At 40.9% G+C, this 144179-nt stretch overlaps 1 protein-coding gene and 1 long non-coding RNA gene across 3 annotated transcripts; one reads left to right on the top strand and one right to left on the bottom strand.

The window, feature by feature from the left end:
- Positions 1-25561: 25561 nt before the first annotated feature.
- Positions 25562-29687, bottom strand: LOC134349595 (uncharacterized). Its single transcript, XR_010018719.1, has 3 exons — positions 29622-29687; positions 27028-27361; positions 25562-25620 (listed from the first exon to the last, which is right to left on the bottom strand). It is a non-coding gene; the product is annotated as an uncharacterized LOC134349595 (long non-coding RNA).
- On the top strand, positions 28409-141970 carry LOC134349594 (rho GTPase-activating protein 20-like). Of its 2 annotated transcripts, none has more exons than XM_063054152.1 (15): positions 28409-28728; positions 47462-47547; positions 75636-75806; positions 79899-80048; positions 80742-80783; positions 84229-84313; positions 87398-87475; positions 88677-88743; positions 102752-102940; positions 120794-120972; positions 122442-122603; positions 125598-125707; positions 133965-134154; positions 135090-135207; positions 135926-141970. In XM_063054152.1, the coding sequence occupies exons 1-15, from the start codon at positions 28639-28641 to the stop codon at positions 137680-137682; spliced, it is 3474 nt and encodes a 1157-aa protein (XP_062910222.1). In that variant the 5' UTR covers positions 28409-28638; the 3' UTR covers positions 137683-141970. The 2 variants fall into 2 exon arrangements, with proteins under 2 accessions (XP_062910222.1, XP_062910224.1); XM_063054154.1 differs by lacking the exon at positions 28409-28728 and adding an exon at positions 29312-29437.
- Positions 141971-144179: the final 2209 nt, after the last annotated feature.

The following is a 144179-nucleotide window of genomic DNA, read 5'->3' as shown; positions in this document are numbered from 1 at the left end:
AGTATAGTGAGAGGGACAGAGGGAGAAAAAGGAGAGTGAGAGAAAGAATGTGTGTATAAAAATAAATAACGGATGGGGTACGAGGGGGAGGTGGGGCATTAGCGGAAGTTAGAGAAGTCGATTTTCATGCCATCAGGTTGGAAGCTACCCAGATGGAATATAAGGTGTTGTTCCTCCAACCTGAGTGTGGCTTCATCTTTACAGTGGAGGAGGCCGTGGATAGACATGTCAGAATGGGAATGGGATGTGGAATTAAAATGTGTGGCCACTGGGAGATCCCGCTTTCTCTGGCGGACAGAGCGTAAGTGTTCAGCAAAGCGGTCTCCCAGTCTGCGTCGGGTCTCGCCAATATATAAAAGGCCACATCGGGAGCACCGGACGCAGTATATCACCCCAGTCGACTCACAGGTGAAGTGTCGCCTCACCTGGAAGGACTGTCTGGGGCCCTGAATGGTGGTAAGGGAGGAAGTGTAAGGGCATGTGTAGCACTTGTTCCGCTTACACGGATAAGTGCCAGGAGGGAGATTAGTGGGGAGGGATGGGGGGGACGAATGGACAAGGGAGTCGCGTAGGGAGCGATCCCTGCGGAAAGCAGAGAGAGGTGGGGAGGGAAAGATGTGCTTAGTGTTGGGATCCCGTTGGAGGTGGCGAAAGTTACGGAGAATAATATGCTGGACCCGGAGGCTGGTGGGGTGGTAGGTGAGGACCAGGGGAACCCTATTCCTAGTGGGGTTGCGGGAGGATGGATTGAGAGCAGATGTATGTGAAATGGTGGAGATGCGTTTGAGAGCAGAGTTGATAGTGGAGGAAGGGAAGCCCCTTTCTTTAAAAAAGGAGGACATCTCCCTCGTCCTGGAATGAAAAGCCTCATCTTGAGAGCAGATGCGGCGGAGACGGAGGAATTGCGAGGAGGGGATGGCATTTTTGCAAGAAACAGGGTGAGAAGAGAAATAGTCCAGATAGCTGTGCTATTCTGCCAGGTGATCCCATTTCTAGTTTTTCCTTTCTCACATATTACAAATAAGAGAAATTTACAATTTTGTGCAAAGTTGATTCTGATTTTTAATTTTTAAATGCCGAGAAGTATGAAGAGCCTCTGTCATAAACTTTTGTTAGTTCAGTATAGATAGGGATTGTTTTTAAGTAAAGTTCTTCCAACATCCATTTTGTAAATTGCAGGTAATTTATGTTCATGGAGGATGATTCAAAGCCAGTAACATTTCAGGCAAAAACAAGTATCTATTTTTTATGATGACTCCTAAATATTTCTAAAAAGAAATCCATAGCATGTTAAGAAGATTTCAAATTGTACAAACATTTGTAATGACAAATTAATTTTTTTACCAAACAACATTTGTAGGAATTCCATTTTTTTCTAACAAAAACCAGCTAAAGGACTATGCCTTTATGAATTTTATTCCTGGATCATTTTGGCAATAATTCTTCCTTCAACGTAATTGTTGCAATATCCTTCATTTCCTGCAGAGATATGCATTACCAAACAGCAGCCAATTACTTATGAAGAGACCAACATAACTCTGATAAACCATCTGTTCTTTTCAATTCTCTTCTTTGTGAACAGGACTGGCATTTACTTGGCGTCATGTTCTCTTAATGTACTAAGTGTATAACTAATTAAAAACGTTAAATGAAACACAAACAATTCCTTAAAAATGTTAAGTCTCATTTTTACTTTATTCCCATTACCCTTGCAATTGCCATTCAGATTCAAGATTCAAGATCCAAGTTTATTTATCATGCGTACATCATAACATTCAGTGAAATGTGTAATTTGCATTAACAACCAACACACCTGATGGTGCATAGATGCAGCCCACGTGTTGCCATGCAGTCTGGTGCCAACATAGCATGCCCACAGCGCTTGGCATAACAATACGGAACACAATAAGTGACAAAGCAACAACAGCCCCATTCCTCTCTTCGCCCACACGCATACACAGATAAATGGACTCAAAAAATCTATTCTAGGTCTAGCCTAGAACAGGACCTGGGAGCAGGTTCCTCAGCACAAGGAAGCTCAATGGAGCAGGATGACTGCACTTGGACAGTATGTTTGACATTTCCATGTTGGACAAGTGTCCTGAAACTTATCAGCATCACCCCTGAGCAATATCAGCAGTTCAGTATCACCCAGCAAAATAAGGGAAATGTGTACGAGTTACCCATAACTCCGTGTGTCCTCTTAAAAGCCTATATTACTTGTGTGCCCTCTTAAAATATTTTTGCATCTGTTATTTGTTAGTAATGCAGTGCAGATCAATTTTCTGTAATACCTTTCATTTCCACACTGTCGAAAGCCCAACAAATACATTTTAAATGAACAAACTTAATGCATTAACTTTTGAAATAAATCTAGGTTGAGACTTGCATTATGGGATGATCTGGCAAATCACATTGGATTCCTAAGGGATTCTTAGAAAGTGCACACATGTTACTAAATTCCATTGTTTCCCTAAAAGGACAACGATAAATGTGTTCTAAATTATGATTTTTTTTATTAAACACTTGGTATAAAATCATCCAGACTCCACATGATGTACTAGGTGAAAGGTTTGTCTTGCAGTACTTCTTAGGTCACTTTGTTGGAGAAGGTTTCTTAGGCATAGGAGTTACTTACATCAGGAAAAATCATGGGTCTTCTATGGATATTTTATTTAGAAAGTGATGAAGATGATTGATGAAAAGCTGGAGCGGTGGATGTTTTCTTTATGAGCTGTAGGACATTTGTTGTCCCACTTGATCATTCCTCCCTATTCTAGCTTCAGAGTAGTTGAGCAAACCACTATTTTCTTGAGTTAGCTAGCTATCATGGCAGGGTAGTCTTTTTCATACCCCACTTCGGGCAGGGAGGCTTTGTGACCAGTTGCTGACTTGTCAACACCATAGTCCAGTTCCCAGTGATAAGTCAGTTGATTAAATGCCAAAAGTGTATCATATCTGCCAAAGTCCAACAGACCTTCCACCTTTCTCTTTGTTTTTGACAGTCTTGTCACTCAGCACTCTTCATAGCTAATTCTCTTTATTTTGTCCCTCAGGAATATAATAACACATTGCCTCATCTCGGGGCCCCTTGAGGTTTCACAGCAACCAATCTCGGCATATATTTTAATTTCAGTGTTGGTTTATTTTTTTTTAACAGTCCTTCACTTTTAGCCCAATAGTTTAACGGCTATTTTGGAGCTACTCTGCCTCCTTCTTCCCTGCTTTAATTCAGTCTTTCATTATGTTTTACCAGCACAGTCTGCTCTCCTCAGGGACTTAATTTTGTTCAAATACATATTTCCTCTAAATCTGTGGATCATGTCATGAATAGTTTATGAGTTCGAGATGGCTGCTCTGTGGGGGAGGTGGTGAAAGTAATATATTCTGGGTGGATTGGGGTTGTTGGGCAGGTGGGGGTGGGGAGGGCTGTGGTGAGTTTCTCACTTACAAAATGCATTCAGGAAAAGCACATCTACGTGCTGTCCTCGAAGTTAAATCTTACCTGACTGGATAGTCAGCCTCTCTTCACATTTACCTCCTAAACCTCTGCCCCAATCCAGCACAACGTCAGGATTGATCTCTTTTTTCCAGCACCTTTAATCCTCTCAGCCTTGAAAAGATTTAAAATGGATCAGGTCTAATTTGATTGAACTCAGCTCACTCCAGGTGTGTGACTTGTGCTTTATAACTGGAAAATGCAAATAAAGAAGCAGTCTGTTCCCTAAGTAACTGATTATTTTAGAATTTAGTCAGTTTTCCAAGTGCTGATATCTGGAATAATCGTTTTGATTTGTCAATTTGAAATCTTAAATTTGTATTTGTTAACAGCCAGAATCAGGCAAAAGTGAGTGTTACACTTTTAGTAAGTATTATACTGTTATAAGTTTAGCCATTAACATAGTTGGCACTTGCTTTGATAGAGTTCAGTTTCAGGGCTGCATACACCCCATGTTGCTCTATGGGATGTACACTAGAAAGTACAATAATGTTTCTTTTTGGACATTTAGCAGAATATTCTTCTAGGAGTTGTACTTCACTGCAGCATTCACTATTCAAAGATTCAGATACCATGTTTTAAACAACTTAGTGCAAAGTCATAAACCCTGAGCATGCAGTGAAAGCTTTGTCTTCCGGCACTTTCCAATTCAGCAGACTCTAGTCACTGGTGTTTCAGAGAGAGCAGCTGAGCTGGTACAGCGGCTCACCAAAGGAGGGGCAATGCCAATTCTTGCTGAAACATATCTGCAGCACAGTGGTTCCACAACGAGCAGTTCCGATGACCCAAGTTCAATCCTGGCCTCAGGGTGCTGATCGTGTGGAGTTTACCTGTTGACCAGGTAAGTTTTATCTGGGTACTTCAATGTGCTCCCAGGTCGAAAAAATCTGCAGATTGTTAGATTTATTAGCTTAATAATTTTCCTTGGTGTGTAAGTGTGTTGTGCAATCTCAGAGTTAATGAGAATGTAGGAATTTAATAGGTAAGTGTAGAATTAGTGGAAAAATGGGATATTGATAGTTGGGGAGGAGTTGGTGGGTCGAAGAGTCTGTGTCTATGGATTTATGACAATGGCTCTGGTATGTCGTGGACAGCAGAGCCTTCCCAAAAGCCTTGTTATGTAATAAATAGAAGCAATTGTTCCTCCAATCCATTAGAGGTGATAAAAAACGATTTTACGCCTTTAAGATGCTGCGGAGGGAATAGAAATCCTTTGATTCTTCTCACAATTTATTGTCTCAACAAAATAGCAATGTGTAGGCCTCAAAAGCAAGAGCTGCTAACACCATGACCATCAGTCAATCCTAAAGCCGGTCTCTGTTTCGATCTATAAGATCTTTATCGTTAAACCTTAAATGTTCCCTTTTGTAGTACAACTCACTGACAATAAATGTCATCATCAGAATTTGGCAAAACCATTAACAGTTTATGAAATAAAGAGACCACGTTTTCTGAATGAGATTGTGATATTTTTGGCTGATATACTTTGTTCACAGGATGTGCTGTAACCTCTCTTTTCAATAAACTGGAGGAGATTTTGAAACATTGTTAGGCTTTATTACCTACCTGCATATTCTAGGCACAGAATCATATCCACTACTGCAAGCAGACAGATGAAAATAAACATGAGCAGCTTGTGATTTTACATCCGTGAGTCAGAGATTGTGAGTGGGCCGTTACCTGATGGCCTCTTTCAATAGTTGTGCCTACACACCACGAACGGCCAATGAAAATGTACTTTTCAATTGTTGCTGTTATAATTAGGACAATCAGTGGCAATACTAAAAAATGAGAAGCTTGGGCATTACACTTTTAATGGATAAATTAACTATGATATTAAATGCATTTAAAAAAGAAACAGCAGTGTTCAAAGTCACACCCGCTTACTGCAGTTAAAATGTCACTTCTGAGAAACGTTATATTTTCTCTTTGCATTTGTCAAGTGCACTAGAAAATTTAAGTCAATGTATTAAAATACTAGATTTGATTACCATATTTTAAAATCTCATTTTTATATAGTAATATGCACATTCTTAGAATATCCCAGGTTGCCTTGGATTGCAGTCAAATATATAAACTTGGAACATTATTCCTCACAGATTTTTCTCACTATGTTGTTTTCTGATTTCTTCTTGACGTTACTGATGCTATCAGCTTTGAATACCTCCTGAGCATTTTGTTCCAACCATCAGTTTGAAACAGGTATAGAAACATAGAAAACCTACAGCACAATACAGGCCCTTCGGCCCACAAAGCTGTGCCGAACATGTCCTTACCTTAGAACTATCTAGGCTTTACCCATAGCCCTCTGTTTTTCTAAGCTCCATATACCTATCCAGGAGTCTCTTAAAAGACCCTATCGTTTCCGCCTCCACCACCACCGCTGGCAGCCCATTCCACGCACTCACCACTCTCTGCATAAAAAAAAACTTACCCCTGATGTCTCCTCTGTACCTACTTCCACACACCTTAAAACTATGCCTTCTCATGCTAGCCATTTCAGCCCTGGGAAAAAGCCTCTGACTATCCACACGATCAATGCCTCTCATTATCTTGTATACCTCTATCAGGTCACCTCTCATCCTCCGTCGCTCCAAGGAGAAAAGGCTGAGTTCACTCAACCTATTCTCATAAGGCATGCTCCCCAATCCAGGCAACGTCCTTGTAAATCTCCTCTGCACCCTTTCTATGGTTTCCGCATCCTTCCTATAATGAGGTGACCAGAATTGAGCACAGTACTCCGAGTGGGGTCTGACCAGGGTCCTATATAGCTGCAACATTACCTCTCAGCCTTTAAACTCAATCCCACGATTGATGAAGGCCAATGCACCATATGCCTTCTTAACCACAGAGTCAACCTGCGTAGCAACTTTGAGTGTCCTATGGACTCGGACCCCAAGATCCCTCTGATCCTCCACACTGCCAAGAGTCTTACAATTAATACTATATTCTGCCATCATACTTGACCTACCAAAGTGAACCACCTCACACTTATCTGGGTTGAACTCCATCCGCCATTTCTCAGCCCAGTTTTGCATCCTATCAATGTCCCGCTGTAACCTCTGACAGCCCTCCACACTATCCACAACACCCCCAAGGTATCTTCATTAATAGTTGAATCTCACACTAAAAAGATCTAAAGCATTGTTCCTCAGTGCTTATCCCATTTGTGTTTAGATTTTCCTCATCGTATTTCTCATGAAAGTCCAGGAGAGAGTCGGCCTTTGATCATAAGCTCAAGCTGTTTGATTGGGAAATGAACAACTGAGCTGAAGGATTCGATGGACACTACATGTCCATTTACTGCAAGTGAATGAGACCTCATTTTTTACTTAAAAATACAGCATGCTAACGGACTCTTCTGGCCCAACAAGCCCGGGCGACTATTACACCCATTTGACCAATTAACCTACTGACCCGTACGTCTTTGGAATATCAGAGGAAACAGGGGCACCCAGCGGAAGCCCAGGTGGTCACAGAGAGAACGTATAAATTCCTTATAGACAGGAGCGGGAATTGAATTGGGTCACTGTTGCTGTAATAGTGTGATGCTAACTGCTATGCTACTGTGCAGTCCAATGCATACGCCACTGTGCAGTCCAATGCATATACTTTAGAATTAGGGAGGAGTCCTGCTGAAGGGTCTCGGCCCGAAACGTTGACTGTAAACACCAACTTCCTCTAGCATTTTGCATGTTTTGCTTGGATTTCCAGCATCTGCAGATTTTCTCTTGTTTGTGTTATGGAGGAGTTTAATCTGATTCAGAGTAAAATATCCATACGCACTTGATATTTATATACATGGTTAGTGTAAGCACAACAGAGTATAGACTTACTTGAAGATGACGTCTTGCATAGTTTGTTACAACCTTTCTGTATTCCAACTTCCGGATCTCTTAAAGTAAAATCTGTGGCAGTTAGGTGACAAATTCAAAGCAGTTGTATACTATGGACAGCTGAATTTTTATCCTAGTTGATCCATTTCTCTTGAGTGCATTTAATTCTGATGCATGGGATGAGTAAATAAATGTAGATCATTAGCATGGATATAAGCTAGCAGGAGGCAAAGAGTGGGAATAAAGGGGACCTTTTTTGATTGGATACCGGTGACTAGATGTGTGTAGTAGTGATTGGTGTTGTGACTGCTTCTTTTATCTTGTATGTCAGTGATGTGGTTGAAGGAATTGATTGCTTAGTGGCCATGTTTGTGAATGATATGAAGATAGGTGTGAGAGCCCGGAGTATTGAGGAAGCAGGATGTCTGCAGCAGTTGGGGGAATGGGTAAAGTGGCAGATGGAATATAGTGTGGGGAACCGCATGGTCACACACTTTGGCAGAAGGAATAAAGGCATGGATTATTTTCTAAGTGGGAAGAAAATTAAAAAATCAGAGATGCAGGACTCCCTAAATGTTAACTTGCAGGTTGAGTCGGTGGTAAGGAAAGCAAATGCAATGTTAGTATTCATTTTGAGAGGACCAGATTACAAAAGCAAGGATGTAATGCTGAGACTTTATAAAGCATTGATCAGACTACATTTGGGGTATCATGAGCAGTTTTGGATCTTTTATCTAAGAGGAGATGTGCTGTCATTGGAGAGAGTCCAGAGGAGGTTCATGAGAATGATCCCAGGAATGAAAATGTTAACATACGAGGAGCATTTGATGGTTCTGGGCCTGTACTCAATGGAGTTTAAAAGAACGAGAAGAGGTCTTTTCAAATATTGAAAAGTCTGGATAGAGTGGGTGAGGAGAGGATGTTTCTTATAGAGGGTGAGTCTAGGACCAGAAGGCACAGCCTCAGAATTGAGGGATATCCATTTAGAACAAAGATGAGGAAAAGTTTATTTAGCCAGAGGATGGTGCATCTGTGGAATTTTTTGCCACAGACAGCTGTAGAGACCAAGTCACTGGGTATATTTAAGGTGGAGGTTGATAGGTTCGTGACTAATCGGGCTGTCAAAGGTTACGGGGAGAAGACATGAAAATAGGGTTGAGAGGGAATATAAATCAGCCATGATGGAATGTCTGAGCAGACTCAATGGGCTGAATGGCCTGATTTGGCTCCTGAGTCTTATGATCTTATTCATAGTTGTGGATCTTAACTGATTCTGTTTTCAAAACGGAGCTACAAAAAACATTGGCTAAAGTGGATGGAAATTGGTTGAATTTTTTGTTTGTATCTACTTGCTCTTTATTTTAACTTCATTAACAGTGAAGTGAAGATACAGTTTGGACTGAGTCTAATCCAGAAATGATTTAATTGTCATTATATAATACTTAAATGGTTACAGCAATTCAATTAAAATAATAACATATGGGATTACTTGCATCAAAAGACAAGGTTATCAGTTACATCTGTGTGACTTGAGGGCATTATCTCTGAGGAACTTATTATAGAGCCAGAGCTTTAGATGCTTTCATTTGGTTACTAGGAAACTTGGCTATGATTTTTTTTTAAAGTATTCTGACAGTTTCCAAATAATTTGCTGATGTCTCATACAAATAGTTGAATATTTATCATTTATTCTTACATTAAGTTTAGATGACTTTGAATATGGACAAAAACAGTTAGTAGTGTTCTAATTTGATGTGCACAAAGTACTCACGTCCAAAGGGTTGTAAGGTTTGGAGGCTCTGGAATAGAATAGATAAGGCAGGCAGAGATGCTGCTGGATTGACAAGTTCTTCCAGCATTTCTGTTTTCAGTTCAACACTTTGATTTGTTTTCCAGAGCATTCTCTCTCCTGGCTCATTGTACATTTTCCAGCTGATGTGCTTCATAGTTTTCCACCTTTCTATGGGCAGCCTCTTCCTCATTTTTCATTTGCTCCTCTGCTGGGAGTCTTCTGATTTTAAAAAAAGTACAATGCCTAAAACTCTTGTGGAAATTGAGTTCTAGGTTATCAGTAAACTACCAAATTGAACTGAAGTGACATTCTTTGTTACAATTGTGTGTGCAGTGATTTACAGACTACTTCATATCCCTCTCACTTAACTAAAATGGCATTGTAATAAAAAATGTAATAAATCAGTAAACTAATAAATATTAGACTTTATTGTAGATAAACTCATTGTACTCAAAGTACTGATATAAAAAGGTAATTGAAGCATGCTAAGATGGGAAGCTGCTATTCATGAACATTGTGGAAAATTTTATTGTTACCTACTGCCACTACTCTACATTCTCAGCCTGTGGAATCTGAAAGTAGCTTATATAGCCCATCAGTCCGCTGGATTTGCTGCTTCTTATTCTATCCTGTATTTTTCTAATAAACGCTAAAAGGGAAGCATTCGGGCTGTGTATCATTACAGTGAATATGTGATGAGATAGAGATATGGAGATGGAGATAGAGCTAGAGATAGAGAGAGATAGTGATACAGAGAGAGATATGGAGATGGAGATATAGAGATAGAGAGATAGAGGTAGTGAGATAGAGGTAGAGATAGAGATATAGAGATAGAGATATGAAAATGGAGATGGAGATAGAGAGAGATAGAGATATGGAGTTGGAGATAGAGATATGGAGATGGAGAGATAGAGATAGAGAGATGGAGATGGAGATAGAGAGATAGTTAGAGATAGAGGTATGGAGATGGAGATATAGAGATAGAGATATAGATAGAAACAGAGATAGAGAGATAGAGATAGTGATATAGAGGTAGCGATAGAGAGAGATAGTGATATAGAGATAGAGAGATAGATATGGAGATGGAGATATAGAGATAGAGATAGGGACAGAGATAGAGAGAGAGATAGAGAGAGAGAGATATGGAAATGGAGATGGAGATTATGGAGATAGAGATAGAAATAGATAGTGATATAGATATGGAGATGGAAATATAGAGATAGAGATAGATATGGAGATGGAGATAGAGATAAAGATATGGAGATAGAGATAGAGACAGAGGTAGAGATAATGATATAGAGATAGTGAGAGAGAGATAGAGATAGAGATAGCAATATGGAGATGAAGATAGAGATGGAAATATAGAGATAGACATAGAGAGAGAAATAGAGATAGAGAGATAGAAGTAGTGATACAGAGATAGAGAGAGATAGTGATATAGAGATAGAGATAGAGAGATAGAGGGAGAGATAGAGATAGAGGTAGAAACAGAAATAGTAAGATAGAGATAGTGATAGAGATAGAGATAGATATAGATGTTTAGAGATAGGGATAGAGATAGAGATTTAGAGATAGAGATAGAGATAGAGATAGAGCGATAGATAGAAATAGTGATATAGAGATAGAGATAGAGAAGGGGGGATTTAAGATCTATTTATCCAGACCTACATAGCACCTTGCAAACTTTCAGAAGAAATGGCCATGATCTGTACATTATTTTAGCTAGAGTTTATCTCTCTTATAACACTGTGCTGCATCTCCTTTATTGCAGGATGAAAGCACTAGAGGACATCGATTTGAAGGGGGGGTTGTGAAGTTTAAAGGACATTTGCAGGGTAGGTACTTTTACAACTGAGGTAAGTGCCTGGAGCACTCTGTCAGGAGACGTGGTGAAGCAGACTCGATAGCAACATTTAAGGGGCATTTAGACAGATGAATAGGCAGGGGATTTAGGGATAGGGATCCTATGCGGGCAGATGGTATTTGCTTAAACTGCCATCATGATCAGCACAGGCATTGTGAACTGTGGTGTATTGATTCTATGCAGATAGCTCTGCAAGTCTTCTTTAAGCTCCACCTCTCCCCTAAATGTATGCCCTCTAGTGTCTTCAGCCTGGGAAAAAGACTCTAGCTATCCATCTGTTCTAGGTCTTTCATAATTTGATGTACTGTACTTCTGTCAGTAGAATAGAAAAAAACAAATTCATAATTTTTTCCTTGGCTGTGCTACTGATAATATTTAATGAAGAGTGATGCTGTGTTGTTTTTTCCCTTGTCACTTAATTAAGTTTTACTCATTCCTAATAACTTTTGCATCTCCTGCAGTGTACAACAAATCTTGGATATGAAGCATGAGGTTGTATGTTGCTGAGGAAATCCTGTTTTCTCGCTTTTCCTTCTTAGAGAAGTGTCTGATCTCCATTTGAACTTCTCGCTCAGCAGCATAATCGAAATTATCAAATTATTAAAATGGAAGATATCACAGGGATACAGTGTACTGAGAATTAATTTGTTAATCAGATTAACATGCTTAGGTATGAAGAGTCCTCGTGCTTTCTGATTTGCTGCCTCTATAGTAAGCACAGTCATTGTCTTTAATGTCTTTAATACAAAAGAAGCATCATAATGTACCTCACAAAAATGTATCAGAAAGTTCAAACCAAACTAACAAAAATTGCAGTACGTCAAGAAATCTGCCCAAAATTTGATATTTTTTAAGGATATTGAAGTTCAGGCAGCTAAGGGATGGGAGGGTTTTTTTGAGGAGCTGTGGAGATATGGAGGGTTGGGGTCATTGACAACATGAGGATTTTTAAAGGGATCTTTTTGCAGAATTTTTGGTAAACTGCAATTTACTGAAAGAGGGAAGATAGTGTGCATATGGCTGAAAGAATGGTTGCCGGTGATGAGCAAAGGCAGTAGCAATGTATAATGTACAAGGCTGTCTACAAGAGGGGCCAGAGCCGTCTCTATTTCCTGAGGAAACTGAGGTCCTTTAACATCTGTCAGACGATGCTGAGGATGTTCTACGAGTCTGTGGTGGCCAGTGCTATCATGTTTGCTGTTGTGTGCTGGGGCAGCAGGCTGAGGGTAGCAGACTCCAACACAATCAACAAACTCATTCGTAAGGCCAGTGATGTGGTGGGGATGGAACTGGACTCTCTGACGGTGGTGTCTGAAAAGAGGATGCTGTCCAAGTTGCATGCCATCTTGGACAATGTCTCCCATCCACTACATAATGTACTGGGTGGGCACAGGAGTACATTCAGCCAGAGACTCATTCCACCGAGATGCAGCACAGAGCCTCATAGGAAGTCATTCCTGCCTGTGGCCATCAAACTTTACAACTCCTCCCTTGGAGGGTCAGACACCCTGAGCCATAGGCTGGTCCTGGACTTATTTCCTGGCATAAGTTACATATTACTATTTAACTATTTATGGTTTTATTACTATTTAATTATTTATGGTGCAGCTGTAACGAAAACCAATTTCCTCCAGGATCAATAAAGTATGACTATGACTATGACTATACTATGACTATGTTTAGAGTTAGAGGAAAAGAGGTCAAATGTAAAGTTGTAGCCATTAAGAGAAATTTTGATGAAAGGCATCAAAATCATGTGAATATCGTGGCCATTTTATGAGGTACACCTGAAAACCTGCTTGTTAATGCAAAAATCTAATCAGCCAGTCATGTTGCAGGAACTCAATGCATGAAAGCATGCAGATATGATCAGGAGGTTCCGCTGCTGTTGAGATCAAACACTAGAATGGGGGAGGGATGTGATCTAAGTGATTTTCAGTATGGGATCATTGTTGGTGTCAGACAGGGTGACTTGAGTATCTGAGAAACTCCAAATCTCCTGGGATTTTCATGCACAACAGTCTCCAGAGTTTAATGAGAATGGTGTGAAAATTGAAAAAAAACAACAACCAGTCAGTGGCAGTTCTGCGGGAGAAATGCATTGTTAATGAGACAGGTCAGAGGAGAATGGCCAGACTGGTTCAAGCTGACAGGAAGGCGACAGTGACTTAAATAACCACACATTATGATAATGCTGTGCAGAAAAGCATCTCTGAATGCACAACATATTGAACCTTGAAGTGGATGGGCTACAGCACCAGAAGACCAGAACCACACTCCGAGCAGCCATTTTATTAGGTAAATACTGTACGTTAGGTATATTCCTTCACTGGGAAATCTGATGTATTTGATAACTGGAAAATAGTATAGCACATGGAAATTTGCAAAAGGATTTTTGTGTAGAACTTCTGATAAACTTCAACTTAGAGAGTGGATGCACTATGTATTCCTAAGAATAAATTATCCTAAAAAATACCTTGCCCATGAACGTGTGAATCTTTTGGTCTTGTGATCTAAATAAATAATGGTATATGAATCAACAAGAAGTTCTTAGTACAAGTCTGCAAGAGCATGTCCGGAATGAAACCATTTGAAGCCTTTGGACTTTGGATCAAAGCTATCCAGATACTGAATTTTAAGAGTGGCACAGTGTCGATTTAATGCATGTAATCCATGTAATGCCTTTATGCTTGATCATGACCTCTAAAAATATGAATTTTTAGCAGTAGTTATTAGATAATGATCAAAGCTGAAAGATGTGATCTGGTGCTTAACCTTCCGTTGCCTGTATCCTGGGTATTTGTGATAGTCCAATTTGTTCTTTTTTTTGTAATTATGGGACATTCCACTTAATTAGCATGCTTGGTGAATGGAAAAAAAGGAACACAGGTTGAGATCTTCAGCATGATCCTACTACGTTTTATTTCCTTAAAAGTGATCTGTACACATCAACACACACAAAACGCTGGAGGAACTTCGCAGGTCAGGCAGCGTCAATGGAAATGAATTAACAGTCGATATTTCAGGCTGAGACCCTTCAGCATGAGTCCATTGATGCTGCCTGACCTGCTGATTTCCTCCAGCTTTTTATATGTGTTGATCTGTATTTCCAGCATCTGCAGAATGTCTTGTGTTTCTGTACACATCAATACTCTCTGTGCTATTTAAAACAAAATCGAAATCTCTCCTCTCCTTGCTGAAGGCACAAGCTTACTCAGTATTTTCAAACAATACAGAAGGTAGCTATTTTGTCTGTCAAGTCAGTTCCTTCACTAATTTCCCCATAATCATTTTTGCCCTTATTCTCACTAACTGTACCAAATACAGTATATTAGTGGTAATTTACAGTGGTTATTCAAGCTGCACATTTTGTGGCATGGGAGAAAAATGGATCACCTACAGGAAACCCATGTGGTTATGGGAAGAACATACAAATTCTTAACAGGCAGCACTGGAGGTTTGGACTGAACCTGAGATGCTAGAGTCACAGGAAAATGACCCCTAGTGTAGAAGAGTTGAGTGAAATTTGACAGGGATACAAGAAGTAAAAATAGGATTCATGTAGGGAGGTGGGTGATTGATATGGAAGTGGTGGCTGAAGAGACTGTTTTCATTTATTGAGTCTTTGCTGTGCTATGATTGAAATGTGGTTGAGGCCAGAGTGTTATTCTGCTTGTTGGCTGCACCGTACTTGAAAGTTAACTGCCAAATTCAAAATCAAAATTCAGCAATGACCTCCTATAAAGTTCAATATAAGTTTTATCCAATAAATTAAATGCAAATTGAGATAAGATACCCAAAAGATGAATCTGCTACTGTACTTCCTGCAATGTTGATTTCCAAACTGGGTCTGGAATGTGGCACTTAGTTCTCAGTACAAATATGACATAAATCCATTCTGTAGATGGTATTCGGAGCAAAGTATGGGTTGTATTAACTTATACAAATGAGCCGAAGTAGAACAAATATGTGTCACAGATCGTTACTGAATGTATGTACTGAGATTGTGATGCATAACTAACCTGCATCTGTTTCACACTTTGCAAAAGCTGTGATCATATTATTGTAATTCTAGTATCTAGCCAATATATGCCTTGCTATTAAGTGCCCCCATCCACAAATATTATACTAATGGTCTTTTACTTAGATGGTCTTAGGAAATCATCTAGTCAAACAAGGGGGTGGTAAATTATGCCTGAGGCAAGTGTAGACAACAATGAAGAGCCACAAAAGATTAACAGCCTGTATGCATTGTCAAGGTCCATGAATACATATTGTCCTAATTCCCAACACCTGTACCACATTTCTCCATAAGATATACCCCTATTTGTCACCTAACAACGATATGAAGTAGGACTCCAAAGTAATGTTAATAGCTATGCAACACTCTCACAACAGGGCAAGCTTCACACACACACACACACGCGCGCGCGCACACGTGCACACACACACACACACACACACACATACGCGCGCGCGCACCTTGCAGCTTTTTCACACTGCCCAATGTTTAGCTGTGACTGACACACATCCTCAGCACCTTGCAAAATTCTCATCAAGTGGCATCAACACTAAAAAGAGAGGGAGTTAGGTGTCCAATAGCTTGGCAGCCTGGAGGATGGACTGCCGGCCATTAATAATGTGGACAGCAAAATGGAGTGTGAGGGCTGACAGATTTCATTAAAGTTGATGGGTCACCCATATCTAATTGTCTTTTTTCAAATCTCAAATCCCTCCGGTGCACAAATGATTTTTGATTTTTATACTTTCATCTACACGATTTACAAAGCCACCTCGTTTCATCGGGATACATTTTTTTTATTTCACCATTAAGCTATTTATAAGCATAGTGGAAAGTAGCAGCAGCAACATAGAAATTTGAAGGAGCTCAAACTGTGTCCCTGTGTCAGGAAATGTCGAGGAGACTTGACCTAAAAACAGAGCAGTGGAGACAATTTAGCAGTAAACGATACTTTACTAATAAACTACAAAATAACAAGCCATGAGAGGGCACAAAATAAGAGAGAACAGATACTAAACACAACAGGCAACAAATAACTGAAGACTAGGAGCAACTGGTTGAGTTTGATGGGACTGTGGAGGAGAGCCAGGTTCAAGCAGGCTGCAGGTGACGAGATGGAGATGAATGGCAGGTGACCCCTGTTAGCTGGGTGGATACTGAGAGGTGTCTGCCTGTGCAGGCCTGACAGGACACATCATTCCTACGTTCAGCACCCAACAGTGCAGGGGGATCCGGATGGCCTGCTGGATCTCCTCGATGAGCAATAGATCCAAGATGAAACTGGATGGCACCCAAAACCCTCTCCCAGTCAACCCAGTTGACAAAGTGAGTTCATCATCTGTTGAACTGTGTACACTGGACCACCATCCATCACCCTAGATTCTGGACGTGTGGGCTCAGGCGGGCTTGAGGAGGACACGTGGAAGGTAGGTGTGATCATGAATGATGGTGGCAGTTGGAGATAGTATGTGACTAGATCAATGCGATGGGTAATCTTGAAGGGACCAGTGAAGCAGGGTGAGAGCTTGCGGGAGTCGGTGCACAGCAGCTGATCTTGGCTGAACAGCCAGGCATGGTCCCCAGACCGGGATAGTCTGGCTGGACACAGCCAGTGGTTGGCCTGGCAGCACTAGGTGCAGTTGGCAGCTGGGAGGGCCCTCTGTGCCCTCTTCCAAGCATTCCAGCAGCTGCAGACAAGAATTGACAAGCCTGTCAGAAAGTTTGCTTCAGATGTCAAAAAGCATGGAGGAGGACTAGCATCAGCCTTCCACACAGCTTTGCACGGAACCACCGTTCTGAATATGGAGATCATCTCCCATTCAATGAGTTCTAAGACTTATTTTATGAAAGCTCAGCCTACTGCCATCCTCACTCATAGAGTGACGGCCAAGGATAACACAGTTGAAAGGAGCAGTGGAAGTTTTATAGTAACCCAATAAAACACATTACAACAAATGCTGAAACACAAGCCCAGAGGAGTAGCAGTGGCTCTGTGTCACATGATTGGCTGCCGTCTAAAAGTATGACTGTACGTGAGTAACCAGCCACTAACCATATCATACGTATTTACTAGGGGAGCCATATAATGAAGCTGACAAATGCATGTATGTGTTCAGAGACTATAGGTATGCACAAGAGTCATTATTACCAAGCATTGGTATATCGGTTGACATGAAATTGAATTGACTATTATGTACATGACCAAGATCAAAATGGATTCTGAATTGATGAGCAAAATAATGAAAGTAAGATGAGTCTAATGGTGGAATGAGAAATCATTGTTTATTTCACTCATGAGACGTAGGGATTGTTGCTGGATCAGGGTTTCATTAATATTTCAAATTACAAGGTGAGCCAAGTTTCATAGCCACTGCCATAGTTTTGTGTGTGTGTGTGTGTGTGTGTGTGTGTGTGTGTGTCTGAAGTGGTGAGGTGGTAGTTGGGGTTGCGGGGCGATGGAGGCTGCGGGGTTATGTTAAGTTACCAGTGAAACATTTCCAGCGGAAGTTTCTAGCCAATTCCAACTCTCAAGATGTAGGCAGTGGAAAAGAGTGAACATCAAGGAATGGGTTCACATGGGCAACAGTTGTCTTTGCCACTTATTAATACAAACCCTAACATTATCCCAGTTTCTTGAAGACAGGTATTCCTCCAGGCTAGTGTATGCAATGTTTTAAACTTACTTCTGTGTGATTTATTCATGTACATTATCAGGGACATTGTAACCAAAAGAATCTTATGATAAATATTTAGCACATTTTAAAAATATTCCATAAATAATATCTTGCCTAGCTGCAAGTTTCCAGATGGAGAGATTGGGTATATATCCAAGATTCCTGCAAAGAGAGTAGATTTCTTCTGGAGCTGGTGATTTTGATCCAGTTCTCAACACAAAACATTGACTTACCCCCATCTCCAAAGATCAGTCAATGAAGTACAATGTGGTAAAATGTATGTGCGTATCTAAATGGTAAAATATTGTAGAGCTCTAAGATGTAGAGGGATCTGGGTGACCTAGTGCATGATTTGCAATAATTCGCTGTATGCCAATTCAGCAAGAATTTGGGAAAGCTGTTTAGGGAATGTTATTGTGTATGGCTGGGTTAATTGAATGCAAATATAAGGAGATCATGCTTCAATTACAGTATATAGGGTAAGACCACACAATATTTAGGGTCAAAAGCTAGTGTACTGGAAGCAGTTCAGGGAAGCTTTACTAGACCAGTGGTTGTCAACATTTTTCCATTTGTGGCCCCCTTGTGACTTTCATTTCCTCTGTGGCCCTCATCCTCCATAGTCTTCGTTAGTTACTAAAGTTCTTTTGGTCAACTGTACTAATTATTCTAATATACAGTCAATATTTATGTTTTAACAGGTTGTAGGTATATGTTAAATACAATGGTATACATATATATGAAAAATAAAGTGATTTCAAACTCGGAATAAGATAGTTAATGTATGATATAGATAATACTCTTCAACACACTTAATATTGTTACTGTGGGTATCCTTGAGACAGTTCGCTTGGCAGAAGACAAGCTCTGTTGTGTTTGACTGCAGATTTCTGTAATGTTCATGGACTCAGGGGCTTGGACTATATGTTTTTTGTGTGACTGTATTTTGTTGATATCCTATGTGTGCTTTGTGCTGTGTGTGACTGTTGGTACTGTGTTTTGCACCTGGCCCAGAGTAACACTGTTTTGTTTAGCTGTATTCGTGCATGGTTTAATGGCAATTAAACTTGAACTATGAACTATGATGAACAGTGGTAAGGTTTTGAATATCCGGTTGCAACTTGGTTAAAGATAATTGAAGATCACCTCTATTCACAACATCAAGATGGTTAAGAGCTTTTGATAGCAGGTGAAGAACCTGACTGAAACCACATTCAGCTAGATAAGAGGTGGGAAATCCAATTAAAAACAATTTTACTTTCTCCCAGAGCTGTGGAATCATACTTGGAACATCACCAGTTATCCAGAAAATTTGCTTCCTGCTTTTGAATTTTGTTTGAACTCTAACTGTATCACTCTGCAGCTCAATAAGACATTCTTGCAATGTGGTGTCAAAGTCATCCACGTTCACCCCAAATGGACCCACCACCAAGTCTAGAATATACATCTCCAGCAGGTCTCTGAACCAAAATTCTTTATCAGTGTATAGTTGTTTCAAATGATTAAGATATACAATCAGATCATCATCTTGCAATTCTTTTGCAGTGGCCAGTGAAGGAAAGTGCATTAACTCATGACGTCCAATATTGCTGCTGAAAAGCTTGAGTTTTCCAAGGGAAGTGGTAATATGAGATTGCAGTTTTAACTGTTTGTTTAATAAATTCATTTTGTTTTCAAATATATCTGACAGCAAAAATGTCAGACCTTGCACTGACAATTTATTCTCCAATCTGCTTATCACTTAGGAATGCTACATACTATCCCAAAGTGCAATAAAAGCGACAAAGCTGTTCAAAATATTCTTCATTTCCCTCTCAAAGTTGTCGAAAAAGATGATCTTGAAGTGCCTTTGATTTGATTAAGTTGATAGCCACCATTACAGCAGCAATCGTGTCGAGCAAACATCCTCCCAATTTTTTGCAACCAAATGCTGAACGTGGATGTCACAGTACATACAAAAAATGTCAGGCACAGCATTTTCTAAATGAGCTGTGAATCCTCTGTATGTTCCTACCATCGAAGCAGCTCCATCAGTTGCACAAGGCATTGAAGAAAATTAGTAAACGTCAAAGAAATATAATGAATACAATCTCACGTGAAAAGTATCAACATTGAATATGCATGTAAAAAATAATGCTAGTTTTTGGGCGTATTTTAAAAATTAATTTAATTTTGAGATATTTTAAAATGCAAATTCTATGTGCCAATAAAGAGTATGTACTAACTAAGAAAAGCGAATTGAACTTCCTTTCAAAATATGCTAAGAATCTGGGATTTAAAGGAATTTGTAGTGGTAGACGGTGATGCAGTGGGAAACTTCACACGTTCTCGCCTCTCTGCAGTTCAGCCATTTCTAGCAGCTGACACCCCTGCAGGAACTGCAGCCTTCATGTCACGATTTATAAGTATTATAACACGCGTGGGTCAGTGGAAGGCAAACAGAACCAACCTCCTGTGGCGTACTCGCTGATTGGCCTCAGTGCAGGCAGCCCTGCCCAATCTGCAGTTTGTGATCTGGGGATGGGTGTGGAACGGGGCATGCTCGGCACTCACAGGATAAACTGCTTTGCTGCCTAATTTGCATCATCTAGCATAGCTTCTCATTATTTCATTCAGGGTTCCAATTAAATTATATATATTTATTTCTTTTTTATTTATACGTTTTAGAACAATTCTATTAAAGTTATCATGGCCCATTCAGAAACTTCTGTGGCCTCCAGTTTCTTGTTTCTACTTGAGGCCCCTGCAAAATCCGACATGGCTCCCTGGGGGACCATATAGCCCACGTGGAGAACCACAGTTCCAGATTAATACTGTACCCGGAAAGGGCAGATTGTGTTATAAAGCAGGGCTGTTCAGGCCGGGTCTGTATTCGGTTTACAGCATTGAAGGAACTTGTTTGGCTCATTATTCATATCAGCTTTTAAAGCAATCATATCAATTATTTCTCCAAACTATTTCCCTGCAAAGTGGAGACACAAGTGACTGCAGGTGCTAATGCTGTATAATAAAGTGGAAAGAAACCTGCTGGAGGAAATCAATGGGTCAGATGTTGTTTACCCCACCCAATTCCTCCAGCAGTTTGCTTTGTGTTCTTTATTTCCCTGTAACCTATCTTCACTCACACACCCACCAACATCCTCTGATTACCTGTAATTGCTGTTCCTTTTCGCACATTGTGGCGCATTGGGTAGCATTGTTTTGCCATTAGCATTTGTCTGATTTTATACGAGACCAAGTGACTAGCTCAACGCTCAACCCAGCACAGATGGGAAGCATGCAAGGAGCCGGCCGGATTCGAACCCTGGACCATTTGCCTCAGGTCCAGTGCTGATGCCATTACACCACCGGCTGGAATTACCTGTAATTGATAGTAGTTAATCGTCCTGAGACCCAGCACATCCTTGTGGTGTGAGAGGAAGCAATTCGTACATGGCACTGACAAGCCTGGGGGCCAGGACTGAATCTGGGTTTCTGGAGCTGTGATGTAGCGATACCATCTGTTCTGCCACCATCTTTGCTGTGTTTGCCCTCACAATGCCACTCTATCATCCCTCTGCTGCTGTTTACCACATGAGGACTACACTTGATTGAAACACAAGTATTGAGGATGAATGTGGGAAGGATATTTCTGCAACAAGGGGTCACTGTTTAAATATTAAGGGCAGCCCAGTTAAGACGGAAATGAAGTCATAATTTTGTTTTCACACATAGAGAGTCACGAGGCATTGAAACTTCTTCCTCAAAGAGCAGTGGAAGCAGAATCTAAATACTTAAGGCAAAGGCAGATAAATTCTCGATAACCAAGCGCATGAAAGGAGGATGGAAGTGTGGAGTTGAGATTACAATTAGATTAGCTGTTGTCTAATTAAATGGTGGAATAATCTTGAAGGGCTGTGCGGCTGACTCCTGCTTCTGAATCATATGTTTGTAATATATTAATCATAACCATAACTGGCATTACCTAATTGACGTTTTCACTAAATGTGGTGGATGAGTGGATGATTGTTTTGATGTTCACGTACAATGCTGTGGAGAGACTGTGTATCATGATCAATCTGCCTCATCCTGTGCCAACCTGGCATAGATTTCTGGGGACTGGTGGCAAGAGCTGTAAGGGTAGGAATGCTAGCTTTTGGAAGGTGGCCTGTCTGTTCCTGCTTCAGGACAACCCCCACCCCCCCCCACCTCCAACCGCTAAACTATAGGTTTGTTTAGTCACTGTATTAATCTGCAGGCAGCTGGGACAGTCTGCAGCTGAGGAGCCCAGACCTTTTGTGGCAACAGCCTGAAATGGAAGATGTTTGAGTTTCCATTAGAGTGGAAGCAGATAGAGACTGCAATCTCAGACACCAACCTCTGTGTGGCATCCATCTCCATACTTTGAAGGATGGAATTGGCTATTGCCTGCAATTTGGAGAAGAGGCATTTGAAGCTCTGCACCAAACTTTGGTCCATGGTAGAGGCAAACTCCTCCATGACCCCAGCCACAGCCAGCAGGTTTACAGACTGATGGCTTGAGCACATGCTAATGTTATGTATTCTGAGTTGGGACTGTTAGGTCCCATAAATCTTTGAGGGCATTACAAGGATGCACCTGAAATGCCCTCTTCAGACTGAGCATATGGTTTACACTTAGGATACATTTAGTAGAAGGAAGAACGCCTACAGTTTAACCACTACAGATTAGTACCAAAGTGGAAGGTTAATACTTGTAGGGAATGAATGATTTACTGTTGCATAACGAGTGTTGGCAATGCCATGGTTTAATGACATTTCCACTCTAACAAAGGAGAATAATTAGTGGCAGAACTGTCTTTTTAAAAAAATACATTTTCACAAGAAAGGGGTTAAAAAGATCAAGTGGAGATGGCAATCTGCTTTATGGGTCCTCAAATGAGGACCTTAACATAAACAGTGACAATTATCCAAAATCTGCTTAGGTTATCTCTCCATATTGGTCATCAAGTGTCTCACTCTGCTGCAGACTATCAACTGGGAACCCTCATATGTCTCCATTATCTTTCCCCTCCTCATTAACCTCCCTTTCCTTCCATTTCATCTTCCTACTCTTTTGTAATCCTCAGCTTGGTTCTCTTGCATAGAATTGAATCTTTCATAATTAACAGTTTTCCACCCATCATTACCAGTCCATGTTGCTATGGTTGCTATTGCTCTTCCCGATCTGGTCTCCTCGACCCATTTCTCTAACAAGCCAACGGGGAGCCATCAGTCAGGTCACAGTGACCACTCAGTCCCATTCTCGGGGTGACTCACGCAGTGTATTGAATTGACTTTATTTCTTACATCCTTCACATACACGAGGAGTAAAAATCTTTAAGTTACTTGTCCATCTAAATGTGCAATGTGCAATCATATTAATTTATAATAAATAGAACAGTCAATGTATTATTGAGTACACTCAAGTCTGCCTGAGTTCATCAGTCTGATGGCCCGGTGGAAGAAGCTGTCCTGGAGCGTGTTGGTCCTGGCTTTTATGCTACAGTACCATTTTCCAGATGGTAGCAGCTAGATTAGATGGTGGTTGGGATGGCTTGGGTCCCCAATGATCCTACGGGCCCTTTTTACATACCTGTCCTTGCAAACATCCTGAATCAAGGGAAGTTCACAGCTACAGATGCACTGGGCTGTCCATACCACTCTCTGCAGAGTCCTCTTCTTCTTATCGTGTCCACGGACAGTCTATACATGTCCCAGCCAGAACTGGACACATTTTTGCGCCTTGTTGTTGAATTCGGCAAGATCTGCAACAGTATAGAGTTCCTCTAGCAATGGGCATTGCAGGAGATGTTGCATAGTTTGTGGTTCAGTTCCACATTCACAAGTTAGCGGGCTGGTTTTATATCCCCATTTGCTTAGTGACACCTTTGAATGACCTACACCAGTCCTAAGTCTGTTAAGGCACTTCCAGGTTGCCCAGTTGCAATTAGCTCCTGGGGGCAGGCTTTCATCGGGTGGAATTTCCATCGTTGGGGGTTGTTTGAGACTGGCGAGCTGGTCTTTCCACAAGGTGATGCGGGCTTCAGATGGGGTTGGTTGTAATGGAACAACACTGTTCATGAAGCTCTTCATTGACTTTAGGAGGCTGGGTGTAGTGTATGACCATGTAGATAGAGGGTGCCTCTCATCTGATGTTTGATGGAGTCATTCTTTCTTGCTGGCTACCATTCTTCTCATATCAGAGTCCTGTGATTAAGGGAGGTACAATTCCCATACCAGGCAGTGATGCAGCCAGTCAGGATGCTCTCAATTGTTCCCCCTTGTAGAAAGTTCTTATGATTTGGGGGCCCGTACCAGACTTCCTCAACCATCTGAGGTGAAAGAGGCACTGTTGTGCCTTTTTCACCACACAGCTGGTGTGTACAGACCAAGTGAGGTCCTCAGTGATGTGGGTGCCGAGGTAGTTGAAGCTGTTTACCCTCTCAACCCTGGATCCATTGATGTCAATAGGGGTTAGCCCGTCTCCATTCCTCCTGTAATCCACAACCAGCTCCTTTGTTTTTGCGACATTGAAACCCTGAACACTGAAAGCTGAGGAGGGCTTTAAATAGCGGCCACAATCCTTATGGCCAAATCTTCATCCCAGTTTGATCAGTTGCCGAGACAGGACCAGATGCAGTGTAGCTTCCTAAGCTGAGCTGCAGACGCTAATTTTATTGGTAAACCGATACCATTCATGCTCTTTTGCTTCCTTCCTCACGGAGCATCCTTTGCTGGGGTGGTGTTTTTCAAGCTCCAGAGCGGCTAACCAGGCATTGTGGATCAAACATCCATCTTAGTCACCGCGGAATCTTAGCATTGGCACTACCGAGTACTGCAAACCTTTGAAATCACTTCTGGGGCTGTGGCAAAATATACAGGAGGCGTGATTGTGGGAATTCTTTGTTTAATTCTGTGTTCTAAATAGCGTGGTTCTGTGCATTCCTGCGCATCCACCAACAACAAAGCAATTACGGGAAATGGGCTCGCAGTCTTGGGAAATGCCTCAAACAATTATACAAAGAAACGAGCATTCGCCCCAATCTGTTCGTCCTGCCGTTTATCCCTTGTGAGAGAAACTACAGATTACCAGCACACGACTATGCACAGCCCGTGCATACGAACGACCATTTGGGAGACCGGTGGGACGGATTTGCCAGTTGTTATGGGGTTGCGGACGTCTTCTGCCGCCTGGGAACTCGGTTCACGGCCGCAGTTCCGACTTGCGAGCTGCTCGGGTTACCGGAGCTTCACAAGAACGAAACTCTGCAGTAAACTGGGGAGCACCTGCCGGCGCGGTTCTATTTTCTACTCTGTTCCCATAAGTCCCGCTCTCCTTTTGTTTCTACTCCCATTCCTAACCTGGAATGTTAACATATTCTTAGCTTCAGCACCAGCCCGAAAAATGAGTTCCACAGATTCATGTACATGGAGCTTTATCCTACATATTTTCAACAGGAGAGGGGAGGCTGATTAAGATCCAAAGGCAAACGAATGCACGGCTGAGTTTGTGAAAGATCCGGCATAAATGCAAGATATTTCCTCCTTTCACTTTTAAAATGTCACTGTCGCTTACTTCGGATATCCCGACTACACGATTAGTTCACGTCTTATTATTTCTCTTGATCAAAGTTCCGCGGAACGTCCCTGACGTCAGTCAGTTTTTATTTTCTTTGTACCGCTACTGACCTGTGCGTTTGCAGCATATTATTGGCACGGTATGTACGCACAGTCTTGTTTCATCGGCACTGTTTCCGAAATGACAAATAAAATTGGGACACAATTCCACTGTTAAGGTACAATGTCCGATGTCAGATGTAAGCAAGGGGTCTTTTTATACCTGTCGATCTATAACGCACATTTTCAACGGTAATTCCTGCCAATCTCGTGTCAGTTTATTGTTATAGTGCTCGACAGCTTCAACAAAAGAAGCCTGTAGTAACAAGAAAATGGAAGGATCAGTCCGTGAAAAACAGTTAATTTAACAATACTTTAAAATTTAGAAATAGTTTTGGCTCCTGTTTCAAGTTCCTTAGGACATGCATTTCTACAGTGTAGTAGTATGCAAATTGTCATTGATCGCAGTTTTCTCCAATCACAATACAAATGATATACTATAGCTGGACAAAGAGGTCATCGCTGTGATCTGGAAGTAGGATACTGCTAACCTGGGTGATAGGGTAGTGGTCGTAGCGACTGGTTTTGTAAGCGCTCGGAATGTGCTGACACGTACGAGAGGTTATTTAGCTATTGCTGGTCTAATCCTAATTAGTTCCTTACTAGATCATAATGCCGTCCGAAGTGAATTTGCGAGTGACGACGATGTAATTAGAGCTTAAGTAAAGATCAAAACAAAGGCGCGATTTTCCTGACCAAAAAAAATGAAGCCTGTGAACACAATCGGGAATGGAAATATTTAATCCTCTCCATAAAATATCCTTTGGGATATTTATAGTGGAGATGACAGTTCGAAATTTAAGCCATTCTTTACGTAAAATTTCGCTAAACATCTTACGTGTAGAAACATTTGCAAAGTTGATCCAGAGAGTGGATGGGGTGGGGTAGACACTCAAGCCGGTACAGTACAGTATTGCTATAGATGATATGTAGGTTATGACGATGTGTTGGAAATGTGCACTGGCTGGTGTGTCAGGCAAGAAAGGACAAAGGAGGACAGGATGCAGGAGGTGGATGGAAAATTGTAAAAGCCTACGCGGGAGATTGAGGTGCAAAGTGTAGGATGAGCAGAGTCTGGAGAAGATGAAGTATGGGATTGGAATGGCGGCAACGGCGTGTTGTAGTGATGGGTCTCGATGTGGTTACTGAAGGAGATGAGGCCCATCTCACGGTTAAACTGATCAGTGAAATTGTACATTGTCGGGTTTGGTGTGAGTGATTACGGAGGGCCGGCGTTGTAGAGTAATGTGCACTGAGGGCAGGGAAAAGTTAACGACATGGCACAGAAATGTTGCTGAAAGGTTTGTAATTCATTTAGATCACTCTGTAGAGATCTGTTTTCACTTTGACACGAAAGGGTCTTTTTTTCTGTGTAAAAGCCAAATTAAATCCACTGTGATTCAATGTTGTAAAACAATAAAACATGAAAACTTCCAAGGGGGGTGTGTGTGGGGGGGGGGGTTGAATACTTTTTATAGGCACTGTATACTTGTTTAGCCGGAGGTCACCGGTGTATGCGTCTGTGTGTATTTGTCTCTGTGTGTGTATGGCCAGGTACACACACGACTAGATCTCCAGTCATCGCGGATCTGTGCCACAGGATCAGGCTCGTACTCTGTTTAGCTGGTGCGGCAACGGATATGTACTGACCAACCTCACCCACATTTTCAGTGAATTCGCGCACAGGCAGCTTCAGGGTTGTTGTTGTTCCGTATGGCAGATGTTTTTCTCTTCACGCTTCTTATTGGTTTTAGTCAAAGCCAGAAAATGATGAAGTGTGGCCCGGGAGGGCCAGTCGCAGGTCTGTCCGTTCGGGAGACGAATCTTCGTCTGGCATTTCGCCCACGGCCGTTCCAACATGGGTGGCCTTGAAGTGGCATCGCCTGATGAGGCTTGAAGCACGTAAGCCTCCATTCGACGTCGATCTGTTGGTCCAGGACGTGAAGGGCTCCTTAGGGTGAAATAAAGAAGGTTCATCCTCCAACCCGAGGGACTATCTAGGAGCAAAGTTAAAAGTCAAAGTCAAAGTAAATTTCTTTTTATCAGAGTACATACGCGTCACCACATACAAGCCTGAGATTCTTTTTCCTGCATACTCAGCAAATCTATAGAACGGTAACTGTAAACAGGATCAATGAACAATAAACTGTGCAAATGCAGATATAAATAAATATCAATAAATAACAAGCACGAAAAAGCAATATAGCGGAGTCCTTAAATTAGTGTTCTTCTGTTCAAGAGCCTGATGGTTGAGGGGTAGTAACGGTTCTTGACACTGGTGGTACGAGTCCTGAGGCCCTTGTACCGTCTGCCTGAGAGAAAAGAGCATGGTCTGGGTGGAGAGGATCTTTGATAATGGATGCTATTTTCCTACAACAGTGTTTCACGTAGATGTGCTCAATGGCTGGGAGGGTTTTACCCTCAAAATAGGCGTCCTGGTGCCTTTGGCTCGGGAAAGGGGGAGAGTGGCAATGGGGATGAATAGATTTTGAAAGAATAAATAGATGATAGCAAGACACAACAAGACTTTGGAGAGGAGCAGACTGAAGACTATGATAGAACTGAAGATTGGACATTGTTGGGGGGGGGGCTTTGGCAGTAATCATGAAGGCTGCAGGACAGAGTTGGAGCAAACTCCTTTCTGTAAACTTCAGATCATAATTGCATTATAAAATAAATTAAGTCCATTGCCTCTCTGAATTACTGCAATCGTTTAATCCCCAGAACTGGAAACTACATTAGCGACCCCATTTCTATAGAATCCAGGCAAGATCAGGGCGAAAGCGAAACAGTAGTATTGTTGAATCCAAAATAAATTGCAGGTGTATAATTAGAGCGCTGAAGTAGTGGAGTGAGAAACGTCTGTTGGTGCGGTGATGAGCTTTTATCTGAGATCATCTTGGACTGAGAAAAGCTGAAGGGAGTGACGTGACCTAGACACAGCTCCATAATAAACAGAGATTTGCGTGCGGCGGAATAGGTAACCCGTGGGTCTTTAAGACCCAGCGTCCAGTTTGTCGACCCGAAAGTAGTATCCATGGCAAGTCAATGACGCTGGTTTTAACTAAGCTCATTTAATAACAAAATCGACAGAGACAACCTAGAACTTGCACCGACTCTGTTTCTGGACTCCGAGAGGGAGAGGGACTTGATATAATTCGAATGAAGCTCTCGTTAGCTCCAGCACCGAGTGTCAGCTCCCGGTTTTGTGAATAGCTCTTTTGTCCGTGTGATGGATTCGAAGATTAATTAAGGAATTACACCTCGTCAAACTATGTCGCCACAACAGGATAACATTGGCCAGAGTCGTTCTTCTTCCCTGTCGGGGGAAACTCGAATATCGAGCTGCAGAAAGACAGAGAAGGTAACAGCGGATTTCAGCTATCTTGTGCTGTATGCACTCCCTAATACTCCTGTTGCTCACGGGAGAGGAGCGGTTGTATATTTTTCTTCAGAACGATAAATGAGATGCATTCTGGACAGATGGTATTTGCTTGCTATAGCTCTCTTTTGGTTTACTTACCTGAGTATTGACCGAAGCAGGGACAGTTGTTTTTTTTTAGTTTATGTTATAATGTGTATCAGTGTTTACGGAAAAGTGTTTGGCAGAGGCTGAATTTGGGGAAGGTCGCAGCAGGAGGTCCTAGTCCTCTGTTCATGAAAGGGTGCTGTGCTGTCGGTCCCTAGCATGAGTTATACAGGCGCCAATTAGAATTTCGGCATGAAGCAAAGTGTTCAGAATTTTAAACTTCTCTGCTATGCCTATCTATGTGTTCACGAAGTCTGTACTGGAGGCAAGTACAGTCAACGTGTGTCAAAACCAGCGGCTGGTAAAGCACGTTGTTGTGTAAAAAAAACATTTGTGTCTTTTTTGGCGTGTGTCCTGCGGGTTCCCATCAGATCAAACGGCGCTCAGATGTGCTAGTTTACCTCATGAGCACATCGATGGTATTTCCATCAGTATCGATAATTTTACGTTGGAAAGCGGTTACAAATCAGTGACAATTGGATTGTTGCAACGTTATTCGGGCGCAAAGGAGCAATTTGATTTCACCATCAAAGGATTTTGAAAGGTAAATTTGGAGTGGACCAGTTAGGCCGAATGGCCATATGCTGAACGGAGCATGAAACTGTTAGATAGCGTTAACAGAATGCCGTGGAAGATTAACCAAGGGCATCGTTCTTTTATCAGTTTGTAGCTCAGGAAGTGGTTTTGTCTTGTATCATTCGCAGATGTCTGATGCATTCAATATTTACCGTAATTCAATGATGTTTTGTTTTTCTTGCGACGTAGCCTGCACCCTGTCTCTCCCGCCAAGGTAATGCCAGGATTTCTGATTGAGCGATAGGGAGCAAAGTTGTATGTGAAGGTGGCACGGATGCTGAGCCAGAGACAAAACCCGAAAATATCCCAGCCCGTCTCTTATTATATTTCTGTTTGCAAGTCTTGGACGCACCTTCCCATGCTTGCCAGAAAACGGTAATTTAAAACACAAAATGGAAATTTTAATTTACAAATGCCTGAACGTATTTTAATTGATTGTCTTGAGCAAGCGTGGTTATGTAAGCGATAAAGTTTACTGCTGGAAACATTTGACTGATAGAAACAATTTAACTCTGCTCAGTGATTTGCAGAAGCGTAAAAGGTTGATTGTATGCACACGCCTGACGGAGAGTGGATGGAGTGAGCAATGCATTGCTAGGATGCCTAGCATTGCTTCACCTCCTGTTGAATGTTTGTCAATATTTGCTCTCCATAAACAGTGAGAGTATACTTATCCTGCAGAAAAGAATAGTTTTTAAGCACTATAGATGTTAACTCTATTTCTAAAGTTTTAAAGCATTCACATTAGCTTAAATTGGTTTTAGTGGAATTACAACCGGGAAATACTGTTTCATTCAATTATTCTGTTTGGCTGATGATTAGCGGTCTTAATCCTATGTTTCTGGCTCGCTCCCTTTCTAACCTGTTACTAAATATTGGCATGCCTTTAATTTCTAGGCGTAGTAGAATGTTCCAGAACCTAAAAACCTCATGAGCAGGGTTTTGCTATTGTCACCATAAATTTCTATATATCCATTGACGTATTTCTTTCAGTTTGCTGTTCCGTCCTTTTATAATTTTTAGAGACACAATCAAATTAGAAGACACGAGAGACTACATATGTTGGAATATATAGAGAAAAGTGATTCGCTGATGGAATTCAGCAGATCAGGCAGCATAGGTGGAAGAAAATAGATAGGAAATCATTAGGGACAAGACCCTGCATCTGGATTCATTAACTTTTGACCCGAAATGTCGACGGTCCATTTTCCTGTATAGGTGCTGTCTGACCTGCAGAGTTCCACCAACAGACCATTTTTAGCTCCAAGTCACCTGTTAATTTATTCTGCCTGGTAAACGTAAAGATAATTTTCTGGCGAATCCACGTAAAGCTCCTTTTACGGCGCGCACATTGCAGAGTCCAAAGCTACTCATTGTACTTAAGCTATATTCTCAGCAATGTTCTACATAAATCTGCCATGTCATCATGACTTGTAAATAATACAGTAATTGTCATGTTTCAGGACTTTCACCATCGCATTGGATGATTTTATTGTCTTACCTGAACTTCCAAATCCCACTTCTCTTTCCTAATAAGCCCTTCTACCTGCCTTGCACAAGTACTACTGCTCTTCACTTTAGCATTGACTGCATATGTAGACACTGATGCTTCTAACTTGAAATCTAAAGGTCGATGTGCATTTATGAGCAAAAGCAACCCCATTGCAGACATTTGTGATATATTGCTAGCCATTGCGATCCATTCTGAGAAACTTAATCCTATTCTTAGCTTCATCCCATTGAATCTATTCTAATCCAATTTTCTACCCTCTTATTATTTACAGTCCTTTTAATCTTTTTCAGTTGTCTCCCGTGTAGTGCCACGTGTTAGGATATAGTATTTTCCAGAGGAATGACTGAATTATCTAGCAAGATGATTCTTCAATTGTCTCACACTATGAGAAGCTTTGTGCCAACATTTAAAAGTAAATTAATATGGGCCAGATCTTTTGTTAATCTCCCTTCCACTCACCCTGCCATAAATTGCTGGTAGCTCTATACTATCCCACAACAAATGAGGAATGTGGTCAGTGTCTCTGCAAAATGGGAGATCTTCCCACTTTGTAGGCAGACTGTTCCAATGCAAAGCAGCATTTACTAGGCAAGAACATCAAGGAGCTAAGATGGATAAATGTCCAGTCACATCCAATGAGTTCATTGGAAAGTTTGGAGGGCTGACCAGGTTACTTCTCCCCTGACAGTCCTTGCAGAAAGAAACAGCTTGCATCCATGTGGAACTCAGAGGTGCTTGCAGAAAAAAAATATAGAAACTTGTCATCAAATTCTTGCTACCAAGTGGGTAAACCTATTTCCTGCAGTTACTGTGTTGTAATTAACATTTCTTTGTTTTATTTTGTGCATAGTGATGCAATTCGTAGGAGGACTAGCAAGTCTCAATGTAAAAGTTTTGCATTAGAAAATAATACTTAGGGAAGGTGCTTTATTAAATTAATCATAACTCAGAGGAAATGAAAAATATCAGTAAACTGCATGGGAGAGTTCAGAGAGAACTGTTTCATGTTTTCTAATATGATCGTGATTCCATGATTGTGTAGCCAAGTTTCCATCGAACTCAATATGTAAGTTTGCTGATGGCACCACAATTGTAGGCCTTATCTCGGGTAATTATGAGTTTGAGTACAGAGAGGAAATTAAGAACCTGGTGGCATGGTGCGAAGACAATAACCTCTCCCTCAACGTCAGCAAGATGAAGGAATTGGTTGTTGACTTCAGAAGGAGTAGCAGACCATACGACCCCACCTACATCAGTGGTGCGCAAGTGGAACAGGTCAAAAGCTTTAAGTACCTCGGGGTCAATATCACAAATGACCTGACTTGGTCCAACCAAGCAGAGTCCACTGCCAAGAAGGCCCACCAGCGCCTTTACTTCCTGAGAAAGCTAAAGAAATTTGGCCTGTCCCCTAAAACCCTCACTAATTTTTATAGATGCACCGTAGAAAGCATTCTTCTAGGGTGCTTGACAACCTGGTATGGAAGTTGTCATGTTCAAGACCGGAAGAAGCTGCAGAAGATCGTGAACACAGCCCAGCACATCACACAAACCAATCTTCCATCCTTAGACTCACTTTACACCACATGCTGTCAGAGCAGTGCTGCCAGGATAATCAAGGACACAACCCACCCAGCCAAAACACCTTTTGTCCCTCTTCCCTCCGGGAGAAGGCTCAGGAGCTTGAAGACTCATATGGCCAGATTTGGGAACAGCTTCTTTCCAACTGTGATAAGACTGCTGAACGGATCCTGACCCCAATCTGGGCTGTACCCTCCAAATATCCGGACCTGCCTCTCAGTTTTTTTTTGCACTACCTTAGTTTCCCTTTTCTATTTATGATTTATAATTTAAACTTTTACTATTTACTATCGATTTATACTCTAGGGAGCGCAAAGCACAGAATCAAATATCACTGTGAGGATTGTACGCTCTAGTATCAATTGTTTGGCGACAATAAAGTAAAGTAATAGAAAATATGTTTATGCTGAAACTTCAGTTTAAAAAGTATATATGTATATATTCAATTAACAAGAATAGTTTTAATACTTGTAAGGATTTGATGATAAACCATCAGCAGGGAAAGATCAGGATCAGATGAAACAGAATTGCAAAAGTCTACATTACAGTTAATGGCTGCCAACACTAAGTGAAAAATGAATCTGTTGACATCATGTTTTTACTGTTTAGAAGGTACAAATGGAATTGGGAAGTAATTAGTGCAGAAATGTTCTGTATCTTATGCCCCTACCCATATAGACTGCCTAGAGTCTGGAGTTTCTCTGTGTGACACTCATCAGTAGTCTTGGATTGCCAGAAAAAAAATCATCAAGAAGATGGAATCACTGGCTCTAAACAAATCCCCACTAAGCTGCATATCCATGCAAATATACTTTACAAGTTAAATGAGTAGAAGGTTCATAGGCTTAACAGGATTAAATCAAAATAAATGTAATATGTTGCCATTAATATAATGTGAAGTGATCATCCATTATTTATATAATGTTAATTTTTAGCCCGTTGTTCCTTTGAACCTGTAGACAGGTTTACTTTCTTCTAATAGCGGTAAAATTTATGCTTAAAATCAGAAACCCCTAGATCCATTCGTCTCTGATTCCCCTGTGTATTTGTGGCAAAATAGAATTACCCACCCTTTTTAGTCTTGGGGTTGGGCAATAATGATCTTCAAACCATATCAAAGGTATCTGTCTCAACACACTCTTGTAAAGTGCAGTGGCCTACACGACTTGCTTTCCAAAAGCAGAGTGGCCCTTCTCCAGACTTGAACTCTGAAAGAAGCAATTTGCATTCAAAAGAGCCAAGCAATATTATTTTATCTTTTCCTAAAAATAACACATCAGGTCCTTGACGTCTCTCAGAGGAGTGATTCCATCAGCCTCATTCCCTCAGTATGTTTCTGAATTGCTGAAATTTATTTTCTATCATACTTGCCCACTAACTTCCCTTTGATTCTTTTTGCCATTAACCTGAACTATGGGATAATTTATAGCAACCACTGAACTACCAATCTGCCTTTGAAGTGTCAGAGCACCTGGAGGAAATAAAGTAGTTATGTTTGAACTGGGATCTCTGGAGCTCTGAGTAACCAAACTAACTGGTAATCATCAAACAATCAAGAGGAATTCTGCAGATGCTGGAAATTCAAGCAACACACATCAAAGTTGCTGGTGAACGCAGCAGGCCAGGCAGCATCTCTAGGAAGAGGTACACTCGACGTTTCAGGCCGAGACCCTTCGTCAGGACCATCACACAATCAATCACTTTAATCCTGTAGAGGTGAATCGCTGACAGCTCATGTCAGGTCATTCATGGGCAATATTTCCAAGCCACCCCTGGACACCCTCACAAGATCTCGCAACCTACCAACTATAGCCATCATGCTTGTTTGATGTGCTATGGGAAGTTGTGAGGATTGGGCAGGGCATATGGCAGATCTGCCTATGGCATCTGTGCTAAAATTTAACATATCATAGCAGAAGTAGAAGAATCATGGTAAAAGAGGTTAGGCATCAAATTCCAGATCCCTTCTAGGGGGAAAAGATACCTTTCCCTCTGTAGGCTGGGATTTCATTTGATCAAGATTTCCTAAAAAAAAGAGAGGATAAGCCTTAGTACTTATTAATGTATTCCATATATTTGCCCATGTGTGGGCACGTGGCCAAGTGGTTAAGGCGTTGGACTAGCGACCTGAAGGTCGTGAGTTCGAGCCCCAGCTGAGGGAAAATGTTGTGTCCTTGAGCAAGGCACTTAATCACACATTGGTCTGCGATGACACAGCTGCAAGCTGTATGGGTCCTTCCCTTGGACAACATTGGTCTAGTGGAGAGGAGAGATTTGCAGCATGGGCAACTGCTGGTCTTGCATACAACCTTGCCCAGGCCTGTGCCCTGGAGAGTGAAGATTTTCCAGGCGCAGATCCATGGTCTCGCAAGACTAACGGATGCCTTTACTTTACTTTATATTTGCCCATGATGGTTGACTATTTTGAAGTCACCTCTATGGTCTCTGTCCAATAGCAAATGAATAGCAAGTGAACCTCAATTAACATCCATGACTAAATGGAAAGCAGTTAAATTATAGAAATTAAGTTAACACCATCCAATGAGCAGTGAGATAAACACTGATCTGTTCATGACGCTTCATTTAGTTATCATTATTTCACTGTCCTTCACAGGTATTACAATACTAACTCCATCAATTTCTGTCTTAAAAATATCAATTTACTCAAATACCAATTTGGTTGATAATAAGCAAGGTGAGGCAATGAAGGAACAGATTGTTTATCAATAATGGTGCATTAAGAAACAAAGATAATTCAGTGAGAAATTATAGTTAAGGATTCTGTATCTAAATACATAAAAGATTTATAACAAAGTAAATGAACCAACAGATGAAATTGAGACAGGTGGGTTTAACTTATTAGTTATTAGGGACATGAGATTGCAAGGTGACCAAGGTAATGAGTTAATTATTTGAGGGTGCAAAGTTTAGAAGGGGTAGACAAAATGGATAGGTTTTCGAAGCAGTCTGTGTAATAAAAGACACAAAAGCCCTGATGAACAGGAAGTATAAATGGTATAGGTGGAAATAATAAAAAATAACAAAGGACCAAATATGCGGTTTACTATGGTTACAGACCCCTAGCAACATCAACAGAATTGGAAGAAGAATTAACTAGAAATATGAAAAGTTTGTGGAAAAGGTAATAGCGTAATTGTGGGAGATTTAATCTTCAAATAGACTGACATATGAAATGTGAAAAAGCTGCCTAAGAATGATGCATGTAATCAGTTTGGAATATTCTAGAACAATATGTCGTGTAACCAATGATGGAGCTGGTTATTTTGGTCTTTATGTAGGAGAGGCACATGTCATAAAAAGATGTAGGCCCAGTTATGTGTGTGCGTATGTGAGCTACAGCAATTAAGATGGATTGGGAAAATAGATTAAAGGAGTTGAAAGTAGATAAATAATTGGAGACGTTAAAGGAACTATTTGAAATAAAAATACAAATTGTCAGCAGGTGAGGCAGCAGGTCAGGATATGTGAGAAAGCAAATTAACTTTAAGTTGCAACGCAGGTGGGAGAGATCAGTATAAAACAATATCTCTGGTAGGGACATCCAGTTAATACACGTTTGAGGGTAGTTAAGAGATAGGGAAAGCAAACAAAATGACATGGCATATCGCGGGTTGAACTGCTTCCTCATAGTTCTGGTGACCCAGGTTTGATCCTGACCTCTGGTTCTGTGTGTGGGTAGCTTTCATGTCCTCCCTCTGACTGTGTGGGTTTTCTTTCAGTGCTGTGATTTTTTCAAATGTATGTGGGCTATGAAGTTAACTGGCCACTGAGTTTATCTCCTTAGTGTATACTGGTAGAACTCTGAGACGGTTTATGCAAGTGTGTATGAAGGGTAAAGGAAGGGGATGAATGCAGGAATTATATAAGTGGGTGCTTGAAGGTCAGCAAAGCTCAGTGGGTGAAAGTGCCTGTTGCCATGTTGTATGAATCTGTGACTCTATTGCATGTTGAAGCTGTGAAATGCAGGTCAGAATCTCGGCCGAAACCTGAAACCAAATGGAGAATTCTGGAAATGCTTGGCAGATCAAACAATCTCTGTAGGGAAAGGAAAACCTTGGATAACTCTGCTTCAGAATTGGCCATTTCTGATACAGACAGGAAAAGGGAATGATCTGAAATTGTTTCAAATAATTGCATTTTAATATCAAATGTAAAATATTTTATACTGAGTCCCAAAGGTTGCAATGTGACAACATGCATGATGAAGAGCTGCTTCTCAGGGTGAGCTTTGTCGGAACAGTGCAAGAGGTTACAGAGACCTCAGTGGGAGAGGGATGGGAAAATCAAAGTGATGAGCAGCTAGTTAGCTGTCAGCATCCTCTTTTACTGCAGTTCCTTTGCTTGTTCATAACCATCCTCTTTCACGTTTTTCTTTACCCTTTATGCCATTTAGTTATGCCTAAATTTACCTCTTCACAGACTCTATATTATGTTCTCTCTTCTCTCCTCCAAACTTTTGTTGCATCTTAAAAGCTGTTTATTTCTAATCCTTCTGAGTTTTAGTGAGAGTTTATTGATCTGAAGTAGTTGGTATTTCCCCATCAAAGGATACCTGCTGAGTACTTCCAACTATTTCTGTTTTTACTTATTTTTTCCCAACTGCAGACAATTTCACAGTTACAACAGTTTTACTTCAGGAAATATTCCCACAATTTCAAAACCAATCTAGCCTCTGTACACTCTTGTGAGTATAACTAAAAGTCATGAAGGCTGCATTTTATTAGCTTATTTGGGATAAACCGCTTGTTTAGAGACAAACACTAAATCAAAAATGTCACCAGCCGAGTTTGTAGAAAGCCGTTACCTCATCTTAAAATATTTCAGTTCTAGATTTGTGGGCAATCAACCATAGGAGAATCAAAATGATTCTAACATCTGAGTTTGACCACTGACAACCTCAATTAGAGTGAAAAAGAAATGGTATCTCTTGTGAAAAGTGAACAAGCATGGATGAAAATCTGTCGTCTTACAAATCTAATGTATATTATGCATATGTAATATATACATTCAGTATGCTAAACAATATGTTTTACGGTGTAGGCCATTAAAAAAGAGCCTAATTGTTTAAGAATATACGTACGTATAATCTGCTTTCATTGAATAGATGTGTCTTTGTAAATCTCCTTCAAATATCCTCTCCTTATTGCCTTATTTTAACAGGGATCTATAGTGGGAAAGTTTGCATACATAAGGAATTCATATCTGTTCTTTGTCCATTACCTGCCTCTGAGACTGGTGAGAACCAAATGCTAGACATCAGTATAGACGAATTTACTTTATCAGATTCATCAAACAATACTTCTAATATAATAAAATTATGTTAAAGAAAAATGACAGAGCAGCCGTCTGCAAGTATAAACTCATCAGCTCATGTTACATTGTACTTCAGTAATGGACTCTACCACTGCATTTGTCCAAGTATCTGTCATTACAAACACAAAAACAATTTCCACTCCTTTATTATGACGTACTTTCAGTTCACAGCAGCTTTATCTAACTATTATTTGCAATCTGTTTTTATTGAAAGTCAAAAACCTGTGGATGCCGGAAAGATGAAATAAAAGTGTTGGAAGCACTCAATAGGTCAGGCAACATCTGTTTAAAGCGAAACAGAGTTTATGTTTCCTGAGTCACTTTTTATCGGTGTATGTTGAGGGATGTATAGTGTCCTGGACTCAAAGGTCTTGAAGGTATGTTTAATGTCAAAGAAATGTATACAATATACATCCTGAAATGCTTTTTCTTTGCAACCATCTATGAAAACAGAGAAGTGCCCAAAAGAATGAATGACAGTTAAATGTTAGAACCCCACAGCCCCCCCGCTCCCCCTCCCCATGTAAACAACGGCAAAACAATGTTCCCCCTCCCCCCACCAGCAAAACAAAAGCATTGGCACCCACCACTGAACACTCAAGCGTGCAGCAAAGCAACAGCAAAGACACAGACTTGCAGTACCCAAAGACTACTTGTTTACCCAGTATTCAACATACCACAGGCTCTCTCCCTCCCTAATAAGGGAGAAACACATGTCTCTGTTTCACAGCGAGAGGGGAAACATAACAAACAACTCGCTGATTTACGATGTTAAAAGTCCGTTGCGTTGCTTTTTCCAAGCTCTGTGTCCAAAGATCTTGGGTCTCAAGGCACACAGCCAGAGATCTTCTGTCTCCCATGACACACCAATACCCTGCCGGGACACCAACCTTCGGGCCCCCAATCTCCAGAGCCACAAAATCCCGAAATTCCGAAGGCGAGCTAATCTCTAAGGCCGCATCCTTGGCATATCAAACAATGCCCAGTCATGAAACCCCAAGAGTAGGTCCTATTCCCGCAAAGAACCGAATTCAGTGTGTAACTCCGGGTCAGGGTCTTCAAAAGAACCCTGAAAGGAAAAAAGAGATATTAAAGATAGAAATAGAGCTGTTTCCGAAGATGCAAGCGAAGGAGTCGCCGTTAGAACTCCAAACTATTGACCGAAATAATGACACAATGTGTTTATCATTCAGCTTAGAGGACAGACTGTCCCTCAGAACTTTCACCTGAAAGACTCACAGTGTCTCCTCAGTAGAGATGAAGCCCAGGTTGCATGTTCTGTAGCTCACAAACATGTGACTCAGACACAGATTGCTCCATAGGCTTTATTTTGCTGAACATTGTTCACCACCAGGAACAATGGCCTGCAGACTCCCCACCCATTCCTTACAGGATGTGGAGTGGGGGGGGGGGTCTACTTTGCAGCCCTTATATTATGGGATCCAGTGGTGCATGGATGAACTCTGACACCAAACACTCCTGAAAGTTTTGGCTGCCAGTCAACCCCTGACCTCCAAAATGATTTTTTGAATGACTAACCTACAACCTCACCTCTGTGTATGAATCAGGCTAAGTTGCTGATTGCCTGAATTGATTAACATCAGCTCAACTTAAACTTCTGGTTTAAGATGATGCTGCTGAAAATGGGTGACAGCTTTCTGGCAGTTCATAAAGCAAGAAGTACAAGTAACTACTTTATTAATAATACTTTGTCTGTGGAAAATTGTGGTAAATGATCATTGCAAACAATAAAGATGTAAGGCTAATTCAAGGGTTGAGACGTATGGGGGCGATGCAAAGTCAGAGCGAGGTCTAGGCATCTTCAAGTAGAAGTGGTCAGAGTAAGGTCAAGTCATGGTCAGGGTATGTGAAGTGGAGGAAAGTCAGAGCGGAGGAGTTTCTGAGCCCATCCACCTAAACCAAGGGCAAGATTGGATTGATCTAAGTCTAGGTCAATTTCAAAGGGTCAGGTATGGGCTGAAACGTGGTGGCAGAGTCCAGGCCTAGAGCGTATCGATGCGACAGGGCCCAGGCCCCAGAGCAAGGTACGACCTGGTGTCTGGATGATTTAAACTCTAGGCCAGATGGATTGAAAAGGCTGGGTGTCAGGACTGGAGGAAATGGTCAGACCGGTTCCGCTTGGTGTTCCATGACGCTTACTCCGCTCTATGCTGTACTGAGGCTAAGGCTGTGGCCCTGCTCCGGCTGCTCCGGGCTTTGTGTCTGTGAGCTCCACAATATTTTAGCTCACTGTGTGATGAGCTGAGCCTGCGGTTGTCGGCCTGCTCTGGGCTTTGTGTCTGTGAGCTCCACAATGTTTTAGCTCACGTGTGATGAGCTGAGCCTGCGGCCGTCGGCCTGCTCCAGGCTTCAAGTCTATGGACTCACTTTCATTCTGAATGCTGTTGCTTGTTTTTATTGTTTGCACAATTTGTGATTTTTTTTCTTTCTCTGTGCATTGGGTGCTGTTGGTCTTTTTTTAATGGGTACTTTTGGATTTCTTGTTTTGTAACTGCCTTTAAGGAGAGGAATCTCAAAGTTGTATAATTTATACATACTTTGATAATAAATCTACTTTGAACTGTGTAATGCATCAGGAAAACACAAGCAATACATGCAAATGCTGGGCAATAATACTGATGCACTGCCTGAACAGGGTGATCTAAACACCACTGATTTTATTAATTGCATCAATTAAATAGTGGATGTAAAATTAATCAGATTATAGATGTGTGGACATTTACAGTGCACTCACGAACACTGGAGAACGCTTGCCATCCAAAAGCTATATAAGTATCTTCGTTATTTGTAGAAATATCTATATTTTTCATAAAATATTTTCATTTGTAATGTTCAATTAGACCTGTTGATAAGAAACAATTATTAACACTTTTTAGCAATGCAATTTGATATCTGCTATTGTGACTCTAAGTGGCTCTACATTTGTAACATTGCATTGGTCATAAGAAATCTTAATTGTTAGCAGGTATTTTAGTTATGGATGAACAATTACTGCTGACTCTTTGTTCGATATGTGACTGATCAATAGATGTTAAATATTTATTTTAAAAATATTAAGTAGTATTATGTCATAGTTTTGCATGACTAGAAATAAACCATCTTTCAGTTTTTCTGTTTATTTTGTCTAATTGAATATTTTATTGTCTGCCTGTAATTAGCAATTGAACGTTGTTTGTAAAGCATCTTTGATAATTAATTCACAAAGCCTTTAAAGCTAGAGTGGTAATGAAGTGTAATCATATGACTGCTCCAAACTTAGGTGGAGAATATACTTGCCACCTGAAACTACTTAAAATTCTCTGCAACCAGTTTTAATCCCCAGGCTCTGAATCAGATGATGAGAGAAACTGGTAAGACATTAAGGCACTTTAAGATATTTAATTGTCATTATTTTCTCCCAGCTGCCCACCTCCCTTCATTGTATTTCTTAAGAGATGGAATAGGTGGTCCATTCTGCATGTTTATCTTGTTTTTATTAAACTGTGTTTTTATTATATCGGCCCTTTACTTAGTCATCTTTCCCATCTGAAAAAAAATGGCCAAGCCGATGCTAAGCACTAGTCATGCTTGTCATCTGGAAGAGAGATTCCAGATGGCATGAATGGAACTGTATCCATGGCTTTATATTCTCCATTGGGGGCTCAGCTGCCACAACAGGTCTACAACCAATGCAATCTCACTGATTCTGTTTATCAATTTTAGATCAGTGTTTAACACCATCACCAAGCTTCAAAACCTAGGCTTCTGTACCTCCCTCTGCAAATGTATCCTCAGCTTCTTTATCAGGAGACCACAGTCAGTATGAATCAGTGATAATATCAGCTTCTCACTGGTGATCCATGAAATGCACCTCAAGGATGTGCGGTTAGCCTGCTGTTCTACTCTCCCTACACTTATGACTGTGTGGCTAAGCACAGCTCAAGCACCACCTATAAATTTGCAGATGTCAGCACCGCTCTTGGTAAAATCAAAAAACATAAGAACAGAAGAACATAAGAAATAAAAGCAGGAGTAGGCCATCCGGCCCATCGAGCCTGCCCCGCCATTCAATAAGATCATGGCTGATCTGTCCGTAAACTCAGCTCCACCTACCTGCCTTTTCCCCATAACCCTTAATTCCCCTACTATGTAAAAACCTATCTAGCTGTTTCATAAATATATTTAGTGAAGAAGCCTCAACTGCATCCCTGGGCAGAGAATTCCACAGATTCACCAGTCTCTGGGAAAAACAGTTTCTCCTCATCTCCGTCCTAAATCTTCTCCCCCGAATCTTGAGGCAATGTCCCTTAGTTCTAGTCTCACCGACCAATGGAAACAACTTTCCTACTTCTATCTTATCTATCCTTTTCAAAGTTTTGTATGTTTCTATAAGATCCCCTCTCATTCTTCTGAACTCCAGAGAGTATAGTCCCAGGCGACTCAATCTCTCCTCAAGTTTAACCACTTCATCCCTGGAATCAACCTGGTGAACTTCCTCTGCACTGCCTCCAAAGCCAGTATATCCTTCCTCAAGTATGGAGACCAGAACTGCACACAGTACTCCAGGTGCGGCCTCACCAGTACCCTTTATAGTTGCAGCATGACCTCCCTGCTCTTGAATTCAATCTCTCTCGCAATGAAGGCCAACATTCCGTTTGCCTTCTTAATAACCTGTTGTACCTGCAAGCCAACTTTTTGCAATTCATGCACAAGCACACCCAAGTCCCTCTGCACAACAGCATGTTGCAATCTTTCACCATTTAAATAATAATCTGCTCTTCCATTATTCCTTCCAAAGTGGATGATCTCGCATTTACCAACGTTGTATTCCATCTGCCAGACCTTGGCCCACTCACTTAACCTATCTATATCCCTCTGCAGACTCTCCACATCCTCTGTACAATTTGCTTTTCCACTCAGTTTAGTGTCATCAGCAAATTTTGCTCTGCTACACTCAGTCCCCTCTTCCAGATCATCAATGTAAATGGTAAACAGCTGTGGGCCCAGCACCGACTCCTGCGGCACCCCACTCACCACTGACTGCCAACCAGAGAAACACCCATTTATACCAACTCTCTGCCTTCTATTGGTTAACCAATCCACTATGCATGCCAATACACTTCCTCCGACTCCATGCATCCATATCTTATTTATAAGTCTCTTGTGCGGCACCTTATCGAATGCCTTCTGGAGGTCCAAGCATACGACATCCACCTGGTCCCCTCTATCCACTGCACTCATTATGTCCTCAAAGAACTCCAGTAAGTTTGTCAAACAGGACCTGCCCTTTCTGAATCCATACTGAATCCATGGAACCACTCCTTTCTAAATGTTTTGCTATTTCTTCCTTAATGACACTTCAAGCATTTTCCTGACTACAGATGTTAAGCTAACTGGCCTATAGTTGTCAGGATACAGGATAAGATGTTAATATCCCTTGTGTTCATAGGTCATGAGCACTTGCTTGAGACTGCCTTGATGTTGGGAGTGACACAGGGTTGACATGCAAGGGTTTTGAACCCTCCTTCCTTGGTTAGCCCACTACATCTCTGGAGGGATCGACGATGACTTCTTGTATCCCAGAGTCACCCCCCATTGTGTAAAATTTCAGATGGTGACAAGGAGGTGTCCAAAAGTGAGATAGATCAATTGGTTGAGAAGCGTCACAACATCCTTGCACTGGACGTCAGCATTCCGTGCAAGGATGTCGTGATGCTTCGCAAGCAATTGATCTATCTCACTTTTGGATGCCTCCTTGATAGTGGACTTCAGGAAGAGGAAGCCAGAAGGACACACACCAGTTCTCACTGAGGGGTCAAGGATGAGCAGCTACAAGTTCTTGGGCATCAACGTCTCAGAGGATCTGTCCTGGGTCCAACACATTGAAACGATCATGAAGACGTCATGTTAGTAGCACTATTTTGTTAGGGATTTTGAGGAGGTTTTGTTTGTCAGCAAAGAGTCTTGCAAATCTCTATGGTTGCAAAGTGGTGAACATTCTGATTGGCTGTATCACAGTCCGGTATTGAGGCTTCAATACGTAGGCTGCCAAGAGGCTGCAGAGGGTTGTACACCCATCCAGTTCCATCACAGGCACAATTCTCACCACCAAGGACATCTTTAAGAGGGTTGTGCTTCAAGAAGGTGGCATCCATCATTAAGAACTCTCAGCATCCGGGACATGCCCTCCGCTTGATATTTCCATCAGGTACTGGAGCCCGAAGACTAACACTCAATGATTTAGGAACAGCTACTTCCCCTTCATCTATAACTTCTGAACAGTTCATGAGGCCTTTAACTTGTTTTTCCTTTTATTTTGCACCATTGATTTATTTTGTAATTTACACTGTACTGCTGCTGCAAAACAAATTTTTCATCAAATGGACGCAGCGCGTGCAGCCGCTCCGAATGATATCGTATTTGTGAACTAGGATGCCGTGCACAATCCTGATTTGATGGAGACAGCCGTGAGAAGCACGGAAACTTCTGAAATGCCTGCTTCGCTGCCGCTGCTACAGTGCAATCGAGAATCTCCAGAGGGGAAGGCCCCAAATCCTTGGCTTTGCCTATTGCCTGTTGCCGAGGTGGGGGTTGAAGCCTCGGCAGAGATGGTACTCGGTGCTCGGTGTTGGAGAGCTAGTCGGAGGCTCAGAGTTTTCGGACGGACTCAGGGTCAGACTGTGGTTGGGTGCTTCCAGGATGCTGCATCGGCAAGTTTGCGGCGCTGGAAGCTCATGGCAGGGAGAGTTTCTCCCTTCAACCGTCTGCGTGAGATGATGGGACTTTCAAGAGACTCTGGACTTTTTACCATGCCCATGGTCTGTTCTTCGATCAAATTATGGTATTGCTTGCACTGTTGTAACTATATGTTATAATTATGTGGTTTTTGTCAGTTTTTTTAGTCTTGGTTTGTCTTGTGTTTCTATGATATCATTCTGGAGGAACAAATTGTTTCATTTCTTAATGCATGCATTACTAAATGACAATAAAAGAGGACTACGTGTCCTCATAATCTAATCTAAAAAAATAAGTCAGTGACAATAAACCTGATTCTGTTTCTGATTTTGAAGATCCTGTTGAGAATAATAGTGATGTGCATTATGTTGATAATTATAATGAATATTCATTTATGAGAGATGTGGCACAGCATATTGCCATCAATTTGTTGCCAAAAGAATGGGTAGTGTAGCGGTTAATTTAACACTACTACAGTGTAGCGACCTGTGTTCTTTTCCTACTGCTCTCTTTAAGAAGTTTATACCTCTCTCCATGACCGGGTGGGAATTCTTTGGGTGCTCTTGTTTCATGTCACATCCTGAAGGTGTACAGGTTAGTAGGTTAATTGGTCGCATGGGTGTAGCTGGATGGCGCGAGCTGATTCGGCCAGAAGGGCTTCTTACTGTCAATATATTCAGTTTATTATTAAATTAAAGAAATAGAACAAAATGAAGTGTTTTCATACTTCTTAGCCATATGTCCAGATGCTCTTAGCCATTGAGTTACTTTCCAACAAGATCAAGTGGTGCTATAATTTGTGATGGCTTTGACAAACTGTTATATGCAGATTTTTTGAAGCCTTAAGCCAAGTTATTTTATGCATATGGTACGTTGGCCTTGGGGACTGAGTTCAAACGCTACGAGGTAATGTTGCAGCTCTATGTTAAAGCACACTTGGAATATTGTGTCAGTTCTGGCCACTTCATTATAGGAAGGATGCAGAAGCTTTAAAGAGGGTACAGAGGAGATTAACCAGGATTCTGCCTGGATTAGGGAGCATGTCTTATGAGGATAGGTTGAGCGAGTTAGGGCTTTTCTCTTTGGAGTGAAGGAGGATGAGAGGTGAATTGATAGAGGTGTACAAGATTTTAAGAGGTATAGATCAAGAGGACAGCCAGAGTGTTGCAAGAATGAGGCTGAGGATGAACCCAAGTGCAGGACACAGGCACGGTGCAGAGTTGTAAGGCGTCAGCACCGCCGTGAATGGGGAACCGGTATCCAGGAGAGTCTTTACACAGAGGCAAGGTTTACACAGAGTATCCAGGAAATGATGTGGAGCTTAGAACTAACAGTCCCAAGGAATCAGGAAACAAGGTTTACTCACACTAGAGTCAACCAACGAACTGGCAAAGTATGGCTGTGCTGCCTGAGTTTTATCCGATGTTCACTAATGGGAACCAGGTGTGCTGTAGTTAGTGGAACTGGGAATGATTGGAAATCAGACGAGGGGATTAAGGCCCAACTAAGGAGGTAATAGCAAGATGGGGAATTGCCAGACAGGACCATGACACAGAGACTTTTTCCCAGAGTGGAAATGGCTAATATGAGGGGGCATAATTCTAAGGCAATTGGAGGAAAATATAAGGGGGATTTCAGGAGTAATTTTTTTACATAGAGTGGTGGGTGCATGGAACGCTGTGCCAGGGTGTTGATAGAGGCGGCTACATTAGGGCATTGAAGAAACTCTTTGATATCACAGCTTTCCAGTATGAAAGTCCCCTTCTAAATGTGTATTGTCATTCTATGCTTAATAGTTAGAAGCTTGCCGCAAGGTAAACATTTCTGTAGTGTACTATATAAATGGCTGCAGAAGGAAACCATTTAGTCCAAAAATGTCTATGCCTGTTCTTTATAAAAAGCTGTCCAATTATTCTCATTATTCTACCTTTTTCTTTGTCTCAGCCCTATATTCTTTTTCCTTTTTGTAAACTAGCATTCCATCCCCCCCCCGCTAAAAAATGGAATGTAACAACAAACTGAGGGTGGTGTGTGGTTGTTCATAATCTTCCAATCTGTTGTATAAGGTGTTGAGGTATTCATGCACCAAATGACATTTGGCCATCATCACTTTTGAATATTAAAGAAAATGGTCCTTTAGGGAAATTTCCAGCATGTCCTTTCTACCTTTAAATAACAGCGGAAACACCTTAATGACCTAGCTCAGATTATGTTACTGTGATGAAATTGTTTCAAATAAAAGGTGTTCATCTTGTCAAAAAATCATCCTATCTTGTACCATTGCAATAGTTTATAAACTATTATATTTATTATACCTATAGGCAAAAGTCTATGAATACTCAAGGTAATTTGCACAATGTTTGAAAGTTCAGCAGATAGTAGTATTTTCTGTGAGGCAGTTGGATGACCAAGCCTAAGCTGTCCTTGCAGAGTGTAATTAACCACAGTTGTGCTGCTAGATTACACAGAGAAATTGCCAAGTTATTCTCAATGCTTTAAAGATTTTGGACACAGGAAATTTGAAATACACTTTTCAACTCTTACACCTGTTCTCCATAGGTTTCTTTGCAACACTGTTCTCTGGGTGACAGCCAACCCCTTCAGGATTTCTGAGCATCTGATGCTAGACAGCTGCTGGCATAAAAATGAATAAAATCTCTGATATACTGTATCTCCAGATTCTCTTGGGGTACCCATGCTAAAACAAAGCTGCTAAGATTGCTATTGGTAGGATTGCTAATCTGATTAGATTATGAAACCTGTTAAGTTTCCTAGTGGAGGACAAATAGTTGACTTCTATTATTTATTGTTACCTTTCTTCTCCTTACGCAGAAAATGAAGAGTTTGGCCCAGAGACGACAGTCGGCACCCTCTTTTATGATTAGCAAAGCACTTAACAAAACCAGAACACTGTCCAGGTAAATCTGCCTGATAAAATACTGCATTGTTTTGAAATTTAACAATCGCATGTAAGGATTAAAAATGATACTTACGTTAAAAATCACCCACTGCTGTTCATAACAAAATGTGATCGTATTACTTTGATAATGAAACTTGGACCAGTTCAGTACATTCATTATAATTTTACTACCTTGTTAAAACAGGGAAAAATGCTGAAAAGCCCATGGTCAGAGATTAGAAGGTGATTCCGTATGGCAGAATTGGCATTTCTGTGCATAGCCTGATTCACATATAATTTCTTCTGATAGAGCACATGTTTTTCATTAATATATCTCCATATATCAAAGTGTTTTAATTGGATTTCTTGGATCGGCAATGCAGAGGAGGTCTGTTTTGAACTATCTGTTCTCAAACTTCTCTGTGAGGTTCTATGAATCTGATTAACATTTGGCAGGATCAGATGTACCTTCATTTCCAAGAAACTTTTTGAGAATGAATTTTTGAAATGCCTTTCTTTGACAACTAGGCAGCACTTTCAGGGCCTGAAATGTGCTCTGATATGATATCATTGTGGTATGTGCAAGATAAGGTGGAGATGTTGTTCATGTCACTCAGTGTTTCAGTTTGAGGGCTTGCCGGAGACTGATTGTTGATGTAGTGACTGAAGAATCTATAAAGCAGTAACTCAGTTAAAAAAATCATGAAAATCTGATAGATAACTACCATCTACTTGTCCTTGAAAGGGAGTGGTATGGATAAACATGGCTGCATGGCCAGCCTATGACTAAAGATACTGAACTCTGTAATAATGCTCATGGAACGGCTACATTCATTGCAGTCAATATACTTCAAAATATGGCTGTTAGGGGAATTAAGCAAGAGTGCCAATCCGCTCTGTAGCATTTCATAAACTTCACTTGGAAATTGGCTTTGGAAATAGACTGGAAGAGAGAGGCAGCAGGAAGCTGCTACAAATCTTGATCTCCATGAAGAATCAGAAAGTGTTTGGCCTTACTCTTCTAGTTGCTCTAAGTCACCTTTGAACATCCTGAGGTTTTAAAAGGCACTAAAAATGCAAGTTCTTAATTTCTATCTTCAATATTCTAAGGGCACAAGAGGCTCCAACAGCCATTTGTATATGCCTGTCATGACATTGTAGAATGAAGTATCGCATCTTTTAACTGTAGCTTGGATTAGGGGATTTGAAAAGTATTTCCTGCTCTGCTTCATAGCTAAAGAAGTGTCATTATGCAGTACAATATATGAAATTGCACATTATTAACTAAATGTGGTCAAAGTGACCATTGCATTATGTTAAAAAGCTAATCATTGGGGAGCAAGTGCTGAATCCAGACTCTGCCAAAACTCCAGTTAGGAAAAGCTACTCAATTTCCACGGATATTCCTGAAAAATTTGGGTGAGAAACCACTGCTTCTAGAATTTAGGAGGTGACATTGAAGTTTAAGTGGACAGAATGAAAGTAAACATAACACAGACAACACCAGAACCAAGAGCATATATCAATCAGAAAGGAAAGACAGACTCAGTTTTCCTGAAAAAGAAAGTTGATTATTGGCATAGTAGATTTATTTAAAACTATGGTTTAAAATTAAGGTTTTGAGAGAGCAGGTACCAAAAAGTGCTTCCACTTACAGAGACTATAAGATAGTCACAAAGGAATCAACCAGTGAATACAGAAATACCTGCTTCAACAAGGAGACGATGTCACAATGTTTTGAGAACTCTGCTATATTAACCTTTAAGAGAAGACAGGAGCCCTTTAAAAACTGCTGCACCTGAATTATCTCCTTCCTCCAGGTGTGCAGAGTTCCACATGTATTAAATGGACTAACTGTGCTTTGTACCATAAAGTATGCTCAGAAAATTCTCATTTGTAATTCAATGGCCACACAGTTGGGCACATGATACTTACTCCATTATTTTACAGTAATATATGGTCAAGAAACTCTGGTTTATTCTGTCGAGATATGCTTCCTAAAACAAAGAATGACGTGTGTTCATAAGAAATGTACAAAGGAGGAATTTTTTTTTCTGCTTGTGTTCACTTCTACAGCAAATCGCCTTCTCCAGAGAGAGTGCCTGGCTTCCCGTTGATGAATGAAAATTCATTGGCTGTACAGGTTTCATTTTGCAAGCTTTATAGCTTGCTGATGAGATTCTACCCTTTCAGCAAGCAGGTAACTTTACATGAGATTGATGTTGTATACTGAAAGCATTAGTCTGAAAACGAAGCAGTGAATTTATGAAACATTCCTCTGGCATTAATGTTAATCTGAATATTCTTGCCAAAGTAAATGAAACTTGAATGTCATCTAAATTCTGGAAGCGGTGGTTTCCCACCCAAATTTTTCCGGAATCTCCATGGAAGTTGAGTATCTTTTCCTAACTAAGGTTTTGGCAGACTCTGGGTTCCACCTATTTTCACCTTGGTTCCCTAATTATCATTTTTTGAACCAGTGACTTGACTGATTTTCTCTGGTGCTGCTCCTTCTGAATAGCACCTTGGAATGGCTGACTGCTGAAAGCATTCTTAGCTTGGAGGAAATTCTTGACTTTGTTTGGCAAACAACAGCAAGAGATTTAACTAGATCCATACACTCCAGTAGATGTTATTATTATTATTATTATTAACTTAACTACTGAGTGTCAACTGAGGTGGTTCATGGCAACAAGGCAACAGAACCATTTAGTATTTGAAAATGCTGATTACTGCTAAAACATAGCATGGTAGCATACACTATATCTAAAATTATAGCAAGTGTCTCACTGGGTTTTAACACTGGAGGGAATACATGGCCTGCTGACATTCACTGATCTTTTGACTGTGGGCAATCCTGGCAATAGAATGAATTTGAAATTTGAGAGCAACGTTTGATTGAAGTACTTAATAACAGATGCCCGAAGAAGGTTTTTAATCTTTTTTTGCAAAAATATTATTCTTCAAAATACTGTCCTTAACATTTCATCTAATGTTTGAGTTTGAGTTATTTGTGTGAATAATACAAGCTCAAGCCTTTTGTTCACAAATATAAAAGCAAATAATAAAAATGTTTATAATTATATAATGTGCAAAGAGGGTCTAATGTAAATATAGGTCCCTTGGAAAATGAGAAAGGGGAATTTATATCGGGTTATGTGGGAATGGATAAGGCTACTTTGCGTCGGTCTTCATAATAGAGGACCCGTCTCCCATACCAAAAGGAGCTGTTGTAGATGTGATGGGAGGTGAGAACCTCAATGCAATCACTGTCACTAAAAGATAGTGATAAGCAACCTAGTGGACCTGAGGGTAGACAATCCTCTGATGCTGATAGGGTGCATCCCAAAGTACTGGAGAAAATGGCAGAAGTTATAACACTTGCTTTTGTCATAATTTATCAAAATTCTCTGGACTTTGGGCAGGTCCCAGAGGATTGGAAGATAACCAAATGTCACACCGCTGTTTAAGAAAGGATGTAGACAAAATACAGGCAACTATAGTACGGCTAGCTTAAATCTGCGGTTGGAAAAATGCTTGAAGCTATCATTAAGGAAGAATTTGCAAGGTATCTGGATAGAGGTGGTGCCATCAGGCAGATGTGGTATGGATTCAATGAAGTTCTGTGTATAACAAATAATATTAAATCATTGGAAAGAGATGAAATAGGATTGGAAGGTGTAGCATCTCTATGGGTTGAGTTAAGCAATGACAAGGGTAAAAGGACCCTAATGGCAGTTGTATACAGGCCTCCAAACAGCAGCCAGGATGTGGATTACAAATTACAGCAGGAGATAGAAAAGGCGTGTCAGAAAGGCAATGTCATGATAATCGTTGGGGATTTTAACATGAAAGTGGATTGGGAAAATCAGGTTATTACTGGACCTCAAGACAGAGAATTTGTAGAATGTCTAAGGGATGGCTTTTTAGAACAGCTTGTTGTTGAGCCTAGTAGGGGATCGGCTGTGCCAGGTTGGGTGTTATGCAATGATTCGGAGATGATAAGAGAGTTTAAGGTTAAGGAACCCTCAGGTAAGAGTGATCACAATATGACTGAGTTCACATTAGAATTTGACAGGGAAAAAATAAAATCCAATGTGTCGGTATTTCAGTGGAATAAAGGAAATTACAATGGCATAAGAGGGGAACGGCCGAAGTTGACTGGAAAGGGACATGAGCAGGAAGGACAGCAGAACAGTAATGGCTGGAGTTTCTGTGAAAAATGAGGGAAGTGCAAGACGGATATATTCTAAATAAGAAGAAATTTTCAAAGGGAAGAAGGACACTATCGTGGCTGACAAGTGAAGTCTGAGCCAAAGTAAAAGCAAAAGAGAGGACATACAAGGAACCCAGAGCTAGTGGGAAGATAGAGGATTGGGGAGCTTTTAAAAACTTGCAGAAGGAAAGTAAGAAGGTCATTAGGAAGGAAAAGGTGAATTATGAGAGGAAGCTGACAACCAATATCAAAGAAGATACTAAAAGCTTTTTTAAGTATATAAGGGGTAAAAGGGAGTCGAGGGTAGATATAGGACCAATACAAAATGACACTGGAGATATTGTAATGAGAGATGCAGAGATGGCAGAGGAACTGAATGCATATTTTGCATCAGTCTTCACAGTGGAAGATGTCTGCGGTATACTGGACATTCAAGAGTGTCAGGGAAGTGAAGTTTGTGAGTGAAAATTACGACTGAGAAGGTGCTCAGGAAGCTTAATGGTCTGAGGGTGGATAAATCTCCTGGACCTGATGGAATGCACCCTCAGGTTCTGAAGGAAGTAGTTGGAGACATTGCAGAGGTATTAACAATGCTCTTTCAAGAATTGACATATTCTGGCATTGTACCAGATGACTGAAAAATTGCAGATGTTACTCCGCTATTTAAGAAGGGTGGGAGGCATCAGAAAGGAAACTATGTATAGACCTGTTAGCCTGAGATCAGTGGTTGGGAAGTTGTTGGAACTGATTGTTAGAGATGAGAATACAGAGTACCTGGAGGCACATGACAAGATAGGCCAAAGCCAGCGTGGTTTCCCGAAAGGAAAATCCTGCCTGACAAACCTACTGCAATTCTTTGAGAAAATTATAAACAGGGTAGACAAAGGAGATGCAGTAGACATGGTTTACTTAGATTTTCAGAAGGCCTTTGACAAGGTGCCACACATGAGGCTGCTTAGCAAGATAAGAGCTCATGGAATTACAGGGAAGTTACTAGCATGGGTGGAGCATTGACTGGTCGGCAGAAAACCAAGAACGGGAATAAAGGGATCCTATTCCGGCTGGCTGCTGGTTACCAGTGGAGTTCCACAGGAGTCAGTGTTGGGAATGCTGCTTTTTATGATGTATGTCAATGATTTGGACTACAGTATTAATGGATTTGTGGCTAAATTTGCTGATAATACAAAGATAGGTGGAAGAACGGGAAGTGTTGAGGAAACAGAGACTCTGCAGAGAGATTTAGATAGTTTTGAGGAATGGGCAAAGAAGTGGCAAATGAAATAAAATGTTGGAAAGTGTATGGTCATGCACTTTGGTGGAAGAAATAAACGGGCAGACTATTATTTAGATGGGGAGAGAATTTAAAATGTAGAGATGCAAAGGGACTTGGGAGTCCTTGTGCGCAATATCCTAAAGGTTAACCTCCAGGTTGAGTCAGTTGTGAAGAAAGCGAATGCAAAGTTGGCATTCATTTCTAGAGGTATAGAATATAAGAGTAGGGATGTGATGTTGAGGCTCTATAAGGCACTCGTGAGACCATGCCCGAAGAATTGTGTGCAGTTCTGGACTCCTTATTTTAGAAAGGATATACTGACATTGGAGAGGGTTCAGAGAAGATTCACGAGAATGATTCCAGGAATGAAAGGGTTACCGTATGAGGAACGTTTGGCAGCTCATGGGCTGTATTCCCTGGAGTTCAGGAGAATGAGGGGGGATTCATAGAAACATTCCAAATGTTAAAAGGCCTGAACAGATCAGATATGTTAAAATTATTTCCCATGTAGGGGATTCTGGGACAAGAGGGTACGACTTCAGGATTGAAGGACGTCCATTTAGAACTGAGATGTGGAGAAATTATTTTAGTCAGAGGGTGGTAAATCTGTGGAATTTGTTGCCACGAGTGGGTGTATTTAAGGCAGAGATAGATAGGTTCTTGATAGGCCAGGGCATCAAAGGATATGGGGAGAAGGCAGGGGAGTGGAGATGACTGGAAGAATTGGATCAGCCCATGACGAAATGGTGGAGTAGACTCGATGGGCCGAAAGGCCAACTTCTGCTCCTATATGTTATGGTCTTATGTTAGCTAGCAGTCATTCCTCTGTGAGATCACCCCGTCACAAAACTGGATCAAGCCCTCCTGCTTTTGATCCCCATGAACATGCCGAGTGTTTCCCAGCATTGAGTGTGCTCCCAATGATGTTGATTGCTGTGGATGGACGTTCCAGGCCTATCCCCATCCGACGTAAGATGGACCCTAACACTCTCACAATGGTCACCAGGAACACACAACCTTATGATCTTGCTTTAGTTGTCATTGAAATAACCCTTCACTGATGTTAGCGCACAGCTCAAGACAGCTTCAGAACTGCTTGATCTGCTCTCCTAACATGCACTGAGCACTTAAACCTGAAAGGTTGGCCTGTTGCTGAGCTGTCAGTCAGTGGGCACTTTGCTGACAGCATCCATTATGAAGGCTTCTGGAAAGGCAAGTCTTGTCACAATGGGATGATTGTCCTTGGTTTGGGAAACAGAGGCAACTCACCGATAGACAATCTGTTCATATGCCTGTAATGTATAAGGCTGTAATTACAGGCACATGACATTCTGGTGATAGTTCCTCGCCTGCTCCTATATCTTATGGTCTAAGTTCAGGCAGCATCTATGGAAAGAGTCGGCATTTTGTACTGAGAGCCTTCATCAGGATCTAGAATTCCAGCATCTGCAGAATCTCTTGTGTTTATGAAGGGCAATACTGTTTCACAAATTTACTGGCGGAAGTCTGAGATATAATGAGACAGTGGACTGAGGGGAATAGGTGGATACTGTGTACTTGTACTTCCAGAAGGTGCTCCTTAAGGTACCACATAAGAGAGGTGTCAGTAAGATAAGGATGTGTGGAATTTGGGGTAATGTAGCAGCATATATAGAGGACTGGTTATGAGAGTTGGGATAAATTATTCACAATATAGATTAATACTTGGAACAGCAGACCAGCTGCAGGATATCTAAGTTTGCTGATGACACTAAGCTGAGTGAAAAAGCAATCCGTGCAGATGATGTGGTTTAAGTGAGTGGGCAAGGGTTTTGGTACAACATTGTTAAATACAAGGTCGTCACTTAGAAGGAAAAATAGAAGATCAGTTTATGATCTAAATGGTGAAATATTGCACCATGTTGTTATGCAGAGGAACTTGGGAGTGCTTGCACATAAATTCCAAAAGGCTGGTTTGCAGTTGCAACAGGTTATTAAGAAGGCAAGTAGAATGTTGGCCTTATTGCTAGAGGAATTGAATTTAAGAGCAGAGAGGTTATGCTGCAACTCTACAGGGTACTAGTGAGGCTGCACCTGGAGTATTGCATGCAGTTCTCATCTCCCTACTTAAGGAAAGATGTACTGGCTTTGGAGATGGTCCAGAAAGGGTTCACTAGGCTGATTCTGGAGATGAGGTGATAGCCTATGAGGAGAGATGGAGTCACCTGGGGCTATACTCACTGGAATATAACTTCAGAAAGGAATGTTATAGGAACATATAAAATTATGAAAGGGGTAGATAACATAGAGGCAGAAAAGTTGTTTACACTTGTAAGTGAGTCTAGAACTCAGGGACATAGCCTCAAGATTCAGGGGAGTAGATTTAGGATGGAGAAGTGGAGAAATGGCTTTTCCCAGAGAGTAGTGAATCTATGGAATTCTCTGCCTAGGGAAGCAGTAGAGGTTACCTCATTAAATATAGTTAAGGCACAGTTAGATAGATGTTTGCATAACAGGGAAATTAAAGGTTACGGGGGAAAGGTAGACAGATGGAGCTGAGTCCACAGTCAGATCCGCCATGATCTTATTGAGTAGTGGCTCAGGCTTGATAGGCCAGATGGCCTACTCTTGCTCCTATTTCTTATGTTCTGATGTTCTTATGTTCCTCTTTTCTCTCTTTCTTTCTCTCTCTCTCTCTCTCCCTTCTCTCTCTCCCTCTCCTCTCTCCCCTCTCCTCTCTTGAAGTGGCATGGTACACTTCCACAAGAACCAGCTCCCCTGCAGAAATATTTTTCGTATTTATTGTGCAATTTGAGGGTTAAGATGCCATCTGACAGCAGCAAAAATCTTGGTCAAACCTGATTGTCCACAGTTCCAGAATCTGCTGTTTTAGTTTTGGTTTTTAAATTTACAGGCTTTTCAAAGTTGTAAGCTCATATCATGGAATCAATACATCCAGAACCATGTTATCTTATGCCCATGAGATAATACAGAATGAGCTCTGAATCTGAAAAGGATGGGTTTGTGAATATAAGTTACAAAAGACAATTTACTGGAAAAATAATACAAGAGTATTATAGTCAAGAAGTCATTGGTATTCTATATGGGAATGATGGAACTTTGTTCAGTGTAGTCTTGAACTTACCTTTTCAAATGAATACTAAGTTTGATTAGAAAAACTCGTAATTGTCAGTTTTATAACTTTCCTTCTCCTGTTGCCATAAATGTCAAGTTTCTTATTAAAAATGTATCTTATTTTTCTTACAGTGGTTTTAACTACTTGTCACAGCAGTTTTAACCTTGTCTTGCAAGATTTGTTTATGTATAAACCAAACTCCATGGTTTAACTTTATCAAAAGTGACTTTTTTACTCTTTGAATGTTCACTCCCAGTGTAAGGCTTGGAATATTTGTGCACAAGGCTGGTCAGTTTAGTAATATTTATTTAAAAAATTGATTCGTGTTTCTTACAGATCCCACTGGCAACATTTTTCTCCAGCTTGCTTTATCAACTAATCTCTGAATATAATCCACATGAAAACTATATTTTCTTCGGATTCTTATGTGCAATTACATTAAGATTTAATTCACTTTTAACTTCTATATTATTTTGAAAGGATATAAATGGTTAAAATATAGCATCTATATTATTTTGAAAGAAAATAGTAAATGGAACAAGCTAATAACTTCACACATATTGATTATGGACTGCAAAGTGTCATTTAGAATTTAGAAATAAAAGAGATGCAGAACTAAAGCCAAGCATATTGACTTCAGTTATCTCTTTTTAGAATTAGGTATCACATGTTTATTCACTTAAAACTTTTCCTGCTCGCTGCACCCCATGTTGTGACACTGGGTAAAACATGGTCATATTCTTACTTGGCTGTGCTATTTCGTTCTGTGTTCCCCTCCTCCTCAGTTCCTTTCTCTTCCCTTTCTTTCATGGAACAGTTAGTATAGTACAGATTAACATAGTACATATTACAGCACAGTACAGGCCCTTTGGCCCATGATGTTGTGCCAAACTTTTAAACTACTCTGAGATGAATCTAACCACTCCCTTCCATATGGCCCTCCATTTTTCTTTCATCCGTGTGCCTATCTAAGAGTTTCTTAAATGTCCTTAATATACGTGCCGTCACCACTACCCCCTGACAGTGCATTTCATGCTGTGGGTGAGAAAACCTACCTCTGACAACCCCCCTCCCCCACACACACACTTTTCTCCAATCACCTTAAAATCACATCCCCTTGTATTAGCCATTACTGCTCTGGAATAAAGGTCTCTTGTTATTCACTCTACCTATGCATTTTATCATCTTATATACCTCTAATAAGTCACCCCTCATCCTCCTTCGTTCCAGCTCAGTCAGCCTGTCTTCATAAGACATGCTCTCTAATCTAGGCAGCATCCTGGTAAATCTCCACTCCACCCTCTCTAAAAATTCCACACCATTTCTATAATGAGGTGCCCAGAACTGAATACAATACTACAAGTGTGAACTAACTAGAGATTTATAGAGCTGCAACATTATCTGAAAGGACTTGAACTCAATCCCCTGAATAATGAATGCTAATATACTACACACCTTCTTAACCACACTATCAGCATGTATGGCAACTTCTATAGACATGCACTCCTAGATCCCTCTGCTCCTCTACACTGCTGGGAATCCTGCCATTAACTCTGAACACTGCATTCAAGTTTGACTTTCCAAAGTGTATCACTTCACACTTTTCTGAATTGAACTCCATCTGCCACCTCTCAGCTCGGCTGGATAGAGTGGATGTGGAGAGAATGTTTCCTGCAGTGGAGGAGTCTAGGACCAGAGTGCACTGGTTCAGAGTAGAGGGGCATCCATTTAGAACAGGGATGAGGAGGTGCCAGAGGGTGGTGAATCTGTGGAATTCATTGCCACAGATGGCAATTTGAAGTACGTTTAAAGTGGAGGTTGATAGGTTGTTAAATAGTCAGGGCAACAAAGATTACAGGAAAAAGGCAAGAGAATGAGGTTGAAAGGGTATAATAAATTAGTCATGCTGGATTGCCAGAGCAGAAGCAATGGGCTGAATGGCCTAATTCTGCTCCTATGTCTTATGGTGTTATGGCCTCTGCATCCTAACAATGTCCTGTTGTAATGAATTACAATCTTCCACAACCCCACCAATCTTCATGTCATCTGCAAACTTACTGAAGCATCCTTCCCCTTCCTTGTCCAAGTCATTTATCAAACTCAGAGAGAGCAGGAGTCCCAGAACACATCTGTGCTGTCATTGTTCATCAACCTCCAGGCAGAATTTGCTACACCCTCTGCGTTCTGTCGGCATGCTGATTCTGAATCCATACAGCCTTGTTTCCCTGGATCCCATGCCTCTTGACTTTCTGAATGAGCCTACCATGGGAACCTTGTATAATGCCTTTCATAATATACCATGTCCACTGCTTTACATTCATCGATTTACTTCCTCAAAAAAATCAGTCAGGCTTGTGAAGCATGACTGCCCTGCACAAAACAGACTATGCTTCTCCAAATGGCTGTAAATCCTATCTCTAAGAATTCTCTCCAATACTTTGTCCACCACTGATATACTGTAAATCTCACTGTTCCATAATCCCAAGGATTACGCCTGTCACCGTTCTTGAACATTTGTCACCTCCAATCTCCTCATACTACTCCTGTGACCAGTGAGAATGCAAAGATCATCACTAAAGGTGCAGCAATCTCTTCCCTCACTTTCCATAGTAATTTGGGATACATCCCATCTGGCACTGGGACTCAACCTATCACAATGCTTTTCAAAAAAACCTAGCACATCCTCTTTCTTAGCGTTGACATGTTCCATCATATGACCCTGCTTTACATTGTCCTCACATTCACAAAGGTCCCTCTCACTGGTGAATACTTAAGCAAAGCATTCATTAAGGAACTCCTCTACCTTGTCCGACTCTTTTTCCCTGATCGGTCCTACTCTTATTCTAGTCATCCTCCTGTTCTTCCTGTATGTGTAGAAGGCATTGGGGTTTTCCTTAATCCCACTTGCCAAGGCCTTCTCATATCCCCTTCTATATCTATTTACTCAATTCTTAAGGTCCTTCCTGACTACCCTGCAACTCTCCTCAGCCCTCTCTGCTCCCTTCTTTTTATACCGTAAGTGTGTTTCTTTCTTCCTCTTGACTAAAAGTTCCATATCTCTTGCCATTCATGGTTCATTCAGTATTGTTGTTGATATCTCTTTGTCCTCACTTGTCCCTTCTTCAAGTTGGTCATTCCCTTTGGGAAGGAGTTGACGGATGATATGGGGTAATGTTGAGAATGGAGTGCCAGCAGTGACTGATGGCTGAAGGAAGTTATGAAGTTATGGCCCTCAGATGCTGTCCTGCCCTTCTTTTCAGAACTGCATTGTTTCAATCATAGAACATAGAAATCTACAGCACATTACAGGCCCTTCAGCCCACAATGTTGTGCCGACCATGTAATTTACTCTAGAAACTGCCTAGAATTACCCTACCGCACAGCTCTCTATTTCTCTAAGCTCCATGTACATATCTAAGAGTCTCTTAAAAGACCCTGTTGTATCCACCTCCACCACTATCGCTGGCAGTGCATTCCATGCACCCACCACTCTGTGTGTGAAAGACTTACCTCTGAAATCCCCTTGGTACCTACTTCCAAGCACCTTAAAACTATATCCCCTCATGTTAACCATTTCAGCCCAGGGAAAAAGCCTCTGACTATCCATACGATCAATGCCTCTCATCATCTTATACACCTCTGTCAGGTCACCTCTCATCTTCCATCGCTCCAAGGAAAAAAGACCAAGTTCACTCAACCTATTCTCATAAGGCACACTCCCCAATCCAGGCAACATCCTTGTAAACCTCCTCTGCACTCTCTCTATAGTATCCACATCCTTCCTGTAGTGAGGTGACCAGAACTGAACACAATACTACAAGTGGGGTCTGGCCAAGGTCTTATATAGCCATAACATTACCTCACAGCTCTTGAACTCAAACTTTAAACTTTTAATCAAATCCTTTAGCTATTTCTACTTATTTTTTAATAAAATATAGAAAATGCTATAAATATTCACCCGGGCAGCAGGAGCCATCTCTACTCTTCAAGACTGCTTTGAGCACACTGACTGGCACATGTTCAGGGAGGCTGCAACCGATGGCGACTCTACCAACTTAGAGGAGTACACGGCATCAGTGACTAGCTACATCAGCAAGTGCATCGATGACGTCACTGTGGCCAAGACCATCACTACACGCGCTAACCAGAAGCCATGGATGACCGCGGAGGTGCGTGCGCTGCTGAGGACCCGTGACTCCGCCCTCAGAGCAGGTGGCAAGGCAGCCCTAACAACAGAGAGGACCAAACTGTCCCAGGCCATCAGAAAGGCAAAGCATGCACATGCCCAGCGAATCCACAGCCACTTCTAGGACAGCGGCGATACAAGGCGCATGTGGAAGGGCATTCAGGACATCACCAACTACAGGACAACATCACCTGGCTATGTGGGTGATGCCTCCCTCCCAGATGCGCTGAACAACTTCTACGCTCGGTTTGAGGTAGATAATGACGTGGCAGTGAGGAAGATCACCCCTCCTCCAAATGACCAGGTGCTGTGTCTTACCGTGGCTGATGTGAGGAGAACCCTGTGCAGGGTCAACCCACAGAAGGCTGCTGGACCAGACAATATTCCTGGCAGAGTGCTTAGAGGATGTGCAGACCAGCTAGCTGAGATTCTCACTGACATCTTCAACATCTCCCTGAGCAGCACCATCATTCCTACGTGCTTCAAGGCCGCCACCATCGTCCCCGTGCCGAAGAAGTTTTCAGTGTCCTGCCTCAACGACTACCGTCTGGTTGCACTCACATCTATCATCATGAAGTGTTTCGAGAGGCTCATCATGAGGCACATCAAGACCCTGCTGCCCCCCTCACTGGAACCCCTGCAGTTCGCATACTGTCCCAACCGTTCAACAGACAACGCCATTGCCATCACCCTCCACCTGGCCATAACTCACCTGGACAAAAATGACACGTACGTTTGAATGCTGTTCATAGACTTCAGTTCAGCATTCAACACAATCATTCCTCAGAAACTGATTGGAAAGCTGAGCCTACTGGGCCTGAACACCTCCCTCTGCAACTGGATCCTAGACTTCCTGACTGGGAGACCTCAGTCAGTCTGGATTGGAAGCAGCATCTCCAACACCATCACAATGAGCACGGGGGCCCCCCAGGGCTGTGTGCTCAGTCCACTGCTGTTCACTCTGCTGACCTACGACTGTGCTGCAACACACAGCTCGAACCACATCATCAAGTTCGCTGATGACACGACCGTGGTGGGTCTCATCAGCAAAAACGATGAGTCAGCATACAGAGAGGAGGTGCCACGGCTAACGGACTGGTGCAGAGCCAACAACCTGTCTCTGAATGTGAACAAAACAAAAGAGATGGTTGTTGACTTCAGCAGGACACGAAACCACCACTCTCCGCTGAACATCGACGACTCCTCCATAGAGATCGCTAAGAGCACCAAATTTCTTGGTGTTCACCTGGTGGAGAATCTCACCTGGTCCCTCAACACCTGCTCCATAGCAAAGAAAGCCCAGCAGCATCTCTACTTTCTGCGAAGGCTGAGAAAAGTCCATCTCCCACCCCCCATCCCCACCACATTCTACAGAGGTTGTATTGAGAGCATCCTGAGCAGCTGCATCACGGCCTGGTTCGGAAATTGCACCATCTCGGATCGCAAGACCCTGCAGCGGATAGTGAGATCAGCTGAGAAGATCATTGGGGTCTCTCTTCTTGCCATTACAGATATTTACACCACATGTTGCATCCACAAAGCAAACAGCATTATGAAGGACCCCACACACCCCTCATACAAACTCTTCTCCCTCCTGCCATCTGGCAAAAGGCACCAAAGCATTCAGGCTCTCACGACCTGACTACGTAACAGTTTCTTCCCCCAAGCCATCAGACTCCTCAATACCCAGAGCCTGGATTGACACCAACCTACTGCCCTCTACTGTGCCTATTGTCTTGTTTATTATTTATTGTAATGCCAGCACTGTTTTGTGCACTTTATGCAGTCCTGGGTAGGTCTGTAGTCTAGTGTAGTTTTTGTGTTGTTTCATGTAGCACTATGGTCCTGAAAAACGTCTCGTTTTTACTGTGTACTGTACCAGCAGTTATGGTCGAAATGACAATAAAAAGTGACTTGACTTGCCTTGAAGTCAGGCAGCATCCATGGAGAGAGAAACAACATCAAAATTTCAGGAGAATAACTCTTCATTAGAAAAGTGAGAAAATCAACATATTTTAAGATGCGGAAGGCTGAAGGTGAAGAAAGCAGAGGGTGTAATTGGCGACAGACAAAAGTTGCCGAAGTAACCATTAATTTATATATCAGCTGATAAAGGGGAGGGGAGGGAACGTCAACTCAGACCATGAGAGGCCTGTGTTGGGCATTTTCATGCCTTACAAGGCGCAGATTGTAAGTCTGTGGGGCGCCACCCCTCGCACAGACTAAAGCAATGTGTGATCAAGTGCCTTGCTCAAGGGCACAAACACGCTGCCACAGCTGAGCCTCGAATTAGTGACCTTGAGGTAACTAGACAAACGCCTTAAAAGCAAATTGAAGTTGAAATATCCAGCAGCATTTCCAGAGAAAAGTAAACACTAGAGCAACACACATATACAATACTGGAGGAAATCAGCATGCCGGGCAGCATCTATGGAGGGGAATAAACAGCCCTAATTTAAAAAAATACGAGTTACCTGAATTTATTGAATTCAGTATTGAGTCCTGAGGATTGCAACGTAACCAGACAGAGATGAGATGGAATTCTTCAAGCTTATATTGGGAATTATTAGAATGTTGTAGAAGGCTGAAGACAAAGAAGTCACACATTGCGACTGGAATGAGAATTAAAATGATAGGTGACTGGATGCTCAAAGTCACCTTTGGGCATGTTCTGTAAAGTGATCACTCAAACTAAATTTGTTTTCTACAATATAGAATGCTATAATAAGTAATGAATGGAATATGCAAAATGAGAAAGGAAGGTTCCTGAGAAACTTGGGTATTGATGGCAAGGGATAGTAGACTAATGGTTGAAAAAAAACACATGAGTGAAGTGAGATACAAACAACTAGTGATGCTGGAAGAGCAAATGTATAAACTACTGGAAAAAAACTCAGTGGTTGAGCATCATCTGTGGGGGAAAAGGGATTGTCAGCATTTCAGACCAAGGGCTTGTATCAGGACTGAGAATGTAGAGGGAAGATAGCTAGTATATTGAAGTGAGAGGGAGGGGTGAGGGAGTGGTAGGTGATAGGTGGAAACTAAGAAAAGAAGGAAAATAGGCAGATGGAATGAGAATTGAAGTAATAGTCCACCCTTGGATCTGTTCTGCAAGGTGAACACCCTAACTGAATGTTTTTGGCCTGGGAGTTAGATGCTAAGCTGATGAAACATTTGAATTTCTTGAGCAGGTAACAGTCCAATACGATCACCAACATAATGGAAGAAGTGTTTTCTTGAGGAATGTTTGAAGGATTGGACCAAAGAGACTGGTGTAACTTTGTAAATTTTCCCACACCATACTACTACTACGTCGACTCAGGCCTAGGGGGCCGGCGTCGGTCACGATGACGGATTCTCCACTTCTCCCTCTCCCTCATCAGTGTGTTCAGTTCATCTACATTAGCCGCGCTGCTGTCTTCTAGGAGTGTGTTGACCATAGTCTTGGGAGGGGGCCCAGGGTTCATCCTCCCATGCTTGGGCTCCCATATGATGACTAGGCTGGCAGGTAGCTCAGGGTGGCATAGACAGTGCTTCGCTAGTTGCAGTCTTCTTGCCTCGATTTTAGTGGTGAGCATCGGTAGTTCGACATAAAGCTTGATGTTCGTCATGTGCTGTTGCCAACTCACGTCAAGAGCCATCCGGAGCATTCGTGTATAGCAACCATCTAGAGACTTCCACAAAGTCTTGGTGAGTGTCCGCGTCTCGCATCCGTACGTGAGAATGGACTCTGCTATGAAGATCCTCCTTTTAAGCCCTCTGGTCAGGCTTGACTTCCAGATTTCCTTCATGTTGTTCATAGCCCTCCACACCAGCGCCTTCCGTATCTTTATGTCCTTCTCCGAACTCATCATTCTTGACCCGAGGTACTTGTAGTCAAAGACTTTCTTAATGGTATCATTCTTTACGTCTTGAGAGTACCTTCGTCACAGTTGAACTGTCTTTTTAGCGTTTAGGTAGTAGTAGTATTTGTTAGCTCCCTCCGACAGGGAGAAAGTGAGTGAGTGGAACGATTGCAGTATTTTCTCCTTCATTTTGGATTTTCATCACCTACACTTTTTTGCTCCAATTTTTCATGTTTTTCTGTCCCCCACTGCCAAAATTATACCCAATTCTTTGTCTTTGAATATCTCTATTCAACTTCTGGATTATTCCTTGCTCCTTGATTCACATTCATTCTCACACCCTGTTCTCTTGGTGGGTTCCTAATCTTCAGACTGTTTGCATCCTCTCTCTTTTTAACTATCCTTCTGTATCCATTTCTCTCAGAGCTTTGCCTCCATAAATTGAACCAGTCATTCTTTTTCAAAATAAGTCAGCTTAGATTCTAAACTTTAGAATGAGGAAAGAGGTTTCTTCAGTTTTTCTATTTGTTTGTGTCATTCTCCGTATTGTATTCTCTCCATCTGTCTCTGCCAAATAAAAATACAGAGATAATCACCACACTTTTGCCTTTAATCTCTTGATTTTTAGCCCTTGGAATAGTGGTGAAGAATTTTTTTCCTTCATTACTTGACCATATGTGGCAATTACTTTAATGTGGTAACAGAGTGATTGGCAAGGGTCTATTCCGCAGCCTAATTGTATGTTTTGGGAATGATTTAGAACAATTTTCCACTGAAAAATAAATTATGTTTAGTGTTAAGTTTTAATATTACTCTATGGTATAATATGCTGTATTGGAAGAATCGGTTATAAATGTTTTTTTTTGTTTTACCTAGTTAGTGTAATCTAGAAACATTGGGAAATTGTTTCAGTATATTAAAGGCAAGTGTTAACGCAAATAATTGGATTAAAATGAAATTCTATGGCCTTTATTCAATAGTTTCAATGGGTTAATACAAACTGGAGTTAATTCGATTATAGTGATACATTAGAATTATAAGTTATCCCTTAACTTTTCAGTGTACTATGCTGTTAAATAAATGATCTGACTGCATATTTCACTGCATTACTGATTAACTTCATGTGAAAAATTATATGTATCTCACCAATGACCAACAAGCTTTCATAGTTCTCCTGTGTTTACTGTTTAAGACATCATTGTAAATGTGGACTAATACTTATTCTGCAAAGATAAGACTTGACATTTTGTAAATATTAATGTTTAATGTACAGGAATCATTATTTGGTGCTCGCTATTCAATGTAATGCTTAGTAATTGCACACAGCAAAAGAAAGGATGGTTACTGGAACAAGTCCAGTAGGAGTTTAATGTTTACCTTACTGTTGAAATATTTCTAACCCATTGACAACTAAATTCCATTCGATCTCTTAAAATAGGGTTTTATAATGTTTGATTTTCTAACCACCTGGAAAGATTCATCTTGATCCTTCATATCAAGTAATTATTGCTTAAATCTACAATCATTTTGATGAAAGCATTTGTATTTTATTTGACAGGAAGGGTTTAGGATCTTTGAAGTTACCTTGCACCAAATTATTAAGTTTTGAGAATCTAGAGGTTCAAGAGGTTTTCAGAATACTTATTCCAAAATTTCAATTTAGCTTTGGTTTTTTTGAATATTAATTCTTGATTTCACCTAATAACAGTAAAAGAAATCAACTTCATACTGACAGTTAAGTAAAAAATATGCTTCACTGCCCACTGCAGATTTTATTGTAGCATGATGATCATTCCAGTTCTAATAGGTGTTCAGTCAAAAACATAATAACCTAACGTATGAACAATGAAAAGGAGCACTTCATATGAGCTTCCTAAATAAGAAAGAAAGAATAATTCTGATAAATAATAAATCTTTCCAGGTTGATTCTTATTTACCAAGGATGTGGTCACTTTGAGCCCTAAGATTCAAGATTCATTTGTCCCCACACATCAAAGTGAAGTGCTTTGTTTTCGTTGACTAACAACATACCCGAGGGTGTCCTGGGAGCATCCCGCAAGTGTCACTACACAATCCGGCACCAATGGAGCATGCTTACAATGCTCAGAGAAACAACACAGAATGCAACAAGCAGCAAAACAACAGCAGCAAAGCAAGCCCCATTCCTTCCCCTCACACATTCACATACACAGTCCTTTAACCCCAGGTCAGGCCTCCAGTGATCTCAGGCCTGCAGACACTGGGCTTTGATTTCCTCGGCAGACTTGCAGAGATTTACAGAGACAGCTCCGGCCAACGGGCCTCGATTTCCAGACTTCTGATTTGTCCCTCAGGCCTTAATCCTCAGCATCAATCTGAGGACATTTCCGTCACTGATCTCTAGGCCGAAAACTCCAGTCTCACCGATTTGCAAACCCCAGGGGCCATTAGAGCACGTTCTTAATGCCAGCAGGGAACTCCAACTTCAGAACCCGCTGACAACTAGCTGACCTGGGTGTGGGGGGTGGTGGCGGGGGGCCCTTGACTACTCACTCTCACATCCAACGTCTGAGGAAGGATATCCCACATCCACGTCGTTGATCTTTGAACTCAGAGCAACATCTTAGAGTTTGGTCTGACTTGCAATCCCCCACTCCCCTGTCCCTAAACCCTAAATGACTCCCCTCTTTGTCTGAAAAAAAACATCCTCATGAACCCAAAAAAACTAATTTTAAAACAAGCTAAAACCGTCTAAATCTGAGTTGCAACTCAACGAAGGTTGCAGCTCAGCGCCATCTTGCATGGCATCTATTCAATAGTCTAATTATTGATTAGATGCCAACTAGTCTATGATACCATGATAGAACTTGCTGTTATTTATCAGTCAAAAGTATTGCAGAACTTATTGATAGGACCTGAGCTAGCACTACGTATTTAGATATTATGTGATAAATGGTGCACTAATAGGTTAAACAAAAAGTGGGAGAGGTGTTATAATGTACTTGTTGGAGTGGGGACTTTGGTGCTAAGAAATGAAGCATGAGACACTTTGGACAAGCAGGGTCATTTCAGAGTCTGTCTTATTTCCCATTTTAAACAGTGGTGCCCGGCAAGGCATGATTGATGTGTCATTCTTGATGGGGCTTCATAAGTTAAATCAAATGCAACTTTCATCAGATTTTGCATAGGGAAGATACTAGATGAGGGCAAGAGTTGTTCATATGAGTCCAGGAAAAAGAAACTTACTCTGTCAGCTCAAGAACACCTCAGCCAGGCCCCTCCCACTCTTCCTTACATCCCATGAGACTTTTCCTCAGAGTTCTCTAAAAGGCCTTTGATGCTCTGGTTTCCTCCACATTCCAAAGACGTGCTGGTAGGTTAATTGCCTACCTTAAATTTCCCCTAATGGCAAAGGAATCAAATGAAAGTTGTTGGGCGCCCGAGAGAGAATGTCACAAAGGGAGTGAGATTTGATGTGAATGCTCTGCTGGGATAGCCATGGGCATGGTGAGCTGAATTTCTTTCTTGTCTGTCCTAATCAGCAAGTAAATGGGGCAGCCATACCTGGTCTACTCTACTGAATAACTAGAGGAAACAATGCAGGCTGATATCTTGACCAAAACTTGTTTTCTTGACTTGTAGAATCTGGAGGGCCTTCTCAGTAGATGCTTGATGTCATGGGCAGATTAAACTATGCCAGATCCCACGGGAAAAGAGGAAGGTGGCAAACCATGCCTATCTGAATTTCTAAAGCATCTTTCATCTGTGTAGTCTTTCTCACTGGAGCTGAGAGTGCTGCAGGTGCACACAGTTGGCTGCTTGTGGCCTGACTCCACTGTGTGACATGCACCCTATTGATGGACATTTCACGATAGGCCTCAGGACTTTCACTAATCACAGTGGACAAGGAAAGATTCACTGCTAGGTTTTGCTGCGCTTGGTTTTGTCCTCTGTTGCTTTTCATCTAGTGTAGATCTCCTTAACTATTTGTGAATGATATGGCAAAAGTCTATAGAAAGTTCCAGCAGCACTGAAGCATATTGAGAAAGAAATGAAGCTAAATAACATTAATCAACTGCCTTGCGCTCAACAGTAACTGCCTTCTGCTGGACTGGGCTCTGTCAGGCATGTAGATTTTGTTTTCCACATGGCCATTTCAGGCTGCATTACGCTACACTTGTTCCGTTTCAGTTCAGCTTTCTACTTTCATAGCCTACTGTGTTTCAGTTTAGTTTCCATAGTGACAAGGATATGGTTTTGCTTAAATAAACACTCATGATCCCTTGCACCATTTTAGCCATCAGTGACTGAAAAGCCCTTAGGGCTGAATTAACTGCAAGTGGTAGCTTGGAAGTGCCAACTCATAGAGCCGATATTCACCTGTGTATGGAATGAGCCAAGCTGAAGTATCAAGAGCATTCTATTCTGTGAATGTATGTACTGAGACAGTGTATGCTGCTGATTATCAGAGCTTCCCTTTGGGGTTATTTTACATTTCCCAGCACTAATGTGCTTATCTAATCACTGTGTTGGATCTAACTAGAACATTTTGTTGTAACTACTTAGCCCTTCATCTGTAGCTTAATGATACAGGGACAAGACCTCACTGGCCTCACAATCTTAAGTGTCATCTCCACAAGACTCCTTGAATGTACTTGTATGAAATTCTCTCATCAGCTAGCTTGTACACTAGGTGAATCCATGATACCCAATCTTAAGGGTTTGGAAATTGCATCTTTGGCCAGGATCTTTAGGTAAACAATATGTTCACTGCCCATTTCCCCTGGTACCTGGGCTCTCATGTCAAATTTATAGCTCTAAATAATCTCTGAATTTAAATGCTCCTTTAAGGTTTTCCATTGTGGTATCTCAGATACCTCATCTGCAGCACTTAGTGCTGCTTACTGGTAGAATTTTGGTTCTGGCTCTTCTCTCCTTTTGTTGTATGTGGCCAAATTTCATCTATCGTGCCCCTGCTCAGGTGTCCGTGATATTGTTTGCCTTCAGGACTATTTCCATGTATTGGGTAAATTGCTGAGTCCTCTCATAACTTCTGAGCTCCCCACCTGACCAACACATTCCCCATCTGCCATGGTCACTAATTTTGGGTGTTCCTCTCGTTATTTCCCTCACTACGGTTTACTCTCCAGCTACTCCTGAACCAGCAGTGACCAAACTCAGTGCCAAAGAACTATCTGTAAGCTCCTTTGTGTTGTTGCAGGCAAAGGTGATTGCACAGAGGAAAAGCCATCAGCAGAATCGGACGGCACAGCAGCGTAGCAGTTAGCGTAAATGCTATGACAGTGCCAGCGACCTAGGTTCAGTGTCTGAGGAGTTTCTACGTTCTAGCCATGAACATGTGGGTTCCCTCCGGGTGCTCCTATTTCCTCCCACATTCCTAAGACATAGCTTAATTGGTCACATGAGAGCAATCAGATTGCATGGGTTCATTGGGCTGGAAGGGCCTGTATCTCAAAATAAATATTTCAAAAAAACCCCCAAAAAGGAACATACTTCAGTTATTACATAGAAAACATAGAAAACATAGAAAATAGGTGCAGGAGTAGGCCATTCGGCCCATCAAGCCTGCACCGCCATTCAGTATGATCATGGCTGATCATCCACCTCAGAACCCTGTACCAGCCTTCCCTCCATATCCCCTGATCCCTTTAGCCACAAGGGCCATATCTAACTCCCTCTTAAATATAGCCAATGAACTGGCCTCAACTGTTTCCTGTGGCAAAGAATTTCACAGATACACCACTCTCTGTGTGAAGAAGTTTTTCCTAATCTCGGTCCTAAAAGGCTTCCCCTTTATCCTCAAACTGTGACCCCTCGTTCTGGACTTCCCCAACATTGGGAACAATCTTCCTGCATCTAGCCTGTCCAATCCCTGTAGGATTTTATACGTTTCAATAAGATCCCCCCTCAATCTTTTAAATTCCAGAGAGTATAACCTTAGTCGATCCAGTCTTTCATCATATGAAAGTCCTGCCAACCCAGGACTCTCTCTATGGCAAGAATGTCTTTCCTCAGATTAGGGGACCAAAACTGCGCACAATACTCCAGGTGTGGTCTCACCAAGGCCTTGTACAACTGCAGTAGTACCTCCCTGCTCCTGTACTCGAATCCTCTTTCTATGAATGCCAGCATACCATTCGCCTTTTTCACTGCCTGCTGTACCTGCATGCCCACTTTCAATGACTGGTGTATAATGACACCCAGGTCTCGTAGCACCTCCCCTTTTCCTAATTGGCCACCATTCAGATAATAATCTGTTTTCCTGTTTTTGCCACCAAAGTGGATAACGTCACATTTATCCACATTAAATTGCATCTGCCATGAATTTGCCCACTCACCTAACCTATCCAAGTCACCCTGCATCCTCTTAGCATCCTCCTCACAGCTAACACTGCCGCCCAGCTTCGTCTCATCCACAAACTTGGAGATGCTGCATTTAATTCCCTCATCTAAGCCATCAATATATATTAATATATATTAAATATATATATATATATATATATATATATATATATATATACATATATTCTCAACTAAACGACAATGTTTGGTACAAACATGTATCCAGGTCATAGCACATAGTATAGTCAGTAAACATAAATACTTTCAGGTCAGATCTAGTGTGGTTCATTGCAAACTAATCTACCGTTACCCCAGTGAAGTGCTTCAGCTCTGTCTTTACAGCATTTTTATAGCATTAGTATATATAATATTTTTGTATATCCCAAACCGGTTAAAAATAAGTTTTAATATTAGCACTGAATTAGGACAGTTCATTTCCACTAGGAGCTGTTGTCAGTGTCCCAAATTATTACCTATTTTTAGTATATTTGAAGTCAAAAAACTATAATGCAGCATTGCTTTCTCTGAGTATAAAATTAGATAATTATGGCTGTTAAAGTGATGAAACTTTTTCCTGAGTTTGACTCTCAGTTCTTTGGCATTGTTAAAGGAAGTTATAATGGAAAAAAATGGGATTATGTCACCGCCACTTATATATAATGCTGGGTGCTAATTGCTTTCTTATAAAAGAACCATTCAGCTTTACAATAAGTAGGCAGAATTGAATATAGAAATGAACTTAAAAGGCCTACAAGATTATATCTGAAAAATAAATTCAAAATAATTTTCTTAGCTTAATTTGGGAGATTTACAACTGAGAATCGCCTTCATATCAATCATTATGTCTCCTAACATAGTGGCTCCAATTTTACACCTCTGCAATTAGAAATAATTTATCATGTGTTTTCTGGAGAAGAATGCTATAAAAATCTGGATAGATATCATAAGAAGCTTTTCACATTTTCCCAGTAATATGTTCACCCCAGAGTACAGAGTTTACTGCAACCCTGAAACTATTGGGAGGAGGAGAAGTGCATGTTGAATCAAAGGAAATGCATCAGCTCCAATACTGAGTCAGGCCACATAGAGCAACCTTACCTGTTATCCATCTCTAATGTCAGTTCTGCTGACAAAGGGCTGTGAATGGATGTGCTCCAGGTTTATTCTAAGCCAGTGGAGAATAGCGTATTATTAGTCAATCAGCTATGCACAATGCATGAAGTCACAGATGCAATAATAGCTAAGGATTGGTCAAATTTGACTATTTTATCATATTAGTTAGATGAGGGTTGCCTGGTGATCAGTGACCATTGGTGTTCTGCAGGGGTCTGTTCTGGGACCCCTGCTCTTTGTGATTCTTTTTTATATAAATGAATTGGATGAGGAAGTGGAAGGGTGGGTTAGTAAGTATGTCGATGACACAAAGGTTGATGGTGTTGTGGATAGTATAGAAAGTTGTTTATGATTACAACTGGACATTGACAGGATGCAGGGTTGGGCTGAGAAGTGGCAGATGAAGTTCAACCCAGAGAAATGTGAATTGAATACAGGGTTATTGGCAGTGCCGAGGAACAGAGTGATATTGGGGACAATGTCCATAGATCCCTTAAAGATGCTCCAAAATTGATAGGGTGGTTAAGAAGGCATTCGGTATGTTGGCCTTCATTAGTTGGGGGATTGAGTCCAAAGTAATGTTGCAGCTCTATAAAACTCAGGTTAGACTACACCTGGAGTATTGTGTTCAGTTCTGGTCTCTTTATTCTAGGAAAGATGTGGAATCTTTAGAGAGGATGCTGGAGATTTACCAGGATGCAGGCTGGATTAGAGAGCATGTCTTATGAGGATAGGTTGAGTAAGCAAGGGCTTTTCTCCATGGAGCAAAGGAGGATGAGAGGTGACATGATGAAGATATACAAGATAATCAGAGGCATAGAGATAGAGTAGATAACCAGAGACTTTTTCCCAGAGTGGAAATGGCTAATATAAGGGGGCATCATTTTAAGGTGAAAAGTATAGAAAGAAAAGTATAAAAAGGAAAGTAAAGTATAGGGAGGATGTCAGTGGTAAGTTTTTTTTTACAGAGAGTGGTGGGTGTATGGAATGCACTGCCAAGGGGTGGTGGTAGAGGCAGATACTTTAGAGACATTAATAAGACCTGTAGATAGGTTTAGAGGATGGCACAACATTGTGGGCCAAAGGGCCTGTATTGTTCTGTAACATTCTATGTTTTATGAGGGGCTTCAATTGCACTGAATGGCAGCTTTCTCCAATATGGTAGAAGGATGAATTGGATTCCAACAACACCTACGTCAATAGGGACAGATTCCAGTCATTTACATCATTTGAATAACTATCACTTTTTTTATTCTTGGTTTAGGAGGCAATAATCCACATCAACGCTTCAAGAAATACAACCCAGATGTAATTTACAATCTCCCGTTTAATAATGAGGAGGCAGAACTGGGAAATTTGTACACTGTATTACGTATGTGACTGCTCAGTTTCCATGCCAACTATCCTCCTTTGACTTTTCGCATTTCTACTAGTTCATAGAACTATAGAAAGATACAGCACAGTCAGCCCTTTCTGTCCACCTTGCCTGTGCTAATTGAGCTGCCTATCTGTGCTAATTCTATTTGCCTGTGTTAGGCCATATCCTTCTCTGCCATTCCTATCCAAATTTCTGTCCAGTGTAATCGTATCTGCCTCTACTTCTAGTGATAGACAGTACACAGTTTAACACAGACTTAGAAGAGATGTTTATAAATGAAAGACGCTACAGTTAAAAGATTGCAGTTCCCCATCTTAAGAAGAAGAAGAAGAATATCTTTATTGTCATTGTTGTGGAGCAATAAAACACAGTTTAGCAGCTCAACGTTTTGCAGCACGACAAAGAATATATACATAAAATAAACTCTAAAATCTCAGGAGTGCAGTCCAAAATTAATAATATATGGATGGGGGGGGGCGGGGTAGGACTATTGCACACCTGCCATTCCTGGAAGTGTGATGCATTTAGCTGCCGCCGTCTTAGGAGGGGGGCAGGAGAAGGGAAGGGGGTGTTATACATTTCACTGCTTGTGGGCAGAAGCTGTTAAGGAGTCTCTTTGTTTTCGTCCTTAATGCTCTGTATCTCTTCCCAGAAGGTAGAGGGGAAAACAGGTGATGTCCAGGATGAGTGGGATCCTTTGAAATACAAGTAGCCTTCCTTTGAAGTCTGCCAGTATAAATGTCTCTGAGGGAGGGTAATGTTGTGCCAATAACCCGCTCTGCTACCCTCACCACCTGCTGCAAGTCCTTCCTGTTCTGTTCTGTGCAGCTGGCAAACCACACTGCACAGCAATATGTCAGGAGGCTCTCTATAGTTGTCCGATAGAAGTTGATCAGCAGGTGATGAGGGAGGAGAGTGTGCTTTAGCTTCCTTAGGAAGTAGAGCCTCTGTTGGGCCTTCCCCACCTGATAAGAGATATGGGTAGTCCAGGTGAGGTCAGCCGAGATGTGGATGCCGAGGAACTTGAAACTCTCTACTCTCTCCACCTCTTTCCCGTATATATGCAGAGCAGAGTGCTCAACGCGCTTTGATTTCCTGAAGTCTACTATCAGCTCCTTGGTTTTTGTGATGTTCAAGTCCAGGTTATTATGACAACACCATTCTGTCAAATGCTGTACCTCCTCCCTATAGGCCGTCTCATCACAGTCTGATATGACACCTATTAGGGTGGTATCGTCAGCAAATTTGACAATGGTGTTGGTGGAGTGAATGGTAGAGCAGTCATGGGTGAAAAGAGAATAGAGGATGGGGCTGAGAACACACCCCTGTGGTGTACCGGTGTTCAGGATGAGAGTAGGTGATGTGTGTTCTCTCATCCTGACACTTTGGGGTCTGTTACTCAGAAAATCCAGTATCCATGAGCACAGTGAACTGCCAAGGCCCAGGTTGCTCAATTTCTGCACCAGTTTGTAGGGGATGACTGTATTAAAAGCTGAGCTGTAGTCCACAAACAGCATTCTTACAGAGGTGTTATCCTGATCCAGGTTTGTAAGGGCTGTGTGGAGAGCTGTGATGACTGCATCCTCTGTCGATCTGTTTGCATGATACGCAAACTGGTACTTATCTCATCATTTCTAGTAAAGCCAATACAGTTCATGTCACACTAAGGTATGGTGTTTGTCCACTGTCATTGCTGTAAATTTTTAGTCCATGCATTTCTTGGAGCTAGTATTCTTAGCAACCTCTCCATTCCTCTATTCAACATGGCAGAATAGTCAGCTGGAAGAGTTTAAAACATGGCTGAGATAAGTAACTGGGTTGGTTTATGCCAACAGTTGTTTTATTACTTTGTCATCTTCAAGTCCTAGTAATTCCCAAATGGAGGCAACACTGCCACGAGAATTTCTCCAGCAACATAACAATTAACAGGAGCCCAGAAAGTGCTGCCTGCTCGGCACACTTTCCCGTTTGGTGTGGAGGAATCCCATTCCATCTTCCACTGCTCTGATTTCTCTGCAAATAGGAAACTTTGCCCAATAGTTCTGATTGTTGTTTGCTGTTCTCTACTAATGTGAAAGCTCTCCATGGGCTAACATCAGCCTGAGATTCACCGTGCATGATCGTTGAAAAATTTAAAACCCTGTATCCAAGAAAGCCACTAGATTCTGTTAAAAGATCACAGAATCAACAGCACAGGAACTGCCCACCATGCCCAGGTTAACCATCGTCTATATCAATCCCATTTACCGATGCTTGAGCTGTGCTCTTAGTCGTAGTGAAATACCCACCAGTTAAACATCTGGCTGCATACAGAGATATTCTGGCTTGACCTCAGCGGCCGAAGGTGTTCCTGCTGGTTACAGTATATAATGATTAAAATTAGAAATGGGCAAAGTACCAGTAGTAGAGGAGTGTGGATAAGTCTGCAACAGGCTTGTGCAGAAAACTGAACATAGATATAATTTTTGTACCTGATATCCTTCTGATCTGTCAAGCATTATTTGATCATTAATTTTCAAGATATACTGTAGGTAAAATAATCACTTTCCTAGCTGATAAAAAGTGTTTTGTATATTAAAATTGATTTCTGTTCATTGAGTTTACCCCTTACTTCACTATCATTCTGCTTTATTTTGCAGAGAAAGCTGCCTATCTCCTGTGAGCCCAGAGCTCTGCCCTCTTCTTCGGTCCGTTACAGGCCCACACAGAACATTTCTTATGGAAGGACCTGTCCAGCTCAAGATCGGTCTCCAAACACAAGACCGCCATCTCTTCTTGTTCAATGACGTTTTAGTCATAGCAAAATCAAAGTAAGAAAAGAGCAGGTCAACATTTCGGCTTCTGAACTTGGTCCTACAGAGGGCACTGGTACAGGCATCATAACTGGAAAGATTAGAGGAGTAGTGGAGGTTAGCAAGGTTCGGGTAATCGTGTTTTGAATGAGAGGATATCATTTATTTAGCGTTGTGTCTTGAGAATCTCCAGTGCTAAATTAGCTCTCAACTGGGAACAGTTGAGTGTCTACATTTGACTTGTTGGCCATGGGACTGAGACAAGATAAGCTAACCAGGACTCTGCTATAGGTTGCTATTATTTAAACCTTCCAGGAAGGTGGATAGTGGGGGAAATTACAAGATTAAGATCAGTGGTAGTTCCATAATTGATGGAATAGACTGCCATCACACTGCATTCTGGGATTACATCAAAAATAACTACTTCGGCATAGTATTATGGAGCAGTTGCCCATGGACCATGAGGAAGTATCCACAAGGAGCTACTTTCTTATGGATCCACTGAGGTACTGCCTGGAACATTGCCCACGGTGAGGTGTTTCCCATGGGGTTGTGCACAGCCTGAACTGCTTTCTTATTGCAGCCAACATGAACTGTTGCCAATGAATAGACCTTAATGGAACCTACACCCTTGAAGCTGCTGCCCAGGAAATAGTGCCACCCAACTGCTCCGCTGGAGTTATGTCACTGAGTGTTCATTCTGCAACTGTGCCCACCATTCATGGAGCATTGCCCACCCTGTGGAGATGAGCCCACTATGAGCTATAGTCTTCATTACTGTGCCTTTGGGAGGGAGATTAAGCCACACCAGGATTTTGAGGGCTACTTACAGTAAAGTGAGGGTGTTTCAAGGACTTCTTCAATCTGGGAAAAACTGCGGAGAAAGTGTCTTGAAGAGGGGCGAGTAAAGTTATTAAAGTTGGTGGCCAAATTGTTAAAAATAAGATAAAGTATTAAAGATTGGATTTGGAAGTATATAAATGTTTTGTGTAAAGTCAGTGAAAATATCTGTGTGAACTTCTGCAGACCAAACATTATACTTGCTGCAATGCACTGGACAATTTCAGTTCTGAATGAATACAATGACTGAGCCTTCACAGCTCTTCAGTGTAGGAAACACTTTGAGTGATGAAGATTTTTCTCACCCAAATGACTTTACCCATTACTTTGACTCTTATTTCCAGACTCCTCATCCAAAAGAAACCTCCTCCTTGTTTAACTTTAGGCCCCAATGTATCGTAGTGTTTAGCGTGACACTAGTACAGTTTGGGGCATTCCGGAGTTCAGAGGTCAATTCTGGCTCCATCTGTGGGGAGTCAGTACGTCCTCCCCGTGGAATGCATGGGGTTTCCCCGGGTGTTTCCAGTTCCTCTCACAGTCCAGAGATGTACTGGGTAGGTAAAATGGTCATTGTAAATTCTCCCATGATTAGGTTAGGGTTAATCAGAGTTGTGTGGTTGCTGGGGCAACATGGTACAAAGGGCCAGAAGGGCCTACTTGCTGCTGTGTCACTAAATTAATACTGTAAATAAAAATAAGAAACCTCTCCAAGAACTGTATCTGGTTCAACGAAGTTAGATTTTATTCTATTAAATGCTGAAGAATAACGGTTTAATCTACAATCTCCTCTCAGTAGCCAGTCTGGCGAATCTTCCCTATGCTCCCACTATAGGTATAATTTATTTTCAGACAAGCAGTCCAATATGAGACGTAATTCTTCAGATCCGTATGTTAGATTTTAGAATCTTGTATACAAGGGTACCTAGGTCCCTTTAAATATCAGCCTTTCTTGATCTCTCACCATGTAAAAACATAATCAACTTTTGAAATAGCATAAAATATGAGCCTCACTTATCTTGCTCATGCTTTTGGCTTATTTTGCTATGTAATACTAAACCTCTGACCTGTTATTCCCTTCTCAGTCAGGAGAATGTCCTGGGCACAGCATTACTGCATATTCTGCGCACTCATTGAAGCATTGCAACACAAATCATGTTGGATAGTGTACCAAATGTAAACCTAGTGGATAGGAAAATATTTTGTAGGTTGAGTCACTGTAGTTATTTGAAAGCCATAATGATTTATTCTACCAAGTTTGTTTGTTTGATGTTATACTGAAGGCAAATAAATTGCTCACTCAAAAGGACCGAAGAAAACATTGCCAGTACCGTGTTATTTCATTTATTAGTTTGTTTCCCAGTTCAAGAAAGTAGTTTATGACAAAACAAAAGTAAAACATTGCAGGCACTGGAAATCTGAAAGGAAAACATAAACGCATCAGCAGGTAGGCAGTGTTAGTGGAGAGAAACAAACTTAATACTTGAGATCAAATTCCATTCATCAGAATACCAGACAGTATTATGGCTGACTTGCTTACCACCCTGCCTGTTGTGAGGCCATTCTCCATTTATACATCTGGCATGGCTGACAGTAGACAACCTCAAAACTTTACCCCACTTGTCACTCATGAGTATAAACTTTGAGGTAGGGGAATTAACTTACAAACCAAATGTGAATCCTCATTCGATTTTGCCTCTGTCCACTCATCTGAATTGCTGAAATCTTCTCCATTATTATCCTGGCAACAACCAGTCAGTTGAGGCCATTACAGGGATCAAACCAGGAGCCTTCTTAATTGGTACACTTCAAAGGCAAGAGGCTAGATTTGAAACCAAATGCACTGTCCAGCTGCACTGTTTTCAAGAGATCTGACTAAAATAGTGGTAATAATCTGACTAAAAGATGTTCCCTAGAACTAAAGTTAACACGTGACAGTTTGTTCACACCTTTCTCTGTGTCTTTCTTTTATGCCTGACATTAAATCCTGCATGAAGGTTATTTTACTCGATCCTTACCATTTATATCGATAGATCTGTAAATGACCGCGACCATTTGAGATGGAGCGAAGCTGTTTCCATCAGCAAATAGTTCAAAGAGCAAGGTGCACAGATTTACAGTTTATCATGGGCAATTTTTTTTAAAACGCAGAAAGTAATTGCCTGGAAAGTTAGTGAAAACAAAGTTAATCAGAGTGTTCTGAAAGGAATTGACCAGGCATTAGGTTAAAAATAATTTTATCAGAACTATAGGTAAAGACTTGAGGAAATGAGTCTCTGGAATTGCCAGACTAACAGCAACTCTAAGGGATAATGGGTCTCTAAGTGAACTATAATGATTCTATAATTCCATTATAGTTTTATTAACTTCACATTGATGGAGAACTCTATTTAAAAAGGAATGTAATTTTTTGTGCAGATTAAATTCTATTGATCCTTATACTTTCCTTCCTTGACAAAACAATTTTCATGTCTAAAATAATGCCATAAAATGAATTATTGGTAATAATAATTCAAGCAGAACCTGAAGACAATGACCCAGTAAATTGTTCCAGTTCTGTTGGTTCTAATTTTGTAAAATGTGAAACTCTACATTGATTTTCCTCATTAAATTCTAAACACTGGCGTTACGTTTTTTTTAAACTCCAAAACATTAAACTAATTAAAAGCAAAAAGACGGGAGCTCAGGAGAACTTGTCTTAGTTTTCACTTTTACTTTAAGTGAGGCACACACGTATGACGTTATGAAGTATGCAATTCACGTATTTTTACATGTAACCCATAATGAATTATTTAAACAAATAAAAAATGCTTAATCAAATGAAGTATTTACAATATTACTCAAAGATACACAACTGATATAAGTTAAGTAAGTCTAGTTTAAACACAAGAGATTCTGCAGTTGCCGGAAATCCAGAACAACACTTGCTGGAGGAACTCAGCAAGTCAAGCAGCATCTATGGACTGAATTAACCAGTCTATATTTTGGGCAAGACCTTATGAAGTCTAATTTAACCGTTAATTCAGCATCAAGGTAAAACTTGTCAAATTTAGTCAAGCCAAAGGAATTGTGAGAAATCATGGAAGTAAGATGGAAAAAGATCAGAAATGGTAAGAAAGGTGATACTTAAATTATTGATGGAAGAGGGAGAGCAGATTTAAGGCTCGAGTCTGCTGATTGGCCATGGCCACCTGCTATATACACAAAAGTAGGTTATGAGACGAATGATTTGTAGAAGGGTGTAGGATACCAATGTTTTGTTTTTTCTTACAGATCTGTAACTCATTTCAAGCTGAAGAAACAAGTGAAAGTTAGCGAGGTTTGGATGACATCCTACACGGATGGAGTGTGTGAAGGAAGTACAAGTGCAGAACAATCCTTTGTATTGGGCTGGCCCACAACAAATTGCGTGGCAACTTTCAGGTATGGCTCAAGACATTGGAAACAGAATTAATGACTGTTCCTTAATTCGGTTAAACGTAATTGGTAATTATATTTAGTGAAGCTCATTTCTGAAGTATACTGCTCCACAGACGTTGAGATCTCATGATTAAATTGCAAAGTCTAGTGATGCAAACTGGGCCACCTCTAGGTAGTATTTTAATTGAAGCCAATATGTATAACCTAAATTTAGAATTAATTAAAATATTAATAAACCATCTTCAAATTAATACTCAGATATAATGAGCAGATTATGTTTTAAATGAGCTAAAATACCATTGAGTTTTGATTGCTATATTTCAACAACTAAAAGCAAACTGTCTTCAGTGTAATGGATCATATGTGAAATTTACATCATGCTTATTAATATTTGACAAAGCCAAATTGCAAGATGAAATTATTCTTGATTTATAGCTAAATGCAGTATTATATTTTCCAATTAATTGCTGATATTATTATACATACTAATAGTTAGTGACTAATCTGAAAAGTTCTTAATGAGCAAAGCACGTGAAATCTTTTTCTGCCTGTTTTTAAACACGAAAGCCATATTTCATGAAATCGTGTGGCATGAGTCTGTCAGACACTAATCTGCAATCTATCTTTGTGATAACTTACTGCAATAGCACGGTACGATTCTATTTTCAAAATTAATTAGTTATATTTCTGTTTCAGCTCTATCGAACAGAAGGAGAAATGGCTCTGCTGTCTCCAAAGGTACAAAATCTTGCAGGAGTTTCATTCATTGGCTGTTATTTCATGAATGTTTTAAATTGAGATGTGTGAAAGCAATAACAATGAAACTAGTCAAAAGAATTTTATTTTTATATCATACTCTTCAGTTAATTATTAGCCAATAAAATTTAAAGAGGATACCAAAAGTTTTTTCAGATACATGAAGTGTAAAAGAGAGTTGAGAGTGGATATCGGACCACTGGAAAACAGTGCTGGAGAGGTAGTAATAGGCATCAAGGAAACGGCGGACAAACTGATAAGTATTTTGCATCAGTCTTCACTGTGGAAGACACTAGCAGTATGGTGAAAGCTCCAGGTGTCAGGGGTCATGAAGTGTGTGAAGTTACCATTACTAGGGAGAATTTTCTTGGGAAGGTCTGAAGGTAGACAAATCATCTGGACTAGATGGTGTACACCCCAGTGTTCTAAAAGAGGTGGCTGAAGAGATCGTGAAGGCATTAGTAATGATCTTTCAAGAATCACTAGATTCTGGAATGGTTCATTTTCCTCCCCAGACTTCCGTCAGCCGCTGAGATGGCGGGCCTGGTTTTTCAACATGTAGTTCACCCCTACAGTTTCCTTCGTGACTAGGGCCCACACTCTGTCTCCCTTTTCTAGCGAGCCTACTGCTCTCTTCTCTGCACCTCGGTGAGTTTGTCCTCTGGCTGTCATCCGCAGACCAGCCATCAGTCAGATAGAACCAATGAGCAAGTAGAGAAGTTTCTGTGATGCTTCGACACCTCTATCCCTTCTACAAGGAACAAGTATCTGCTTTGGGCTGAGCTTTCTGCAATCTGCACACCTCCTCTGCCGCAGGTATGCCACCTTCTGAGGTGCTTCATATTTACCGGCCCCTTTTGCTCCCCGTGCAGGTGCCAACAGTGGAGGTTCCGTCCACCAGGGCCCTGGCTGGTTGCTGCCAGAATGGTTGGAAGAGGGCATGGAGGGCTACCCTGGCTGCCATCTGCCGGGCCAACCTCCGATAGCACCCTAACAGACCACTCAAGCCTGGGGACCATGTCTGGCTGTCCACCCACGATCTGACACCGCGCACTGAACCCCACAAGTTCTTGCTACAATTTATTGGTTCCTCCATGATTACACATCGCATCAATCCACTTACCATCCCTCAGGATCACACCTACCCTCCACCTGTCTTGCCTCAAGCCTGTTGTCCTCAGACCACTCAACCCACCTGAGCCTGCGCCCCTGGAACCTAGGAAGGTGGAAGCTGGTCCAGTGTACATGATTTGCTGGTTGATAGATTCATGTCATTAAGGGCAGGTGTACAATACCTGGTTGACTGGGAAGGATGTGGGGTACAGACAGGGGGAGAGGTCTTGGGTGCCATCCAGCCTCATTGAGGAGTTTCACCAGACCCATCCGGATCTTCCTCTGCCGTTGGGTGCTGGCAGTAGGAGGGAGAAGGATCCTGTCAGGTCTGCACAGGCAGGTGCCTCCCAGTCTCCACCCAGATAACAGGAGTCACTGTCCACTCATTTCCAACTCATCACCTGCAGCCTATCTGAAGCCAAAGCTCATCCATGGCCCTTGTTCACCCGTTGAACCAGCTAGCCTCAACCAGTTGCTCCCAGCCTTCAGCTTGTGAGCTTAATATCTGCCCTCTCTTGTTTTGTAGCTCCTCATGGCTTGTACTTTGACAGTTTAGTTATTAAAAATTATTGCTCACCACTAAGTCATCCCTACTGCTCTGTGTTTAAGTCAAACCTCTTGTAGATTTCCTGATAAAGCTGTTGGGTATATTCAAAGGAGAGAGAGGTTGATAGCTTCTTAATTAGTATGGGTGTCAAAGGTTTACAGGCAGAAAGCAGGAGAATGAGGTTGAGAGAGATACAAATCTGTCATGAATGAATAGTGGAGCAGACTTGATGGACCAAATGGCTTAATTCTACTTGTATGTCTAAGGTGTTATTTTGTATTGTAATGGGTCCAACATTACCGGAGAGATGGATGGGCACAGGGAGAACAATGGAACTGGAATATCCAACAATGCTAAAGATGTGCAAGGCAGGACTTTATTTTTAAAAAAAACTTGTTGCAAATATTTTACCAGTATCTACTCAGAGTGACAATTTGGCTGATTATACTAACATAACAAGTAGGATGGAACAACCTGTGGCCTTGAGGATGATGCTGGGCAATTAGCAGTTGGGGTGGAGGAGAAGGTAGGATGGAGGCAAAAGGGAAGAAGGAATGGAATATTTCCAAGATTGAGGTTATATGTCAATGGGAGAGGCAGCCTGAGGTGGAAGCAATGATCAGTCCAAGTGTGATCTGGTATTTTGAAAATTTGGGTCATGCTTAACAGAGTGAAGGGATTTGAGATGTCTTGATTTGGACTGGGGAGATTATTATAGTAGGGTGAGCTTTTGGGAGTTGTTTCCAATGCTCCTAACCTCATTAATCTATAAGGAAGTTGGATAAATGAGTTGACGACTTATCTTCTGGACTTCCATGGGTCCAGGATCTGGGTTGGAGCAGATTTTGACTGACAGGGAATTGACCCACATCCCAACTTTCCCACCTCACTCAGGCCTTGGTTGACATGGCAGTCAGGACCTGATGACATCATTGGGACTCTGCCTTAAGTGTGAAAACAGAAGCTCACAAAAGTTAATAAGGAGAAAGGAGGTGGTATTGTGGGGAAAGAGATTCCCATTATCTTAACTGCCAGGTTTTCCTCCATGTGAGCTATTAAAAATGAGCCTCATCGACATTTTTCAGTAAAGTCATTGCAGAAGCCATTAAGAATGGTAGTCAATAAAGCAGGTTGGTATATAATATATACATTCATATATAATCGTGTAAAATGAGATTATTTTTGTAACCTTTTCATGATTTAATAAATTATAATTAATACACTAATGAAATAAAATGTAATAATTTAATACATTCAAAGGTTCAAAGATACATTTAACATCAGAGAAATATATACAATATATATTCTGAAATACTTTTTCTTCACAAACATCTATGAAAACAGGAGTGCCCCAAAGAATGAATGACAGTTAAATGTTAGAATCCCAAAGCCCCCCCAGCTCCCCCCTCCCACACGTAAGTGACAACAAAGCAATGACCCCTCCCCCGCACCCCCCACCGAGCACTCAAGCGTACAGCAAAGCAACAGCAAAGACACAGAATTGCAGTACCCCAAAGACTACTCATTCACCAGGTAATTCAACATACCACAGGCTCTCTCTCTCTCCCTAATAAAGGGAAAAGAGGTGTCTCCATTTCATGAAATAGAATACAATTAAATAGCAAACTTTAAACTGAAATAGCTTTCAAGGAATTCAATTGGTTTTGTAAAATGAGTTGCTATTTTAACTATATTACTTGTGTAAAGGCCCTCAGTTGCTGAGCATTTTTGTCTCTTCCCCACACCGCCAATGTCCTAACACTTCAGCTGCATTAAAGAGGAGAAAGAGAAAGAACATCCAAAAAATATTCCCTTGAAGATACTCACCAGGAATGTTGCAAGCTGTGTATATGTAAGTAATGTGATTCTATAATAGATTCCATCTGCAATTTAACAGTCTTGCCTTTACCAAATTTTCATATCTCTTTTCATTCTTCCTGAAATAAATAAGCAAAGTGTTAGCAAAGTAAACCTGACTGTGGGCTTGGAATTCTCTTTTCATTGCAATATTTTATCATGCTGGCTTTGCATGTACTGTTTCGTTCAAACATTAACAATGCTGAAGATTTGATTTATTGACATATAAATTGGGCCAAATTGAAGGGTGCAAGAAAAGGGTCGTACATGCTGTATTTTAGACTCAATTCCAATGTCTTTTATCATTGAATCATCAACAATTGGACTTCCTGCGGACCTCACTGGCAAAATATTCATTTGTTGTTTAATTTATTTTCCTTTGGCTAAATTCTGGTGTTCAGCCCTTTGCTTGTGCTTGACAGCCTTGTACATAACACACTTGATTCACGAATTGGAGTTCACTTGTTATATATCGTGTCTGTCAATCTGTCTTCTAATTTAACAGTTGAAGTTAGCATACTGTATTTATTCGTCCCTTTTCATTGTGCGAAAGATTCAGGAATTGTCATTCCTCTCTAAAAATATGAAAAGGAGAGAAGTCCGAAAGGAACACTGAGCTGAACTGTATTGGGGCATTCGTGTTTCAAAATTAATAGATTCAGGGCACCTAAAATTCTGGTTGATCCTTAGTGTTTTAAAGTTAATAGCTTATTTCATAATACAATAGCTATAAGAGGGATTAAACATAAGGTTTCAACCCTATTGCTTTATTAATATCTCAGTATTAATATTATCAAATCAAGTGATGATTCCTCCCAAAAACTAAATGTAATTTGTCTTACACTAAAGATAAGGAGTTCCTTGAAGGCATTTTATCAAATTAGGGTAATTTAACATCCAACATTGTTAAAATTAATGTTATATGTGCTGTGAAATGAATGTGCCTGATTGTTGTAAAATGAACTGTCCTGTTAAACCTCAGCTGCCATAAAACTTCAATTAGATTAATGTTATGTTCTTTGATGTATTTTGGCAATGTTTCAGTGCTAGCTAATATTTTTAAAGTATGCTTCAGTTTGGGGAGATGAGCAACATCCCTCCCAAGTGTCAAATCCTTTGATTTACTGGGTTTTGAACTTTTTTTTAGCATTTTCTTTTGCTTTTGACTCTCTTATGCTGTACTGTATGTTTCCTACATCCAATAGAAAGCAAGTTGGAAATTATCTTTGGTAAAAATTTGGCATTGTCTATTCAACTGAATATGAACTACGATACTCTTTTTTTAACTTGAGAATTGCTAAGTAAAAAAGATGCTGCATATTTGGAAGACATTGGAGAGAAAACAAAAACCACTAGGTGAGAGAAAGGTGAGGGCCCAGCAATTGGTACTGGAATTTCAGCTCCCAGTTCAGAGAGTTCAGTATCTTAGAGGGAGGCAGAATAGGAGAATTTTTAGCTATTCCAGGGAATAATTAATCTCTGTGATTGGGCAACCTTCCAAAGTGCTGGCATAACTCAAAGTACAGCAATACAAGGGGCTGAGCAATTTTGACTGAGTTCAGCCTAGCCAAAGGGGGGGTCTCAGGCTTCCTTCCTGTGGGACCACAACCTCGGCAGTGCTACTACTGCAGTTTCCTGGTCCTCTCCAAGAGATGGAAGATCCCTGGGCCAACCATGGTTTATCTGCCCTGAGGGATTGGATTTGCAACAGCTTTGTCAAGTTCATTTTCTGGTTGGTGGCCCTCGGGCTTACTTGCTCCCAAAATGGAGGGCATATCTGGGCCCTCTGCTGATCAGCAACCTGAAGTCTGCTTCAGAGAAAATCTACCCCTATCATTCTGAAAAGAGAACAGAAGATGTAGTATGTTTGGTTTCAGCTGAAGTATTTGGTGGTTTCAGAGATGGATGGGGGGGGGTGGAAGGAAAGAAAAACATGCTTGACATGAGGCAACCACTATATCTTGTTGACAAGATGGTGCTAAGCTGTGGTCTTTGAGTTCATGGCTCAACCTTGGTTGTCCTTTTAGGTTTGTAGGGATGGTTTGGAGACGGAGGGAGGAGTTAAGGGTCAGGTTATGGTTTACAGCCAGGGACGTGGGGAGATTAAAGGTCATGCTGGAGTCTAGACCTCCGTTCTGTGTTTGATGGCCAGTGATGTGGATCTGGGTCGAAGGCCGTCTGTGGTCAGGTGTCGGGCCAGCAGGTCAGCGAGAAGGAACCTAGTGCCTTGCTCCCACCCTCCACCCACCCCATCTCAGTGACTCGATGGTGGGTTCTGGGATTGGTGTTCCATGCAGGCAGGAGGCATGAAGACTGGTGACCCCCTAGATACGTAATTTGATGAGACTGGAGTTTGAATCCGAGTGTTCAGGGTCTCACCATTGGTGAGTCTGGAGTTTGGGGTACTCATCCAGGGTCTTCAGTCGTTGTCATTGGCGAGTCCTGGGGTCAGTACCAAAGAGCAATGCCAGAAGGTAGATCAAAAGCGTGGAAATCAAGGCCCAATGCCTGGACCTTGGGTCTGCAAGTCCACTGGAGGATTTGAAAGCCCAGTGTCTGTGAAACTGTGAGTCGACAGGAGCTGGAGGCTGGACACGGCCTGCCCTGGTGTTGAGGACTCTCTGTGCTTGTGTGTGGATGGGTGAGGAGGAGGAACGGAGCTGTGGTTTTGACACTGTTCTGTTTTTGTTGTCACTTGTGTTGTTTTGTGAACATGGTGGGTACGCTAAGTTGGTGCTGGAATGTGTGTTGAAACTTGCGGGCTGCCCACAGCACATCCTTAGATTGTATTAGTTGTTAACACAAACAACACATTTCATTATATGTTTCAACGTACATGTGATAAATAAATTAATCTGAATACGAATCTAAATCTGAAAGTGAGGTCACAGGCACTGTCCTATAACCGCTTTGTCAAATCCATCTTCAGAAACAAATGCCCTCCTAGGTCTGATTGGGTATATAAAACACAATCTGACTTCCATTTCAAAATAGCTATGAGAGTAAAGACCTTTTATGGAAATATTAATGTAGATATAAATTACATCATCAATATATTATTTTTGTCTATCTCTTTCAGTCAAAGGTCTTAACAGTGAAGAATACAGACACAGCAAATGATGTCGTTGCCATGACACTTCAACACTTTGGTATCATGGTAAGATGACAACCAATCACATCCAGCTTTAGCTTCGACTTGCTACTCTATAGCTTAATTAATTGTTCGGGCTATTTATAGTTACTTTGCTACTTGGAGCTTTCTAAAGAGGTTTTCTAAAATCACATCAGGGTTCCATTATTTTAAATCAATAAATGGTTCAGTTTGACAATTCTTTAATTTGCATTTCTAAATTTCAAAACCTTCATTAGGCATGAATAATAAATCAAAGTGTATTTTTATTTTAGGGGATTTTTAGATGATCAAATAGCTTTACGTGAAGAAAGATTTCACTCACTATAAATTTATGCAAAAGTACCAAGCAAGTTTCACTGTTGGATATATTATTATCAAAGCCATGGGAGTTCTGAGTGGTATATTTAGCTGATTGTTAATTTTAACTTGATAAAGCCACAATGATGAACACGGGCTGCTAGTTCTTATTTGAAGGTCTTCTAATCTCTGCAGTATAGGTACACCGACAAAGTGAAATAAAACTAAGCTATCCAATCCACAGACTGTCTCAGTCTGAAGGCCTCCGTCAGTCAGAGTTGACCGTGGATATTGCATCCCAGCTCCCTATGTGATACGCAAGTCTGGGCAGTACGATACGGAGAGCAAGCTGCTGCCCGTGTAGCAAACTTCCCCTCTCCATGCATCTGATGAACCAAAGGAATGGCAGAGACCGATACAGTTTGGTACCAACAGTATTCTCAGGAGTTGCCAGTCAATGTTGAATTTAATGTAGGATTGCCTTAGGGACTCCAGCTCCAGACTTTTCCATCAGTGCATGAAACAAAAGCAATAGAGACCATGCTGATAACAATTTTCACAGGGTTCCTCAAGCCTTTTCAAGAAAAAAAATTCTATTAAGTCAAAAAAGCGAGGCATAGGTATAACCATGACTTTGGATAGTAGTATAACACAGATCTGCTATTTAATCTTGCTCAGCATTAATTTTAATTAACTACAGTTGAAATGAAAATCAGGAGGGTTATTTAATGGGTAGATGGTCAAAGTGAAAATTATCCCCACTGTGTATAGTGTCTACAGTTTCCTGTAGTTTCAGTTTTATACTGCAATGCACTGCGCTGTGACGTTTGTTTATGGATGGAAATGCCCCTTCTTCTCTTCTTGCTAAGTAGCTTTATCCTGAATGGCATTCTCAGAATAGTCACATGAGATTCTACTTTTATTATAGGGCAGTTCTAAAGACTATCAACTTTGGGTCACCTCTGGCAAGGAAGACACTCCCTATCCTCTCATTGGTAAGCTTTAGACGGTAATATATTTCAGTCATATAATGCCCTATATGATTTTGGTAATTATGTTGTTAATATCATTTTGGGATAGTTCAGAAAAGTGTATATGAAATAATGAATACATTCCAATTCTGTGGGCCTCAGAAACCTTTTGATACTTTCTGAGTAATATTTATTTACTATTACTAGTGTATCTTTTTGCCTTTGTTACAATAGGAATGCAATATACCTGGTGAGATTGAAACAATCTGGGTACATGTTATGTAAGAAAGTTTAGGATTAGTGGGGAATTTCTATTGAGAGGGAATGCTTCTATTATAAAATGATTACTATATAATATTATTTAGAGTAAACCTCTTCTCTCCACACTATGGAGTACATACAGCACATTCCTGTTGGTTTTAATGATACCTTTGATTTTGTGAATGAAAAAAATAGTGATGACCAAAATATAACCATCAAATATACATTTTCTCTTCAGTTATCTCCCCTCACCAGTGCTGATTTATATAAAAATGTGACAAAGCATATCTTGGCTAAGAAGCCAGTCTATGAGTCTTAAAAAGTGTCAGCAAGCTTATGATCTCAAAGACATTGCAGTTGAAATTGAAACTCGATTTCACCCAACATCAGCATACAGTACATTACTTTCCAAAAGGAACAATAAGGTTGACAATTGGACGATTTTTTCTCACTTTTGTATCCCAGTACCCTCTGACTCAGCATTAATTAGGGATTAAACCTTTCTAGACCTTTCTGGGGCATTTTTTTTTCTACTGTCAGTGGTTTAAGAGGGGAACTATTATGTTTTCTGGATGAGTTTTTATATTTGGATATTGGGAGTCTTGTCCTTGCTATACTTCTAATGTGGTAACTTAACAAATAAATCTATAGTGTATGTGTTTGTTTCCCCATTCTTGCTTTCTAATATCCCAATCACAGTTTATACTCTATTGTATATTAGTTCCTTGTGGGACAATTCACCTCCATTGCAAAGTTCTTGTGATGCACAAGATAACTTCTACCTTCCCAATTTTATTCATTATTCTTTTAGAACCTGACAAAACCATTCCCTTGTCCAGTGAGGTTTTTGGTTTCATGACAACATTCAACTTAAAATGTACAACAGCATGTGCCTCATAATGGGAAAAAAGCCTTATTTTGCAGAAGCTTGGAGGAACAAAAGGTTAAGGCTAAAGACTTTGGGTAATATAATTACAACCTTGAGAACCAGATTATCTGCCCATTCTGCAGGTTTTTGTTACAGTGAAGCATATTTTCTAAGGTACTTATTAAAAGAAGAGAAAACAAACACATTAATTATAATAAAAGACATTTGAAAAGAAAAGTTATTGTTACTGGATAAAATTCTCATATCAAATCATGAATCTGCTTGTACAATTTGAAAGCAGAACATAGTGAATTATACTGTTGAATGTTAATTGTATTTTACTTTCATTCAATAACTAACCTTGTTAAACTAATAATACTAGATCAAGGTGGGAGAGTATTTTCTGTGAGAGATATCTTTTTCAATTATACCAGAGAATTAGAAATTTCTGCATTGTTGTCCCTTTGTTATGTTTCAGGGCTCTTGACAATGTTTCCACTGATCTGGATGTATAATAGGGCTGGGAATGGGGAAAGGTAGTCCTGGATTTGGACGTTTGTGTGTGGGTAAGAGGGAGAGGTATTAGCGTAATGTTTTGCCAAAGAATTGAATTAAGTACCTAAAGTATTAAATTCATAGAACAACAAACTTGTAGATGTAGAATAATATTCAAATTGAAGAAATCTCAGCACTATTCTTCATACAAAGAAAATAACTCTAGAATATTTGGCTATTTGTCTGTTTGAGATAACCCAATTTACTTTAGTTTAACAGCAACAGTTTCTAAGAATGTCTAATGAGATTCCATCTGCTTGGGGTCAGAATTAATATAAAAGAAAAAGTCATATTTAGTTCAGTCAATGCTAATAATATCAGGGAGGGATTTGGTTGAAAGTAAGGTTTAAAGTCTGTGGACACTGATTTGAATGAAAATAAAAGAAAAAAAGTGAATACTCAAGATATAATAGTGTGTTTTAGATGTTCTGTGTTGTTATAGAAATAAATGTAGAAGCATTAGACACATAAGAAAGTTTGGGCATTCAGTTTATATGAGAAATATCATTATATCCCCAAAGACCCATTTTAGAGTAAGCTGATATTGGGCAGTGCAAGTCAAATCTACAATGCAATTGATTTGGAATCCGTATACAGGATAAAATGATCCCACAGAACCCACAAAATTTCTGTTGCAGGCCCTAAACCTGCAATGTGGAGAAATGAACCCAGAACAGTTGGTAATCTCGGAAAACAGAACCTGAACAAAGTGGAGAAAATTAGGCGCTAACAATCCTCGTTGCTTTCATTTCTGTAATTATACATGGAGTGATTTAAACAGTGAGACATTTTGGATGATCCTCAATGGTTACATTTTTAGTACTTAAAAGGCTGCAGCTTAACTTTTCTGTTAAAACTCTAGGAAGTTACTTTTGAGCTGTAACATGAAGACAGAAAACCTGAACATCAGTTGATTGCTACAAACTGTAAGACAGGGCATGAATAGATAGAATGCGTCAGGGAAATTCCAGATTCTGAGTTTATGAAGAATAATTGGGATTTTTACCATCAAAGATGGTTTTGGTGCCTTTGTGAGCACCACAATACTCTCGTCTTAAATGGAATCTGGAACCTTCTGTACTTAATAAAGTAGCCACTGGGTGTATGCTTCTGGTCTTCTGCTGATGTAGCCCATCCACTTCAAAGTTTGACATGTTCTACATTCAGAGATGCTCTTCTGCACACCACTGTTGTAATGTGTGGTTGTTTGAGTTACTGTCACCTTCCAGTCAGCTTGAAACAGTCAGGTCATTCCCCTCTGACTTTTCTCATTAACAAGGCATTTTCACCCATGGAACTGTCACTCACTAGATTTTTTTTGTTTTTCATACCCTTCTCTGTGAACCCTAAGGACTGTTGTGGGTGAAAATCCCAGGGGATCAGCAGCTTCTGAGATACTCAAACCACCCCATCAGGCACCAGCAAACATTCCACGGACAAACTCATCTAGATCACATTTCTTCCCCATTCTGATGTTCGGTCTGGACAACAATTAAATCTCTTCATCACATCTGCATGCTTTTATGCAATGAGGTGCTGCCACATGATTGGCCGATTAGATATTTGCATTAACGAGCAGGTGTACCTAATAAGGTGGTCACTGGTTGTTGGTATTCAAACATGCATTGCACACAAAATAGGAACTGTAATGGGCAGGAGAGATCTATTTGTTACCAAAAGCCTTCAGCTTTCTGTTGGTTCCAAATTTATGTTCTCAACATACAATTGCCTTATAAACATAGCCAATTTTCTTTTGGCCAATTTATGTTACTTACTCGATGCTGGCCATGGCCATTCCCCTCTAAGGTTGAGTTTTTGATATGAAAACCAAACTGGCAGTGGGAAAGAACCAGTAGCCTCTTTAAAATCAAGTCCAACATGTTATGGGGGGGGGCCAAAGAATAACTGAAGGTCCTTACAGGTTTAAAAGTGTTGCCTAATATCCTCAAGTCACATGTAATATAATGCCAATTTCCTGCATTTCCAATGGACCTCAGCTGTAAGGTTTCTGGACTAGGTGACATAGTCTCAAAATTAGAGCCAGATAACTTCAATGCAGAGTTGAAGTTAGCAATATCTCTGTATACAAAAGACACATAAAATTGGGAACAGAGGACAATTAATGTCAGTTCTATTGTTAATTTGTATTCAGAGATGCAAACATTCTAATCGACAAGGTATTAATTTAATTTTATTTTATTTAGAGATAGAACACAGAACAGGCCTTTCTGGCCCAGTGAGTCACAATGCCCAGCAGCCCACCTAGTTAACACTAGCCTAATCACAAAACAATTTACAATGACCAATTTACCTACCTACCGGCGTGTCTTTGGACTGTGGGAGGAAACTGGGGCACCTAAAGGAAACCTATGCAGTCACAGGGAGCACGTACAAACTCCTTACAGGTGGTGCTAAATTGAACAAACTCCCGAAGGCCCTGAGCTGTAATAATGTTGTGCTAACCACTATGGTGTCATGGTGGCCAAGGATATGATGGCATATGGTGTTAGAGCACACATCTCCAGCATCCAGCATCTACAGATTTCCTCATGTCTCCTACAACCTTATCAATTAAATTTAATGATCTATTCTTGTTCCTATCTTTCATATTTAGCCATAATCTGAAAACCTCAATTAGGTCAAATTAAAATCTTTTGGAATGAGAAATAGATACTTGGATAAAATAGTCAATTGGGTCCTAATCCAGCAATCAGAACAGTTATTAATTTACTTCAGTTCAAAATTATACCTCCCTAATAGCTTGTTCCATCTGTCTGTTAGTTTTCAGTGATATAAAGTCATACAGTAGGGAAGCAGGTCCTTTAGCCCACCAAATCTGTGTATACCATCAATTGTCCATTTACATAAATCCAAAACTAATCCTGTTTTATTCTTTTTACACTCCTAACAACTCCCACCCCCTCAGATTCTACTGCACTAGAGGCAATTTACAGTGGCCTGTTAATCTGCTGTATGGGTGGAAACCAGTCCCCTCGGTTAATTGATGATTTGGATTGTGAATAGATGGGGTGAAAATACTAATCAGCATAAAACTGACAGCCTGCTAACCTGAGAAGGGCCCTTTTATTCCCACTGTTTACTTTCCGATTGTTAACCAGTTCTCAATTCATACAAATAAATTACCCTCATTTCCATGTAATCTCATTCCTCCTGTTTAACATTTTATCAAAAGCCTTCTGAAAAACTAAATGCCCATATTCACCCTATATTTAATGAGTCACATCCTAAAAGGATCCCAGTAAAACAACAACAAAAATGAAGCATGCATTTACAAACATTTTTAAAACAGCAGAATTGTTCCAATAATCTTCACAGGAGAGTTAGCAAACAAAACATTCGTGCTCAGTCACATAATAGGACCAAGACCCTGGTCAAGGAAGCAAATTTTACGCAGTACCTTTTTTTTGTTTTCAAATGTTTTTATTGTGAAGCAATATCAGTTTAACCACAACCAACAATGTCCTAAAGTACAATGCTTCTTTTTTCTTTTCTTTCTTATAACAACACAATGAAAATCAAATGAATGTATGTATAGTAAACAAGAAAAAAGCAAAGGAAACCCTACCTTCCCCCTCCCAGCCCTACTCTCCCCTCGCCTCTCCCGTATGTGCTGTTTAGGTCCTACCGCCCCCCACACTTAGTTCAGCGGTCGGTCTCTTCGAAATACAACAGTAATGCTTGCCAGATTTTTTCAAATTCCTTGAGTCTGTCCTTGATAACGTATCTTATCCTCTCTAGATGCATAGTATCCATTAATGCAGCCAACCATTGTCTGAGTGTTGGAGTTTCCTCCTTTTTCCAGAACATCAGTATGGGTTTCTTTCCATTAAGTATGCCATAGGTCAGGAGTTGTTGCTAGGTAGCCTGGAATTTATTTGACCTTGCAGAAGTTCCAAAAATTATTAAAATAGTGTCTGGTATTATCTGAACCTTTAGTATCTTCGATAGGACCTCAAATATTTGCTTGCAATACTCTTGTATCCTGGGACATAAAGCATAACTATGTAACAAATTTGCCTTCGAATACTTGCATTTCTCACACATTGGGGACACCCTGGGAATATTTTATGAATCCTTACTTTTGAGTAGTGTAGTCTATGTACGATTTTAAATTAAACAATGTCTGGCATTGATGGAACAGGAGTTAACATACTCCAAAGCCTCATTCCATATAACCTCCTCTATCTGTGTACCCAATTTACGCAGTATCTTAAAACTGTTAAATAATTAATGAGGGAATTCCAGATTGTGAAGCCTTCACAGCAGGAGGCACTGCTTAAGGGATAGAATTGGACAAGCATAGGGAGTCCCTAAAGAATATGGAGATTGGAATGGTTAAAACCATCGAGAAATTTGAAAGCATAGATAAGAATGTTTAAACTGAGCAATGCCATAAGTGGGAGTCAACACAGATGAGCATGCACACGGCTTAAGGGTGAATGGGCCCTGATGTGTGTTAGGGCAGCAGAGTATTGGATGACCTCAAGTTGTTGGCAAGAACAAGCAAGCAACAGGGCATTGATTTTTTTTTAAGTGAAATAATGACAGGGTTTTAGCAAATGTGGTTGGGATTAGTTCCTGAAGGTTCTGCTGAAGAAGCTTTTGCAATCAGGAGAATTAGGAAAGTGACACATGAATTTTGGAGTAGGTTTTGCATCTTAATGAAGAGTTATATCTGGATAGATACAAGATAAAGCAAAAGATGACTGTTGGAAATCTTAATTTAATAATCAGTGCCAAGGCAGTAAGAGAAAAATTATATTCCAGAAGATGAATCAAATATAAAATTTAGGATTACTTGGAGTATTGTCAACAGTTTTGGGCCCCATATCTCAGAAAGGATGTGTTGTCATTGGAAAGAGTCCAGAGGAGGTTCATAACGATGATTCCGTGAATGAAGGGGTCAACATATGAGGAGCGTTTGGCAGCTTTGGGCTGGAACTTAGAAGAATGCAGAGGGATCTCATTGAAACCTACTGAATGTTGAAAGGACTAGATAAGGTGGATGGGGAGAGGATGCTGGAGATATCCAAAACAAGTGGGCACAGCCTCAAAATTGAGGAGTGACCTTTTAGAACAGAGGTAAGGAGGAATTTTTTTAGCTAGAGAGTAGTGAATCTGTGGAATGCTCTGCCACAGACTACGGTGGAAGCCAAGTCCGTGGGTATATTTAAAGCGGAAGTTGATAATTTCCTGGTTGGTCAGGCCATCAAAGGATATGGCGAGAAGGCAGGTGTATGGGGTTGAGTGGGATTGGGGATCAGCCATGACGGAATGGCAGAGCAGACTCGATGGCCTGAATGGCCTAATTCTGCTCCCATGTCTTATGGTTTTATGGATTTTGTCCTCTATGCAATTGCTTTTCGAGATGCACCAAATATATTTGCATTATTTGGGGCAATGAAACACATAAGGTATCACTATATGCAGATGACTTGTTATTATATATTTCTAACCTACAGAAATCCCTTCTTTCAGTAATATCATTACTTACTCAATTTAGTAGCTTTTCTGGTTATAAATTAAATTTTGATAAGCTTGAGTTATTCCTATTAAATATGCAAACTTTAATTTACAGAAGTTTTCCATTTAGATTGGCTACAGAGTACTTTATGTATTTAGGGGTTAAAATTACTAAGAAACATCAGGACCTTTTCAAGGCTAATTTCTTACCTTTAACTGATTATATTAAACAATTATTAACTAAATGGTCTCTGATGTCCTTATAGTTGGCCAAATCAATGCTATTAAGATGATAGTTCTACCTAAGTTTCTTTATTTATTTCAGGTAGTACCAATTTTTATTCCTAAATCCTTTTTTGATATTATTGATTCCAAAATTTCTTCATATATTTGGCAGTGTAAAAATCCCAGGTTGAGTAAGAAATATTTACAGAAATCCAAAAAGATGGTGGTTTGGCGACGCCAAACTTTAGATTTTACTATTGGGCAATTAATATCCGAAATTTAAACTTTTGGACCCAAGAGTTAGCTAAACCCCAAAGTCCAATCTTGAACGTGAGTCTGTGCAAGGATTTTCATTGGCGTCTATTTTAGGGGCTTCACTCCCCTTTGCATTTACTAAATTGAACAAACAAATCACTAACCCAGTAATTAAATATACAATACGAATATGGTTCCAATTTTGTAAATTTTTTGATTTGAATAAATTTACCCTTTCCAGCCCTATTTAATTTAATTTTTTTAACCATCCAGGATTGGTCAAGCCTTTCTTTTTTTGGAAAATGAAAGGAATAAACTGTTTTCATGATTTATTTACGGATAAATGTTTTATGTCTTTTGAACAGTTATCTAATAAATACAATTTGCCTAGATCACACTTTTTTTGATATCTACAGATTAGAAATTTTTTGAATGTTATTTTGCCTACCTTTCCAATGTCACATCACGCTGAAATTATGGAAAAAATGTTAAGTTTAAATCCCTTACAAAAAAGTGTAATAGCAACTATCTACGACTTGATCATGAAAACCCCTTTAGGTATATCTGATAAAATAAAGAATGAATGGGAACGAGAACTTCAAGTAAATATATCCATAGAAGAATGGAAAAAGATTCTTAAATTAGTTAGTACTTCTTCAATGTGAGCTAGACATACTTTATACAATTTAAAATGGTTCATAGAACATATATGTCAAAAGACAAATTAGCCCGTTTTTTATTTCCATATAAACTCCATGTGTGACAGATGTAACTCTGAGTTTGCTTCTTTAACCCATATGTTTTGGTCCTGCCCTCTTTTGAAAAAATATTGGAAAGACATCTTTGATATTGTTTCGGCGGTTTTACATATTGATTTACAACTCCGTCCTATTGCTGCAATTTTTGGATTACCAATGATTGATTCTAGTTATTTATCATCTTCAGCCTGCCGTTTGATAACATTTGTTACGGTGATGGCCAGAAGATCCATTTTATTTAAATGGAAAGATTTTGATCCCCCTACTACACTTCAATGGTTTTCTCAAACAATAGCTTGTTTAAACCTAGAAAAAATTAGGAGTGGCACGGTTAATTCCTCGATTAAGTTCGAGGAAACTTGGGAGTCTTTTATTCAAAATTTCCATACATATGACTTAAGTTGATTTCTTTGAATCCTTTTTCCTAATACTTAATCGTTTATGGAAGGAGGAACGGAGTCAAGGACAGAATAATTATAATTGACAAATTACAGCAGCCCAGTTTTTCGTTTCGTTTTGTTTACTGTTCAGTTTAGGGGATTTTTGTTTTTTTTTGTTTTTTTTTTCTTGAACAAATCTTTTGAACTTTTTCCTGTTTCAATTATCAAGAGATCGGGTGGACTTGTCAGGATATGATATTTGGAACTTATGTTTTTATATATGATTGCTATGATTGTAATCCTGTTCTCTTGGTATTGTTATTATTGATATGTTCATTGAACTGATTATAATGCAATAAAAAGATTTGAAAAGGGTTTTGTCCTCTGAATGAAGCTTAATAAAATATATAGCAGGAAAGTATCTCACTGCTGAGTTTGATATCCTTGAGTGATATTGTTATACACTCAGTGGTCGCTTTATTAGGTACCTCCTATACCTAATAAAGTAGCTACTGAGTGTATGTTTGTGGTCTTCTGCTGCTGTAACCCATCCACTTCAAGGTTCGATGTGTTATGTGTTCCGAGCTGTTCTTCTGCACACCAGGAAATTTGAGTTATTGTTGCCTTTCTAACAGCTTGAACCATTTATCTCTGACCTTTCTCATTAACAAGTTGCTTTTGCCCATAGAACTTCTACTCCCTGGATCTTTTGTTTTCTTTTGCACCATTCTCTGTAAACTCGAAAGACTGTTGTGTATCAAAATCTGGGAAGAACCACATTTTCTGAGATACTCAAACAACTCCATCTGGCACCAACAATCATTCCATGGTCAAAGTCACTTAGATCATATTTTTTCTCCATGTTGATGCTTGTTCTGAACAACAACTGAACCTCTTGACCATGTCTGCATGCTTTTATGTACTGTGGAGGATTTCTTACTCCTGTGGGATAATATCTTTCCTGACAAGGGGGAGTCACTGTGCTTGGCAGGTGAGACTTGTGGCTGTGAAAACAACCTCAGGATCTGCAGCTTTCTCTGTGGTGGTTGTATGATTTGACTCTGAGACTGCAGGAAGTGGTTCTGACGGCAGTAGCTCAATTGTTCTTCAATGTTTCTATTGTTGTAGTTAATTGATTCAAGACACTGTCCGTAACAGCAGCCGGGCTAGACAACATCCCAGGCCAATTACTCAGGATGTGTGCACACCAAATCATCGATGTCTTCACCAACATCTTCAACACTTCACTCATCCAGATTGCTGTCCCCACATGTCTCAAGTCAGCCACCATCAGCTGTGTACCAAAGAACTCTACATCTTCAGACTACCGTCCGGTGCCACTGACACCAATCATCATGAAGTGCTTTGAATAGCTGGTGATGGCACACATCAAAAACTCCATTCCTGTCACGTTGCACATCCACCAATATGCCTACCAACAGAACCGCTCTACGACAGATGCCAGAGCATCTGTCATGCACCTGGCCCTGACACACCTGGAAAGCGAGGACACTTATATCAGAAAGCTCCTTCTGGATTTCGGTTCGCATTCAACACTATTGTCCTACAGACCTTAGCGAACAAAATCTTACTTGTCGGTCTAAATACACCACTGTGCAACTGGGTGTTGGACCTCTTAACCAGCCAACTTCAGGTAGTCAGGCTGCACAGCCACTCCTCCCTCCCCATCATGCTCAACATGCGTGCCCCCTCCCCCAGCCTGTGTGCTGATCCCATTGCTTTGTATTCTCCTGACTGCATGGCTAAACACCTAAGTATATCATGCTTAAGTTTGCTGATGACACAACAGTGGTGTGGCTCATTACCAACAATGATGAGATGGTCTACGGAGAGGAGATAGAGAAGCCCAAGGCCTGGTGCCAGGCAAATAACCTCTTCCTCAATGTCAACAAAACAAAGGAGATGGTTATCGACTTCAGGGGAACTCACACCACTCACCTCCCTCTTTAAGTTGGTGGCACAGCAGTGGAAACTGTGAGCAGTTTCAAACTCCTGGGAGTGCACATCTTACACAACCTCTCATGGTCCCAGAACACATTCTACACAATCAGGAAACTCCTCTACTTTCCAAGGAGGCTGAAGAAAGTTGGACTATGCACATTTGTACTCATGTTCTTCTACAGATGTGCAGTAAAGAGATCCTAACATGCAGCATCGCCACATTCTTCAAATGGTATGAAACTGTGGTGGCAGACAGGAAGGCTGTCCAACAGGTAGTCAAAACTGCCCAAAGCAACACTGGTACCAGCCTACACACCATCGAGGACATATATTACAGAGAGATGTCAGTAAAGGGCCAGTAACATCATGAAGGATCCCACTTTACTCTGTGGTTTCAGTCTCTGAGGCTGATATGAGAGCACCCTTTAGGAAGATGAACCCATGGAAAGCATTTGATCCTGACCAGGTACCTGGCCTGGTAATGAAGACCTGTGCTGATTAACTGGCTGGAGTGTTCACTGATATCTTTAACATCTTGCTTTGTCAGTCTGAGGTACCTAACTGCTTCAAGCAGGCATCAATTATACTGGTGCCCAAGAAGAAGATGGCAGTCTGCCTCAATGACTTACATCCGCTGTGATGAAATGCTTTGAGAGGTTGGAGATGAAGCATATCAATTCTTGCCTGAGGAGGGAGACTGAAAATGTGACTGAAAGAAGCCACAAAAACAACCTCTCACTCAATGTCAGCAAGACAAAGGAGTTGATCAAGATGGTGCTAGTGACCAACAGTGGCGTCCTTCAGACAGTTCGCTTTCTTCTGCTTTCAGATGGGATTCTGCTTCTAAGCTGCATGCAGTTGGAACCAGTGATTTACACTTTGAAGATGCGTTTTTGGGCTGACTGAGCAATCTGCACTTTGCTGTCTCCAGTGGAGTTTGGTGAGGTTTGGAGCGGAGTGTTTGGCCTGGAGCCCTGGAGGCCTGGAGACGGGGTGCGAACTCATGATCAGCTCCATCGCTTCTCTCTGATTGATGTGTTAGTTGAAGTCGATGAGGATGAGAGCAGAAGACGGGCGGGTGTTCGGCACCATTTGCCCATGTTTGACTGCTCCTCTCCCACTCACTAGCTGTGTTGGAGGAAAGTGCAGGAGACTTGGGATCCACATTGCAAAGATTGATTGGCAAAGCTGTGGACTTGTTTTGGAGAATTTTAGGGTTCATGTTGCATGGATTCTGGTTACTCTTATTTTTTCTGTTTGATCGATGTGTACTGCGGCACTTCGGCAAAGAAAGGCTCTGTGGCCTGTAGTGGGCTAGCAGTGCAGCACTGAACTGAGCTACACTGAATACTACTGAACTGTGTTTGGTGTTCGATATCCTCTGTGGTTTGCTCACCCTTTTGCTGTTGACACATTTTTTGCCATTGGTACAATTTGTTCATTTTTCACGCCACGTTAGGGTTGGATGTTTTCTTAAATGGGTTCCATGGTGTTTCTTTGTTTCCTGGCTGCCAGAGGGAGGACGAGTCTCAGATGTATTCTGTATACATGCTTCGATAATAAATCTATTTTGAATCTTTGATTATTGACTATAGGAAGAGGAAACTGGAGGTCCATAAACCAGTCCTCAATGGGGGATCAGAGGTGGAGAGGATCAACAACTTTAAATTCCTCAATGGTATCATTTCAGAGGTTCTGTCCTGGGTCCCACAAATGTCATTACAAAGAAAGCATGGCAGCACCTCTACTTTCTTAGAAGTTTGTGAGGACCTGGCATGCCATCTAAAACTTTGACAAACTTTTATAGATGTGCAGTGGAGAGTATATTGACTGGTTGCATCATAGACTGGTATGGAAACACCAATGCCCTTAAATGGAAAAGCCTACAAAAAATAGTGGAAACAGCCAGTCCATCACACGTAAAACCCTCCCCACTATTGAGCACATCTACATGGAGCATTATCGCAGGAAAGCAGCATCCATCATCAAGGACCCCCACCATCTAGGTCATGTTCTCTTTTCACTGCTGCAATCAGGAAGGATGTACAAGAGCCTTAGGACTCACACTACCAGATCCAGGCACAGTTATTACTCCTCAACCATCAGACTTCTGAACCAGTGGGGATAACTTCATTCAACTTCATTCACCCCAACTCTTAACTGTTCCCACAACCTTGGACTCACTTTCAAGGATTCTTCATCTCATGTTCTCAATATTTATTGTTTATTTATTATCATTATTTTATCTTTCTTTGTGCATGTACTGTGAATGCCTGCAAGAAAATGAATCTTAGGGTTTTAAGTGGTGACATATATATACTTTGATAATAAATATACTTCGAACTTTGAACTTTGAATCCACGCTGCTCACCCCCATCAGGAAGAAGGATATATAGCATCCACGCCAGGACCACTAGACTCAAAAACAGTTACTTTCTCTGAGCAGTAAAGCTGATCAACACCTCAACCCACTAACCCACTCCTCCACACCACCCAGCACCACTACTTTATCATTTCCTGTCAGAGTCACCTTACACACAGGCACTCCTGTGCCTAGCATCATTTTAACCAACCTATGTATATAAATTACCTTATGTATTTATACTTACTGTTTTTTTTTATTATTGTGTTCTTTATCTTGAAGTGATTTTTCTTGTGCTGCATCAGATCCAGAGTAACAATTAACTTATTCTCCTTTACACTTGTGCACTGAGAATGACATTAAACAATCTTAAATCAGAAGTGGTACCACTAAATGTTTCTTAGTAAATCTCTCAACAGACTTTGCTTTGGGTCAACTTGGCCTCTACTATGAGTTCACGCCTAATGCTGCTGGGAAGAAGCTAGTTAATTTATTTATTAAGACATTTCTAGCAGTTAAATAGATCTTAATATTAATGTTTCAGAGAAAGCAATCTTAAACAAAATCTGAACCTGTTGATGGATTTTCTTTGTAGAACAATAGGAATCAAAAGACTGTGAGGTTGTACCAATTTTCTGACCATTGTACTGGTACTGTTCAAGTGATAAAAACTGATACTTTCATCTTCAATTTAACATATTGTTTTCCTTAACAACTTCACTTCCTAATTCTATCTTAATTCTATCTAAAATGTGTGGCAAAGTACAACAGTGTTGTAGTTTGAAAAATGAGATATTACGCGGCACTGACACTTCAAACAATTTCACACACTGTCATCATACACAAAACATAACTGGAATTAAAAGTCTAAAATGGATCTAGAATGGAACTGATAGTTACTTGTGCCTTTATTTTCCAACAGGACATGAATATCCTTTCAGTATTAAAATGAGTCACATTCAAAGTGCCACTGGACAGACGCAAGGGTCCAAGGACGCAATCTACCCTCTAGATTTCCAGGGGCCTTTCATTATCGAACAGCTGCCTGTGGAGATGCAGTGCCAATTCATCTTAAAGCCAAGTCACCTGGCATCATGCCAGCACATGGCTGGTTAGTACCTGGTCGTTAAACAAATCAATATGCGGTTATGTGTTTATTATTTGCATTGGGTGGTAAGACTGTGCTCAAAATGGATATTAATAGAAATGTGTTAATTTTCTACAGCTGGTTGGGGCATCCCAAAAATGGTCTGTTTTCTGCAGTTAATGATTAGAATTCAGTTAACACGTTAAATACGAGTGCATATTTTATTCCATGTTTTCAGTATTATGCACCCTAAATTAGTTCCTCTGTTCATTGGTTCATACATCAGCAGGGGTTCAACATCATGAGTACATAGCTTAAGTTATAGTTAGCTTGTACATATTACAGTTTGGTGGTGGTGGGTGTTGAGATCTGAATAGGCCCTTTAGTCAAAGCTCCTGGGTCCATTGGAGTGTGTGTTCTCCAAAGCCCTTTGGATCTTGTGCTGGAGGCCCTGGAGAATGAGTTGAAAGAGGACAACAAGATCTGAATTTAGAATGGGCCAGGGTATCATTGCGGCAATGGGAATGGGCAGATCCGGAGATCAATCCCAAGATCCAATACAAGAAAATCAATGATCTTACATAAGCAGTCAAGGTAAGTGCATGCATCTTCATTTTCCACACCCTACTTTCCTGATACTGCTCAAATCATTATCACTGCATCTTTCAGTCACCAACAATCCTCTTCAATGAAAGCTTATACCCAACGGTCATCTGCTCTACCACATACTCACATACTGTCAGCATTCTCATTCTCACAGCTCAAACGCAGACATACAGGTTGCATGGCACTCACTGGCCTTCCCTGCTGCCTACTTAAGCTCCATTTTCTCTTCTGACTTTCCTCTCAAGTTGGAAGGAACATATAGAACATAGAACATAGAATAGTACAGCATAGTACAAGCCCTTCGGCCCACATTGTTGTGCCAACCCTCAAACCCTGCCTCCCATATAACCCTCCACCTTAAATTCCTCCATATACCTGTCTAGTAGTCTCTTAAATTTCACTAGTGTATCTGCCTCCACCACTGACTCAGGCAGTGCATTCCACACACCAACCACTCTCTGAGTAAAAAACCTTCCTCTAATATCCCCCTTGAACTTCCCACCCCTTACCTCAAAGCCATGTCCCCTTGTATTGAGCAGTGGTGTCCTGGAGAAGAGGCGCCGGCTATCCGCTCTATCTATTCCTCTTAATATCTTGTATACCACTATCATGTCTCCTCTCATCCTCCTTCTCTCCAAAGATTAAAGCCCTAGCTCCCTTAATCTCTGATCATAATCCATGCTCTCTAAACCAGGCAGCATCCTGGTAAATCTCTTTTGTACCCTTTCCAATGCTTCCACATCCTTCCTATAGTGAGGCGACCAGAAATGGACACAATACTCCAAGTGTGGCCTAACCAGAGTTTTATAGAGCTGCATCATTACCTCACGACTCTTAAACTCTATCCCTCGATTTATGAAAGCTAACACCCCATAAGCTTTCTTAACTACCCTATCTACCTGTGAGGCAACTTTCAGGGATCTGTGGACATGTACCCCCAGATCCCTCTGCTCCTCCACACTACCAAGTATCCTGCCATTTACTTTGTACTCTGCCTTGGAGTTTGTCCTTCCAAAGTGCACCACCTCACACTTCTCAGCCCACTTCTGCAACCTATCAATGTTTCTCTGCAATCTTCGACAATGCTCTACACTATCTACAACAATGGAGTTTAACTACGGAACAAGGTCTAACTAGGTACATCTGCAGGCCCTTACACTCATGAAAAAAGTTGCTGCTGGGCATTAATAAAGCAATAGCCAGAGGGTGGTGAAACCATTGAAGATATACTCAGACATAACTAGAGATTACATGATTTTTTCCTTCATAACTAATACATAGAAAGAGCACAATCGTAAAGATAAAGATATTCACAGAGATCTGCTCAGAATTTAGGAGATGGTGTTTGTGACGAGACACCGAGAATAAATGGTCTGTCCTTGGATAAGGTAAAATATAGCTTGATAGAAAGCAAAATGATCTTAATAGAGACAATTCAGATGAGGATTTTGTAGGAGCAGGCTGTAGATAGAAGAAGGTTGAAGGGTGAAATTGTCATGCCTAGACAGACCCATAAGCAAGTTTCTTTTTCTGGCAAAAAGAATGAAGAAATCTGGCATTAGTTTATTAAAGAGTTTTGTGCAACAGAAACCTTGGAACTAAGCGTTTGAACTGCAGAAATAGTGGTCAGTGCCAGGTACGTGCTTGTGGAGTCCACTGTGATTTAACACCTGATGGATTTCCGAGTACTTTTAACATTGAGAGGCATTCAAAACATGTCACGACTATTAAAAGACAATGAAAAAGTTTGGAAATACACAATCACTTATCCTCAATTAAAGGCATCTAAAAAGCGTTTCCTTTCGTCGAATCTTGAAGTTGCTGTTGGTAATTTGAATGGATTAGCCAAGCCTAAGTGTTGGGGGAAAAGAAGTAACTTTATGACCGACTGCTGTTCTTCATAAGACCAGCATCAAATTGCAGACGGGAAATTGCAACGAAAGTGGGCGGCAAGTTCAGGACTTCTGCATTTGAGTGCACATGTGTAGGAATCACAGATATCCCAGCAATTATGATCAGAGTCGCAACTGTTTTCCTGTAAAATCTGACTCATAACTGTCCCCTGGTTCCTTTATATCATGTAGATAGTGTGTTCTTGCCACTGCCTCCTGTTATTCAGTTATGTTGCTGGAGTTTTAAGGTCTGAAATGGGAGCTCTGGTGCAAAATTGGCAAACTCCGTACTGTATTCTCCTCCATGTAGACCATTGGATGCGTTTCCAATACGATTTGTTTCATAGTCATATACATGCACTGTGAGCATTATGTTGGGATACTAAGGTCAATCATCAAAATAGAGAAACTATTCCAAAAATCTTAATTTTAATGGCAATAAAGAAACCAGTCAGGGAATGTTCTCCCCCAAAGAAGAGCTTTTCAAATCATCAGTACCTGTGATCAGACGAGAAACATTATATCTCTGAAACCAGGAATTTGCTTGTAAATTCCTGCCAATTAATGGATTGTGGAAAATTCAGCAGTAACTTTCTGCCAAGCAGGAAATGAACCTCACTGAAAGTCAGTTTTAAACACCCAGAAAAATAAAATACCATCTTCTGAAATTTCTTTGGATCGTAAACCATGACTGCAGCTCGTGGTAAATTATCCAGCTTTAAAAGCAATAGAAAATCAGTTGTAGTGTAAATGTATCTCCCCACAGTGACTATTAAAATACATGGTGTATTTGCTTGAACTTAAGCTGTCTTTATTGATTTCTCTGGTGTAGATGTGTTCATGAGTGAAAGACTGTGGTTCTATGGTGTTGACATGTCTGGAATTGAATTGAATTGACTTTATTACTTACATCCTTCATATACATGAGGAGTAAAAAATCTTTATGTTACATCCCCTTCTAAATGTGCAATGTTCAATTTATAGTAATTTATAATAAATAGAATATACAACGGGATAGTCAATATAACATAGAAATACAGTTGTGTCAGCATGAGTTAAACAGTAGGAGACCTGCTGGAAGAAGCTGTCCCAGAGCCTGTTGGAACTGGCTTTTATGCTGCGGTACCATTTCTCGGATGGTAGCAGCTGGAACAGTTTGTGGTTGGGGTGACTCGGGCCCCCAATGATCCTTTGGGCACCTTCTACACACCTGTCTTTGTAAATGTCCTGAATAGTCCTGAACTGACAGCACTCCTGATGGGCAGGAAGAATGAAGGTGGTGGTGGTGATAAGGTTGATTTGGGAAGGGCTGAGCAGGAAGTAATAGCTTTAGTGAGGAAAAAGAGTCAGAATATCCATATATGAATTTTTGAAGCATTTTGCTTAAAATATGGTAACAGAAGTGCAGTGAATTAGAAACATAGAAACACAGAAAACCTACAGCACAATACAGGTCCTTCGGCCCAAAAAGCTGTGCCAAATATGTACTTTCTTTAGAAATTACCTAGCCTTACCTATAGCCCTCAATTTTTCTAAGCTCCATGTACCTATCCGGGAGTCTCTTAATAGACCCTATCGTATCTGCCTCCACCACTGTCACCAGCAGCCCATTCCACGCACTCTGCATAAAAAACTTACCCCTGACATCTCCTCTGTACCTACTTCCAAGCATCTTAAACCCATGCCCTCTTGCATTAGCCATTTCAGCCCTGGGAAAAGTCTCTGTCTATCCACACGATCAATGCCTCTAATAATCTTTTACACCTCTATCAGGTCACCTCTCATTCTCTGCCACTCCAAGGAGAAAAGGCCAAGTTCACTCAACCTTTTCTCATAAAGCATGCTCCCCAATATAGGCAACATCCTTGTAAATCTCTTCTGCACCCTTTCTATAGTTTCCACATCCTTTCTGTAGTGAGGTGACCAGAACTGAGCACAGTATTCTAAGTGGGGTCTGACCAGGGTCCTATATAGCTGTAACATTACCTCTCGGCTCTTGAACTCAATCCCACGGTTGATGAAAGGCAATGCACTGTATGCTTTCTTAACCACAGAGTCAACCTGCGCAGCTGCTTTGAGCATCCTATGCACTTGGACCGTAAGATCCCTCTGATCCTCCACACTGCCAAGAGTGTTACCATTGATGCTATATTCTGCCATCAAATTTGACCTACCAAAATGAACCACCTCACGCTTATCTGTGTTGAACTCCATCTGCCACTTCTTATTCCAGTTTTGCAACCTATCGATGTCCCGCAGCAACTTCTGATAACCCTCCAGACTAACCACAACACCCCCAACCCTTGTGTCATCAGCAAACTTACTAACTCATCCCTTCACTTCCTCATCCAGGTTATTTATAAAAATCACGAAGAGTAAGGGTCCCCAGAACAGATCCCTGAGGCATACCACTGGTCACCAACGTCCGTGCAGAATATGACCCATCTACAACCACTCTTTGCCTTCTGTGGGCAAGCCAGTTTTGGATCCACAAAGCAATGTCCCCTTAGATCCCGCATCTCCTTAATTTCTCAATAAGCCTTGTAAGGGGTACCTTATCAAATGCCTTGCTGAAATCCATATACACTACATCTACTGCTCTACCTTCATGAATGTGTTCAGTCACATTCTCAAAAAATTCAATCAGGCTTGTAAGGCACGACCTGCTTTTGACAAAACCATGCTGACTATTCCTAATCATATTATGGCTCTCCAAATGTTCATAAATCCTGCCTCTCAGGACCTTCTCCATCAACTTACCAACCACTGAAGTAAGACTCAGTGGTCTATAATTTCCTGGGATATCTCTACTCCCTTTCATGAATAAGGGAACAACATCTGCAACCCTCCAATCCTCCGGAACTTCTCCCGTCCCCATTGATGTTGCAAAGATCATTGCCAGAGGCTCAGCAATCTCCTCCCTCACCTCCCACAGTAGCCTAGGGTATATCTCATCCGGTCCCGGTGACTTATCCAACTTGATGCTTTCAAAAAGCTCCAGTACATCCTCTTTCTTAATGTCTATATGCTCAAGATTTTCAGTCCACTCTAAATCATCCCTACAATCACCAAGATCCTTTTCCGTAGTGAATACTGAAGCAAAGTATTCATTAAGTACCTCTGCTATCTCCTCCGGTTCCATACACACTTTTCCACTGTCACACTTGATCGGTCCTATTCTCTCACTTCTTATCCTCTTGCTCTTCACATACTTGTAGAATGCCTTGGGGTTTTCCTTAATCCTGCTTGCAGAACTGAATGCTCACAGAAAAGAGAACTTTTTCAATCATCATCATCACTTTTGCCCTCACTACCCTTGGTTAAATATACAATGTTAAGCATGCGGTGTATGTGTGTATTGTAATGAAGCATATTGTAAAAAGCATGAAGTCCTGATGAAGGATCTTGGCCCAAAATATTGACTGATCATTTCTATCCATAAATGCTGCCTGGCTTGCTGAGTTCTTCCAGAAGCTTGCGTGTGTGTGTTGCAATTCTCTCTTGTGTCCCAAGTTTCTGATGCCTGCTTGAATCAGTATTAAGGTTTTCACTAAAAGCAGAAAATTGCTTTTGAATGAAATAAAATAGAAGATGCTGGAAATACTCAGCAAGTCAGGCAACATCTGTGAAGGAAGAGAAACAAATCAATGACCTCTTATCAGAACTGCAAGTTTCTCTTTCCGTATCCACAGATGCTGCTTGATCTGTTTAGTAATTCCAGCACTCCTTGGTTTTATTGTAAGGAACATACATCAAAGTTGCTGGTGAACGCAGCAGGCCAAGCAGCATCTATAGGAAGAGGCGCAGTCGACGTTTCAGGCCGAGACCCTTCGTCAGGACTAACTGAAGGAAGAGTGAGTAAGGGATTTGAAAGCTGGAGGGGGAGGGGGAGATGCAAAATGATAGGAGAAGACAGGAGGGGGAGGGATGGAGCCGAGAGCTGGACAGGTGATAGGCAGAAGGGGATACGAGAGGATCATGGGACAGGAGGTCCGGGAAGAAAGACGGGGGGGGGTGACCCAGAGGATGGGCAAGAGGTATATTCAGAGGGACAGAGGGAGAAAAAGTAGAGTGAGAGAAAGAATGTGTGCATAAAAATGAGTAACAGCTGGGGTACGAGGGGGAGGTGGGGCCTAGCGGAAGTTAGAGAAGTCAATGTTCATGCCATCAGGTTGGAGGCTACCCAGACGGAATATAAGGTGTTGTTCCTCCAACCTGAGTGTGGCTTCATCTTTACAGTAGAGGAGGCCGTGGATAGACATGTCAGAATGGGAATGGGATGTGGAATTAAAATGTGTGGCCACTGGGAGATCCTGCTTTCTCTGGCGGACAGAGCGTAGATGTTCAGCAAAGCGGTCTCCCAGTCTGCGTCGGGTCTCACCAATATATAAAAGGCCACATCGGGAGCACCGGACGCAGTATATCACCCCAGTCGACTCACAGGTGAAGTGATGCCTCACCTGGAAGGACTGTTTGGGGCCCTGAATGGTGGTAAGGGAGGAAGTGTAAGGGCATGTGTAGCACTTGTTCCGCTTACACGGATAAGTGCCAGGAGGGAGATCAGTGGGGAGGGATGGGGGGGACGAATGGACAAGGGAGTTGTGTAGGGAGCGATCCCTGCGGAATGCAGAGAGGGGGGGGAGGGAAAGATGTGCTTAGTGGTGGGATCCCGTTGGAGGTGGCGGAAGTTACGGAGAATAATATGTTGGACCCGGAGGTTGGTGGGGTGGTAGGTGAGGACCAGGGAAACCCTATTCCTAGTGGGGTGGTGGGAGGATGGAGTGAGAGCAGATGTACGTGAAATGGAGGAGATGCGTTTAAGAGCAGAGTTGATAGTGGAGGAAGGGAAGCCCCTTTCTTTAAAAAATGAAGACATCTCCCTCGTCCTAGAATGAAAAGCCTCATCCTGAGAGCAGATGCGGCGGAGACGGAGGAATTGTGAGAAGGGGATGGCGTTTTTGCAAGAGACAGGGTGAGAAGAGGAATATCTGGACTATTCCTCTTCTCACCCTGTCTCTTGCAAAAACGCCATCCCCTTCTCACAATTCCTCCGTCTCCGCCGCATCTGCTCTCAGGATGAGGCTTTTCATTCTAGGACGAGGGAGATGTCTTCATTTTTTAAAGAAAGGGGCTTCCCTTCCTCCACTATCAACTCTGCTCTTAAACGCATCTCCTCCATTTCACGTACATCTGCTCTCACTCCATCCTCCCACCACCCCACTAGGAATAGGGTTTCCCTGGTCCTCACCTACCACCCCACCAACCTCCGGGTCCAACATATTATTCTCCGTAACTTCCGCCACCTCCAACGGGATCCCACCACTAAGCACATCTTTCCCTCCCCCCCTCTCTCTGCATTCCGCAGGGATCGCTCCCTACACAACTCCCTTGTCCATTCGTCCCCCCCATCCCTCCCCACTGATCTCCCTCCTGGCACTTATCCATGTAAGCGGAACAAGTGCTACACATGCCCTTACACTTCCTCCCTTACCACCATTCAGGGCCCCAAACAGTCCTTCCAGGTGAGGCATCACTTCACCTGTGAGTCGACTGGGGTGATATACTGCGTCCGGTGCTCCCGATGTGGCCTTTTATATATTGGTGAGACCCGACGCAGACTGGGAGACCGCTTTGCTGAACATCTACGCTCTGTCCGCCAGAGAAAGCAGGATCTCCCAGTGGCCACACATTTTAATTCCACATCCCATTCCCATTCTGACATGTCTATCCACGGCCTCCTCTACTGTAAAGATGAAGCCACACTCAGGTTGGAGGAACAACACCTTATATTCCATCTGGGTAGCCTCCAACCTGATGGCATGAACATTGACTTCTCTAACTTCCGCTGGGCCCCACCTCCCCCTCGTACCCCAGCTGTTACTCATTTTTATGCACACATTCTTTCTCTCACTCTCCTTTTTCTCCCTCTGTCCCTCTGAATATACCTCTTGCCCATCCTCTGGGTCACCCCCCCTCCCGTCTTTCTCCCTAGGCCTCCTGTCCCATGATCCTCTCGTATCCCCTTTTGCCTATCACCTGTCCAGCTCTCGGCTCTATCCCTCCCCCTCCTGTCTTCTCCTATCATTTTGCATCTCCCCCTCCCCCTCCAGCTTTCAAATCCCTTACTCACTCTTCCTTCAGTTAGTCCTGACGAAGGGTCTCGGCCTGAAACGTCGACTGCGCCTCTTCCTATAGATGCTGCTTGGCCTGCTGCGTTCACCAGCAACTTTGATGTGTGTTGCTTGAATTTCCAGCATCTGCAGAATTCCTGTTGTTTTTATTGTAAGGCATTGGTATTTGGTAATTGGTGTGTTATTTACACATGTACCAAGATGCAATGAAAATCTCTCATTTCTATCCGGTTAGACTATACTACAGTGCCTTGAAAAAGTATTCACCCCCAGGAATTTTGATCAATTTAACTAGGAATTTCTACTTGTGAACCATGTGCTTCTTTTTTTTCACAGTAGAGCCCTAAAAACTGGGAAAATAGTAAAGCATGAAAAATTAAAAATTCAAAACTGAAAGGTTAGTGGTTCTAAAGTATTTATCCCCCTTTGCTCAGTACAGTATTTAGTTGAACCACTTCTCTCAGTTATTACAACCAGTAGTCTTTCTGAATAAGTCTCTATTGGCTTTGCACAACGTGATGGAGCAAGATTCGCCCATTGCTTCCTGCAAATTTGCTCTAGCTGTGCCAGGTTAGTTGGGAAGTGGCAGCAGACAGCAATCTTGAGGTCTTGCCAGAGATGTTTGATTGGCTTAAGGTCAGGACTCTGACTGGGCCACTCAAGGAATCAATTTTCTTCATTTGATACCACTTCATTATGGTTGTTCTGGCACTGCCCTTTGGCTCATTGTCTTGCTGAGAGACAAACTTCCTCCCTAGTTTAAGCTTTCTGGCAGAGTCTAGCAGGCTTTTATCCAGGATTGATCTCTCTGTATTTAGCAGCATTCATCTTCTAATCAATCCTGACCAGGTTTCCAGTGCCTGCTGCTGAAAAGCATCTCCCCAGCCTGATGCTACCTCCACTTAAAAAAAAGTAACTCCTTGGCCATAAAGACTTTGCAAAATGTCAGTTTGAAGATACCGTGAAGATGTGGAAGAAGGTCTTGTGGTCGGATGAGACTGAAGTGGAAGTTTTTAGTTTCAGCACTAAGCAGTCCAGAATATCCAAAACAGCCCCTCAATACTGTGCTGAATGTCAGCTTAAATTTTTTGGCTTTTCGGATAATAAGACTACCTTCAACTTTACTTACTCCATACAAATGTCATATAATCAAAATGACATAAAGCTGTGGATAGATTATACTTAGAAAGGACCTTCTTTGTTTTGTGTCTTCTCTCTCAAAACTATCTTTTACTTTGGTATCATCTTAAAATACAATGGTAATGCTTCAATCATCAGCCACTCCATTAGCCTCACCCTGTCACCTGGTCAGATATGGCCCAAGTGCAGAGGGAGAGACATTGAAGCAGGTCGATAGTTCACAGACTTTAATGCGAACAGTGTTAAAGGGAAAGAGAACAATAAATGCTAGGCCAAACAGGGCCATTAACTAAAATTCTCAAATGGAAAACAAAGCCTACACTGCGGCTGAAAAGAACAACTAAGAATAAAACGAATACCGCTAGTCTTCAGATTCAGTTGACTCAACAGTCCAATTTCTCAGGCAAGGCAGATTGCAGGCAGTGAAGTGTTTCTGTGTCCTGACCTGGGTTCAAGTCTCGACAAACACTATGACGGAATGAATGGAGTTAAATACTATCACAATGAAATAATAATTAGCTGACATGTGCACATTCACGAGCTCAACTGCCAAATCTGCTGCACTGCCGAATCCGTGGTTGTGACACACTCTGCTGTTCCTCTAGCCAAATGAGTAATCTTATCCATTGATGTCCTGATCATCCAGCATACCACTGGCAAATCTCTGTCACAGGCCATGCTCTGCACTGCGCAACTCATTAACCAAGCTTAGCATCCACATCAGAAACAAGAGAAAATCTGCAGATGCTGGAAATCCAAAGCAACACACACAAAATGCTGGAGGAACTCAGCAGGCCAGGCAGCATCTATGGATCTATTCTTCAGGACCTGATGAAGGGTCTCGGCCCAAAACATTATCTAATAAATCTTTTTCATAGATGCTGCCCGGCCTGCTGAGTTGTTTACGGCTTATTCCCCACTCTCACTCCAGTTTATCCTATCATAGGCACTGATATTACCCTATCACAGGCTCAATAAATTGATTATAAAGGCTGCCTCTGTTATAGGAGTCAAACTGGACACACTGGAGGCTATGGTAGAACAAAGGACCTTTGGAAAATCCTGGTAATAGGACCTCGACTCTTAGTACCAATGTGAACCACAACCTCTGACTATTTATCCTTCCCCTTTAAGTTCCCTGCAAACATCTATGACACCTCTGACTTTAGCACCTGGGAAGCAGTACAACATGCTGTATTTAAGTCCAAGGCTGCTGAGTACCTGTCTATTTTTCTCATTGTTGAGTCTCTTAAAACTTCTTAGCCATGGACTCTTGCTCCTTTCTCCTTGTGCAGATGAGCCATCCACTGTTAAGTTTCATCTTAATAGAGACAAACTTAGTGTGGGTTTACTTAGAACTTTTTATTGCTGAACTGCTGCTCAATCCTGTCAAATCGCCCTCGTTGTTTCCGGTTCCAGATGAACCACTTGCATTGCCCCCTGGAAACTGAAGTTCTTTATTATGCACACATAATAACACATCTTCCCCCTTTAAAGAAAAATGAACACAATACTATGTCCTCATAAACCTGCAAGGAAAATTATCCTTTCCAACAAAGATATCTACATTGCATAACCAGTCTCTTTTCTTTTATTCAAAATTTCAAATGTTCAACATTTTAACCTCAATTGTAAAGAGCAACCACAGTCCCTTATCGATTTAGCCACTTTCAATCAGTCTCTGAGGTGGTTTAATGGTCCTTTTTTGACTGCTATTTGTTTCCATAGATGTATTGCTTTCATTTGATGTGTTAATATTTGTGTCTCTCTGAGAACTCTGATCAACGTGTTCTTTTTTCACATACGCTGGCCCCTTTGGTGTACTGACAGATGGCGCATCACAGCTATGGGTTGGAGCTTATGGTCATAAATCCATGCAGTTCCTTCTCAGAGGTGTCCCTTGCTCCATCTGGATCTGGTAGGAATGCGGTGCTACTACTTCTTGCACATATCTTTGCATGGACCATGTGCCTGAATTGTGATCTTGGATTCATACTGGATCTCCAGGCTTCAGGTCCAGGTAGGCTTTCTGCAGTCTTGTCGTGATACCGTTCCTGTTTTTTTTTTTCATTTTAGCCAATTTGACCTTCTACGCTCCTTTAGGTGGCAACAGGTTTTCGTACATTGGAAGTTTAGTACGTATGCGTCAACCCATCAGCGCTTGAGCTGGTGAAGGGCCATTCTGGAGTGGTACACTTCTGTAAATCATTAGCATTTTGTGGAAATCCTCTCGTCCATCTTGAACTTTCTTCATGAGGCCCTTCACTACTTTGACTGGAACTTTTGCTAGGTTGTTAGATTTTGGTTGATATGGGCTTGATGTTGAAACCCTCCAATCATTGGTAAAGGACTCAACTTCACATCTTGAGGATTGTGGACCATTGTCTGATTCCACTTCACATGGAACTCCATGCCTCGCAAACACAGATTTCAGGAAGGTGATGATCGCTTTGCTGGATGTTGATTGCAGTGTTGCAACCTCTGGTTAATTGGGGAAGTAGTCTGTTACAACAATATGACTTTTCCCATTACAATCAAACAGATCCACTCCAACTTTGAATTCCAGCCTGTCTGGTACAGGGTGTGGTGTAAGTGGTTCTGCTTGCTGCTTTGGTATGTTGGTAAGGCATGTTTCACATGAAGCAGTGATCTGGTTGATGTCTTGGTTCATTCTTGGCCAGTACATAAATCACAGGTCTTTGTTTACATTTTTCCTCACCAGGATGCCCTTCATGTATCTTCTGGAGCATTTCCTTGCGTAGCAACACCGGAATCACAAACCTGTTCCTTTTGAAGACCATATCTTCTGCTGCTGACAGTTCAGCTCTGCACGCCCAGTAACCCCAAGTAAACATTGGACAGTCATTCTTAGCTGCTAGCCATCCTTTCCATATTGTATTTTTGAGTTCTTTCATTATTTCATCTGTCCCTGTTGCTTTCATAATCTTCCCTGTTCTATTAGGAGATACTGGAAGGGGTGGGGACAATCACGTTCACATAGGCCTTTAATCAGCATTAATCTCCTAGTCACTCTTTTCTTTCTTGTTGACTGCTTGACAACAAATCAATAGCAAACATATATTTTCTAGGAGTGTAGATCATATGAGGGGTAATTGATAAGTTCATGGCCTAAGGTAGAAGGAGTCAATTTTAGAAAACCTAGCATATTTATTTTTCAGCATAGTCCCCTCCTACATTTACACGCTTAGTCCAGCGGTCGTGGAGCATACGGATCCCTTCTTCGTAGAAGTCGGTGTCTTGGACCTCCAGAAAGCGGTCCACTGCAGTGGTGATTGATAAGTTTGTGGCCCAAGGTAGAAGGAGATGAGTTATTATCTTCAAACTTTCTGCATAATCACTCAAAGAGTTGAACTGCACATGCATGTAACGAGAGCTGTATAACTCATAGGGCCTCCCTATGTTTTCAATGGCTGACCTCTTTCCTGGGTCAGGCTTCACTTCCTCTTCAGATATGACATCTCCTACGAAGATCAGTGTCTTAACGCCAAACTGATATTCCTCTTCATTTAAATTCAAATTGACATTCCGTGTCACATCAAGCACTTGTCTGAGTTGTGTATCATGCTCATCCTTGGCGGACCCCCAGTCTTGACACAAGGTATGCCCTCAAAGATCATGTAGATAGTTTTATGGTAGCATTCTGAATAGAATCCCATATGTAGCTGAAGAGAGTGATATTTTTCCCTATGGTCTATTATAAGTATACAGTCTCAAACTTGCCAAAGCCCAGATGATGCATCGAGCTTGCTAAACCACTTGGCACCTGCAAACTGGGACATGTTTTTCTCCCATGCTGGCAATTTAAAATGCTCTCCGGATGGCTCTATTAGGATCTCTTGGGTCCAGGTGTATCTGAAATGTTCCAATTTTCTTGTGCACATTGACCAGTGAGCAATCTGCTGCTTCTTCAGTTTTCTGCATGACATTCATCCGTTCCTTGCGTGCCAGTTTTTGTTTAAGTTTGCCCAAATGCAAATGGAACTTTACCGCATGCATGGACAACAGGAGTCACTGTCTCATCTTCATGGATTTTGTGTACACCAGGTAAGCATTTGAGCCCTCAAAGACATCTGCGTACCCTTCCATGAGTGTTGTATGGCCATCTTTGGTCTGTGAAGCCACTACAAAAAACTCTTTTCACCAGGTTGAGCTTTTCACATGCTCTCAGACCTAATACTGGCTGTACTCTGTTTCCACCATCAGCAACTGTGCCTTTAGAAGCTACCCCTTGTGCTTGAAGGTCACTATACAGCTCCCTTTTACTGGAACGTTCTCTCCAGTGTAGCCAAACACTTTTAACTTCACTGGGTAAACCTTACTGTGAGAGTCTTGTAATCATCCATGGATAACAGATTCATCTGGGCTCCGGTGTCAAGCTTGAATGGAATTACTGTCTCATTCACAGTCACTGAGACAGTCCATTCTGTTTGACCAGCAACCGGCAGTCTGTAGAGAATCCACAAAGAATTCCTCCATTTCCTCAACAACCGTGTGCACCTTTCTCTTGGTAGCCCCAGCTTTGCAGCACTTTGCAAAATGATTCTTCTTCCCACAATTGTTGCAGCACTTTTCATAAGCAAGACACGTCTTTGGAATGTGACTCCCTCCACATTTGCTGCACTTACTGTTTGAGCCTTCCTGCTTGCTTCAGTGTTGCTTTGGGAAATACTTTGTGCTGTACTGCCCTGTTTTCACAGCATGCACTGTTGTGTCTGCCCTGTGCAGCTCCTTAGCTTGTGCTCATGTGGTCTCCGCTGCCCTGTCCAATCTTTTCTAGCATCAAATTTTTTTCATGCAGCAGTCTTTCTCTGAGCCCATTATCTGGAATTCGGCAAACTATTCTGTCTCTAACTGGTGAGTTTCTCAAATCTTCTAATTCACAGTGTGTGAAGCTCAGCTAAGTATTTGTTGAAGCTAATACCTTGTTTCTGGTCACAGGAAATAAACTTCTATCTCTGAAATGTGATGTTTTTACTTGGGACAAATTACTCCTCAAATTTTGTCATTAGAGAGACCAACGTAAAATCTGCCTCATCAATTTGAAGGCTGTTACAGATGTCCAAAGAAAAATAGACACTTTCAATTTTTCATCTGTCCTTCCTGCTGCACTAGCAGCTGAACGTACATTGAATCGCTGTTTGAAGCATTTTCAGTTATCATTTAGATTGCGGGTAAACTGCATAGGTGCGGGAATACTTAGCTTATCCATGACAGGAACTCTCAGCCTCGAACCTGAATCTCTCTTGGTGAATCTGGTGACTGCTGAACTTCGGGAATGACGTGCTCTCTCACCTCGCTGGCCACCTTCTTTCCATCGTAACTAGGGTCCAACCTCACTTGCTGCTAGCACCTTTCATACTCACATAGTTACTTTCTCAGTCACGCATGGTATTCATTTACTCTCTGTGCTTGGACCTCACGCCATCTTCTGATTATGTTTGTTCTGAATAAAGACAAACTTGGTGTGGGTTTACGTTAGAACATTTCATCACTGAACTGGTCACCGTTGTAGCTTCCAGTTCCGGGTGAGCTCCTGGCATTGTCCACTGGGAACTTTATTATGCACACATAATAACACATCCACAGAGCTATGATCTTGGCTTTGGCTGCAGTCTAAGGGAATTGTTCACTCCCACTATTTTCCATTGCAGTTCTGGAGCTTGATGCACTCTGAAGCTTCCCTTACTGCCTGTCAGCCTCCCTTTCAGTGTTCAGTACTGCCACTCCTTTACAAATCTACCATTGGGAATGGTCGTGCTGGAATTATCCTTCAACAGCCTGGAGCTGATAGATATTCCCCAAAGCATGCAGCTAAGTATGCCTTTCGAAGTGTGGAAATATGAAATGAAAAATACATGGGATTATCAGTTCCTGGATTCTCTTCTGAGCTTTGGAGAATGTACAGAAATGTTTAGAAAGTAAATGTTTAAAAATTCACAGATGATGGAACTTTTTGCAAATCTGTTGAAGTTCATTTTGTGTTATGCTCCAGAAATGGATCTGTCATGTTTGATGAGGTCATCCGTTTTCCAGACAGCAGCAACTTGAATGTTCAAATTCATTTTTTGATTTTTTTCCAAATAGATTAATAACAATGTGTTGCTGATATTTTAAAAATGATTATGTGCTTTGTAACTTGATCTTAGAGGTGGATTTGAACTGCTCCATATGAATGGAGACTTAATGCAGTTTTCTAATGCAAAGCCACAGAAAAATGGCACCCAGATTACAATTTATCTATGTATTGGACTGTTGCCAATTTGGTCAATTTGATCCAGGTATTGATTTGACTGGAATGCTGACAGATAGGAAAAGTTCCCACATTACTAAGGTCATGAGGCAACACAACTATCTGGAAGTACTTTTCCCATTATAGGCACTCTGCAGACGTAAAGCTCAAGCAGTGTGAGATAACTTCCTTGTAACCATAGAAACCATAGAAACCATAGAAACTACAGCACAGAAACAGCCCTTTTGGCCCTTCTTGGCTGTGCTGAACTATTTTCTGCCTAGTCCCACTGACCTGCACACGGACCATATCCCTCCATACACCTCCCATCCATGTATCTGTCCAATTTATTCTTAAATGTTAAAAAAGAACCCGCATTTACCACCTCGTCTGGCAGCTCATTCCACACTCCCACCACCCTCTGTGTGAAGAAGCCCCCCCCAATGTTCCCTTTAAACTTTTCCCCCCTCACCCTAAACCCATGTCCTCTACACCATTATCGTATACCATTATCATCATCATAGTTACTCCTTACCTTTGTTATACCATATAGTTTTAATGCAGCAATGACAGTACTGATACAAAATGTATAACCAGTCTGTTTCAACATTTCAAAGCGATACTCTGATGAAGAGATTAAAAAGCAGGGTTGTAAACAGTACGTTTTAATATTTGATGTGCATTATTTTCATTCACCAGAGACTTACTTATGTTAGGCTTTTAAATATACATGACTTACCCTTTCAGGATTATGATTCTAGATTTTAAAAAAATGTTTGATTACATGACACTCAAATGCAGCTGTATTGCTTAATAACTGTTCTTGTTATTTGTGAAATTTGTCACTTAATTAGTGAAATCATGATTTAATTTCAAGTTCAAGTTTAATTATGATTCAACCATAGATGAATACCCATGAACACAGCCAACGAAACATTGTTCCTCCAGAGCCAAGGTACAAAACACAGTACCAACAGTCATACACAGTATAAAGCACATATAGTACTTATAAGATAGAAGTAAACATATAGTCACACAAAAACAAATGTAGCCCAAGTCCCTGAGTGACATGCCCTGTAAATTGATGGTGTGCGGATGTTGCCGGAAAGAATAAGCAGCTCTCAGCAATCCACAGGCACGCATGCATGCAATCCAGTTTGTGAACACTGGAGGGCAGCACTAATATGAAGGGCTTGCCCCCAGTCCACCATAGATGCTGCACCACACCGCCTCTGGCATCTCCCCTCCTGGGCTGCTGTAACAGGCAAGCCCGCGGCATGAGGCCAAGTCCTTGGTACATCCGAGGCCACTCTACTCCCCCACCATTGGTCTCACTAATAAATCAATGAACTGGACTTGCAGTATTTTACATTACCAATGTCAAACAGGGTCTTGTGATGGCAAGAGAAATGTCCAAGACAATCACTTGCTGTTAACCTGCAGACTGCCTTCACACACTGACTCTGGCGCAAGCAGCAACATGGCCTGCACCAAGACCAGCTCCTCCAGCTCTTCTGCCAACAAGCAACAAGGGTAGGTCTGCAATATTTGAACTACTTAATGTCCAGCCTCGTTTTGTGATTGTAAAACAGATATTTAAGAAAGACAAAAACACCTTTGGTCAGCTCTAGAGAAGATGCTGCATCTGAATGTGCCACACCTTACCATGAAACAAAGTAGTTTTTTTACAGCACATCTGTCAAATCTTACAGTAGCACCTAGCCATCGAGATGTTAACAATCGTGCAATTTTTAAAGTAACCGTAGCAACTTTTACAAGCAAGTGTGAAAATATGATTTGCAGATGATCTTTTCAAGAAGATTCGTTTACCTTTTGCTATTTTTTGTTCTTTCCATAGATCCAAGTCAAAAGCAATGCAAAAGGAAAAGATCAATTATGAACTGGGCTTTCAAGCGTGGTTCTGGCATTCATTTAGAAAACATGCCTACATCCCATACTTCCATAACACCAAGAGGACTATTTGGCCTTCCTCTGTCAACCATTTGTGAGAATGACAATTTCCCAAAGCCTATAATGGTAAGTGACAAATGTTATATAATGGGGAGGAAAGACAATTTATCATCACTCCGTTTTACAATGTGTCACTGTGCCGGGTTACAACGTAGAAGGAAGGTAATTTTTGAGAGAATTTTTTTGGCCATTAAAGAGATGAACTTGTGAAAGATTAATAATACAGGAACAATATCATTATGGCATTTGAATAATGTGCAAATTGGGTGTTACTTGCTTTATTTGTATCGAATGAAAAGAAATTCCATCATTTGTTTCGTTGATAGCATGCATTCTTTATCATGTAATTTCCTCATAATAGTTCTGTCATGAGTCAGGGAGGAACTAATGGAAATGGAACTTGAACTTCCATGTTGTTTCCCTGGATGTGAATCCAACATCTTGTGTGGAACTATTTCCTTGGAACCCGAGAAGAAGGAAGTAGTAGTTGTCAATGTGAATGGAAACTCTGAAAGGCAGGAATTAGATATTGACTGGTAACCATTTTAATTTGTTGTTCAGGAGATAACTATTTCTGGAATACAAGAAAGGCTCCAAATACAGTTCCATCTGTGTTGAGTTAACTGCTCCCAATACTGATTAGTAGTACATTATAGTTAAAGACAAGATTAAATGATCAGCATTATTTACTTACTGAGATACAGTGAGGAATAGGCCCTTCCAGCCCTTCGAGCAGTGCTGCCTAGCAACCGTCAATTTAACCCTAACCTCACAGGACAATTTACAATGACCAATTAACCTACAAACCAGTACATCTTGGACTGTGAGAGGAAACCGGAGCACTCGGAGGAAACCCACAGAAACGTCATGTAAAGTAAATAGTGACTATCAAAGGCTCCTGTATTTAGAATTGTGAATATTATTGTTATAATTGCAAAGGGTAATATTATTCAATCCTGAATGATTCATTTTGATTGAATAAAAAATGCAAGTACACAATAATTAAAGAGAAATTTTATTCATTGACCTTTCACTAATTTCTAAACACTAATCTGTTGTATAATTTATTGATTATGTATATAAATTGAATATAATTGATTTTTCAAGGTGAATAAGGCTTTTGGTGGCATAAGAGTACAGAATAGCATAATTAAAAATGTGGAAATGATCTTTATAATGATTAGATTCAGTTCTGGTCAAACAAGATAACCTAAGCAATCTTATTCACAGTGAGAAAACATTTAGGATTGAAATGAAGCCAATGGGCTTGGTTTTCCAGTCTGTAGTCACATAATCTATCATTCAACCTAACCTAGGTAATGGACGACACATTAGCTGAGAGAATGAAACTGATGTTATTAGACTTGGTTGTTATTATGAAATCCAAATGTCAGCCATCGGATGTCTCTCTGTGTAAAATTAAATGTCTGTATGTTATCAATGCCAGATATAGGTATTGGTTGCATTGAATTAGTGGGTTAAAGGGATATTCAGATACCCCTCATGATTCTTTTACTTTCTTCTTGACATTTCAGGATATGCTCTTCTTTTTATTTCATGAAGGACCATACACCAGGGGCATTTTCAGACGCTCAGCAAATGCTAAATCCTGCAAAGAATTGAAGGAGAAGCTGAATGCTGGAGCTGCAGTGCACTTGGCCGGTGAATCTGTGTTTGTGACTGCTGCAGTGTTCAAAGTATGTGTGCGCACAAAATCCAAGTTACCTTTTATTTCCATTTTCAGAGTGAAGGTGAATTTTGATGATAAATCGGGATTGAGTAGCTTGAGGTAAAGTGGGTTTGAACAACAGTGATCGGTAAAAACATGGGATCTGCACTAATCATTTTGAATACTAACCTCCCAATTACAAAAGAGTAAGAACCAACAAGGTAAGGCAAAGCCAGTCGATTCTCTGTTGGAAGGAAAATTCCCCATCGGGGAACAAATACTTGATGTCAGTTAGGAACACATGAACATAAGAAACAGCAGAATCCGTCCCCGTAGTCATTTGAGCTGGTTTCCATAAAATCATGGTTCATCCTCCAACCCTTCTGCTTTCTCCCCTGGTTCCTGTATTCTTTGATTCCCTTAGATATAGGAGCAATGATGTTTGAGCTGGAAGATCAATATGACCTTTTAGAATGGCAAAGCAGAATTAAGGGGTGAAGTAGCCTATTCGTCTTTCTTTTCCTTTTGACATTCGCACCCAAAGTTTTATCAATTTCGGCCTTGAATATACTGGGGAACTGAACCATAATAACCAACATTACAGAATCTTGAATAATCACAAGCCCTCAGTCAAGAAATTTCTCCTCAGTTCAGTCCTAAATTAACCTTCTATCATTGGTTTATGTTCCCTATTCTACACTTCACAAGAGGGACAAACATTCTACAGCATAGTCAATATTAAAAACGTTCTGACTTATTCACCACTATGCAAATAAGTCTTTAAAAATGACTTCTGTGGGCTCACTTATTTAAACTAGTGCAGAAGTGTCCACAAGGAGCCTTTTATGCAGATGTAGTTGATGTGTTTTGATTACTTTCCACTTCTTTTACTACTGTTACGTACCCCGTAACTGGGTTGCCAAACCAGCAGAAATGGATCACTCAGCTGGAGTCTGGATTACTGGAACTAAGAGAGTTTTATTAAAGAAACAAGCAACACAGTACTGTAACCAAAAGGATAATAAATGCAACAGTTCAGCAATGATAAACACACATGTATACAGAATTAGGATAACAGGATCAATCAAGCTCTATTGTCGTCTAGGGGTAAATGACCAGTTTCAAAGTGACGCAAAGTTCAGTTCAATTGAGATCAGTTCAGTTCACAGTAATCACTGCCGTGGGAGATGGACAGTGGGGGGAAGGAGAGAGAGAGCAAAAACGAATGAATATTCAAACGGCTTCCACACAGACCTTCGATATTCTTCGCAGTCAGCTTTCGGGCGAGCCCTTTGTGATGTCTTCTGAGGTCACCGACCGTGACCCCTCCGTTTCCAGATACGATCGTTTCTCTGCTGTGAACCTGGCACCCAGGCAAGGGCGGACACACACCAGGTTCCCGCCGATCGTACCTTTCCACCCTGTGCGTCTATGGCTTGGTCCCGCGATCAGCCCTCCAAAACTCCCACCGACTTGTGGGAGGTGTGCCGCTTCCAGGGTCTCGTTACCTCTACCTCGTGGTGTCGTGTGTGTCTTGCCTTAGCGAACCCATCGAGTCTCTTCTGCCGTCCCATCATGGCTAATTTATAATCTCTCTCATTCCCATTCTCCTGCCTTCTCCCCGTAACTTTTGATGCCCTGACTAATCAAGGACCTGTCAACCTCCGCTTTAAATATACCCTATTATTTGGGCTCAATTGCTACCTGTGGCAATGAATTCCAAAAATTCACTACCTTCTGGCTAAAGCAATTTCTCCTCATCTCTGTTCTAAAGTTGACAGCGGGTAGATTTTAGAATAGTTTCACAATGTCATAATTAATTTCCCATTAGTAGTGGACACACAGGTTGAGGCTAAACTGGCAAAACAGCTACCTGAAATATTTATAATAACCTGACTAGTCCAATGTTACCTCATCCTAACCCTAGACACCCCAGAACTAGGTGTTGCAGTGCTTCAAAAAATCAGCATTTCACCTTCTGCTGCATGAGGTCTGGACTGAACGATGTGCCTGATCTGCAATGACAGATTGATATTTTGTCAGTGAGTAGAGGGTGACTCCCATTGCTTATCTCACCATTTGAACGTATACTTACTAAATCATCTTGTATGAAAAGCCCCGATTAATCAATTTCATTAGGATTCCTCCATTCTCCTCCACTGCCTTGAAGAAGAAGGTGACTAGGTCACAGGGAAAGGAAGGCAAATGTGGAAAGCTACAATATGATAAAATATTATAGGAATGAATCACTTTTAGATTTTCCATTTTATCAGCTATATAAAGAACACTTATCAGTCTGTTCAAATAATTCTGACAAAGCAGAATAAATCTCTGATTGATGTTAAGCAGTTAAATGGAATCAATATTAAAAAGATAATTCAATTTGGGAAGGGCAAGACTGTTCATTGTATCTTGTTCACATTTCTTGGCACAAGTCCATTATAAACACTTCCCTACTGCTTGTGAAGATATGCCTGTAAAAAATGAATCCCAGCATGCTTCATTACATGGAAACGAAGTTGCTTAAAATAAATCAATGAATAAAATAAAGCAAATATCATTGATAATTTTTTTCTGATTACTGGACTTCATGAAAGTTTTAATAAATCAATAGTTGTAAGAATTTCAATTGACTTGAAAAATTGGGGCAAATTTAATTTGATCAGAACAAGTGGTTCAGACAGAAAATGCTTCCTGAGTAATCTGGGAAAATATCAATGTGAGTGTGATGTGGGGAACCAATATCTAACTTTGCCCATCCTCCAGGACAGAGCAGGCTGTGTCAGATTGCAGTTGTGAATATGGTCAGTTCTAAGTGTCAGTGGCAATACAAGAGTAAGTGAGGGTGGCAGAGTATATGTAATCCTCTGGCTAGGCACTGAAATGCAGCACAGTCCACAGAAATCACTCCTTCAATGATTGTTTGGTACTTTGAACAGCTCCAAAATAAAAACAAGTGCTTCAATCACAAACTTTTGAATACTTGTTCTGGAATATATTTTTTTCTCCATTATAAACTCAGGACTTCCTTCGAAATATTCCTGGTAGCATATTTTCCTCAGACTTGTATGACGAGTGGATGGCAGCAATGGAAAGGAACAGCCATGAAGAAAAGATAAAGGAAATTCAGAGGTTAGTAAAGCACTTAAAGGGTGGGGGGGAAGGAAGGGAGGTTGGTGAAATGCAGCATCTATGGCAGGGAATAAACAGTCTGCAACCCGGGCTGAGATGCAGGGTGGATTAGCATAAAAATAATCTTTTCTTCTCCCATTGATGCAGAGATTAACAATTAATGCAGAGAAGTGCTCAAGAAATTAACTAATGTTCTAAAGCCACGATAACTTCTTCAATAGGTAAATTTAATGTCAGAGAAATGTAGACAATGTGCATCCTGAAATTCTTTTTTCTTTCTTCTTATTTTATTTTAATTATCAAGTTTTAACATAAATACCTATGCAATCAAAGAGAAATATTAAAAATGATTTATTGGCTATTTTAAAATGAGATCTGTTTTTAGAGAAAACAATGGGTAATTCAGATTAAAGAGAGGGAGAGAGAGCAGAAAGACCACTGTAGTAATTGGGAAAGACTGTGGCTTGGTGTAGGGAGCATCTCTATTCTTTCTGCTGGATCTAACTTCTCCCATCTCCATCCAGCTATGGAGTTCTGGACACAGCACTGTTACATTTAAATCAGGGTCCCAACTGTACATACAAGCTGAGATAGAAACTTATCGTTTGGGTCCTGGCTTTTCAAGCTGGGGTCAGGCTCTCAAGGGGACGTAGTGTAGAGTGAATCTGGGATGTGGTAAAGTTAGAATGTACTGTAATTACAAAATTACAGTACCTTATAAAAGTATTCAGCCCCCAACCCATTGTTCACATAAATAAGTATTACAACCAGGGGTTTTGATCAATTTAACTGAGAATTTCTATTTGGTGATCAGATGCACCTTTTTCACAGTGGACCCCAAAAAACGTGGAAAATTGTAAAGCATGAAAAACTAAAAATTCGAAAACTGAAATGTCAGCAGTTCCAAAATATTCATTGCCTTTGCTCAGTCTTTAGTTGAACCACCTCTCGCAGCTATTACAGCCTGTAGTCTTTTTGGCTAAGTCTCTATTAACTTTGTACAACGTGATGGAGCAAGATTTGCCCATTCCTCCTTGTAAAATTGCTCAAGCTGTGCCAAGTTAGTTAGGGAGTGGTGATGGACAGCATCTTGAGGTTTTGCCTGAGGTATTTGATCAGATTAAGATCAGGACTCTGACTGGGCCACTCAAGAACATCAATTTTCTTAATTTGAAGCCACTCAATGGTTGCTCTGGCAGTGTGCTTTGGGTCGTTGTCTTACTGAAACACAAACTTCCTCTCCAGTTTAAACTTTCTTGCAGATGCTAGCAGGTTTTTATCCAGGATCTCTCTGTATTTAGCAGCATTCATCTTCCCAACAATCCTGACCAGATTTCCAGTCCCTGCTACTGAAAAGCATCCCCACAGCCTAATGCTGCCTCCATCAAACTTTACAGTAGGGATGGTGTTAACTGGCTGACACACAGTATTTGATTTACACCACATCTACCAGTTAGTGTTGATACCAAAAAGTCCCATTTTAGTCTCATCGGACCACAAGACCTTCTTCCGCCTCTTTACAGTATCTTCTAAGTGACACTGACACTTTGCAAAGTCTTACACGCAAGGATATGCTTTTTTTTAGCCAGGGCTTCTTCCTTACCACTCTTCCATAAATACTCTTTTTGTGCAAAGCCTTAGAGATTGTGGAGCCGTGAACTTCATCTCCAGTTACAGCCACTGACTTCTGCAGCTCATTCAGAGTGACTGTTGGCATCAGGGTAGCCTTTCTTACAAGTGCCATTCTTCTCTGGTGACTAAGTTTAGAGGGCGGCCTGACCTAGGCAGGGTGGCTACAATTGCATATTTTTTCCACTTTCCACAATGGGCTGCACTGAGCTTCGACGTGTGTTCAATGCCTTTGAGATGGTCTTGTACCCTTCCCTAGATTTGTGCTTCTTTATTATTATTTCCCTGACTTACCTTGACGTTGCCTGGCCTGCTGTGTTCCTCCAGCATTTTGTATGTATTACTTTTGTGTTTTTTTAAAATTTTGGTTTGGTCTGTTGAAAATCTACCATACTGGTGGACCTTACGGAGAGAGGGGGTATTTATTCAGGTGATCCTCCAATTTTCTACATCAACAAATTGGGTGAGTTAGTTAGGTGGTGTATAGCATATCGCACCTAAGGAAAGTTAGCATAGTAATTACAAAGGGGATGAATACTGTTTGAGCCTCACAATTTTTTTTATTTGTTAGCGAATTGTTGACAAGTTTTGGAATTTTTCCTTTGATTTGACATGATGCACAATGTTTTGTAGACTAGCTCAAAATCCTACTTCAATATATTTAAATTTGCAAATGAGACAGTAAGATTTGAAAACAATTGTGGGGGCTGAATACTTTTCCAAGGCACTGTTGTTATAATTTAATATAGAGAAGGACAGACAGGAATAAATCTTTCTGTATTGGGTAGTGCCAAAAAGGTTTTAGACCATCTGGTTTAGACAGATGGTTAAGGGTGGAAGCCTAGAGCTGAGTAGCATTTGGAGAAATGATTATACAATGTTGAAGCCAATGCCTCAGTAAGAGAATAATTGGTAATGGGAAAGCATTAAGGAAGTGGACAGCAGAGTGTGATGGGAGAAAGTCAGGATGGCTGAAATCTGTGAACTATTTGCCAAAGTTTATCCATTCAATAACAAACTTTTAAAATAATATCAACTTTACCCTAACGTAGTAAACACCCAAAGGTGCTTTAAAGAAACATTAAACAACATTTGACATTTAGTCATACGGAAAGATTTAAGAGTGCCCTACAGGATTCTCTCCAAAAAGGGAGAGTTTGAGGGAAGGAAAAGTTTCGGAACGTGTTCCAGAACTTGCAACTGTGCGGCAGAAGGTCCAGATGACAGTGGCAAAGAAGTGATGTGTAGGGATGCACGAGGGCCCAAACTAGAGATGGCCAGTGATCTCAGTTACAGTTAGTTTTTTTTTTGCGGTAGTCCTTTGGATTCAAAGAAGACACATTGTTGTGCAGTTCATCTGTGGACACGGAGGTGACTCTGCAGTCCCAGTCTGGAAGCGCAAAAGTTAGTTACAGTGCCAATGTATCAGTGGGAAATTGTAACATAGGGGTTAAACTTTGTCTGCTCCATGTGACCTTTGGTTTGAATCCAAAGGAGATTCCACTAACTTTCTTTCAAAGATCAAATTTATTATCAAAGTAGGTATATACCATATATAATCCTGAGTTTCATTTTCCTACAGGCACTCATCAAACAAAGAAACACAATAGATTTCACAAAAAAAACCACACAACAAATACCAGCAGAAATCCAATGTGCAAAGGAGGATAAATCAGGCACATAGTAAAAAAAAGTAAACAAGTAACACATGGAGCATGAACTGCAGTCTCCGAAATTGAATAAATTGTCATTTATTTTGTTGCAACTGTTTTAAAGTTAAGAATTAGGTAACATTTATATAACCATATAACAACTACAGCATGGAAACAAGCCATCTCGGCCCTTCTATTCCGTGCCGAATGCTTACTCTCACCTAGTCCCACCAACCTGCACTCAGCCCATAACCCTCCATTCCTTTCCTGTCCATATAGCTATCCAATTTAACTTTAAATGACAACATCAAACCTGCGTCAACCACTTCTGCTGGAAGCTCGTTCCACACAGCTGCCACTCTCTGAGTTCCCCCTCATGTTACCCCTAAACTTTTGCCCTTTAACTCTCAACTCATGTCCTCTTGTTTGAATCTCCCCTACTCGCAATGCAAAAAGCCTATCCATGTCAACTCTATCTATCCCCCTCATAATTTTAAATACCTCTATCAAGTCCCCCCTCAACCTTTTACGCTCCAATGAATAAAGACCCAACTTTTTTTTTTAGATTATGAGAACACTCAGTCCTCTTTTTATTGTCATTTAGAAATGCATACATGCATTAAGAAATGATACAATGTTTCTCCAGAGTGATATCACAGAAAACAGGACAAACCAAAGACTAACACTGACAGAACCACATAATTATAAAATATAGTTACAGCAGTGCAAAGCAATACCATAATTTGATGAAGAACAAGCCATGGGCATGGTAAATAAAGTCTCAAAAGTCCTTGAGTCGATCGACTGCCGAGTCCCCGATAGCAGGCGGCAAAAGGGAGAAACTCCCTGCCATAAACTTCCAAGCACCGTCAACTTGCCGATGCCTTGGAAGCAGCCAACCGCAGCCGACACTGAGTCCATCCATCCGAAAACTTTGAGCTTCCGACCAGCCTCTCCGATACAGGCTCCCGAGCGCCATCCTCTGCCGAGAGCCCTTGACCTCGCCCCAGCCGCTGAATCAAGCAAAGCCGAGGATTTCGGGGCCTTCAGCTCCGGAGATTCCGGTTACCACACAGTAGCGGCGGCAGCGAAGCGGGCATTTCAAAAGTTTTCCAGATGTTCCTCCGTGCTCTCACATCTGTCTCCATCAAATCAGAATTGTGCGCAGTCCCCTACTTGACAGATAACAAACATCATCACCGAAGTGGCCGCGCGCGCTGCCATCACGCCGCCATCTTCTCCTCCCTCAACTTGTTCAACCTTTCTCTGTAACTTGGGTGATGAAACCCAGGTAACATTCTAGTAAATCTTCTCTGTACTCTCTCTATTTTGTTGACATCGTTCCTATAATTTGGTGACCAGAACTGTGAACAATACTCCAGATTTGGCCTTACCAATGCCTTGTACAATTTTAACATTACATCCCAACTCCTATACACAAGGCTCTGATTTATAAAGGCCAGCATACCAAAAGCTTTCTTCACCACCCTATCCACATGAGATTCCACCTTCAGGGAACTATGCACCATTATTCCTAGATCCCTCTGTTCTACTGCATTCTTCAATGCCCTACCATTTACCATGTATGTCCTATTTTGATTATTCCTACCAAAATGTAGCACCTCACATTTGTCAGCATTAAACTCCATCTGCCATCTTTCAGCCCACTCTTCTAACTGGCCTAAATCTCTCTGCAAGCTTTGAAAACCTACTTCATTATCCACAACTCCACCTATCTTAGTATCATCTGCATACTTACTAATCCAATTTACCACCCCATCATCTAGATCATTAATGTATATGACAAATAACATTGGACCCAGTACAGATCCCTGAGGCACACCACTAGTCACCGGCCTCCAATCTGACAAACAGTTATCCACCACTACTCTCTGACGTCTCCCATCCAGCCACTGCTGAATCCATTTTACTGCTTCAATATTAATACCTAACGATTGAACCTTCCTAACTAACCTGTGAACCTTGTCAAAGGCCTTACTGATATAAACAACATCCACCGCTTTACCCTCGTCAACTTTTCTAGTAACCTCTTCAAAAAATTCAATAAGATTTGTCAAACACGACCTTCCACGCACAAATCCATGTTGACTGTTCCTAATCAGACCCTGTCTATCCAGATAATTATATATACCATCTCTGAGAATACTTTCCATCAATTTACCCACCACTGACGTCAAACTCACAGGCCGATAATTCCTAGGTTTACTCTTAGAACCCTTTTTAAACAATGGAACAACATGAGCAATACGCCAATCCTCCGGCACCATCCCCATTTCTAATGACATTTGAAATATTTCTGTCAGAGCCCTTGCTATTTCCACACTAACTTCCCTCAAGGTCCTAGGGAATATCTTGTCAGGACCCGCAGACTTATCCACTTGTATATTCCTTAAAAGTGCCAATAATTCCTCTTTTTTAATCATCACAGTTTCCATAACTTCCCTACCTGTTTCCCTTACCTTACACGATTCGATATCCTTCTCCTTAGGGAATACCAAAGAAAAGAAACTGTTCAAAATCTCCCCCCATCTCTTTTGGCTCCACACATAGCTGTCCACTCTGATCCTCTAAGGGACCAATTTCATCCCTCACTATTAATATAACTGTAGAAACCCTTTGGATTTATTTTTACCTTACTTGCCAAAGCAACCTCGTACCTTCTTTTAGCTTTTCTAATTTTTTTCTTAAGATTCTTTTTACATTCTTTATATTCCTCGAGCACCTCATTTACTCCATGCTGCCTATATTTATTGTAGATATCTCTCTTTTTCCAAACCAAGTTTCCAATATCCCTTGAAAACCATGGCTCTCTCAAACTCTTAACCTTTCCTTTCAACCTAACAGGAACATAAAGATTCTGTACCCTCAAATTTTCACCTTTAAATGACCTCCATTTCTCTGTTACATTCTTCCCATAAAACAAATTGTCCCAATCCACTCCTTCTAAATCCTTTCACATCTCATTAAAGTTAGCCTTTCTCCAATCAAAAATCTCAACCCTGGGTCCAGACCTATCCTTCTCCATAATTATATTGGAACTAATGGCGTTGTGATCACTGGACCCGAAGTGCTCCCCAACACAAACCTCCGTCACCTGACCTATCTCATTCCCTAACAGGAGATCCAACACTGCCCCTTCTCTAGTTAGCACCTCTATGTATTGCTGCAAAAAACTATCCTGCACGCATTTTACAAACTCCAAACCATCCAGTCCTTTTACAGTATGGGTTTCCCAGTCTATGTATGGAAAATTAAAATCTCCCACAATCACAATCTTGTGCTTACTACAAATATCTGCTATCTCCTTACAAAATTGTTCCTCCAATTCTCGCTTCCTATTTGGTGGACTATAATATATCCCTATAAGTATTACTACATCTTTCCCATTCCTCAATTCCACCCAAATAGCCTCCCTAGATGAGCCCACCAATCTATCCTGCCAAAGCACCGCTGCAAAAATTTCTCTGACAAGCAATCCAACACCTCCCTCTCTTGTTCCTCCAATTCTATCACACCTGAAGCAATGAAATCCAGGAATATTTAGTTGACAATCACACCCCTCCTGTAACCATGTTTCACTAATAGCTACCACATCATACTTCCAGGTATCAATCCATGCTTTAAGCTCATCCACCTTTCTTATAATGCTCTGAGCATTAAAATAAATGCATTTAAGAAATTTTCCACCTCTTACTCTCTGTTTATCACTAACGGTGCAAACAACTTTACTATTTTCTTTTTCTTCCTTCTCCCCTACATCTGTTCCTACACTCTGGTTCCCCTCCCTCCTTGTATCTAGTTTAGATCCACTGGAGCCTCTCTAGCAAACCTACCTGCAAGAATATTTGTCCCCCTCCAGTTCAGATGTAAACCGTCCCACCGGAACAGGTCCCACCTTCCCTGGAAAACTGCCCAATTATCTATAAATCTGAAGCCCTCCCTCCTGCACCATGTCTTCAGCCACGTGTTGATCTGCGCTATCTTACTATTTCTAAACCTGCCTGCATGTGGCAGTTGAACGGGTTTATACATAAAGGAACTTTACAACAGTGAAACTGGCACTGCAACTGCGTAGTTTGGTTTTTACATTAGAATTTTCTATAAAATTGGAGGCTATACGTCAGCTCCAGCAGTGGCAGAACCACATTTAACCTTGACAAAAGCTGGTGAGAGTGATCTTTCTTTCTCTGCGGTGAGGATTTCCCTATGTGCAGCATTTCATACCTTCTGTCAGACTCTTGTTACTGAGCAGCTGCAGAGTTCCTCAGTGGTGGCATTTTCGAACAGACTGAGTTGTAGTTGGAGAGTTGGATTGTGGCCCGATCAATTGCTCTTACTACTTGCATCTGTAATGTCTTCTGTCTCCAAACACACCATCGAAGCTGACAGCTCCTGATGTGACTGTGATTCAGCCGCTGGAGAACTGAAGCTGGTAGATGCAAAAGGTCTTTATTGAATACAAGCATATCTTCTGGAGAATCTATTTCTCCTTTCCTGACACTTCATTCTGAGTACAAAACACCAGACATCCAACATGAACTACTTTTATTACATTGCTGAAGGATGGCTCCTTGGATATACAGACAGAATATTAAATAACAGAAACTCATGTGCTGAATTGTGTATTACTGTCAGTGATATATCTTTAACGATGCATTCCCTGATCTCTTTGTGGGGGTTGCAATGAGGGCCCATTAACTGGAATCTTTATTTATTGTCTTCCCCTACATTGTTACAATGATACACAATCGCATGTCCCACACCCAATGACTAGATTGATGCTCTTAAAATATCATTGGACATTATGCAGTTTTCTTGTTTGAAATAACTTGCTGCTTCCCCATTCCAAACTCCTGAGAGATGTCCCACCCCGAATAACCTCTAATACTCCATCATGCAACAATATCAACCAACGTGTGTTTCAGTTTTCTGTTTTTGTTCCTTATTTTCCTCAGATTGCTAGACCAGCTTCCAAGACTGAATACTCTCCTTCTGCATTATCTATTTGGAGTGCTTCACAAAATTGAGCAGCAAGCTGAGGAAAACCAAATGAATGCCTTCAACTTGGCGGTCTGCATAGCGCCCAGCACCCTGTGGCCTTCCACCCTCTGCAGCCCTGAGACCGAGTGCAAGTCCACAAAAAAAGTAAGAGGCTGTTACTGACCACAGTAAGATAATCATGACGTGGGGTGCAAGGTGTTTCAACTAACACTGCTTTCAATGTGCAAACCTCCACATTAATTTGTTATTTGCTGTCACAATCATAATGAAACCCAGCTTAAGTGGTTAACAGTATCCGGCATCTCTCTGCTGGTGGAGAATGTGTGAGTTAACAGCATCTGGAATCTCTCTGCTGGTGGAGAATGTGTGGGTTAACAGTATCCAGCATCTCTCTGCTGGTTGGAGAATATGTGGGTTAACAGTATCCGGCATCTCTCTGCTGGTGGAGAATGTGTGGTTTAACAGTATCTGGAATCTCTCTGCTGGTGGAGAATGTGTGGGTTAACAGTATCTGGAATCTCTCTGCTGGTGGAGAATGTGTGGGTTAACAGTATCCGGCATCTCTCTGCTGGTGGAGAATGTGTGGGTTAACAGTATCCGGCATCTCTCTGCTGGTGGAGAATGTGTGGGTTAACAGTATCTGGAATCTCTCTGCTGGTGGAGAATGTGTGGGTTAACAGTATCCGGCATCTCTCTGCTGGTTGGAGAATGTGTGGGTTAACAGTATCCGGCATCTCTCTGCTGGTGGAGAATGTGTGGGTTAACAGTATCCGGCATCTCTCTGCTGGTTGGAGAATGTGTGGGTTAACAGTATCCGGCATCTCTCTGCTGGTGGAGAATGTGTGGGTTAACAGCATCTGGAATCTCTCTGTGCCAAGCTTCATGTTGTGGTCTGGAGGGATAGGCCATATCTGCAGCAATATCTGCTTGCTCCTGTCAGAATAATCATGATTTTGACTCTGTACACATATTCCTTATCCTGCTGCAGTGTTTGCTGTAAATACAAATCATGTAATGCTAGATAGTGGAATGGGATTTTAAAACAATGAAATCACACTCTGGCCTCTCTCCTTCTCCAGGTTGCCTTGTTTGTGCAGTTTTTAATTGAAAACTGTTCCAGGATTTTTGGCGATGTCTTCACTTCTCTCTTTGAAGTATTATCATCAAGGAGGTTTGGGAGCAGAGATGATGGTTCAGGTATGGGAATTGTCACCCTGCCAACAATATTTAAAATGAAAGGAGTAGAATTCACATTCAGACCAATAGTTACAATAAACCCTACAGTTTTTTCTTGATGGCATGAAACTATTTCAAATATTGATTTTTTTAAATAAACTACAATGACAAGTACCCATCATTCCCCACAAAGTACCCAACATTACCCATCAAGTACCCATCTCCTAAAGCTGGTGAATATAAAATTAACTAAACTACTTGTTGAATTCTAACGCAATGAGAGAAATAAATATTAAGCACTAACAGTGCTACAAAACCTTTCATCAGTTGTAAATTACGGTGTGACACTACAGGACATGAAAACTATAATGCAAATACAACTTTTTTTCTTATTTGCTTAAATTCCTTATTGCTGGGGGAAAATGTGATCAGAGAATTTCAAATTCAGAAAAAATAAGAACAAAATTGACCAAAGCAAATAGTTGATAAAATGGAGCCTAGAAATATCACTGACTACAGAATTATGAACAGAATGTATAACAGTTTGAAAATTATTAACAATAAAAAAAGGAGGAAAGAACTTTGAATGGGCCAGATACACTATTTCAAGAAGCATTTAAAAGAAGGTAGGATGAAAATTAGAGGGTAGGGCCATATATTTTAACAGAGATCAATTTGCCAATATTAATAACTGGTGTTACAAAATAGTCAGTCAACATTGTGTGACTTTTTCTTGCAGATCTCCCTTCATTTCAAATGCACGACTCCTCTTACAACAGTCTGGAAAATGAGCTCAATGATGAAACTGACTCCGCTCTAATGACAAAAAGAAGCCAAGAAACTAGAAGCAGGGATTCAGTTCTGTCCTGGAGTGACTGTGACCTTGACCAGGCTGAGGATGAAGCAGCTCATAGAAAGGTCCCATTGACAATGAAGTCCTTACAAATTCCTCCAGCTTCCCTGGAAGAAAGTGTGATCTGCCAGTTTTCAAACAAAGCCCTCCTGGACTCCAGCAGTTCTGGTTACTCGACTTGCGAGACTCTGACAGACCCTAGAAGGCACAGAAGGTGTTCTGAGCCGAGTATAGTTCCTTCTACTTCACAGTTTGTTCAACTGTGCCAGAGTCGCAAGCCTCTAATCCGCAAAACTAGTTGCGACGCTGTCCTGAGTCAGACAGCCGAGAACTGCATTGAACAACTACAGATCGGAGGCCAGAATCTGACAAAACACAACGTGAAGGAGAGCACTGATTTGGGTGGGTGCAGAAACAGTGGCCATAAATCAGATCGAAGGGGATCATTGAGTAATGGTCAACATCGGCCACCTCCTCCCCTCAAAATTCAGGACCCTTCCACAATGAGCAGCTCCAGTCTATCTTCCCCAGGCACTCCCTTCTCCGGGTCCTCTGTAAGTTCATGTGATAGTGTTTTTAAATACAATCCAGAATATTTTGTCTTCACTCCAAGTGAAACCTTCTCGCCATCTTGTTATGCCACTCAGTCTCAGAAAGGCCAACTGGCAATGCTACCTAGCCCTGGTATTTTTAAATATTTTCCTGGACAGCTGTCCCCTGGATATTACCCTAGCTCACTTCCTGGTTCCTCCTCCACTGCACTGGAGAAAGACAAGAGGACTTCCAGTGTGACAGAAGATATCCCGACAAGCATTGCTGGGAAGAATGATAGAAGGAGCAAGGAAAGTGGAACTTGCATGCTTAGAAAAATGGAAAATGGAGGTAAGCTTGAAGGTGCATATTTTGAAGGAGCTCACGGACAGTTGTCTGTTTCTGTCGCAGAAGGGGAAAGCATGATTCAAAATGCAGACAAAAGCCAGTGTGCAAATCTTCCTCCTTATCCAGAGGGTGTTGGTTCACTACTGCTGAATACAGCTGCAAAAGAGAAAGGATCAATGGTTCGACCTTTGCAACATTTATTGCAATCTGATTCTTGGGAACTTGCAAACAGCTCCATTACTCGTGGTTCCCCTTCAATGAGCACTGCCAGCAAGGCTTTTCCAGGACAGAGTGGGCCTTATCGAATTCCTCAGACTGTTTTTTATGGGCAGAATTCAGTGCTATGTTTTCAATCAAAACCATGCCAGCAATCATCCCCTTTTATGGTTGATGGAAATTCTAGTCATAGTGCATTAGATCGACATTCTTTTAAAAGGGTTTCTTGCCCAAGTTTAGGCAATGCCAAGGTATCGGAGGAAAGGGGCAGGATGTTGCAGGAAGAGAAGCTGTTTCCACCTCTGAGTGGAGACCACACACCCGAGTGGGAGGCTCGCAGCAGGCGTCCCAAGGCTCTGTCAAGTAATGCAGCTAAAACAGTCAGGGATTACTTTTTCCTAACTGATGCCGAGAACTGCTTGGTAACAACACAACGACTGACGAATGCAGCGATCCAGGACAAGAAAGGATGGCAAAAGGAGTGCTGCACCAATCCAAAGTTCGAAAACTTTGAACAGGTGTTTTTCTCAGAGGAGTCTTATGTGTAAAAATCTGTCTGAAAATATTGTCTTCACTTATTTTGAAAACCTATTTAGAAAATTGTTAATCTTGAGCTAATTCATTACCTTGTGTTGTTATTAGAACATGGATTAACAGTCCAAACAGTGTAAATATATTTTTGACAAATGTCAAATTTTATATGTTGCAAGTGTGCTTCATGGTATTCATATACTTAATCCTCTGCAGAACTAAGTTGAATTTACTTCTGATGTTGAAACAAAATAACTTCTATAAAAATATCTACATGTTTTAAAACTAAAAACTGCTAAGCAGGTAGACAAGGGTCTGTCCTGATATTTCTGCCTGGCCCTGATATTAAACTGGGCACAGGTAGGGTTGTCAACAGTCCCGTATTTTACAGAATTTCTTTATTTAAATGCAAATATTGTCTCCTTTGAGATTTTAACAGAGATGAGGAGGAGGCAGGGTGAGCAGCCCAACCATAATAACACAGATGTTAACAGATATTTAGATGGTGACCAAAATTATATATGTATGGGGGGGGGTGGACAAAGTGTCTGTGGACTGGAAGCAGGGGGACTTGATTGCCTTAATGTTTTTGTTATCACTGCTGCAGCCTTATCAATTTGATGTGCTTCACTGACTGCAAAACAATACCCCTAGTACTTGAGCTCATATAGCTGACTTGGCTTATTTTACTTCTAGTCACCCCTGATTTTGAGGCTAGGCTCACACAGAATACCAGGGCCTCACGTAGTCCAGTCCTTGTGGTTGTTGGCCTTCAGTATCGCACGTGATACCGCACCCACTGACTCTAGTGATCATGGCTAAGATCCCGGAATCAGTCACCATATTGAAACCAGATTTGCCATTTTATCTGATGGACGGCAAACATGGAACATGGGGGTGTGGTGAAAGGAGGGAAGACAAAGAAAGTATGTGAGAGAACATCAAAAATCTGCAGATGCTGGAGGTTCAAAGCAAAGACAGGAAATACTGGAAACACTCAAGCAGTAAGGCAGCATCTGTGGAAATAGAACAAGAGTCAATACTCCGGATATTCTGGAGAAGCATCGCTGACAAAGGGCCTTTGATTTGAAACATCTGTTTCTCTTTCCAAAGATGCTGCCTGATCACCCGAGTGTTTCCAGCATTTTTTGTTTCTAACAACTGTGAAAGGGTGGGTAAGGGACTGAATGTGAGAAGACCTAATAAAAGGCAATTGAGAGGCTTGGGTAAAATGGCCAGCTTATGTGTGAGGCCACACGTAAACCTGCCATTATTAATTTATCCAATAAACATTTTTCACCATCTATTGAGCTCTGGAGATAATTCCAGAAGCCCTGCCTACTTGTTAGAAGAAATATTGGTAACCTTAGCTATTAAGTTAATTGTCAACCTTGAAATCAGTTCCATACACAGTCAAATGATACCTTGTACATCAGTATTAATAAATGGAGAAGATTTGACATTCCAATGGACCAATTGGACAATTCAATCTGATATTTTCTTATACAACTTTCAGTATTATATTAAGAACCCGGAGCTAGTTGCCCCTCTCTGAGCCATTTGACAAATTTCAATCTTTGGTAAGGACAAAACCTGAGACAGAAAATATATTTTTTAAAAAACTGATTTCATTATATTTGTCTAACTGGTTCAAAATGCACCAAATACACCTGTTTAAATGTAGTCACATACAAAGGAAAATAATTTGAGAGAAAATGGAATTTAGTATTAACCTGGTTTGCATGGTTTCTACAGGTTTGTAATGTCAGTTCTTTGTTTATGTCGAAGGTTGGCTTCACGGTGTGGCCGTATTTCCAATACTGCCATCCAAGGTTGTGTAATGAGGCTATGTGTGTGATAGTTTCCCTTTTTATTTTAAAGAAAAGATTTATTTACCGGCATCCTGTTGGTCGCAAGGTTACCTTAGAACTAGATGTTTATTACAGATCTTCAGAACTTTTCATTTTCTCTTTTTACTCCTCTATGAAGTACTTTTTATAAGATCATAAGTGTGATTCATTGTTCCTTTTCCCAGGGAGTTCCATTGTTCTGTTGAGTGTTCACAGCGATATCCGCCGTCTTTGTTTATCTGTCCCCCTCATAGTTCCTGCACCTGTGAATCTTCATCTGGCTTAGGAACAGAAGCCATTGAAGTGGTACAGTACAGAGCTAATACTCTCAACTTAATTAGAATAAATGATACAAAAGACTTCTAAAGAGCATACAATAATGTTTTAAACTCATATATTGTAGCTTCAAGTTCACAAAGTTGCTGCCAGAAGTTATTACAGTACTTATTTCCTGCTGATAATGTTCTCTTTGTATAATGAAAGGAACATCACAGGGAAAGTGCCATTTAATTATTTTCTCCTGTAGACTAAGTTCATGCCAGCTTTATTGCAAATTGACAGTGACAATTTCCTCCTCCTGGTATTCAGTCTTATTTGACAAAGGTACTGAGTTCAAGGTATACCTGCTTCTTCGTCCAAGTGAGTTCGCCTCTGTTCAAATCTTCAATTGTGCTTTCATCGAAAGAAACACCAGACCTGCAATGGAGTTCCTGAACATTACCCTATAGTCATCAGTCTATTGTGTATTAATTGATCCCAGTTGATGCATGTTAATGGATGCCAATGTTGACTTTGGTATCCCTAGGCTGCAAGAGAGATAGATCAACCAATTCCTTTTTCAATCATGATCCTCTGTCTATCTGCTTGAATAAAGCAGGTGAGGACATAACTGACTGCAGTACCCCCGAGGCTCAGGATGTTGAAACTCATTGACAAGTTTTGCACAAGACTTACGGCAATTGTGGAGGTTACAGGAGGGGGATCAATCCTGTTAAAACACAACCGCAGAATGAAATCAAAGTACAGAAGAGTTTTAATTTATTTATGCTACTCTAAAGGGAAATATAGCAGTTGAACATGCTGTTACATATTATATAATATTATAATTCCACATTTCAAAATACATTTTTATATTGGTATGTTAGATGATAATTTGCAGTTATTCCTCAACAATAATTAAGAACTATTGCTTGCTTGAATAGTGTGATAATGTTAACATTTCTGATTCATTCCATTGATTAACATGGCACCTAGCAGTCAGTGCAGTTGGCAGCTTTTGGCTTAGTGCTTGAATGCTGATACCTACACCTAGCAGCTCAATGCTGGAAAAGCTACTGTCAGCTTCAAAACTTAAAGGAGAATTTATGCAGCTGAATGGCCAATTAACATTGCCCTGCAAAACCTTTCTAAAACAAAGTTGCTGCATTGCAGGAGTTAATATACTTAACTGAACAAGCAAATGTTCCTACCAGAAGTCAGAAAAAATCTGTATGTAGGAAGATTTTATCATCCCTTTTCCCCTATTCTGCACTAATCTTCACTCACAACTGTAGAGACGTTTGAAATCTTCCCCCAGCAATTCACCTTTGGTCTGGGGACTGATCCTCAAGCTCATTTGAAGTAGAGATTTGCTATTTAATATCCCAAACTTGCTCACTGGCCAGCAGACACATTTTAGATGCTGCTGAAGTTTAGTATCTGTTTTAAACACCACCTGCTCTCCCTCAAAAATGAAATACATTTTTTGACAGATGCATTGTATTCTGTAGGACCTACAATTCCCCCCCCCATTAAATTCTGCAAGAAATATTTTGCTAAGTCACTCCACCTGCTATGATTTCTACTTCCGTTCCATTTGATTCTGATGTCATCAGTATATTGTGTGACCGGACAAATTTCCTTTGTATGTAGTAAATTATGCTCTGCAGATTGAAACAAACTGCTTCAATATAACTCCGCCAGATGAATACCTTTGACTGCCACCGTTCCAGTAGGTATTGCATTGGATGGAATTTCTGTGGTGTCTTGTATGATACTGTTGCATTTTAGTGGATATTAATTTACAACCACCTTACAAAACTACATAGACCGTAAGTTTATGGTTCGGGTTTTAAGTGGATAAATATATAGTTCTGGAGTATGACACAGCCACTTTTTATTCAATTATTAAATTGTTCTGTGGCTAATGAGTAAATGTGATATTATGCAACATTGTTTGCTTTTATTATTGCACTTAAAGCAACAAAACTAGGAACAATGTGCCTTCATGTACTCGATGTATGTTTTCAATAGATATAGAAACCAGTAAATAGAAAAAGCATTATTCCCTTACTTTAAATCTTTAGTGATAAATATCCTCTTCCTTAAGTGTGTATATGTGATTTATTTATACAATAAAGGGAATCCGAACTTTTTGAAAACTTTTCATGATTATATTTTTAACTTTATTAAGAAATTGGATCAAGATATTTAATGTGATTGATCTTGAAAGCTTAAGAACTAGAATTTCTGATAGTTATTTTAGAACTATTTTTATTTGTAAATTTGCAGACTATCCAGGTTTGTTGCACCAACCAGTTTTCATGCACACACACACACACACATATCTACACACACATACATACATACATACATACATATATATATATATAATCCTATAAATTGAAATCTGGATCACACACTTGAACTGCTGCAACCTATGTGCTGAAGGAGGTGGGTGTCTCCATAATCATTATATGCATTGTTCTGTGAAATCTCTTGTAAGGATTATGTTCTACTTCTTGGTGGTTCAAATTTCTATGTAAATATTTTGTACTCAGATGTGCATATTTCTTGAGATGTGAGGCTACTCTATTCAATATGTCAGTGCCATTCAAGATTTGGGCACATTGACAAAAATAACAAATATTCTAGTACTGTCAGACATGACCACATCCATTAGAAAGCCGTTCCTATTATTTACAAATGACCGGTTAAGGGTGTATTAGTCGTTTGACTCTGCTGTAAAATACACTCAGTGGTCACTTTACTGGCACTTCCTGTAATTAATAGAGTGGAGATTAAATGTATCATCATGGTTTTCTGTCACTGTAACCCATCCTCGTGACCCAGAGATGCTCTTCTGCATACTACTGTTATAATGTGTGGTTATTTGAGTTGCTGTCACTTTCCTATCATCTTGAACCGGTCGGGCCATTCTTCTCTGACCATTTTTGCCCACAGAACCACTGCTCATTGCATGTTGTTTTGTTTTTCACACTACTCTCTGTAAATCCTAGAGATTGTTGTGCATGAAAATTCCAGGAGATCAGCACCTTCTGAGATACTCGAACCACCCTGTTTGGCACAAACAATCATTCCACAGTCAAAGTCACTTAGATAACATTTCTTCCCCAATCTGATGTTTGGTATGAACAACAAATGAACCTTTTGATCATGTCTGCATGCTTTTATGCATTGAGCCTCTGATTAGTTATTAGTATTAAAGAGCCTGTGTACAGGTGCACCTAATAAAGTGGTCACTATTCCTACTTAAGATGGTCAAAGACTAAATGTAATGTCTTGATTCACTGTTTAACTGTGGATATCACTTACTGCAGTGCTTAACTTTGTGTTAACTGTGTGTTGAAATCCAGGCCAGTTAAAAAATATTACAGAAGCAATTTAACAAGTCAAAGATGTTCTGATTTTAGGGTGAAATCTGATGGGTTAAACCCAATGAATTATGGACAGAAATATAGATAGATGACAATGCTGTGCACATCCATATTCTGTGTTTACCACAGGAAGAGATTTACCCACCTCATGCATGGAGTTAATGTTCATTTCAGTCTCTATTCTCAAAAATACAGTACTGTTTAAGCATTCAGATGTTTTTAATTCGGGAAATATGAAGGACAATAAATGGATGTGCCCAGTAGAGCTGGACTGATTCACGTTGTATTATTGCCCCAAGGTACCAAATTCAAACATTACAACTGGGACTGAGATCTCGAATTACTGAAGCACAGGTACTAAGGCAATTTTTTTCACCATGGTGAACAGTAAAATGATGGCTCAGCTTTGAAGGTGGCTCAGTGATCTATTTTATGTTTAACAAAGGCAAATGTGTGGGTAAAAACACTTAGAACTATTTTATCTACAAATTTACAGAACCGCTTCAGCTCAGCTACATTTACTCAGGACACTTCAGCCTGGCAAGAGCATGTGTGAACCGCCCATGTTGCACACTGAAAACTGAAGTTCTTTATTGTGTACACACGTAATAATACAATCTCTGTCTCCAACAAGATCCTTTGATGGGGAAAATACTGTCTTTAGGAAATCAACTATAATCACTGTCCTAGAAATTCTTCTGCACATCTGTGACAGAGATCACTCGGTAAACATAAGAATATAAGAAATAGGAGCAAGAGTAGGCCATCCGGCCCATCGAGCCTGCCTACCGTTCAATAAGATCATGGCTGATCTGTCTGTAAACTCAGCTCCATCTACCTGCCATTTCCCCATAACCCTTAATTCCCCTATGTAAAAATCTATCTAACCATATCTTAAATATATTTAGTGAAGAAGCCTCAACTGCTTCCCTGGGCAGAGAATTCCATAGATTCACCACTCTGGGAAAAACAGTTTCTCCTCATCTCCATCCTAAATCTTCTCTCCCG

Source organism: Mobula hypostoma, chromosome 7 (assembly GCF_963921235.1).
Source record: "Mobula hypostoma chromosome 7, sMobHyp1.1, whole genome shotgun sequence".
Lineage (NCBI taxonomy): Eukaryota > Metazoa > Chordata > Chondrichthyes > Myliobatiformes > Myliobatidae > Mobula > Mobula hypostoma.
This window is presented reverse-complemented; position numbering and strand designations above follow the sequence as displayed.

What these genes read in the sequence shown, in the direction of transcription:
- LOC134349594 (XM_063054152.1), top strand. Translation starts at nt 28,639, where the DNA reads ATGTCGCCACAACAGGATAACATTGGCCAGAGTCGTTCTTCTTCCCTG. An exon ending in GCTGCAGAAAGACAGAGAAG is followed by an intron (nt 28,729 to 47,461) that starts GTAACAGCGGAT and finishes CTCCTTACGCAG; the next exon opens with AAAATGAAGAGTTTGGCCCA. An exon ending in ATGTTGCAAGCTGTGTATAT is followed by an intron (nt 84,314 to 87,397) that starts GTAAGTAATGTG and finishes TATCTCTTTCAG; the next exon opens with TCAAAGGTCTTAACAGTGAA.